The 115,061-nt window shown below is 37.7% G+C and overlaps 1 protein-coding gene and 1 non-coding gene across 9 annotated transcripts; both read left to right on the forward strand.

The window, feature by feature from the left end:
- The first annotated feature begins 313 nt into the window (after window positions 1-313).
- Mnd1 (meiotic nuclear divisions 1) lies at window positions 314-92,913 on the forward strand. 8 transcript variants are annotated; one of them, XM_074041316.1, is made up of 8 exons: window positions 318-1,018; window positions 13,097-13,162; window positions 17,399-17,456; window positions 21,185-21,333; window positions 71,119-71,193; window positions 73,938-74,052; window positions 87,841-87,885; window positions 89,381-92,657. In XM_074041316.1, exons 1-8 carry the CDS (start codon window positions 1,016-1,018, stop codon window positions 89,440-89,442), a joined length of 573 nt encoding a protein of 190 aa, XP_073897417.1. In that variant the 5' UTR covers window positions 318-1,015; the 3' UTR covers window positions 89,443-92,657. The 8 variants fall into 8 exon arrangements, 7 of the variants coding, with proteins under 7 accessions (XP_073897418.1, XP_073897417.1, XP_073897420.1 ...); XR_012435612.1 differs by lacking the exon at window positions 89,381-92,657 and adding an exon at window positions 71,651-71,706 and having other exon boundaries at window positions 321-1,018; window positions 87,841-87,860; XM_074041315.1 differs by lacking the exon at window positions 89,381-92,657 and adding an exon at window positions 92,665-92,913 and having other exon boundaries at window positions 326-1,018.
- Window positions 74,421-74,608, forward strand: LOC141411079 (U2 spliceosomal RNA). The gene has a single exon (XR_012435935.1). It is a non-coding gene; the product is annotated as a U2 spliceosomal RNA (small nuclear RNA).
- Window positions 92,914-115,061: the final 22,148 nt, after the last annotated feature.

Raw genomic sequence — 115,061 nt, forward strand, 5'->3', positions numbered from 1 at the left:
TTTTCCACTTGTTTGATTTTAAACCCATTTTCTCTACTTCTTAAGAAGCCTAAGGGAAAAACAAGCATACAAATGGATCTTCAAAGGCTGGAAAAACAGTGGAAAGTGGTTGGGAGAAAATACAGTTTACTGGACTGAATAAATCTGAACGGATGGAGTCAGTATTTCCTTCTCATTCAACCAAACAGCCTTTTCTTTCCTTTCTTTTTTTTTTTTTTTCCTCTCTCTTTACTTTTTTTTTTTTTTTTTTTTTTTTGGCATAACTGCGGTTTGGACTCTTGAAGTCTATGTTAGACAGCTTTACCACTAAGCCAGGCCCTCAACCCTTGCCCCTATTTTATTTACTTATAAAGTACTGGGGCTCGAACTCAGGTCCTACGCCTTGAGCCACTCCACCAGCGCTATTTTTGTGAAGGTTTTTTTGAGATAAGGTCCAGGAACTATTTGCGGGGGCTGCCTTCGAACCGCGATCTTTCTGATCTTTGCCTCCTGAGTAGCTAGGATTACAGGCGTGAGCCACCAGCGCCTGGCTTGCCCCTATTTGAGTCAAACTTAGGTCAGACTGCCCCGCACCAAGAAAAGCGCAGGTTCAAAGTTCCTTTACAAAAAAAGAAATCACATTGGGCACAGAACAGAGGCCGCACAAGCAGACCCACACCTCACGTGCGGCAGATGGGCAGGACTGAGCTCCAACCCCGCCTCCGAGACACAGCCCGCCGGGGCCCCGCCCCGCCCCGCTTCAGGCTCCGCCCCACCACGGCCCCCGCCCCGCCCCGCTCCACCTCAGGCTCCGCCCCGTCTTCCTTCGGACCCCGCTCAGCCTCAGGCCCTGTCCCGGCAGCCACCGGGCGGAGCCGCCAGGGGTCGCTGCGCGCTGTGAGGGCGAAGATCAACCTCTTCCCTGTTGCAGTTCGACCCCGGGCGGTCGTTGGCGCCAAAATCAAATCCGTCGCGGCCAGCCCCGCCCCTCGTCTCGCGCCCAGGCCCCGCCGCCGGAAGGCCCGCCGCCGGCACCATGGTAAGAGCTGAGGCCGCGGTCCCAGTTGCCTTCCTCCTCAGCGTCTGGGCTCCAGAGCCCCGGTGCTGCGCGGGATCCTAGGCAGGTGCTGCGCGGAGGGGACCGCCAGGGCGACGCTGGCGGCACGCACCCTGCCCTCGAGTCCGCCCCGCCGCATCGGCGTCTGTCCCCGGGTTGGGCTAGAACGCTGGGAGCGTTCGCGAACGGGACCCGAGAACCCGCCAACTCGGATTAAAGACCGCGAGGCGCGGGGGAACAGGCGGCCCCGACGCCTCCGGGTTCGGGGTCCCGAGGCGCCGCCCCTCTTTGGGACCCGGGGAGGAAAACGCAGGCGCGCGCGCGCGAGCCCCGTGGCGCGCAGGGAGCCCCAGGGTTTTTCCGAGCCGCTCCCAGCCCGGTACCGTAAGGTGTGGAGGCCGGGCTGCACCCCACAGGACCAGCAGCAACCCAACGGGTCTTCACCTTCTCCAGTTAGACGAGTTCAGCAAATATCCATTGGGTGGGGGCTGGGCGTGGGCTCGTGTGGAGCGCTTGCCTGGCGTGCACCAGGCTCTGGGCTCAAGCCCCCGCACCGCAAAAAAACAAATAAATAAAAATAAATGCATAGGTCTTAACCCAAGGGCAGGGATCGCACTCCTGATCTTCGGGTTGCTGGTCGTGTAGGACTTGTCGCTTTACTGGGGAGGCGCTGCACACTAGCCCTCCTTGTGTACGTGAAGGGTTAAATCCAGGGAGGTTCCCAGCCACCTCTCTCTCTCTGAGCTTGTATCTCTCATCAGATCGTTTTCATAAACCTTCAAAGTTTAATACCATTCTTTCTGCTGCTGTTGGCAGACGATCAACGTCTAATGAAGTGGATCTAAGATTTTAATATCTTAATTTAGTTAAGTGGCCGTTATTTTGCCCAGCTAATGGAGGACAAGGATCGAATTGTACGGTATTTATTTGAAGTTACTTGCCCAGCTGTAATTATAACTGATAACGGCTTCTTTGTGGTTAAACTAACAACTCAGCCACCTGGGCATAAAAGACTCCAAGGAGCCACAGGACCAGACTTAAAACAAATGGCTACCAGCACTCTGTGTTACCACATTTCTCTTTGTAGAGTTGCTGGCCCAATATACCTGACAGCTGAGAACTGTGCACCAATTTTGTCCTTGTACCTAATCCCTCTTTACATTTGAATCACCTTTTAATACTAAATGATTTAATGCTGTTAACTCTTTTCAAATGCTTCTGATAATGAAGAAAGATGAAACAAAATTTTCTATACATAAGTACTTGCAATTTAAAAATAAATTATCAACATGTTTAGTGTTGTGGTGGTCAATGATAAACTTTTGTCTTCTTTCCTAATTGTGAATTAGTAACTGTCTGTTTTGATTTGGTTGGCTTGTTGGGTAAACAACTAATCCACGCTTACATTTTTGGAATTGGAAGGCAGCAGATAGCATTTAATTTCTAAGTTTTCAAGATTTGATTGCAAATGATCACCAAGGCTGATAACAGCAATTCTGTAACTCCTCATTGAAGAAGGTGCTTAAGGTACTTTGCTCAATTAGGAAGTGTTGAGTCCTCAGGCCAAATTTTGAGTCACCTTTTTTACTAATTTGAAGGCATTAGGAGATTTTTCCTAGTCTTAAGTATTAAATGTGTCTTTGTTAGTTTGGGGCATGGGAGAGACGTTTCCAAATGAAAGTATTAAAATGACATCCTTTTACATTGGTTATTTTAATTTGGGCCTTTATCGTATTTATTGTGGTTAATAATTATGTCATGTCATAAAAGAGACCAATGAATAAATCAGGCTGAAACAATGTAAATAAATGGGATAGTTCATCCACAGTTCTTGAATAACCTTTATCTGTTGAGTGTTGAGATCTTTTCTATAACTGTGTGTACCAGGACACTAGCTGTTTTTTGTTCCCCACCTCTGGTGGGACAGATTGGAGGGGCTGGGGCACTAGGGTTTGAACTCAAGGCCTTGGACTTTTTAGACAAGCACTCTACCACTTGACCCATGCCCCCAAGCCCTTTTTGCTTGTAGTTATTTTTCAGATAAGAGTCTCACTAACTTTTTGCCTGGGCTCGCTTCAAACCTTGAAGGATTACAGGCCTGTACCACCATGCCCAGCCCTTAGGGGCACATTCTTTGGAGAACAGGGGCTTTCCAGTAGCTGTTTATAATTTATTATAATGAATGCTAGAAGGTTTTCCTACAACTTTGGGATCTGTTTTCTGCTTTTGCAGCCACAAACTAAAGTGCTAAAGAAAGATTCACTGCTTACACAGTGCTCTGACATCCTCTAAATTCTAGGGTAAGAAAAGCAAAGTTCTCAAACCTGGAGCACAGTTAATGCATGCAGAGAAGACTTAAAATATGCATGCCCAGTATGCATCCCTGAGATTCTGATTCAGTCACGCATTGGCACTTTAAGAACATATGGCATCAAATTACCTGGGGAGCCTTCTATAGGGTGTGACTTTAATGCTTGGCTCAGGTAATGCAGGAGGCCTGTGTGAAGGAGGACTGACAAAGCATTCCTGGACTCTTAACTCTCTACCCTGGGGTTAGTGAACTAACTAACTCCTGGAGCTTGCCTCCCCTACTTGAGATTTCTCTGCAAGCAAGGTAGAAGATAGTTACCACAGAATTTTCTATCATTAATTCACCCTGTGTCCCATGAAAATGGTAGGTGTTTGGGGCTTGGGAGCCTGAACTGCCTCAAAATTTTAGGTTGGGAGCTTTAGAGACATTGTCCTGAAATTCAGGACTGGCCTTTATGTCTGCTTGATGGCCAAGCCCTGGGAAGGCACATTGTATGTAGTTCTTGTTCTAAAGGTTTTCGGTATGCTGAGAAACAAATGAACACACATCTTCAGTGTAGTCACTGATTTGATGAAACTGTATCCTTGGACACATGCGTTGCCTGTGAGCTCAGCTCAGGAAGTTCTGGAGAGAGAATGCCTAACCTAAGCTTTGGGAGACTTTGCGCAGTGTTAAGTATGCCAGCGGAGAGGCATTTCAGGTAGAGAAGCAACATTTTTTTTAAAGGCACAGACATGGCAGCAGAATTTGAGTGCAGAATTAGAAGTAGTCTTCATATGACAATCTAAATTGCTTCACTCTGCATTGGCGTGGTAACATTTGAGGTGCCAAGCTACTTTAAGAGGCAGGCCGAAGTCAGGTGGAGCTGAGCCTTGTGTATCATACTAGGAGTGCTTAGATACTTACGATGGTTGGGATCACTGAAAAGTTTTAAGCAAGGGAGAGGTGAGCCAAAAGTGTGGTTCAAGTGGCTGAGGGATATTGAAGGAGACAGATAATGAAGGGGTAAACCGAGGTTAATGGTAGTAGGGATGGAGCAGGCAGGACAGATTGGAGAAGTAGTTAAGCACTTAAGTTGGCAGAACTTGGTAATTGGTTGGATGTAGTGTGAAGAGATGAAGGCACCTATGATGACTGACTGTTGACTTCCAGCATGGGTAACATGGTGGTATCTAGCTGAGACTCAAGATGTAGCAGATTTGGGAAGGAGGTGTAGGAGAGGAGTTCATTGTGGACCACTGAGTTTGAAGTCTATCCAGTAGACAGGTAGGTACATGAGAATGAAGCTCAGGATTACACTCAGGGCCAGATGTAAAGACCTGTGGGCTCAGCACAAGTGTTAATTAAAATGATGAAAGCGGATGGATCAAAGAAAAGTGTGAGATGAGGGATCAATGGCCACTCCCTGGGGGCTACAGTATTTGAGAGTGGACAGAGGAGGAAGAGGAAAATGTCAACTTGGAGGCTGCTTATTTACACATGTGCCATACCAGGAAACACTGGATAATTTTATTGCTGTGGAAATGAGTTAATGAGTTTCTAGGTTTCGCAAGAATGGTAGACTCAGTACTCTCATACATAGAATGTCAGTTCCAACTCCCTTTTCCCATCTAGTGTAGATCCATATTTTCTGATGGTGTTTTTAGGGTCAGTCTTTAATTGTTTTGTTGTATTTGCTTTTTAAGTAGTTTGTTTGCCTTTGATCTTATGCAATTTTTGAGAAAGATGCAGATCAAATAGGAAACAGTAGTGTGGAATCGCTTGTTTAACAACAGGTAATGTTTCTCACTCTTTTTGTTTTCCTGCCAATCTTTGGTTTGAAGAAATTTAACTTTTTTTTTTTTAGTAAAATTTGGACTTTAGCTTCATTTATATATTCTATCCACAGTGTATAGTGAAATTGTTTACTAACATATTTCAGTTATATATTATCTTAATTTCAAATTGGCTAACAGGTATTAGAGAATAATAATAACCCGAGTAGGCTTCCATTTTCTACTTGAATGTTTTTTTTTTCTTTCTGTATATCTCTTTAGAAATTGCTGAGTAGCTCTCCACTAGGTAAAAACCACTCTGTTCCCAGCCCACCTTCCATAACCTGGCTCCAGACAACCTGTTGAATGTCATATGCCACTCCCCGCCTACCAAGTCCACACATACTTTTCCATAATTGTCCTGGAGCATTGTTTGTGCTTCCCACCACACCCCTATGTGGTCAACACAGGGCAGCCTTCTCACCATTTCTCAACCTGCCAAAATCCTTTTCATCTCTTTTTTTTTTTTTTTCAGTTTTCTTTTATTATTCATATGCATACAAGGCTTGGTTCATTTCTCCCCCCTGCCCCCACCCCCTCCCTTACCACCCACTCCGCCTCCTCCCTCTGCCCCCCCTCAATACCCAGCAGAAACTATTTTGCCCTTATTTCTAATTTTGTTGTGGAAAGAGTATAAGCAATAACAGGAAGGAACAAGGGTTTTTGCTGGTTGAGATAAGGATAGCTATACAGGGCATTGACTCACATTGATTTCCTGTGCGTGGGTGTTACCTTCTAGGTTAATTCTTTTTGATCTAACCTTTTCTCTAGTACCTGTTCCCCTTTTCCTACTGGCCTCAGTTGCTTTAAGGTATCTGCTTTAGTTTCTCTGCGTTAAGGGCAACAAATGCTAGCTAGTTTTTTAGGTGTCTTACCTATCCTCACCCCTCCCTTGTGTGCTCTCGCTTTTATCATGTGCTCATAGTCCAATCCCCTTGTTGTGTTTGCCCTTGATCTAATGTCCACATATGAGGGAGAACATACGATTTTTGGTTTTTTGAGCCAGGCTAACCTCACTCAGAATGATGTTCTCCAATTCCATCCATTTACCAGCGAATGATAACATTTCGTTCTTCTTCATGGCTGCATAAAATTCCATTGTGTATAGATACCACATTTTCTTAATCCATTCGTCAGTGGTGGGGCATCTTGGCTGTTTCCATAACTTGGCTATTGTGAATAGTGCCGCAATAGACATGGATGTGCAGGTGCCTCTGGAGTAACAGTCTTTTGGGTATATCCCCAAGAGTGGTATTGCTGGATCAAATGGTAGATCGATGTCCAGCTTTTTAAGTAGCCTCCAAATGTTTTTCCAGAGTGGTTGTACTAGTCTACATTCCCACCAACAGTGTAAGAGGGTTCCTTTTTCCCCCGCATCCTCGCCAACACCTGTTGTTGGTGGTGTTGCTGATGATGGCTATTCTAACAGGGTTGAGGTGGAATCTTAGCGTGGTTTTAATTTGCATTTCCTTTATTGCTAGAGATGGTGAGCATTTTTTCATGTGTTTTCTGGCCATTTGAATTTCTTCTTTTGAGAAAGTTCTGTTTAGTTCACCTGCCCATTTCTTTATTGGTTCATTAGTTTTGGGAGAATTTAGTTTTTTAAGTTCCCTGTATATTCTGGTTATCAGTCCTTTGTCTGATGTATAGTTGGCAAATATTTTCTCCCACTCTGTGGGTGTTCTCTTCAGTTTAGAGACCATTTCTTTTGATGAACAGAAGCTTTTTAGTTTTATGAGGTCCCATTTATCTATGCTATCTCTTAGTTGCTGTGCTGCTGGGGTTTCATTGAGTAAGTTCTTACCTATACCTACCAACTCCAGAGTATTTCCTACTCTTTCTTGTATCAACTTAAGAGTTTGGGGTCTGATATTAAGATCCTTGATCCATTTTGAGTTAATCTTGGTATAGGGTGATATACATGGATCTAGTTTCAGTTTTTTGCAGACTGCTAACCAGTTTTCCCAGCAGTTTTTGTTGAAGAGGCTGCTATTTCTCCATCGTATATTTTTAGCTCCTTTGTCAAAGATAAGTTGCTTATAGTTGTGTGGCTTCATATCTGGATCCTCTATTCTGTTCCACTGGTCTTCATGTCTGTTTTTGTGCCAGTACCATGCTGTTTTTATTGTTATTGCTTTGTAATATAGTTTGAAGTCAGGTATTGTGATACCTCCTGCATTGTTCTTTTGACTGAGTATTGCCTTGGCTATTCGTGGCCTCTTGTGTTTCCATATAAATTTCACAGTAGATTTTTCCAATGTCATTGGAATTTTGATGGGAATTGCATTAAACATGTAGATTACTTTTGGGAGTATCTACATTTTTACTATGTTGATTCTACCAATCCATGAGCATGGGAGATCTCTCCACTTTCTATAGTCTTCCTCAATCTCTTTCTTCAGAAGTGTATAGTTTTCCTTATAGAGGTCTTTCACATCTTTTGTTAGGTTTACACCTAGGTATTTGATTTTGTTTGAGGCTATTGTAAATGGAATTGTTTTCATACATTCTTTTTCCATTTGCTCATTGTTAGTGTATAGAAATGCTAATGATTTTTCTATGTTGATTTTATATCCTGCTACCTTGCTATAGCTATTGATGATGTCTAGAAGCTTCTGAGTAGAGTTTTTTGGGTCTTTAAGGTATAGGATCATATCGTCTGCAAATAGGGATATTTTGACAGTTTCTTTACCTATTTGTATTCCTTTTATTCCTTCTTCTTGCCTAATTGCTCTGGCTAGGAATTCCAGTACTATGTTGAATAGGAGTGGAGATATTGGGCATCCTTGTCTGGTTCCTGATTTTAGAGGGAATGGTTTTAATTTTTCTCTGTTAAGTATAATGCTGGCTGTAGGTTTGTCATATATAGCTTTTATAATGTTGAGGTACTTTCCTTCTATTTCTAGTTTTCTTAGAGCTTTTATCATGAAATGATGTTGGATCTTATCAAAGGCTTTTTCTGCATCTATTGAGATGATCAAGTGGTTTTTGTCTTTGCTTCTGTTAATGTGGTTTATTACGTTTATTGATTTTCGTATGTTGAACCACCCCTGCATCCCTGGGATGAAGCCTACTTGGTCGTGGTGAATAATCTTTTTGATGTGTTGCTGAATTCGGTTTGCCATTATTTTGTTGAGGATTTTTGCATCAATGTTCATTAAGGAGATTGGCCTATAGTTCTCCTTTTTGGAGGTGTCTTTGCCTGGTTTTGGGATAAGTGTAATACTGGCTTCATGAAATGTGTTTGGCAGTTTTCCTTCCCTTTCTATTTCGTGGAACAGTTTAAGGAGGGTTGGTATCAGTTCTTCTTTAAAGGTCTGATAGAATTCAGCAGAGAATCCATCAGGTCCTGGACTTTTCTTTTTGGGGAGACTCTTGATTGCTGCTTCAATTTCATTTTGTGTTATAGGTCTATTCAGGTGATTAATTTCCTCTTGGTTCAGTTTTGGATGATCATATGTATCTGGAAATCTGTCCATTTCTTTTAGATTTTCAAATTTATTGGAATATAGGTTCTCAAAGTAGTCTCTGATGATTTCCTGGACTTCCATGGTGTTTGTTGTTATCTCCCCTTTTGCATTCCTAATTCTACTAATTTGGGTTTTTTCTCTCCTCATTTTAGTCAGGTTTGCCAGGGGTCTATTGATCTTGTTTATTTTTTCAAAGAACCAACTTTTTGTTTCATTAATTCTTTGTATGGTTTTTTTGGTTTCTATTTCGTTGATTTCAGCTCATATTTTTATTATTTCTCTCCTTCTATTTGTTTTGGGATTTGCTTGTTCTTGTTTTTCTAGGAGTTTGAGATGTATCATTAGGTCATTGATTTGGGATCTTTCAATCTTTTTAATATATGCACTCATGGCTATAAACTTTCCTCTCAAGACTGCCTTAGCTGTGTCCCATAGGTTCCGGTAGGTTGTGTTTTCATTTTCATTGACTTCCAGGAACTTTTTAATTTCCTCTTTTATTTCATTGATGATCCATTCTTCATTAAGTAATGAGTTATTTAGTTTCCAGCCGTTTGCATGTTTTTTGTCTTTACTTTTGTTGTTGAGTTCTACTTTTACTGCATTGTGGTCAGATAGTATGCACGGTATTATTTCTATTTTCTTATATTTACTGAGGCTTGCTTTGTGCCCTAGGATATGATCTATTTTGGAGAAGGTTCCATGGGCTGCTGAGAAGAATGTATATTGTGTAGAGGTTGGATGAAATGTTCTGTAGACATCTACTAGGTCCACTTGATCTATTGCATATTTTAGATCTTGGATTTCTTTATTGAGTTTTTGTTTGGATTACCTATCTATTGATGATAATGGGCTGTTAAAGTCTCCCACAATCACTGTGTTGGCGTTTATATATGTTTTTAGGTCTTTCAGGGTATGTTTGATGAAATTGGGTGTGGGTTGACATTGGGTGCGTACAGATTGATGATTATTATTTCCTTTTGGTCTATTTCCCCTTTTATTAGTATGGAATGTCCTTCTTTATCTCGTTTGATCAATGTAGGTTTGAAGTCTACTTTGTCAGAGATAAGTATTGCTACTCCTGCTTGTTTTCGGGGGCCATTGGCTTGGTAAATCTTCTTCCAGCCTTTCATCCTAAGCATATGCTTATTTCTGTCGGTGAGATGAGTCTCCTGTAAGCAACAAATTGTTGGATCTTCTTTTTTAATCCATTTTGTCAAACTGTGTCTTTTGATGGGTGAATTAAGTCCATTAACATTAAGCATTAGTACTGATAGGTATGTGGTGATTCCTGCCATTTAGTTATCTTAGTTATTTGAAGGTTTGATTGTGTGTACCTAACTTGATGTTACTCTCTACTGTCTTGCTTTTTCTTATCCTGTGGTTTGGTGCTGCCTGCCTTTTCATGGTTAAGTTGGGTGTCACTTTCTGTGTGCAGGATCCCTTGCAGAATCTTTTGTAATGGTGGCTTTGTGGTCACATATTGTTTTAGTTTCTGCTTATCATGGAAGACTTTTATTGCTCCATCTATTTTGAATGATAGCTTTGCTGGGTAGAGTATCCTGGGGTTGAAGTTATTTTCATTCAGTGCCCGGAAGATCTCACCCCAAGCTCTTCTTGCTTTTAATGTTTCTGTTGAGAAGTCTGCTGTGATTTTGATGGGTTTACCTTTTTATGTTACTTGTTTTTTCTCTCTTACAGCCTTCAATATTCTTTCCTTAGTTTCTGAACTTGTTGTTTTAATGATGATATGTCGTGGAGTAGTTCTATTTTGATCTGGTCTGTTTGGTGTCCTGGAGGCCTCTTGCGTTTGTATGGGAATATCTTTCTCTAGATTTGGGAAATTTTCCGTTATTATTTTGTTGAATATATTACGCATTCCCTTCGCTTGCACCTCTTCTCCTTCTTCGATGCCCATGATTCTCAAGTTTGGTCTTTTGATGGAGTCAGTGAGTTCTTGCATTTTCTTTTCACAGGTCTTGAGTTGTTTAATAGTTCTTCGGTTTTTCCTTTAATTACCATTTCATCTTCAAGTTCCGAGATTCTGTCTTCTGTTTGTTCTATTCTGCTGGATTGGCCTTCTGTTTTGTTTTGCAGTTCTGTTTCATTCTTTTTTCTGAGGTTTTCCATATCCTGGCAGTTTTCTTCTTTATTGTTGTCTATTTTTGTCCTGAGTTCATTTATCCATTTATTCATTGTGTTCTCTCTTTCACTTTGGTGTTTATACAGTGCTTCTATGGTTTCCTTTATTTCTTCTTTTGCTTTTTCAAATTCTCTATTATTGTTGTCTTGGAATTTCATGAGTGTCTCCTGTACATTTTGGTTGACCCTATCCAGTATCATCTCTATAAAATTCTCATTGAGTACTTGTAGTATGTCTTCTTTTAAATTATTCTTGTGGGCTTCATTGGGTCCTTTGGCATAGTTTATCTTCATTTTGTTGGAGTCTGGATCTGAGTTTCTGTTCTCTTCATTACCCTCTGGTTCCTGTACTAATTTTTTGCTGTGGGGAAACTGGTTTCCCTGTTTTTTCTGTCTTCCCGTCATTGTCCTTGGTGTTGTTACTGTCCCTGTACTGTGTGCAATTAAGTATTTTCTAGCTTGTAATAATAACAATGGTAATATTTAGAATGGAAGAGTGAGCTGAGATGGAAAGCAAGAAGTTAAAGAAAAGGGGAAAACAAATATACAGACAAGAGGGAGAAAGCAGAACAAGGTATCAGACAAGAGAGTTTCAAAGGTATAAACAGGGAGTGTTAGTGTACTAATCGACAGTAAGCTGAACAGACATTAGAGAGACAGAGAGAGGATTGAAAATCAAAGATAAAAAATATAAAAAATAAGTAAATGAAAGTAATATCTATATATAAAAATGAATTAAAATAAAATGGAAAATAGAAAATTAAAAAAAAAAAAAAAAAAACCAAAAACTTCCAAGTTTATATGCAATGCAGTTTCAGTCTTAATAATTTGGGTGTCCGTCTCAATCTCCAGTCCTGGAGTGGTGCCTCAGATGTTGTTCTGTGGTTGTCTCATCAAAGGGGATGCATAAAGTAGAACAAAACTACACACACACACACACACACACACACACACACACACACACACACACACAAAGCCCCACCAAGTGTCCCCAGTTCAAATGCAATACAGTTTCAGTAAGTTTTTCAGCTTGCAGGTGTAATTCGGTTGTTCTCTCATCAAAGGTAGGGAGAAAAAGAAAAAAAAGCGTCTGGAGGCAGTTCTGAGAGTGGTATCTGCAACTGTGGCCTGCCTGCCTGCTGCTCTCAGCCTGTAGCTGGCGGCGTTATTTATGCAGATCTCTGGGGTGAGCTAGCACTCACCTGGTCCCACAGGCTTTGTTTGCTCAGAGTTCTCCTGTGCGGGAGCCTCTGCCACAGGCTTTCCCCTTTCCAAGCACTGGGAAAGGTGACACTGCCCCGCGTTGTCAGGCCTGAGTGTTTATTTACAGTTCACGTGGGAAGTGGGTCTTTCCTCCTCTCCTGTGGAGTTTTCCTCCCTCCTCCACTCTCACAAGCGTCCCCGCTCCTGGGTGCTGGGCGCGCCCCGCTCCCGCCAGAAGCTCTCCCGGCCGCCCGGCTTGTTTATTTACAGTCCCGGGAAGGGTTCCCTTCCCCCAATCTTCAGCGCTCAGGGCGCCCCACCCTCTTTCCAGCGTGTCTTAACTGTTCTTATTGCTTAGTACTCAGTTTCTCTTTTTTTTTTCCGGGTGGAGGTCGGTCTGTCCAGGGGGCTATGCTGCTCTGGCCCAGGCTTGTCTGTGGGGGAACCGCGGTACCGTGAAGCTCACCTGGTCCGCGTCTTCCCAAGCCGTATGGGCGCCGGCCACTGGTGGCCCCGGGGTCCCTCCTCGTTTCTCCGTTTAACGTGAAGTGGAGATTCTCTGCACTGGCTGGAGATGTGGAGGGGTCAAAGTTATGCCTTTTCTCGGTGATTATGCCTGCAAAGTGTGTCTCCAGCGTCTCTCCAAGATTTCACTATAGGCGGGTCGCTTTCTGCTTCCTCCCTCTAGCCGCCATCTTGGAATTCTCCCCTTTTCATCTCTTGGTAACACTTCTCTCTCCCCGTGGTGGAGTTAGTTCATTCTGTCCTGTGCGTTTCTGCAGCAATTCATGCATGTAGCTGTTTATTAGTTACACGTGCTTGTCTATGTATTTTGAGAGGTCGTAAACCTTTTGAAGGTAGATACAATGGCTTATCATTGGTTCATTTTATATTGAATTTCTACAAAACACTAGGCTCTGTCTTAATCATTATTCTTATTGTTGGCAGCACTTACCACAAGGGTTGGCATAGAGTAGTTGAAATGAGTTTTTAGGCCTGGCTCTGAGAGTATCACAACCTGTTAATATCACACAAGACCATGTATAAAATTGTAGATGATGTTTAATATTAGATTGTTTTAAAATGCAGTGTTTCAAAAAAAAAATTTACTTTTGTGTTTTAGTCAAAGAAAAAAGGACTGAGTGCAGAAGAAAAAAGAGCCCGCATGATGGAAATATTTTTTGAGACAGTAAGTTGTTTACCTTAGCATTTTTTGTATTTTGTGTAATTTTCATTGTTTGTATACTGTGTATTTTAATGTTATTCAATCCATTGCTAACTGCGTCTCTTTGCTAGAGATTTATACTGACCAGTTTCTTGAAGGACAGATAAAAATTCTGCAAACATCTGTGGTTACTCTGCACTATGGAGTATGAAAGGACCATATCCAGACTACCCAACATCCTGGCACCAGAGTTATTTTTTCTGATGCATGTATTTGATTGTGTCCTCTTTCTGTCTGAAAATAATAATAGTAGCTCACATTCACCGAGTGCTGCTAGATGCCAACTACAGTGGCAGGCATATAGCATAGATTTCATCCTTACATTGACCCTTCAAGTAGGTACTGTTGTTGTCATCCTCATCTTGTAGAAGAGACACCTAAGACACAGTGTCTGTAAAGCCAGTGATAGTACTAGGATTTAAACCACGTAGGATCATCTGATTTTATAGGGAATGCAGAAATACTGCCTCTTTGCATTTATCAGTTTGTCTGTAGAATAGTACACATGTGGTAGTACACAGGCCTCCTTCATTTATTCTGGATGCTTGTGCCTGCCACTAGTAGGAAATAAGGTTAAAATTTCAACTCCTAAGTGACAGAGCTAGGAGAGGATCCTCTAGCCTACTCTCTTTACCAGGTTGCTGTAAAATAGTCTTCCTTTGCCTCCAAGTTCAAATCTAAGCAGTCCTTTTACCAAAAAAAAAAAAAAATTCAAGTGGCTTGGCAGAACTTTTAACATACTGTCCTGAAGCTACTGGCTATTTTCATCATATACAAATGTGAAGAAGTTGGGGAAAAATAAGTGGTAAAATAAAATATTGAATTGATAAGATTCCCTTTTCATTTTAGTCATACAGATTCTTAATAACACAAGCAAAATATTGTGAGGATTTGAAAAACCATGTAAGCCCTAAAGTGTAACATTTACAGTTCTAAGTTATAGAAAATTCAAGCTGGGAGTCAGTGGCTCACACCTACAATCCTAGCTACTCAGGAGGCAGAAATCAGGAGGATCATGGTTCAAAGCTAGCCTGGGCAAATAGTTCTCAAGACCCTGTCTCAAAAAAATCCATCACAAAAGAGGGCTGGCGAAGTGGCTCAAAGTGTAGGCCCTGAATTCGAACCCCAGTACCACAAAAAAAGTTACAGGAAATTCAGAACAGAATGTCATATTAATAGTGATGATATCAGTAAGACAAAGTAATGAAATTTGAATGTGAAAATTATGACAATTTTTTTTTCTTTTGGCGAGTTGAAATATTTTTTATATGGTGTTAGAGGAAGAAAGGCAAATTTTATTCCTACCAGACAGTAGAACTGAGGAGAATGGTCAGTGAAATTATTTCTTCCTTTATAGTCTTGTTAATTATCTCAAATACCAAAAATTGCTGTTTGTGTTTGAAAATGTTCATCTTTGCTCCTCAGCTATGTTAAGATACTGAGCACCAGCAGCTTAAAGTTCAGTAAGTGAGTGTTTCTGCAAATCCAGGAATTAATTCTATTCTATTAAGTGAGTTCAAATAACATACTCCTGTTCCTTTTTCTACATTATATAGCTTAATAAGTTGCTGCTCATTAATCTTACCAGTTTTTTTGATGGAATTGAAAAGTATAACAAAAAAATTGAAAACAATCTTTTATTCTCTCATGTATGGAACATGGTATATCCAGGATCCAGACTGGTGTCAAATGTTGATAAACATTAGATATAAGCCCTTTAATAATGTAGAGCAAATCAGCAATATGGTATACAGTAAAAGTCATAGATTCTGGGATTCAGATTTCAGAATCTGGATACTAATTCCATTGTTGCTGTTGGCAAGTAAAAATTCCAACAGAATCAAATCTGGTCACTCCAACATTGCTATACAGTTTGACTTCAGATGTGAACTTTTAAAAGACATGTCATGAGAAAATGCTCATGATGTAATGTTAAGTAGAAAATGCAGAATCTAAAAAAATATATTACAATATGATTACAGATACTACCAGTAGTAGGATTATACGTAGATTTTGTTTTGCAGTCTGTTTTCTCAGATACCTACAGTGAACATATATTACCTTTTGAACCAAATTAGGAAACTGGCTAACAAAGCATCTCATACTATGTTGCCTCTAATCATAAGTGATTCATCTGCAAAGTTTTGGAAATCTTTCAAATACACAGTCATTGATAATAATGACAGTTTGCAAAGGAGATTCAGGAGCTATTTTCAGGCACAAGATAAAATTCCAATGAATATTTGTTGGGTATTTCTAGAAATTACCTCAGCAGAGACTTAATAGCCCTCCATTGAAATAATCTCTGGAATAACCATGCTTATACACAGAGAATTTTATATAAATGGAGAAAAAGAGACCGATATATATGCTTGCTCCTGAAATCCTATGTTATTCTACATATATATATTCTCTCTATATATATATATTTGTTTATTTATTTATTTACTCGTTGGTGGGATTCAGGGCTTTGTGCTTGCAAAGTAGGCTCTCTACCTCTTGAGCAATATCCAGTCCATTTTGCTCTGATTATTTGGAGATGGAGTCTCAGGAACTCATTGCCTAGGCTGGCCCAATCTCAACCTCTCAAATAGCTATGATTACAAAAGTGACCCACTGGTGCCCAACTATGTTATTACCATTAAATAGTTTATTCCCAGATGTATAAAAATTGGTCCCATACTCTTAAGTCTGTGACTCAGAATTTTCCTTAATTTAATGAATCTTAAAATGAAGTTAAATCTTTGGTGAAGATGAAGTTAAATTTTAGGTGTAGTGAGATGAAATTTTTCATCATTTTTATTATGAAAATTTTCAAACATGTAGCAAAGATGAAAGCGTGAATACCCATATTTCCACCACCTATATCCTACTATTAACATTTTTATCGCTTGCTTTACTGTGTGTGTGTGTGCGCGTCCTCCCTTCCTCCCTCTCTCTTTCCCTCCTTCCCATGAATTCTCGATATGCCCTGGCTTTCGTCAAAGTATTTGTTTTGCAAATACTTTCTTCTGGGCAGTATTTATCTTTTCAATTTCTTAGTGCCCATTTGGATGAGCAGAAGGCTTTAGATTTTTTTGAAGTTTAATTTCCATCTAATTACAGTGGCCTTCTTAAGTTTATTTTGAAAGAAATGGTTCCCAGATTTCCATAACCATAATCACAATATTTCTGTTGTAATTACTAAATAATTTAGTCTTTTCAAACAGTTTCACTTTCATTATTCAAATTCTTTTCACACTTAAACAAAGGCTGCTTACAAGTAGAAATGACTATTCAACATTGATTTTTTTTCCTGACCACCAGATTAAATATTGTTTATGTATATTTTTATGGTGTTTTGCTGTGCATATAATGGACATGCAACATGTACAGGTGAATGATTGAGAGAGCATGAATTATAATTTTTCTATCATTTAGGGTTAACTGCTCCATAAAACCTCAAATGTAAACAAATCTAAAGCACTGCCTTCTTTTTTCTTTCTCCTTTCTTTCTTCCCTTCCCTTCCCTCCCCGCCTCCCCTCGCCCCTCCTCCCCTCTCCACTTCCCCTTCCTTTCCTTGCTTCCCCTTCCTTTCCTTGCTTCCCCTCCTCCCCCCATACTGGGGTTTGAACTCAGGGCCTACACCTTGAGCCACTCCACCAGCTCTTTTTTTGTGATGGGTTTTTTTGAGATAGAGTCTTTGTGAACTATTCGCCTGGGGTTCGGGCTTGCTTCAAACCACAGTCCTCCTGATCTCTGCCTCCTAAATAGCTAGGATTATAGGCGTGAGCCACTGGTGCCCAGTCTTTTTTCTTTTTTGACATAGGAACTTGCTGTGTTGCCCAGGCTGGTCTCAAATTGTTCTTATTGCCACTGCATCAGGCTATTTTGTGTTTTCTTAAAATCAAAGTGTCAGAAAAGCTAATTATCTCATGTTACCAAGTGACACCATAACTAGTTTTTCTATTTCAGTGGAAAGATACTATGTTCCGATCTGCAAGTACTTAATACAATTGGGTGTTCATGCAAAAGTCTGACTTTTTTAAGTTCTTGGAGGGTATCACATGAGATAACCATAGTTTCTTCTTGCTCTAAAATGCTTAATTCTATTGCATTATTCATTTACAAGTATAGTTTTTATGAACATAATTATGGTGAATATAAATACACAGTAGAAAATAAATGTTTTCCTCTTTTTTAAAAACTCTTTTAAACAGAAAGATGTATTTCAATTAAAAGATATGGAGAAGATTGCTCCCAAAGAGAAAGGCATTAGTAAGTATCAAAGATGTGCTGTAAGTATCTGTCATCTTTTGTGCATCTGTCTCTTTACGGAAGGTATACATTCGTAGAGATGAAGGATGTTCATAAAAGCGCCTAGATGATGTTTCATGACCATATTTGGAGCATCTACTCTAGAAGAAATAAAAGGGAGTACACATGTTTACATACCTAAGCATTTTACAGTAAACCACACATATTAAAATATATTTTATTTCAAAAGAAATAAAAACTTCATTTAATTCTAGTATTTGCAAAATGTTATTTTGTGCGTTTACATGTTACATTAGTTTTATAAGACTGCTATAACAAATTCGCACAATTTGGTGGCCGAAGCCAACAGAAAATTATTTTCTCACAGTTCTGGAGGCCAGAGGTTTGAAATTAAGGGGAAGGCAGGGCAGATTCCTTTGGAGGCTTCAAAGAAGAATCCCTTTCCTACTTTTCTCCTAGCTTTTAGTTGCTGCCAGCAGCACATGGCTGGTCTCTTATCCTTGGCTCCATCTTCAGATGGCCTTCCCCTCTGTTCCTGTTTTCTCACCTTCTCTCTCTTAAAAGGACACATGTCATTGGCCTTAGGATTCACACTAAACCCAGGATGATCCCATGTTGAGATCCTTAACTTTAATTACATTTGTGGGTTAGACTTTCTGTTGCTATAACCAAATACCTAACAAAACATCGTAAAAGGAAGAAGGATTTATTGCTCATGGTTTCCAAGGTTTTAGTCTTATCATGGTGGGTAGTTTGGACAGTGTATCTCACATCATGGTGGCCAGAAAGCAGAGAGACAATACCTGTGTTCCCTGACTTTTTCCTTCTTCCCTTTTTATTCCATCTGTTCCCCTAGCTTATGGCACGGTGCTGCCCTCATTCAGGGTGGTCATTCTCCTTTAGTTAATCTTCTCTGGAAATGCTCTCACTGACACACCCAGAGCTATGCTTTACTAATCTCCTAGGTGCTTCTTCATCCAATCAAGTCGACAATCAAAATTAACCTTCACAAGTTGCAAAAGCCTCTTTCCCAAATATTCACAGGTTCCAGGGGCCTAGGACTTTGGATATATCTCTTGGGGAGGAGGAGGTATTAAACTTACCACACATAATACATTTTTTTAAACTTCTCTAATTATATAGCTAAGCACGTTTATTTTAATAAATCTAGAACTACAAAAACCATAAGTAAGAAAACTTCTGAATTCTGCTGTTCTGAGATCAACACGGTTAACGTTTTGATATATTTTGAAGCCTTATTCCTAGGTTCTATTTGTGTGTGTGTGTGTGTGTGTGTGTGTGTGTGTGTGTGTGTGTGTGTGTATCTGTCTCTCTGAGAGGGAACAATGCTGCATATACAGTTTTATGTTCATTGATTTTTTTTTGGAGGGGGGACAGGCTAGGACTTCATGCCTCATGATATGTTGCTAGGACAACATATCATCTACATTGATGTCACTTGCTTTAAAAACTGATTTTTGAGCTGCTGGCATGGCTCAAGTGATAAAATGCTTGTCTAACAAGCCCAAGTCCTTGATTTCACATCTCGGTATTTCCACCCACCATACCATAAATTTGCTTAGCCACTTACCTATTGTTGATCATCCAAATTGTTTCTAAATATTACTGCCAGAAATAATGTTTAATTAACATGCTGTCTGCTCAGAACTGAACTGTATTTCCCCAAAATTCATGTTGAATCTCTAACCACCATTGTGACTGCATTTGGAAATGGGACTTTTAGAATACCTTCTAAAAGATTAATGCTGATCATGATAGTATACATCTGTAATCCCAGCCTTCAGAGGACTGAGGCAGAAGGACTGCAAGTTTGAGGCCAATGTGGGTTACAAAAAACAAGCAGACAAGATTAAATGAGGACTGGAGGCATGGCTCAAGCCTGCTTTGCAAACTCAAAGCCCTGAGTTCAAACTCCAGTCTCATCCAAAAAAAAAAAAAAATTCCAGAAAAGATTAAATGAGTTTTTTTTTATGTTAGCAAAATTATTTATTTGAACATGGAGTAGGTATATTATTATAGGTTTTAAATTAATTGATACCTGAATATTTTTTAAAGTTCAGTTTTCATTTTTAATACAATAAATATTGGCAAATACAACCTACATCACTAAAAGCTCTTAAATGAGTTTATAAGCATGGGGTCCTAATCCATTGTATTGGTAGCCTTATAAGAAGAGGAACAAAAAGAGATCTTTGTACATCTGCTGAGAAAAGACCACGTTAGCATGTTAGGACATAGTGACAAGACAGCTAGCTTTCTGCAAAACAGGAAAAGAGCCCTCACTAGGAACTGAATTGAGCACCATCTTGATCTAGCCTCCAGATTGAGAAATTTCTGTTTTTTAAGCCATCTAGTCCATGGTATTTTGTTATGGAAGTCCAAGCTGACTGAGACACTGGACACTGTCCATACTTTCTCTCCACATCTCATATTACTTCATTAGGAAAGTTTTAGAGATTTATGTAGTCATTAGACTTTTTGATAGGTAAATCTCAATTGCCTTTGGGAAAGACTATACCAGTTTAAAGTCACACTAATTTCTTTTTGTTTTGTTGTGTTTTGTTTATTTTGTTTGTGCTGCTTGGGTCGTACCCAGGGCCCTGTACCTGCTAGGCAAGTGCTCTATCACTGAGCCTCATGCCCTACCCTAATTTCTTGAAACAAATTTTTTATTTTTTAGAATTCTTTGACACTTCATTTCAGTTTGTACTTCTTTACTTGTGGGATTGAATGTTTTTCACATTTGGCACCAATTTTATTTATTAAATCTTTAATTTTTAATTTTTTTCTTACAGCTTAGCATCTGCTTTAAGAAAAAAATAAAATGAACACTAAAAATGGGCAGACTTTTGGGTACATAAGAAGTAAGAATTGTCAGTGAGTTTCAGACATTTATGAGATGAGATTTTTAAAGCCTTTTTTCTGATTTTTAATCTTAACCCTAACTACAGTACCCAGTTTGTGTGTTTGTTTAATTTTTCATAATAACTTTGTCTTAAATTTTCTTAGCAAAGGTAATACATATTCATTATTAGGCAGGGATGAGGGGAAGAAGAAAAAAAGAAATAAAAATTTCTTGCTACCTGTCATCCAGGGATAACCACTGTTATATTAGTGCATAATGTCTTTACTTTTCTACATCACATATTATATATACATATACATGTCATTAAATATTTTATAATATAAATGATTACATAGTATTTTTAAAAATCTGGTTATTTGGCTTCCTTTTTTTTTTGCTGCTGAAAACAATGCTTTCACAAGCATTTCACAAGCATCCTTACGCATATCTGTCATTATTCTTTGTATGAATTTACAGAAGTAAAATTTCTCCATAAAAGCGAAGCATAAATCTAAAGTTTAGATCTACACTGCACATTTCTCCACCCATGTTGAGGACTCCTTGACTCCTGTGTTACGTCTTTTAATGTTTTTAGTTTGGTAATCAAAAATGCATATCATTGTTTTATTTTATATTCAGTTAAGAGTAGGGTTGACTATTATGCATTGAACATGTATATTTTGTAGATGCATATTGATACATTTTTATTACTTTTCTTTTGTGTTATTTCTAAATGCTCCTTATTTATTAGCCTACTAACTCTTGATGTGTAACTTTTTTTGCAAATGTTTCTCCAGTTACTTGCTTTTTAATTTTGTTTATGGTGTTTCTTAACATAGTCTTTAAATTTTCTCTCTAATAGCTGCTATGTCAGTGAAAGAAGTCCTTCAAAGCTTAGTTGATGATGGTATGGTTGACTGTGAGAGGATTGGGACTTCTAATTATTACTGGGCCTTTCCAAGTAAAGCTCTTCATGCAAGGAAACGAAGGCTGGAGATTCTGGAGTCTCAGGTAAGATACCACAAGTTAAAAAGAATAGATTTGCTTTGTAACACATTTCTTTCACTTAATCCTTTTTTTCATTTAGTGGTTTCCCTTAAATTTTTCACATGCATATTTGGCTCAAAGTTTCAAGTCTCTTATTCGTAAGCGATAGGGCTGGGATAGAGTGGTAGGAGTGCTTGCCTAGCACGAGTGGAGCCCGTTCCACCCTTAGAATCCCAAAGCAAATGAACAAAAAGCAATAGAATGACCTTCGAATGTTTTACTTTTAAGTTTTTGCTATATCATTATAATATTTTCTAGTATTTTAGTGCTTTTTTTATTAATAGCTCATTTTAGGTGGAAAAATGCCCAGCTCATCCCTTTCCTGCCTTGCCACTCATACAATTGTTTGTATCTTGTATTATTATTGTGTGTATCTTATATTATCCCAACTAGTGAACCAATTTTGATACCTTAGTAGCTAGACTCCTTTAGGATTCATTGTTTGTTGTACATTCTGTGAATTTTGACAATGCATGTTGACATGTATCATGCAAAATAGTTTCACTGCCCTAAAAACTCTCTGTGCTTTACCTACCCATCCTTCCCTCCCTCCAACCCCTGGCAACTACTGATCCTAGTCCCCTTTTTTATTTTAACCCAGTGAAAGTGGGTCTCTCTGTGTAACCAAGGCTGGTCTTGATCTTGCCTTAGCTTCCCGAGTGCTGGGATCCATTGATGTTTTTACTGTCTCTATAGTTTTGCTTTTTCTAGAATGTTGAATAGTTGGAATCATACACTATATAGCCTTTTCACTGGCTTCTTTCACTTAACAATATGCATTTAAAGCTCCTCCATGCATTTTAGTGGTTTGATTGCTCATTTCTTTTTATTGCTGAATAATACTCCAAGATGTGGATATTCCACAGTCTGATTACTCATTGAGCTGTTGAAGATCATCTTGGTTGCTTCCAAGTTTTGGCAATTATGAATAGAGCTGGTATAGACATTTGTGTCCTAGGTTTTGTATAGATGTAAGTTTCTAGCTCATTTGAGTAAATACCGAGGAACATAATTGCTGGATTGTATGGTAAGTCTATGTTTAGTTTCTAAGAAACTTCCAAAGTGTCTTTCCAAATGCAAAGTGTTCCATTTTGCATTTCCAACTACAGTGAATGAGAAGAGTTCCTGTTGTTCCATATTGCCTCAGGCATTAGATGATATCATTGCTTTGTCCTTTAGCCAGTCTAATGAATATGCAAAGGTATTTCATTGTTTTGAGCATCTTTTCATGTACTTATTTGCCACCTGTATGAAAGGAGGTGTATATTTAGATCTTTTGCCCACTTTCTCATTTTTAAAATTTTCTTATTGTTGAGTTCTTTGTAGTTTTTGGATACTATGCCTTTTTCAGTTCTTCCTACCCTGTTTTTTCCTTTTCTTTCATTATGACTTCTATTGCTTTTATCTCTATTATAATTTTAAGCATTTTATTTTGTATTTTAAGATTATTCACCTATCAAACTTTGGGAAGGCATTTATTGGTTTGTGTATGTGCTGGCTACCCCTTGTGGTGTTTTGTTTATTTTTTTTATCTTATATGTGTTTTACCTTTTTTACTTATGAGCTCTTGTTTGTTCAGTTGATGATGGTTATTCTATGGAAGTCACAGGTACTTGGTTTGTGAAATAATGGTTTTGGGTTCTATGAGAGATGCTAGCTACTTCAGTAGTTATGACCCAATTTGTACGCTAATTTCCTGGACAGTATGAGTACAGTGCAAAATGCAATTCACATGTCAACATGTGGTGTGGATCTAGAGATTTGTTTTCCTATAAGCAACTTGTTCCCCCCAAGGGAAGTATAAGCTTCTTGTTATTTTCCATGGTGTTCTGTAGTACTGAGCCTTCAGTACTTTGAGCTATACGCAGGAGCTCAGTCCAACTCTCCTCCTGTGTCCCTTCATATCTCCTTCTCCCATGTGCGTGTTAGAATCCTAACCACGAGCCATCAGTGCTGGACTACCAGTTTTGTCTTATTTTTGACACTTTGAGATCTCATTTTGAACTTGGCTATAAGTCTTAGCATTTTGTTTTGGTTTTGTTATATTTAATTAAATATTTGGTTGTATCAGTTGTGATTAGGAAACTCTCCCTGACAGGTTAATCCATTATTTTCATTCTCGTTCCAACAGTGCAGTATAAACCTGTGAACTGTGATCATTTAGCATTATTGAAATCAATTCATTGAAACTTACTTTGTTATACTACATGTATGTTAGTGTGATGGTATATGTTAATGTACTGAAACCTGGGTTTAAAGTTTTCTCATTTCTTGAGATAGCAGAAATTGGAGGCCCTACCTTATAAGTACATAGAAATATGCTGATTAAAAATAAAGTAAAACTATAAAACAATTGGAAGCCCTTTATTTACATGGCTGTCTTTTCAACATATCCACTCCTACTTCTAACTGGAATCCAGTTCATTCAGAGTCCTTCCTGTCTCCTACACTGCCAATCTTACGTACATGTAAAAGATGAATATCTGACTACACCAGATGACATTTGTAATTTTTGTTCAGTCAGAAATTATTGAAGTAACCCATATCTTATGATATCTACTTTTATACCACTTTCCTTGCTCTTCTGTTTGTTTATTACCTACTTTTTAATGACAAAAAGATATAGTGCCTTAGCTGGGCATCTGAGGTCTATAATTTTCTGGACTTAAATGTTCTACCTCATTTATTCATTTATTCACTCACAGAACTTGTTGTCAACTGTAGAACAGTAGGAGATCAGGGAAAGGGCTGGAGAAGAGGTCAGCAGAGACTGTGTCAAAGGTCCATCGGTATGATTAGGAACTGAGACCTACTTGAAAGGGATATAAGGTACATAATCACAGATACTTTTCTTGAAACATTATTAGGAATGGATTGACGAATGGAACCTAGAATCCGAAAACTCAGAAGGTTATTGTAGCTTTGTGGTTAAGAAATAAGGACGTACAATGAGAAATCACGTCATACCCACTAGGATGGTTATCAGAAAAACAAAACAAAAGTCATGCATGGTAGCACAATCCTAGCACTTGGGAGGCTGAGGCAGGAGAACTGCAAATTTAAGGTCAGCCTATGCTGTAGAAACCCTGTCTCAAAAACAAAACAAACAACAGCAACAACAATAATAAAACCAGAAAATGTTAAGTGTTGGCAATAAGTGGAGAAATTGGAACCCTGGTGCATTATTAGTGGGAATGTAAAATGGCGCAGTTAATGTGGAAAACAGTATGTTAGTTCCTCAAAAAGTTAAAAATAAGGCTGGGCGCCAGTGACTCATGTCTGAAATCCTACCTACTTGGGAGGCTGAGATTGGGAAAACTGACGTTCGAGACCAACCCAGGCAAATAGTTCGAGAGACTCCATCTCCAAAATAACCAGAGCAAAATGGATTGGAGGTATGGCTTAAGTAGTAGAGTGCTTAAAGCCATGAGTTCACAATCCCAGTTCCACCAAAAAAAAAAATTAAAAATAAGATTATTATATGACTCAACAATTCCAGAACACTTGAAAGACCTTATATGTATCCAAAGACTTGAAAGCATGGTATTGAAGAGCTTCTTGTACATCCATGTTCATAGCAGCATTAATTGCAGTGACCCAAATGTCCATTAGTGGATAAATGGATAAACAAAATGTGGAAATGGAGTATTATTTAGCCTTAAAGAAGAATGAAATCCTGACACATGGTACAACATCTATTAACCTTGAGGATATGATGTTAAGTGAAATAAACCAGGTTCAAAATGACAAATGCTGTATGACTCCACGTATGAGATAGCTGGAGAAGTCAAACTTATGAATAAAAATAGAATGGTTGCCAGGGACTAGAGGGCTCCCATTGCCAGTCTGAGAAGATGATTCCACTGGTACCCCTGACCCTGCTGAAAAGCCAGATGCTGGTATCAAAAAAAAAATCCTATCCAGACATCACAATTCTGTTTGGAGCATGTGAGTGGCCAATCCAGGACCACAAGCCTATGCTCTCATTGTCAGAAGAGCTGGTGAAGCAAATAACTGGGAGTTGTATTTTCTGTGGCACAAGATAGAACAGTATAGATAGCAGTTCTATGGAACTGCTTCTGTTGGCACAAGCAGTTCTCCCCAGAAGAAACTGGGTTCAGTTACTGAGCCCACTTCATTTTAAATAACCACAAAATAAATCAAGGGGAACAACTCTGAACAGGAGCAAAGCATGTGGGGGTCAGAATAATCCACTTACTGTGCCAGGCCCTTGGGATCAGCCAGTGAACCACGGATGGAAGATTGCAAGACCCGGTAGGTGAATTTAGTGGAATAATCCAGCTGTGAGATAATGGTGGCTTGAACCAAAGTGATAGCAACAGATTGGTGAAAACCCGTTGGATTCTAGATATGGTCAGTAGGATTTCCCTGTGGGATGGATGTGGAGTGTGAGGGAAAGAAAGAAGAAAGGCTGGAGGCATGGCTCAATGGTAGAGCACCCGCCTAGCAAGTGTGAGACCCTGAGTTCAAACCCAAGTACTGCCCGAAAGAAAGAAAGGAATTGTATTGGTTTCCTATGGCTATTATGGCAAACTAGTGCAAACGTGGTGTCAAACAACAAAAATGTATTCTCTCATAGTTCTGGAGTCAGTGTCACTAGGCCAAAATCAAAGTATTGGCAGGTTGCACTGCCTCTGGAGGCTTTAGGTAAGAATCTGTTCTTCAAATCTTCTGATTTCCTTGATGTGTGGCCAAATCACTTTCAGTCACTTTGCCTTCTCTTCTCTGTATGTTAAGTTTCCTTTTATTTAAGGTACATGTGGTTACATTTAGGACCCATCTTTTTAATCCAGGATAATTTTCCCATCTTAGAACCATTATCACATCTGTATATCTGTAAAGTCTTTGCCACATATAGTGACAGTCATAGGTTCTAGAAATTAGGGCCCAGTATCTGTGGGAGACATTTTGTGCCTTACCACAAGAGCCATAGATGAATTCAAAGATATTTTAACTTAGTGTGTGGCGAGGGGAGGGATAGAAGGTTAAGAAACCATAATAAAGGGCCGGGTATGGTGACTCACTTCTGTAACCCCAGCTTCTCAGGAGGTAGAGATTGGGAGGGATCATAGTTTGAGGCCATCCTGGGCAAAAAGTTAGTGAGACCCCCATCTCAACCAATAAAGCTAGGTCATGCACACCTGTCATCCCAGCTGTGCAGGAGGTCTAAAAAGGAAGATTGCGGTCCAGGCCAGCCTGGGCAAAAACAGGAGAGCCTATTCCAAAAATAACTAAAGCAAAAAAGAGCTGGGGTTATGGCTTGGGTGGTAAAGCACTTGCCTAGCAAGTACAAGGCCGAGTTTAAAAAACAAACACCTTGGCACTGCCAAAAAAAAAAAAAATAGGGTGAATTTGATCAAGATACATTACATGCATGTATGTAAATATCACAGTGAAGCCCTGCTGTCCCATTAATTTGTGCTAATAGAATTTTTTTTACAAAGGTATTTTAACTGAGTGGCTGGTAAAGTGACCATTAGACAAAGAAGTGGAAATATCACATGAACAGTCAAAATATGAATCCAGTTCAGAACAAAGTCTTCATAAATAACTAACTTCTTCATTAATCTCACTGTAGTTGAGGGAATCCTCACTGTATCCCCACTATCAGCTTCTTCCGTGTTTTCTTTGAAATGTGTATTTAGTGTTACTGGTTGTATGTACTAGACTTACTTATACAACTGATTTATTTTAGGAAGTAGAAATGAGAATGATAACACATGCAAAAACACATATTTTTTGGAAGTACTGAGGATTGGACTTAGGGCCTAGGCAAGTGCTTTAACACTTGAGCCATGGCCTCAGTCCTTTTGCTTTTTCAGTCTGATTTTCAGATAGGATCTTGTGCTTTTGCTTGGGCCAGTCTTGGACAATGATCCTCCTATCTCTGCCTACCAAATAGCTGGGATTATAGGTAAATAGTACCATGCCTAGCAAGAATGATCACTGAGGCTGGGCAAGGTAGTTTAAGCCTGTAATCCTAGCTGCTCAGGAGTTGGAGATTGGGAGGATCAAGGTTCAAGCCATCCCTGGCAAAAAAAGTCCATGAGACCCCCATTTCAACCAATGACTGGGTGAAAGAGTGTGCACCTATCATTTCAGCTACGGAGGGAAGCACAAATAGAAGGGACGATCAAATAGAAAGTTCAGGCCATCCCAGCCATAAAGTGAGACCCTGTCTCAAAAATAGCCAATGTAAAAAAGAGCTGGCAGAGTGACTCAAGTGGTAGAGTGCCTCCTAGCAAGCCTGAGGGCCTGAGTTCAACCCAAGTGCAGCCAAAAGAAGAAGAAGGAGAAAGAAAAACTGATTTTCGAGCACTTGAGTGTGGCAGTGAACCACATCCTAAATTTAATCCCCCAATATAATGAGGTTACTATTATCATTTATTTATTTTGTAGATGAAGAAACCCAGTCACAGAGAGATGAATTTTTCAAGGTCACACAGTTAGCATGCAATAGGGATTTGCTCTCTATTTTAACTGTAGAGCCCTCATTCTTAGTCACTGCTAGAAACAGACAGCCTATCTTTCCCATTTCCCCTTCATTCTGTCCCCGACTCCCCCTCATCTGCTTTGAGGGATAGAAGGGAGCATGGAAGTCTCAGAAAGGGCCATGCCTGGGCAGCCATTCTAAAAATGTTTTTTAATAGCTTTCCTGAGATGTAGTTCATGTAACATATAATTCACCTTTAGTGTACATTATAATTCATTTTAAATTTGTTCTTAGATACATGTGCAATCATCACTACAATTTTCTTGACCTCAAAAAGTGAACCCTGTAACTGTCGCTCCCCAACCTTCTTAGGCCCGCCTACTATTCATTCCTAGGCAACCATACTTTCTGTTTCTGTAGATTTCCCTTTTCTGGACATTTCATATGAATGGAATCATAACATGTAGTCTTTTATGACTGACTTCTGTTTTCAAGGTTCATCCATGTTGTAGTATGTATCAGTACTTCATTAATTTTTATGGTCAAGTAATATGCCACTGCATGTATCTACCACATTTTGTTTATCTATTCATTTGTTGATGTTGATAGTCATTTGGGTTGTTTATACTTTTTTGGCCATTGTGGATGATGCTGCTTTAAACTTTCATGTATAAATTTTTGTGTGGGCATATTTTTTTTCTTTAGGTATATATCTGGGAGTATAATTGCTGGATCATATGGTAACTGTGTTTATTATTTGAAGACCCTCAGACTATTTTTCAAAGCATACCATATATAGTCCCACTACCAGTGTATGAGGGCTGCAGTTTCTCTACATCCTCCTAAAACTTACTACCAGACTTATTGTGGCATTTCTAGTCAGTATGAAGTGGTGTCTTACTGTGGTTTCCCTAGTGATTAATGATGTTGAGTACTTTCTCATGTGCCCCTTGGCCATTTGTATATTTTCCTTGAAGAAATGTTTATTTAGATCCTTGGTCCAGAACTTATCTCTTAAGCATGATGCTGCATTTTTATTTCCCACTAGGTAATTTAGTCAGTAGTTTTAAAAACGTACTCATGCAATTACAAATTTGACAAAGGTGTGTTAATCAGCTTTCCATCACTGTAATGAAATACTTGAAAAAATTAACATAGAAAAGAAAAGGTTTATTTTGATTCAGAGTTTTGGAGATCCCAGTCCAAGATTGCTTGGCTTTGTTCCTTTAGGTCTGTGGTGAAGTAATCCATCATGGCAAAAATACATAGCAGAGCAAAAGCACTTTACATCATGGGTCAAGGACCAAAGAGAAAAGGATTGGGGTCCCACAATGCCCTTTGCGAGCACATCCTCAGTTATCTAACTTCCTTTTCAGAGGCCCCACCTCTTAAAGGTTCCACCACCTCCCAATAGCACCACCCTGGAGACCAAGTTTAACACATGGTCCTTGGAGGACATTCAATGTCCAAACCTGTAGCCCATTGCATATTCCTCTCTGCATGTTTGTTACTGCTTTTATCTTTTTTTGAAAATTCCCTTGCCCTTCTCTACTAAGCCATATTCTAAACATCTCTCCTCCAGAAATCTTCTCAAACTCCAATAGTTTTCTGGATCTTGCCCTTCTCTAAATTCCTGCACTATTTTTGGTTTTACCACAAATAAAATATATTTTGGCATACAGTGCTGGTTGCCTATTTAATAAATATTGTGCCTTTCTTCTTTACTTTGAGGAGGGAATAGCATGAATAAAACATGCTCATCTTCCCAGATTTCCTTGTAGGTAAGAGTGGTGATAAGAAAGTTCTGATATACTGGGTGCTGGTGGCTCACATCTGTAATCCTAGCTACTCAGGAGGCAGAGATCAGAAGGCAGCCTGGGCAAATAGTTCCCGAGACCCTATCTTGAAAAAACCCTTTACAAAAAAGGGCTGGGGGAGTGGCTCAAGATGTAGGCCCTGAGTTCAAGTCCCAGTACTGCAAAAAGAAAAAAAAAAAGTTCTGATACATGAGGTAATTCCTGGGAATTTCCTGGGCAAGTTTTTGTTTATGGTCATATTGCAATCCTAATATCCTGATGCTGAAGACCTGTTCCCAAAGAATGGCAGAACCTAGATGAAAAGATCATGGATCTGTGGTGGCATTTTAGACTGCCTTACTTTTGGACTTCATATTACTTAAGAAAATTAAGCCTTTATTTAATTCAATTTTAGTTAAGTATTCTATTATTTGTGATTGAACATGTTCTAAATGAATACAGTTGCTGTACAGATTTCCTTTTGTATAAATGCGATTGAGATCTTGTATTAATTATCTATTGCTATGTAACAAACTGCATACCTCCAACAGTTGTGACTTCAGGAAACATTGATACCACACCATTTCTATATATCTGGAAACTAAATGTGGCTTAATTGGGTACCTCTGACTCAAGGTCTGGCCTAAAGCTGTAGTCAAACCAGCGACAAGGGCTGCATTCTCATCTGAATACCCTCCAGGAGAGGACAGGCTCTCAAGCTGGATCCAGGCTGGATATTGCAGTTACTGACTTTAGACAGGGTTTTTGGGATGAGGGTCGGCTCAGAGCCTCCCTCAGTTCCTTACCACACGGATTTTTTTCCATAGGACAGCTTACAACGTGGCAGCTGGCCTCTGTCAGGGAAATCCCATATGAGAGTCCAAGATAGAAGCAAATTTTTTTGTTTTTTGTTTTTGAATCTCAATCTTAGTAGTATTTCTACCATATTCTATTCCTTAGAAGTAAGTCATTAAATTCAGTCCTCAAGGAAAGGATCTTACACATAAGCAACCAGGAGGCAAGGGTCTTTTGAGCCATTACAGTAGATCACAAAGTTTAAAATTTTTATTAGCTTTTCACATGTATGTGTCTTATATTCTTAATTCATTTTTTAAAAATCCTTATTGAGGAATAATTGGTATACAAAAACTTCATATTTAATGTTTATAATTTGATAAGCTTTGACACATGTACATCCGTGAAACCATCACCACAATCAAGATAATTAAGCATATCCATCACCCCTAAAATGTTTTCATTCCCTTTATAATCTTTCCCTGCTGCCCTTCCCTGTGCTGAATTCCCTGACCCCTTTCCTAGGCAACTGCTGATTGGTTTTCAGCTACTGTTCATTAGCTTGTATTTCTTCAAATTTTATGTAAATACAATCATACATATGTACATTATGTACCTTTTTATGATTTCTTAATTATTTTGAGATTTATCCATGTTTCTGCGTGTGTTCATTTTTATTGATGAGTAGAATTTTGTTGAATGGATATATAGCAGTTTATCTACTCATGACCATTTGGGTATTAAACTGTTTGATTAGGCACATAAACATTTAGACTTACATCCCACAATGACTTGTCCATTTATTATGAAATGACCTTTTATCCTAGGTAGTAGTCTTTGTTCTGAAACCTGCTGTATGATATTATGCAGTCATCCCTTGGTGTCAGAGGGAATTGTTTCCAGTGCCCCCAAAGAAACAGAACTCTTTGGATACTCAAGTTCCTTTTATAAAATGGTATAATATTTGCATATACTATATACATATTCCTGTTATATATTTGAAGTCACATCTAGATTGCTTATAATACCTAATGTGGTATAAATGCTCATTACTGCATTGTTCAGGATATAATTATAGGAATATCAGAGTCCATACTTATTCAGTACAGATACAGATTTGATATTTTCAGTCCATGTTTGATTGAATCAGTGTATGCAGAGCCCACAGGTACAGAGGGCCAACCATATAGGAACTTTATTTTGATTAACATGGTATATCTTTTCCCATCTGTTTAGTTTTAATCTTTGTGTGTGTGTTTTAAACATAAAGTGTGCTTCTTGTAGGGAACATGTAGTTGGGCTTCACATTTTTATATAATCTGACAGTTTTTTCTGCTGTTAGGGTGTTGAGATGATTTATATTGTCTGCCATTTTACCTCAGTTAGTCTTTAAGTTACATAAGGAAAAGGATTATATTTTCTTCATTCGGCAAATAGCTATTGAGCTTTTGAGTACTTACTTTCTTCTAGGCAATTATTTGTGTCTAAAATTGGGCACAGTGGGTATTTGTTCCACATTTCTTGGTTGACTTTAGTATAATAGAGAAATATGCCCATACATTCTGCTAAATTAGTACTTACCCTGGAGTATGTGCTGTAAACTTATTTGTTGAATCAGAACAAATATTTGAGACCTTTGAAGAAAGGTGAGATGTACACTTTTTATTTTTTTACTTATTTAGAAAGTGGGTGTAATTGGCAAAAAAAAAAAAAGAAAATACTTAATAGAAGTAGAGATTCTCACTATATATAGTAAGAATATAACAATAGTGAATCTATTTAAAAGTTGAGCATATTTCCTCTGAATGATTGAAGAATAGGGTGTTCTCATTTCTACTACTATGGATTTCTTGGAACACACTTGTTTAAGTAGGAGGTTGACAACCTAAGCTAAATTTGCCAAAGGCATCATGTGTATTAATTACTGTCAATATACTCTTCTCCCTACTAGTCTGTGAGTAGGCATCTAGTATATTTTGTGACACATCCCTCTCTCTACTCCCACGCAGAAGCCTGAGGTCTGACACATCTATTTGTAAGTCAAAAGTCAAATGAGAGGCTAACACATAGGCAATAGGTCTTGTACCTCTTATCTAAGTACTCTGAAGTAATCACAGTTTCACTTCTCATCTAGCTGCAGAGTCTTGGAAGTTTTTCCTAAGCTTTTTAAAGCCTGTTTCCCAGTTTGTAAAAGAGAGGTTATCTTTCCAAGTGTTGTAGTGAAGATAAAGTGTAAGATGCCTGGTACTTTCAGCATCCTGCAGATGGTGCCCACACATTCTGCTAAATCAGTACTTACCTGGAATATGCACTGTAAACTTTTTTGTTCAATGAGAACAAATATTTGAAGGTCTACTATAATGAAGGTGGTTCAGAAAAGTAGAAATCACAATCATGCTTTATAAGAAAGAACTTCTGACCTGCTGAAGATAAGATATTTATACATGAAAGTGAAATGAGTGAAAAGTAGTACATGGCTAACTACCTAAATGAGTATTAGAGATTTAAAATGTTGTAAGCGGTAGTGGAATTTATGTAAAACAACAAAGCACTCTGTTAATGTTGAATTGAACCAGATTCCACACTCAAGGTTGCAGTGAAGGATCAGCTTGTTCTACATACTGCCAAAGTATACTGTTAACTTCCTTTGAGTTTCTTGTTAATTATTCCCATACTGGGGCAGCTGTAGGAGGGACTTTTAATTTTCTTTCTTTCTCCCTTCCCTCTCTGTTCTTCCTTTCCTCCCTGCCCCCCTTGCCTTCTTTCTTTCCTTCCTTTCTCTTCCCCCACCCCAATCACTCTTGTTCTGTTTTGGTCCTGCCAGTGATTCCAATTACATGCAGAAATGTACTTGTCTCTTGAGAGTGGACATTTTTATAGAAGCTCTGAAAATTAAATCAGGAAAAACATATTTTTCTCCCTTGCCTTTAAGTTGTATGTGTAGATCATTATTAAAGATAGTTTAAAGGATGCATGGTTATAATTTATGTTTAATATTTTCTAAGATAGCAAAAAACTGTCAGCTCTATATGGGTTGTGTGAACTTTTGCAGACATTTACTTATGTGCCTGCTCTGTACATGCACTGTTGTAAAGTCCTTGGGTAATATAAATATAATAGAATGTGGGGTTCATGTCCAGAGAATTTACAATTTAATTGATAAGGTAAATTCCTTGCATAGCTAATTAGCTTTTTGTAAAAAGTTCATTATGTAGTGTTTAATATATGATTAGTGCCAAATACTAATTTTTATTGTGGGTCCTAATTGTTACACCAAGTCAGGTTTTTATAAATTTATGTGGTTAAGACTCTTGTTAGAAACTATTACTTAGAGCTGAAAGTTGGTTAGGTTTAGATTAATAGAGACTTGCAAAGAGGAACCGAGGGGATATTTATTAAGCACTCAGCCAGATGCAATTTTAAGGGCTTTGCTAGTTTTATATTCTTTGATTCTTATACCTGCATGAGGTGTAATTGGTTATAAACTCCATTTTACATATGAGAAAATTGAGGCACCAAGAAGTTGAATAACTTGCCTGTGGTAACAGTCTTAGTAAATGGCAAAGGAAGATTCAAATCCAGGCCTTCTGACTCCATGGTCCACACTTGTAATCACAGAGAAACAAAACGATAAAGCAGTTAACAGTCAGTGGCTAATTGGTGACCAGTTTGGAAAGAAATATGCAATTTTTATTAGAATAGTAGTAGGAAAATAAAGCTGGAAATTAGATTGAGGCCATATCATTATGGGATGTTTTAGTGGTTGGTTAGATTTTATTAACCAAGCAAGGGAAGCTGAAAACTTTTCATGCCAGGATATTTTTACAGTTTGGTTTTTTTTTTTCTGACTTTCTTAAAGTGCTTAGATTCAAGTTTACAAAATAGTGGTTTTATGTTCTACTATTAAGCAAAAAATTTTCCCCCCACTGTATATGTGATTGAGATGTCACTATTTTTATTGAAAATAATTTGAGGTGTAATAATTTATTTATGCATAGCTGAAATAAATATTTGGATTGGGTTGAAGAAATGGGTAAAGTTGCCTTAGTAGCTATGACATATGTGTTTCTGAACCTTTTCACATAAGTTAATGACATTAATGCACAAGAAAAGCTTTATGGGGAGATGATGGAACAGGTAGTGCATGTTTTAATCAGCTAGTTCTTCTGAAATATATGCAGTTACGTTTGGTACTTGAATAAGAGTAGAAAATGGCTATTTTGGCTCATCAGAAAGTAGAAATGACTAGATACCTGTCTCCTAAATCATTGGTGTCATTTATTGTGAATTTATATATGTAGCTCAAAGAAACCAAGTGAAATGACATTTCTCTATATCCTTTAAGATATATATCCTTTAAGATATACAGAAATTATTAAAAGTCAAGAAATGACTTTGAAGTTAATTTTAAAAACAGAAAAGTCACTTTTAGGCTGGATGTGGTGGTTTACAACTTTAATCCCAGTGAGACAGAGATCAGGAGGATTGAGGTTCAAAGCCAGCCAGGGCAAAAACTTCGTGAGTCCACATTTCAATAAAACAAGCCACGTGTGGTGGCACACTACTGTCATCCCAGCTAAACTGTGGCCGAAAAGTAAGACCCTATCTATCTGAAAAATAATCTATAAAAAAAAGGGCTGAAGGTGTGGTTTAAGTGACAGAGTGCTTGCCTAACTAACACAAAACCCTGAGCTTAAACCAACAACAATAAAAAAACAAAAAGGAAGGGAGGGAAAAGAAAGTCAATCCTAAAATTCATGTGGAAGCATAAAAGACTCCAAATAGCCAAAGGAATCCTGGGGAAAAACAGCAGTGCTGGAGGTGTCACAATTACACTACAGAGCCATAGTAACATAAACAGCATGGTACTGGCACAAAAACAGACACACAGCCCAGTGAAATAGAACAGAAGAACTTAGAGCCACTTTCTCTTTGACAAAGGTGCCAAAACAATACAGTAGAGAAAAGCCAGCCTCTTCAGTAAATGATGTTGGAAAAAGTGGATAGCCATGTGTAGAAGACTGAAACTAGACCCCATCTCTCACCTGGGGTGAGAGATGCACCAAAGACTTAATGTAAGGTCTGAAACTTAGAAACTACTACGGGAAAACACTTGAAGGATATAGGCAGAGGCAACAACTTTCTAACTAGCACTCTGGTAGCTCAGGAAATAAGTACACGAATTAACAAATGGGATTGCATTAAATCAAAAGCCTCTGTGCATCAAAGAAAACCGTTACCAGGCTATAGGAGAGACAGCCTACAGAATAGGAAAAAACTTTGTCAGCTTTCCATTGGACAAAGAATTAATATCCAGAATATATAAACACCTCAAAAAATATACAAAAAGAATAACTCAGTTAATAAATGTGCAAGTGAATTGGACAGTTCTCAAAAGAATTACAAATGGCCTGATAAATACATAAAGAAATGTTCATCCTTAGCCATAAAGGAAATGCAAATAAAAATGACATTGAGATTCCATCTTACCCCAGTCAATCTGACTGTCATCAAGAAAACAAACAATGACAAATACTGGCAAGAATGAGGGTGGGGGAAGAGGAACCCTTATACACTGTTGGTGGGAGTGTAAATTAGTACAACCACTATGGAAATCAGTATGTAGGTTCCTCAAAAACTAAAACTAAGACTACCTTGTGATCCTGCCGTACCATTCCTGGGCATTTATTCAAAGGAATTTAAGTCAGTGTACAGTAGAGACACCTGCACACCTGTGTTTATAGCAGCAGTATTAACAAGAGCCAAGCTGTGGAATGAGCCTAGATGTCCATCAGCCAATGCGTGGATAAAGAATGTGGTATACATACATAATGGAATATTATTCAACTATAAAGAGGAGTGGAATTATGTCATTTGCAGGAAAATGGATAAGGCTGGAGATCGTCATGTTAATTGAAATAACTCAGATTCAGAAAAGCAAATAATGCATGGTTTCTCATATGTGGAATCTAGATAGAGAAAAACAAAAATAAGGACATGAGGGCTGGTGGAATGTTTCAAGTGGTAGAGCACGTGGCTAGCAAGCATGAAGCCCTGGGTTCAAACCCTACTACTGCCAAAAAAAAAATAAGAACATGAATGTAAAAGGGAGACTGTAAGGGGGGAGAGTGAAAGGAAAGGGAGATGGGAGGAGAATATGATCAAAGTACATTATATACATGTATGAAAATAAAATAAGAAAACTCCATTGTACAATTAAATGACCATTAATTTAGAGAATTTCATTACTATAGCAGCTACTACTTAATAGTTGTTAATGGATTTTTAATTAAAGCTAAAGAGTCAAAATTAGGAAAATAAAACTTTTTTGGAGGGTGAGTATTGGGGTTGGAACCCAGGGCTTCGCCATGCTAGGCAAGTGCTCTAGCACATAAGCCACACCCTAAACCCCTAACCCTTTCACCTGTGGGTTGGTTTTGTTTTTGAGATAAGGTCTCAAGGGCTGGACTTGAACTCTCAGTCCTTTGGCCTTTGCCTCCCTAGTGTCTGGGATTACAGGCGTCTGTCACCATGACTGTCTTTTTTTTTTTTTTTCCTCCTTGCTCTACTGAGATCTTATATAGTTCATTACAGTTCTGGTTTGAAATCCATTTATTACTAGTATAAGGTAGTTTAGGGTATAGATTTTATAGGATTTGGTGTGTAATCATTACATTTTTCAAAATTACCAAGCTTTAGTGTATTCGTTTTGGGAGACATCAGGAAATACTCATGGGATAATTTAAGGATTTGGGATTTTTTTTTTCCTAACCAGTTTTTAAAAATGAGTATATGGAAATCTTTATAGCTGTAGCTGAATGTGTAAAGAATAGGTCTACATTTATGCTATTTAGGTAACTTGAAACATTTTTGAATAAAAATAGTCATTACCTGTTCTGAGGTTCATTCTGATGAGTAAGTGTTCAGTGAGTGTTTGCTGTGGCAGGAGTTGTGATTGATGAGTGTCACATAAAAATGAACTGTCCTACATCCTCACAGTCTAGTGAAGAAAGACAACAACAAATCACTACAGCATTGCCGTGTGCACCGTTCTTCATACCATTCTGCATCTACATTTGTGAAGAGTGATGGTTTACTAGTCATTTTCCCATTTCTGTGACAAAATAACTGAGATAAACAATGTAAGGGAGCAAGGAATTATTTTGGCTATGGTTTCAGTCCATGGTCCTCTGACTCCAATGCTGTGTGCCTGAGGAAAGGCTGACACATCACAGTTAAAGGCATAGCAGGAGAAAGCTGCTCACTTTGTGGCAGCCAGGAAGCAGAGAGAGATAGGAAGGGGCCAGGGACAAGGTATAGCCTTCAGAGGCACATGCCCCAAGTTCATGCTTCCTCCAACTAGGCCTTACTTTCTGATAGCCCATTTAGTATGACCTCATCACTGATGAGGTTAACATCCTTGTGATCCAGTCACCTCAGTAGTGCCACCAGCTAGGGACTGAACCTTCAACACATGATTCTTTTTTAAGTGTATTTCATATTCATATTATTTCTACCATGATTGGAAAAGGTGGTGAAAGTGGTGCTTAAGGAAATACTTTATAATTAAGGAGACATTTCAAGTTGTTTCTGGAAAGACCTATGGAAGTTCATGAGGGAACTGAAGTGTGAAGGGCATTCTGAGTAGAGACCATATAGCAAAGTGCTTGAAGAGAGTGGACTTTAGATCCAGACTCTAAATATAGATTCAAATTCAAGTTCTTCCATTTGCTAGAAACCTGTTGTGCTTCTGTTTTCTTATCTGTGCTTTACAGGGTAGTGGTAAGGATTAAATGTGTTACATATTAACTGCTTATAACAATGACCAATACAGAGTAACTGGTTTATCTCTTGTTACCCTGTGCAAAGACCAAAGTATAGAATTACCTAATGTGTGAGAGAATCTTGAGTTCTCTTATATTGCTCAGTTAGGTATGAGAAATGAGTGAACTACAGGTAGATGGATGACCAGATACTGACAACAAAGGGCTCTGCATATCCAAGTTGAAGAATTTTGAGGAGGGAAGACAGACAAAGACTTATTTTAGAAAGATAGTTCTATTGGCAGTATGGATGATTCTTAGAAGGGTACACTGAGAAATTATACAGCTGTGAGATGATGAAAGCCTGAACTGAGATACTTGCCCTAGGATTGGGAAAAGTAGACAGAGAGAAGTTTAGGAAGTAGAATCTGTAGTCATGAGTGGTGTACATATCAAGTGATAAAGTTTAGATTTGAAAATAAGTATAATATTTTTTGGTTTATTAATTCATATGAGCATACATCGTTTGGGCCATCTCTCCCGTTGCCCCGTGCCCCTCCATGTCCACTCTACCCCTCTAGCTTCCAGGCAAAATCTGTTCTGCCCCCTTCTCCAGTTTTGTTAAGAGAAGACATAAGCAGTAATAAGAAAGACATAGCATTTTTGCTAGTTTGAGATAAGGATAGCTATACAGAGAGATTCCTAGCATTGCTTCCATGCACATGTGTATTACAACCAAAATGGTTCATCTCTACCAGACGCCTTCACTACTTCCCAGTCACCTTCCCATAGTGACCTCTGTCAAATTAAGGTTACTGTATTAGCTCCTCTACAGTGGGCACGTCAAACACTTTCAAGTTTTAGGTTTCCTACCTTTCTCTGTTCCTCCTGTTTGTGCTCTCCCCTTAGGTGTGACCCATTCCAATAAGATTACTGCATTGTTTTAGGTCTAAAGTCCACATATGAGAGAGAACGTATGATTTTTGCCCTTCTGAGTCTGGCTAACTTTGCTTAAGATGATGCTCTCCAGTTTCATCCATTTACTTAGGAATGACAAGATTTCATTCTTCTTCATGGCTGAGTAAAATTCACATCTTCTTAATCCATTCATCAGTGTGGGGCATCTTGGCTGTTTCCATAGCTTGGCTATTGTGAATAGTGCCGCAGTAAACATGGGTGTGCCATTTACAATAGCCTCAAAAAAAATCAAATACCTAGGTGTAAACCTAACAAAAGATGTGAAAGACCTCTACAAGGAAAACTATACACTTCTGAAGAAAGAGATTGAGGAAGACTATAGAAAGTGGAGAGATCTCCCATGCTCATGGATTGGTAGAATCAACATAATAAAAATGTGTATACTCCCAAAAGTAATGTACATGTTTAATGCAATTCCCATCAAAATTCCAATGATATTCATTAAAGAGATTGAAAAATCTACCGTTAAATTTATATGGAAACACAAGAGGCCATGCATAGCCAAGGCAATACTCAGTCAAAAGAACAATGCTGGAGGGATCACGATACCTGACTTCAAACTATATTACAAAGCAATAACAATAAAAACAGCACGGTACTGCCACAAAAACAGACATGAAGACCACTGGAACAGAATAGAGGACCCAGATAGGAAGCCACACAACTATAACCAACTTGCCTTTGACAAAGGTGCTAAATATATATGATGGAGAAAAGACGGCCTCTTCAACAAAAACTGCTGGGAAAACTGGTTAGCAGTCTGCAAAAAACTGAAACTAGATCCATGTATATCACCCTATACCAATATTAACTCAGAATGGATCAAGGATCTTAATATCAGACCACAAACTCTAAAGTTGGTACAGGAAAGAGTAGGAAATACTCTGGAATTAATAGGTATAGGCAAGAACTTTCTCAATGGAACCCCAGCAGCACAGCAACTAAGAGATAGCATAGATAAATGGGACTTCATAAAACTAAAAAGCTTCTGCTCATCAAAAGAAATGGTCTCTAAACTGAAGAGAACACCCACAGAGTGGGAGAAAATATTTGCCAGCTACACATCAGACAAAGAACTGATAACCAGAATATATAGGGAACTTAAAAAACTGAATTCTCCCAAAATTAATGAACCAATAAAGAAATGGGCAAGTGAACTAAACAGAACTTTCTCAAAAGAAGAAATTCAAATGGCCAAAAAACACATGAAAAAATGCTCACCATCTCTAGCAATAAAGGAAATGCAAATTAAAACTACACTAAGATTCCACCTCACCCCTATTAGAATAGCCATCATTAGCAACACCACTAACAACAGGTGTTGGCGAGGATGCGGAGGGAGAAAGGAACCCTCTTACACTGCTGGTGGGAATGTAATCTAGTACAATCACTCTGGAAAAAAATTTGGAGACTACTTAAAAAGCTAAACATTGATCTACCATATGATCTAGCAATACCACTCTTGGGGATATACCCAAAAAATCTGTGGCACAGGTTACTCCAGAGGCACCTGCACACCCATATTTATTACAGCACTGTTCACAATAGCCAAGTTATGGAAACAGCCAAGATGCCCCACTACTGATTAATGGATCAAGAAAATGTGGTATTTATACACAATGGAATTTTATGCAGCCATGAAGAAGAACAAAATGTTGTCATTTGCTGGTAAATGGATGGAATTGGAGAACATCATTCTAAGTGAGCTTAGCCTGGCCCAAAAGACCAAAAATTGTATGTTTTCCCTCATATGTGGACATTAGATCAAGGGCAAACACAACAAGGGGATTGAACTTTGATCACAAGATAAAAGCGAGAGCACACAAGGGAGATACGAGGATAGGTAAGACACCTAAAAATTAGCTTGCATTTGTTGCCCTCAACGCAGAGAAGCTAAAGCAGATACCTTAAAAGCAACTGAGGCCAGTAGGAGAAGGGGACCAGGAACTAGAGAAAAGGTTAGATTAAAAAGAATTAACCTAGAAGGTAACACACATGCACAGGAAATTAATGTGAGTCAACTCCCTGTATAGCTATCCTTATCTCAACTAGCAAAAACCCTTGTTCCTTCCTATTATTGCATATACTTTCTCTTCAAGAAAATTAGAGATAAGGGCAAAATAGTTTCTGCCGGGTATCGAGGGGGGGTGGGGGGAAGAGGGAGGGGGTGGGGGCAGGGGGGAGAAATGACCCAAGCATTGTATGCACATATGAATAATAAAAAATAAATAAATAAATAAAAATAAACATGGGTGTGCAGGTGCCTCTGGAATAACATGGGTCACATTCCTTTGGGTATATCCTTAGGAGTGGGATTGCTAGATCATATGGCAGATCTATGTTTAGTTTTTTTAAGAAGTCTCCATATTGTTTTCCAAAGTGGTTGTACTAGCTTACATTCCCACCAGCAGTGTATGAGGGTTCTTTTTTCCCCACATCCTTGCCAACATTTGTTGGTGTTGGTGTTTTTGATGATAGCTATTCTAACAGGGGTGATGTGGAATCTTAGTGTGGTTTTGATGTACATTTCCTTTATGGCCAGAGATGGTGAGCATTTTTTCATGTTTTTTGGCCATTTGGATTTTTTCCTTTGAAAAAGTTCTGTTTAGTTCAGTTGCCCATTTATTTATTGGTTCATTGATTTTGGGGAAGTTTAGTTTTTGGAGCTCCCTGTATATTCTGATTATTAGTCCTTTGTCTGATGTATAGCTAGCAAATATTTTCTCCCACTCTGTGGGTGGTCTCTTCAGTTTAAACACCATTTCTTTTGTTGTGCAGAAGCTTTTTAATTTCATGTAGTCCTATTTGTCCATTCTTTTTCTTAGTTACTGGGCTGCTGGGGTTCTATTGAGGAAGTCCTTGCCTATACCCATTGCTTCCAGAGTATTCCCTGCTCTTTTCTGTACTAGCTTCAGAGTTTCGTGGCTAATATTAAGGTCCTTGATCCATTTTGAGTTGATACTAGTACAACTAGTGATAGACATGGATCAAGTTTCAGTTTTCTACAGGCAGATAACCACTTTTCCCAGTAACATTTGTTGAAGAGGTTGTCTATTTTCCATCATATGTTTTTGGCACCTTTGTCAAAAATAAAGTGGGCATAACTGTGTGGATTCATATCCAGGTCCTCTATTCTATTTGACTGGTCTTCTTATCTGTTTTTGTGCCAGTACCATGCTGCTTTTATTGCTATTGCTTTGTAATATAGTTTGAAGTCGGGTATTGTGACACCTCCAGCATTGCTCTTTGTACTGAATATTGCCTTGGCTATTCGCGGTCTCTTGTGTTTCCAAATGAACTTTAGGGTAGATTTTTCAATCTCTGTGATGAATGTCATTGGGATTTTGATGGGAATTGCATTGAACTTGTAGATTGCTTTTGGTAGTATAGCCGTTTTTACTATGTTGATTCTACCAATCCATGAGCACTGGAGATCTTTCCACCTCTGTAGTCTTCCTCGATCTCTTTCTTCAGGGGTTTGTAGTTCTCCTTGTAGAGGTCATTCACATCCTTTGTTAAGTTTACTCCTAGGTATTTGATTTTTTTTTTTTTGAGGCTATTGAAAATGGAATTGTTTTCATATATTCTTTCTCAAATTGTTCATTGTTGGTGTATAGAAAAGCTATTTTTGTAAGTTGATTTTGTATCCTGCCACATTGGTGAAGCTGTTTATGGTGTCTAGGAGTTTTTGGGTAGAGTTTTTTGGGTCTTTGAGGTATAGGATCATGTTATCTGCAAATAGGGATATTTGACAGTTTCTTTACCTATTTGTATTTCTTCTTCTTGCCTTATTGCTCTAGCTAGGAATTCCAGGACTATGTTGAATAGGAGTGGGGATAGTGGGCACCCATATCTCGTTCCTGATTTTAGGATAAATGGTTTCAGTTTTTCTCCATTAACTGTGATGTTGGCTATAAGTTTGTCATATATAACCGTTATAATGTTGAAGTACATTCCTGGTATTCCTAGTTTTTTTAGAGCTTTTATCATGAAGTGTTGTTGAATCTTATCAAAGGCTTTTTCTGCATCTACTGAAATGATCAAGTGGTTTTTGTCTTTGCTTCTATTAATGTGCTGTATTACATTTATAGATTTGCATATGTTGAACCACCCCTGCATCCCTGGAATGAAGCCAACTTGATTGTGGTGAATGATCTTTTTGACATCTTGTTGAATTTGGCTTGCCATTATTTTATTGAGGATTTTTGCATCGATGTTCATTAAGGAGATTGGCCTGTAGTTCTCCTTTTTTGGATGTTTCTTTATCTGGTTTTGGGATAAGTGTAATACTGGCTTTATAGAATGAGTTAGGCAGTATTCCTTCCCTTTCTATTTTGTGGAAAAGTTTAAGGAGAGTTGGTATTAGTTCTTCTTTAAAGGTCTGATAGAATTCAGCAGAGAATCCATTAGGTCCTGGACTTTTCTTTTTTGGGAGATTCTTTATTGCTGCTTTAATTTCATTTTGTGTTGTAGATCTATTTAGGTGGCTAATATCCTCTTGGTTCAGTTTTGGATGGTCATAAGTATCTAGAAATTTGTCTATTTCTTCAAGATTTTCAAATTTATTGGAATATAGGTTCTCAAAGAAGTGTCTGATGATTTCCTGTATTTCCATGGCGTTCGTTGTTTGTTCTTTTGCATTTCTGATTTTACTGATTTGGGTTTTTTCCCACCTCATTTTAGTTAGATTTGCCAAGGGTCTGTCAATCTTGTTTATTTTTTCAAAGAATCACCTTTTTGTTTTGTTGATTCTTTGTATGGTTTTTTTTTTTTTGTCTCTATTTCATTAATTTTGGCCCTTATTTTTACTATTTTCTCCTTCTCCTTGTTTTGGGTTTTACTTGTTCTTTTTTTCTAGGAGTTTGAGATGTAGAATTAGGTAATTGATTTGAGATCTTTCTGTCCTTTTAATATATGCACTCATGGCTATAAAAGTTCATCTTAGGACTGCCTTTGCTGTGTCCCATAGGTTCTGGTAGGTTCATTAACTTCCAGGAACCTTTTAATTTTCTCTTTTATTTTACTAATGACCCACTGATCATTGAGCAATGCGTTGTTCAGCTTCCAATTGTTTGCATGTTTTCTGCTGTTGTTTTTGTTGTTGAGTTCTAGTTTTAATGCATTGTGATCAGATAGAATGCATGGGATTATTTCTATTTTCTTATATTTGCTGAGGCTTGCTTTGTGCCCTAAGGTATGATCAATTTTGCAGAAAGTTCTTTGGGCTGCTGAGAAGAATACATATTGTGCAGATGTTGGATAAAATATTCTGTAGACACCACCATTTGATCTTTGGTATGATTTAGTTCTACAATTTTTTTATTGATTTTTTTTTTGGATGACCTATCTGTTGTTGATGAGTGGGTATTAAAGTCTCCCACTACCACTGTGTTGGAGTCTATATGTGCTTTTAAGGCTTTTAAAGTATGTTTGATGAAATTGGGTGCACTGAGATTGGGCGCATATAGGTTGATAATTGTTATTTCCTTTTGGTCTATTTCCACCTTTATTAGTATAAAGTGTGCTTCTTTATCTCATTTGATCAATATAAGTTTGAAGTCTACTTTGTCTGAGGTAAGTATTGCTACTCCAAGCAGAATAATTTTTATCCAGAGGTTTTCCTTTACTTTCTGTCGGGGGTGGGGAGGCATACTATCTGTATACAGTTTTTATCCAGTTAAGAGTCCACATTCATGGACTCAATCAACTGTGGCTTAGAAGTATTTGAGAAGAAAAGCTACATCTGTGTTGAGCATGTACAGATGTTTTTTTATTTGTTTGTTTTGCTTTTGTGATGTTGGGGATGGAACCCAGGGCATTGTGCATCAAAGGCAAATGCTCTATCATTGAACTATAGCCCCAGCCCTCAGTCCCCTTTCTTTTCATGTCATTATTCCCTGAATGATTCTTTGAAACAACTATTTCATTGCATTTACATTGTATGAGATATGTAAGAAATATAGAGATGATTTAAAATATAAGGGAGAATGAGTATAGGGTATATGCAAATTCTATACCATTTTATGTAAGGGACTTACCATCTGCAGATACTGGTATCTATAGGGAGTCCTGGAACCAATCCCTCACAAACACCATACTCTGAAAATTAGGTTCAATATAGCATAGCATAGATAATGGCAATGGTAATTTTTTTTTTTTTTTGAAACAAGATGTATTCAAGAACCTTACATAGCCCGTGTAAATTTTCAGGCTCCAAACTCACACGTGCAAAAATTAAGCATAATTTCAAATTTAAGCCCATTCCACCTAGTAGCTCAAAACTTAAGTGTGCCAATTTAGGGTATATTAGTCACTTCAAGAATTTTTAATAAGTTGAAGTAAACTCAGCCAGTTTTAGGTTTTTCTCTTCCCAGAAGCCTTATCTTTAGGAAAGTATCTAAAGTTCTGGCCTGCATAGGAATATTTTGGCAGAGGAATCTGGTCCCTAGTGTTTGTCCAGGCTGACATCCATTGAGGTCTGCACCATCACATCTGTCCTTGGGCATCATTATTCCTCCATGCTGGTATCAGCTGAAATAGTAGTGTTCCTGCTTGGTCCTCAGCTTTGCAGCAGTGTCTCAGGTCTCACTCTTTTTCTACTAGGTAGGTGGCGTCTCATTCTGTTTTAGCCAACTAAGGCCACTCTGGCTCTGCAGGACTGATGGAGAGCTGCCTCAGGCCCACTCCTGCAGATACCACATTTAGGAGTGCTCTTGTAATACCCTCCTACCCTCTACCTCCCCACCCACACACACACCATGATGATGTGAGCACTTCCTGTAAGCTGGCTTCTTGGAATTCCAGACAGGAAGTAATTAGTGATTAGTATTTCTGTATCCTCCAAATTTGCTAGGGTCCCTCACTGCATTCTTCCCTCTGTAATTGAAATTCATCCCACAGTACCAGAGTGAGCTGGGCAGTACCCTTATCTGAAATCCTAAACAGTGTCCAGAGCTCTTGTTTTCTTCCCAGATTTTCTCCGTCCTCTCCTTGGTTCAAATTATCATTCAAAGAGGACAAAGCAGGACTGATCCTGGGTGGTTTATATTTTTCTCACTTAGACCTAGATTTTGGCTTCTGAAACAACAAAAAGGAAAAAAATCATTGTCCCTTTTCAGTGCTGTCATTGGTTTGTCCATGTTCTATTAGAGTATGTATCACATGTATTTACACATCTCAAGTATAACTATCTCAAATAGAACTGTAATCTTATATCAGCTCTCCTTGCCGCCCCCCCAGACCCAGCACTAGACCTGATAGAGAGGAGGTACTTAAGAGTCTGGGGCGTGGCTCAAGGGGTAGTGTGCTTTTCAGTCCCCAGTACCAATGAGAGAGAGAGAGAGAGAGAAGTGCTTAACCATTTGAAAAGGGAGCATACCATATCACTGACCAGCTCTAACAGATATTCTTATGACATTTACACTTTTATACTACATTTGATAAAGACTGCTTTTGTCTGCAAGTAATAGAATTTTTTGGCTAATACTGGTATAAACAAGTTTATTTTTGTTCACATAAAGCTTGAAAATAGGTGCCTATCAGTAGTGAATCAGTGATATCAGTTGGTCTCCTTGTGATTCTCTTGGCCTTTCCATCATAGGCCTGAGATGATTGCCACAGCTCCTCTTGTATTCTGAGGCAGGAGGAGGAAGAAGGAAAATGCTAGAGTTTCTCTCTGACAACAAATTGTTGCTTAAATCTTACTGGCTGAACCAGTGACACATTGCCACCTCTACCTGTAGGGAAATTGTAAGAGGAAACTGACCAGAGAAGAAAAGGATTAGAAATGGGTTAGATGAGTCAGTCAACCTAAGGGGCTAGCTACCATGCGCATGGTGGCAAAAATAGAATGTTATTTTATGATAGTATAATTGAAGTACAATTGATCAGAGCATATAAAGTACTTGATGATCCATTCTCTAGGACTACATTATACATTAGTTTTTTGTTGCTGTGACAAAGTATCTGAGAAAAACAAAAAGGAAAGATTTATTTTGGCTTACAAATTTAGAGGTTTCAGTCCATGCTGACTACCTTTATTATTTCTAGGCCTGTGGTGAGGCAAAGCATCATGTCATGCCTACCTCATGGCAACCAGGAAGCAGAGACAGACACACAAGAAGGGACCAGGACAAGAATAGCCCACAAAGACATGCACCCAGAAGCCTACTTCCTCCAGCTAGGCCTCACCTCCTAATGTTTACAGAACCCAATATAGCACTACTAGCTAGGGACTAGGACCTCACCACATCAGCTTGTGGGGAACATTTCATATTCAAACCACAAGACATGGGTATAGAGAAAACAGTGCTTTGTCTTACTTTTTCTTTCCTCTGTTAGAAGAATAATAATGAGACTGTTAGCAAGTATCAGCTAATATCTGTGTTTTGATTTGTTTTCCTTAAAATATGGAAATATTCAACCTGTTCTCTGTTAGATAATCTCATTTATATAGTTTTGCTGTACTATATATATATATTTTTTTTATTCATATGTGCATACAATGTTTGGGTCATTTCTCCCCTGTTCCCACACCCTTACCACTACCCCACCCCCTCGCTACCCGGCAGAAACTATTTTGCCCTTATCTCTAATTTTGTGGAAGAGAGAGTATAAACGATAATAGGAAGGACCAAGAGTTTTTCTTAGTTGAGATAAGGATAGCTATACAGGGAATTGACTCACATTAATTTCCTGTGTGTGTGTGTTACCTTCTAGGTTAATTCTTTTTAATCTAACCTTTTCTCTAGTTCCTGGTCCCTTTTTCCTATTGGCCTCAGTTGCTTTAAAGTATCTGCTTTAGTTTCTCTGTGTTGAGGGCAACAAATGCTATCTAGATTTTTTAGGTATCTTACTATCCTCATACCTCCCTTGTGTGCTCTCGCTTTATCATGTGATCAAAGTCCATCCCCTTGTTGTGTTTGCCCTTGATCTAATGTCCGCATATGAGGGAAAACATACAATTTTTGGTCTTTTGGGCCAGGCTAAGTTCACTCAGAATGATGTTCTCCAATTCCATCCATTTACCAGCAAATGATAACATTTTGTTCTTCTTCATGGCTGCATAAAATTCCATTGTGTATAAATACCACATTTTCTTAATCCATTCATCCATAGTGGGGCATCTTGGCTGTTTCCATAACTTGGCTATTGTGAATAGTGCTGCAATAAATTTGGGTGTGCAGGTGCCTCTGGAGTAACCTGTGTCAAATTCTTTTGGGTATATCCCCAAGAATGGTATTGCTAGATCATATGGTAGATCAATGTTTAGCTTTTTAAGTAGTCTCCAAATTTTTTTCCAGAGTGATTGTACTAGATTACATTCCCACCAGCAGTGTAAGAGGGTTCCTTTTTCCCTACATCCTCGCCAATACCTGTTGTTAGTGGTGCTAATGATGGCTATTCTAACAGGGGTGAGGTGGAATCTTAGTGTAGTTTTAATTTGCATTTCCTTTATTGCTAGAGATGGTGAGCATTTTTTCATGTGTTTTTTGGCCATTTGAATTTCTTCTTTTGAGAAAGTTCTGTTTAGTTCACTTGCCCATTTCTTTATTGGTTCATTAATTTTGGGAGAATTCAGTTTTTTAAGTTCCCTATATATTCTGGTTATCAGTTCTTTGTCTGATGTGTAGCTGGCAAATACTTTCTCCCACTCTGTGGGTGTTCTCTTGGGTTTAGAGACCATTTCTTTTGATGAGCAGAAGCTTTTTAGTTTTATGAAGTCCCATTTATCTATGCCATCTCTTAGTTGCTGTGCTGCTGGGGTTCCATTGAGAAAGTTCTTGCCTATACCTATTAATTCCAGAGTATTTCCTACTCTTTCCTGTATCAACTTTAGAGTTTGTGGTCTGATATTAAGATCCTTGATCCATTTTGAGTTAATATTGGTATAGGGTGATATACATGGATCTAGTTTCAGTTTTTTGCAAACTGCTAACCAGTTTTCCCAGCAGTATTTGTTGAAGAGGCCATCTTTTCTCCATCGTATATATTTAGCACCTTTGTCAAAGGCAAGTTGGTTATAGTTGTGTGGCTTCCTATCTGGGTCCTCTATTCTGTTCCAGTGGTCTTCATGTCTGTTTTTGTGCCAGTACCATGCTGTTTTTATTGTTACTGCTTTGTAATATAGTTTGAAGTCAGGTATCGTGATCCCTCCAGCATTGTTCTTTTGACTGTGTATTGCCTTGGCTATTCGTGGCCTCTTGTGTTTCCATATAAATTTAACAGTAGATTTTTCAATCTCTTTAATGAATGTCATTGGAATTTTGATGGGAATTGCATTAAACATGTAGATTACTTTGGGGAGAATATGCATTTTTACTATGTTGATTCTACTAATTCATGAGCATGGGAGATCTCTACACTTTCTATAGTCTTCCTCAGTCTCTTTCTTCAGAAGTTTATAGTTTTTCTTGTAGAGGTCGTTCACATCCTTTGTTAGGTTTACACCTAGGTATTTGATTTTTTTTTTAGGCTATTGTAAATGAAATTGCTTTCATATATTCTTTCTCAGTTTGTTCATTATTAGTGTATAGAAATGCTAATGATTTTTCTATGTTGATTTTATATCCTGCTACCTTGCTGTAGCTATTGATGGTGTCTAGGAGCTTTTGAGTAGAGTTTTTTGGGTCTTTAAGATATAGGATCATATCGTCTGCAAATAGGGATATTTTGACAGTTTCTTTACCTATTTCTATTTGTTTTATTCCTTCTTGCCTAATTGCTCTGGCTAGGAATTCCAGTACTATGTTGAATAGGAGTGGAGATAGTGGACATCCTTGTCTAGTTCCTGATTTTAGATGGAATGGTTTCAGTTTTTCTCTGTTAAGTATAATGCTGGCTGTAGGTTTGTCACATATAGCTTTTATAATGTTGAGGTACTTTCCTTCTATTTCTAGTTTTCTTAGAGCTTTTATCATGAAATGATGTTGGATCTTATCAAAGGCTTTTTCTGCATCTATTGAGATGATCAAGTGGTTTTGTCTTTGCTTCTGTTATGTGGTTTATTACATTTATTGATTTTCATATGTTGAACCACCCCTGCATTCCTGGGATAAAGCCTACTTGGTCGTGGTGAATGATCTTTTTGATGTATTGTTGAATTCAGTTTGCCATTATCTTGTTGAGGATTTTTGCATCAGTGTTCATTAAGGAGATTGGCCTATAGTTCTCCTTTTTGGAGGTGTCTTTGCCTGGTTTTGGGATACGTGTAATACTGGCTTCATGAAATGTGTTTGGCAGTTTTCCTTCCCTTTCCATTTTGTGGAACAGTTTAAGGAGGGTTGGTGTCAGTTCTTCTTTAAAGGTCTGGTAGAATTCAGCAGAGAATCCATCAGGTCCTGGACTTTTCTTTTTTGGGGAGACTCTTGATTGCTGCTTCAATTTCATTTTGTGTTATAGATCTATTCATCTTATTAATATCCTCTTGGTTCAGTTTTGGATGATCATATGTATCTAGAAATTTATCCATTTCTTTGAGACTTTCGAATTTATTTGAATATAGGTTCTTGAAGTAGTCTCTGATGATTTCCTGGACTTCCATGGTGTTTGTTGTTATCTCCCCTTTTGCATTCCTCATTCTACTAATTTGGGTTTTTTCTCTCCTCATTTTAGTCAGGTTTGCCAGGGGTCTGTCGATCTTGTTTATTTTTTCCAAGAACCAACTTTTTGTTTCATTAATTCTTTGTATGGTTTTTTTGGTTTCTATTTCATTGATTTCAGCTCTTATTTTTATTATTTCTCTCCTTCTATTTGTTTTGGGATTTGGTTGTTCTTGTTTTTCTAGGAGTTTGAGATGTATCATTAGGTCATTGATGTGGAATCTTTTTAATATATGCACTCATGGCTATAAACTTTCCTCTCAGGATTGCCTTTGCTATGTCCCATAGGTTAAGGAAGGTTGTGTTTTCATTTTTATTGACTTCCAGGAACTTTTTAATTTCCTCTTATTTTATCAATGACCCATTTTTCCTTAAGCAGTGAGTTATTCAGTTTCCCACTGTTTGCATATTTTTTTGTCTTTACTTTTGTTGTTGAGTTCTAGTTTTATTGCATTGTGATCAGATAGAATGCCTGGTATAATTTCTATTTTCTTATATTTGCTGAGGCTTGCTTTGTGCCCTAGGATATGATCTATTTTGGAGAAGGTTCCATGGGCTGCTGAGAAGAATGTATATTGTGTAGAAGTTGGATGAAATGTTCTGTAGACATCAAGTAGGTCCATTTGATCTATTGTATATTTTAGATCTAGGATTTCTTTATTGATTTTTTTGTTTGGATGACCTATCTATTGATGATAATGGGGTGTTAAAGTCTCCCACAACCACTGTGTTGGAGTTAATATATGCTTTTATGTCCTTCAGGGTATGTTTGATGAAATTGGGTACGTTGACATTGGTTGCATATAGGTTGATAATTGTTATTTCCTTTTGGCCTATTTCCCCTTTTATTAGTATGGAATGTCCTTCTTTCTCTCATTTGATCAATGTAAGTTTGAAGTCTACTTTCTCAGAGATAAGTATTGATACTCCTGCCTGTTTTCAGGGGCCATTGGCTTGGTAAATCTTCTTCCAGCCTTTCATCCTAAGCCTATGCTTATTTCTGTAGGTGAGATGGGTCTCCTGTAAGCAACAAATTGTTGGGTCTTCCTTTTTAATCCATTTTGATGGGTGAATTAAGTCCATTAACATTAAGTGTTAGTACTGATAGGAATGTGGTGATTCCTGTCATTTAGTTGTCTTAGTTGTTTGAAGGTTTGATTGTGTGTACCTAAGTTGAGGTTCTGCTCTACTTTCTTGCTTTTTCTTTTCCTGTACTTTGGTGCTGCCTGTCTTTTCATGGTTAAGTTGGGTTTCACTTTCTGTGTGCAGAATCCCTTGAAGAATCTTTTGTAGTGGTGGCTTTGTGGTCACATATTGTTTTAGTTTCTTCTGATTATGGAAGACTTTTATTGCTCCATCTATTTTGAATGATAGTTTTGCTGGGTAGAGTATCCTGGGGTTGAGTTTATTTTCATTCAATGCCCGGAAGATCTCACCCCAAGCTCTTCTTGCTTTTAATGTTTCTGTTGAGAAGTCTGCTGTGATTTTGATGGGTTTACCTTTGTATGTTGCTTGTTTTTCTCTCTTACAGCCTTCAATTTTCTTTCCCTAGTTTCTGAACTTGTTGTTTTAATGATGATATGCCATGGGGTAGTTCTATTTTGGTCTGGTCTGTTTGGTGTTCTGGAGGCCTCTTGCATCTGTATGGGAATAGATTTCTCTAGATGTGGGAAATTTTCCATTATTATTTTGTTGAATATAGTACACATTCCCTTCACTTGCACCTCTTCTCCTTCTTCGATGCCTATGATTCTCAAGTTTGGGGTCTTTTGATGGAGTCGGTGAGTTCTTGCATTTTCTTTTCACAGGTCTTGAGTTGTTTAATGAATAGTTCTTCAGTTTTTCCTTTAATTACCATTTTATCTTCGAGTTCTGAGATTCTGTCTTCTGTTTGTTCTATTCTGCTGGATTGACCTTCTGTTTTGTTTTACAGTTCTGTTTCGTTCTTTTTTCTGAGGTTTTCCATATCCTGAGTCATTTCCTCTTCAATGTTGTCTATTTTTGTCCTGAGTTCATTTATCTCTTTATTAATCATGTTCTTTGTTTCACTTTGGTGTTTATACAGTGCTTCTATGGTTTCCTTTATTTCTTCTTTTGCTTTTTCAAATTCTGTATTTTTGTTGTCTTGGAATTTCTTGTGTGTCTCCTGTACATTTTTGTTGACCATATCCAGTATCATCTCTATAAAATTCTCATTGATTACCTGTAGTATTTCTTCTTTTAGATTATTCTTGTGGGCTTCATTGGGTTCTTTGGCATAGTTTGTCTTTATTTTGTTGGAGTCTGGATCTGAGTATCTGTTTTCTTCATTTCCCTTTGGTTCCTGTACTAATTTTTTGCTGTGGGGAAACTGGTTTCCCTGTTTTTTCTCTCTTTCTGTCATTGCCCTTGGTGGTGTTATTGTCCCTGTACTGTGTGCAATTACGTATTTTCTAGCTTGTAATAATAACAATGGTGATATTTAGAATGGAAGGGTGAGAGTAGATGGACAGCAAAGAAGTTAAAGAAAAAGGGAAAAACAAACAAGTAGATAAAAACAAAGAAGCAAACAAAAAAGTTTCAAAGATATAAACAGGGAGAGATAGTGTACTAATCAATAGTAAGCTGAACAGGCATTAGAGAGACAGAGAGAGGACTGAAAAATGAATAAATAAATAAATGAAAAAAAATCTTCAAGTTCAAATGCAATAAAATTTCAGTCTTAATAATTTTGGTGTTAGTCCATCAGTCTCCAATCCTGGAGATGGTGACTCAGAAGTAATTCTGTTGTTGTCTCATCAAAGGGGAAAAAACAAAACAAAACAAAATAACACCAAACAAAAAAAAACACCGGAAAGTGTCCCAAGTTCAAATTCAGTACAGTTTCAGTAAGTTTTTCAGCATGCAGGTGTAGTTCAATTGTTGTCTCATCAAAGGAAGAAAGAAAAAAAGAGTCTGGAGACAGGTCTATGAATGGCTATCTGTGGCTGTGGCTCATCTGCCCGCTGCTGTCAGCCTGCTGTTGCTGGAGGCTTTATTTATGCAGATCGCAGGAGTGAACTTAACACTCACCTGGCCCCTCAGGCTTCGTTTGCTCAGAGTTCTCCTGTGCATGAGACACTGCTACAAGCTTTCTCCTTTCCAAGCACACTGGGGGAGGTGACAGTGCACCAGCTTTCTCAGGCCTGCGTGTTTATTTACAGTTCCCATGGGAAGTGGGTCTTCCCCCTCTCCTGTGGAGTTTTCCTCCCACCACCACTTTTATAAGCTTTCCTGCTCCTGGTTGCTGGGCGTGTGCTGCCACTCCTGCCTTCTCCAGCCCGGCTTGTTTATTTGCAGATCCATGTGGGATTCCCCTCACCCCCTTCGGCACTCAGGGCACCCCGCCCTCTTTGTTACATGTCTTTTTTGTTGTTATTGCTTATTATTCAGTGTCTCTTTTTCCCCTGGATGGTGGTTGGTCTGTACAGGGGGCTATGCTGATCTGGCCCAGGGTTGTCTGTGGGAGTACCACATGCTCCTTAGCTCACCTTGTGGTCCTTGTCTTCCCAAGCAATCTGGGCGTGGGCGTCTGGCTGTGGCATGGGAGCCCTCCTGGTTTCTCCATTTAACATGAAGTAGAGATGCTCTGTGCAGGCTGAAGGTGTGGAGGAGCCAAAGTTTTGCCTCTTCTCGATGGTTTTTACTGTAAGGTGTGTCTCCAGCGTCTCTCCAAGATTTCACTTTTGGAGGCACACTTTCTGCTTCCTCCCTCTAGCTGCCAGCATGGAATCTGTACAATATATTTTTAATTGATAAATATTTATACTTCCTCAAGTAGTGTCTACCTAAGATTGTTCTAGCTTTTTAAATTCCAGTGGGTCTTACTTATTTCAGAAATTTGGTTTTGCCACTGAAAAGCTCTTGATCAAAGGTTTTGTGCTATACTACTTGAGCCATGCCCCTAGCCCTTTCTGCTTTAGTTATTTTTCAAGTATCATCTTGAGTTTATGACCAGGGGCAGCCTGGACTGGAGTCCTCTTGTTTATGCTTTCCATGTAGCTGGGATGCCGCCCAGGTTTTCTATTGGTTGAGATTGGGGCTCTCAAACTTTTTGCCAGGACTACCTTGAACAGTGATCTTCCCAATCTCCTCCCCAGTATCTAGGATTACAGTTGTGAACCACAGTGCTTGCTCAAAGGTATCGTTTTATTGTGATATGCTGTGTCAGAGCAATAGTCTTACCTAAACTTATACTGTATGTGTAGCTTAAAATACAGTTGATTTTTTCCTTGATGAGTCTTCACTTGAAATTGTTCTGAACATATGTTTATCCCATTTAACATAATTTACAAACGTAATGCATTAGTATGATGCATAGAGAAGCAGGGTTTTCCTTGGAAAATAGGTTTCAGCATCCAGGTGACCTGGATTCAAGTCGCAATATTGCCATTTAGTTAATAAACAAAAATGACTTAGTTTCTTTGGATCTCTGTTTATCTGTAAAATGGCAATAATAAAACCTCTAGTATGCACTCTATCCTGTGGTTACTTGTTTTCTGGGGCCCTCAGTCAGTGGTAGCTATTCTTGTAGCAACTTAGTGACTATTTTGCAGGGAGAACATTTGGAGTTTCTCTTGTGATTTCTCTAAATTCATAACAGAAGAAAAACAGAAAACATATCGAGAAGAATGACTCTATAAAAACTTTTTTTATATTTTTTTTTGTAGTACTTGGGCTTGAACTCAGGGCTTTGCACTTGCTAGACAGGTACTCTACTGCTTGAGCCATTCCACCAGCTACAGAAACTTTTTTTTGAAGTGACATTACTTGTTATGATTATCAAGTTACTTTCAGTTTCAGTTTGTTGAACTGTTACTTTATTAAAAATACTGCTACTTTCTTAGTAAAGCTTGTATTTAACTCTCCCTTGTCAAAGCCCTCTATCCTGTTTTTGTGTGTGTGGTATTGGGCTTGTACTCAGGGCCTACACCTTGAACCACTCCACCAGCCCTTTTTTATGATGAGTATTTTCCAGATAGGGTCTTGTGAAACTATTTGCCTGGGCTGGCTTCGAACTGCGATCCTCCAAATCTCTGCCTCCTGAGTAACTAGGATTACGGATGTGATCCACTGGTGCCTACCCCTCCATCCCTATCTTAGTGAAAAGAGTAATTTCATTATTTTCTGTAGTCAGAGTCATCACCTACTTACATGATTACCGTATTGCAAACATCAATAATGATGCCTATCTAATGTTCCAAAGTGGATTTTTCTTAGGAAATATTCTGAGAAGTGATATATCAAAACGAAGTCAGTTTCCCTTTAAGCTCTGTCTTTATCTTTAAGTCATCAGAAAGATAAATAATTGGTGTTTTTGTTTTTGGTGGGAATGAGTTTTGTTATGTAACAGCGTCGCCCAAACTCCTGAGCTCAAGTGATTCTCCTGCCTCAGCTTCCCAAGTAGCCGGAGTTATAGGTATTCTGTGTCAGGCTTCATTTCTTCTCTTTTGTATGCGAAATTAAAAAGCTACTTTAGACTTGTATTTCTTAGCTGAAATCCCCACTTCTTTTAGGGGGGTTGATATTCCATTCTACTTAAAGGAAAAATTAAGATCATCAGGTCTTTCCCATATGGATATGTCCGTTATTCTTCACTACCTGTGCCCTTTCCTGCAGAAAGGCTACCTTTGTCTGAGTGTTCAGTTATACCAATGACATACCAATGACAATGGCTTGTTTATTATCATCTTTATCTTCCTCCTCTGGATTTTTCTAGTATTTGAATTTGAAATATCCTCAGATCCTCCAAGTGCTGAAAAAGTATCACCACTCTAGGCAGACTCTCACCGTCTGGCTCTACTGTGATTCATCTGCTCACTCATCCAGCAAGCCTTTACTGAGTTTCTGCTTGGGGCATGGCACTCTTCTGGATGCTTGGGTAAAACAGATACCAGTGAGTTCCCTGCCCAGGGGGAACTTACATTCTAGCAGAAGGAACTTACATTCTAGTGGAAGGACACATCATTGCTCAGCAAACTATTTTTATGGAAAGTGTTTTTTGCTTATGGAGAGGATTTATGGAAAAGCATATAGAAGGAATATGGGAAAAAAGTAGTACTAGATTGGTGATTTTTTTTTTGGCAGTACTGGGGTTTGAACTTGGGGCCTCGCACCTGCTAGGAACCACTCTGCCAGCCTAGTAAATACTAGATTCGGGTGAGGAATGAGATGCACTTTTTAAAGATGTAATCAGCATAGACCTTATTAAGAGACTGAGATTTGAAGAAAGAGAGGGAGTTTGTAAGTGTCATGGGGAGGAACATCCAGAGAGAGACAACATGTGGACCAAGAAAATAGCACAAAGACTTGAATGTCATGGAGAACCATTTAGTCCATTAGCAGATCTTACACTATTGCTATATATTCTGACATCAAGCTAGGTGCTGGAAATAGAAAGAAACATAGCCACGTTGTTTTACAATTAAGATATGTCTAGTAAAAGAGAATTCAGCAGGTACTATTTGAGAATGGAGAAAAGCAGCAAACCCTTAATTGTTTATCATGCCCCTCACCTCCTAGAGTGAGTAACTGCCCCTAGAGTGCTTTATTCTTGATTAATCTTTCTCTGACTATTCCATATTCATTTATTACTGCTTTTTATTCTGAAGAATGTTTCCTGTATTTACTCCCTTGGAGAGTAATCCTATGTATCTCCACTATTCCAGTGTCTGAATAAAATCGTAGTTCTAAAAGCAACTCTGTCTTCTTTTTAAACTTCTATTTCCAGCTGAATGAGTATACAAAAAGTGGAAAGCATCCTGAGGTCTGTTGTCTCACCTTGGGTGATCAAGTTCATTTCTTTTCACCTTACCTGTAATCCACCACCAGTGACTGCCAATTACCCTTAACTGTGGTTCTTTTTGCCCCATTTTCTTTCCTGCAATAACCTTGTTCCGGTGTTTTTCAAACTATTTTTAAAGCCCTGTTTTGATATGACAATGTCCTGATTTCATTTCCATTGCATTTGAAATGATTTTTTTTTTCTTAACCAGAGACTTAAATGACATGAATTCAGGCTTTTAATGTTCACATAATGATTTAATATAAATCTAACCTTTAAAAAACAATGCTCAGGCCTCCCTAGTCATAAAGAAGGGTTAGTTTATCTTTTTCTAGAGTCTGGTTTTTCTTCTGTCATTCATGAAATCTTAGCTATTATCCTGTGTCATCTAAGATTTAAATAAGTGCACATTGTTAATTTTTTTTAAATCAGGAAAAACAACTCAGATCCATGCAACCACCTTGGTTATCCCCAGCCTGACCCCTTTTTGCTGTGCACTTTCCTTCTGCTTAGTCCCATTTCATATGGCTCCCATTGCCAGCTGCACACTCAGTTTTCAGTTTTCATCTCCTGAGCTCCACACCATGTATTCAGCTATCAATCAGACATCTCTCCCTGAACTACTCAGTATGTTCAAAACTCAGTTCTTTACCCAAACCTGTTCCTCTGTGTCTTCTAGATTCTGAAACTATGGTCCACTTAATCACCCAAACCTGAAACCTGATAGTTACCTTAGATTTTTATCTCTTTCCCCACATTCATTTACTTCCAAGAGTTGTTGAGTCTACATCCTGATGTCTTTCAAATCTCTCTTCCTTCTTCTCCATCCTTACTTCTGTATCTTGGCTTAGATTCTCCTTATCTCTGGCTCTGAATTTTTGATTAGCATATGATAGTTGTACAGGGGAAAACATCGTGACATTTACTTATGTGCTTAAAATACATCTTAATTAGATTCACCCTTCATAGTTCTCCCCCTTCCCCCTCTTCCTAGAACAATTTCAGCAGGTTTCATTGTTCTATTTTCATACATGAATACAAAATACATCCGCCATATTTGCCCTGCTTCCTCCTTTCCTTATGCCCTCTCTTCTCCCATTGGTTTCCACCCCTGGAAAGGACCTGTTTTACCTTCCCATTCTTCATTTTTTAAAAAGTGCATATTGATAGTTCAAAAGGGTTTCTCCTTGGTATTTAAGACATGTATATATTGCATTTTAATCAGCTTAATTCCCCACTACTTACTCTCTCTGTTGTCCTGCATGCACCCCTATTATTTAACAGCTTACAATGCATCGTGTTATATTGTCTTCATACATAGATGCAGTGTTTCAATATTTTCACTTTCTAACATTCTCTTTCCCTCTCCCTTCTTGCATAGTTCCCTCAGACAGACCCACTAATACAATCATATTCTCTCTTTCTCTCTCCATATATATATCTATCTATATGTATGTATATATAAGATCATCTGTGTATTTATGTGTACATTTGACTTATAGGTTTAGCTTCCACATATGAGGGAGAACATGCAGCCTTTGACCTTTTAAGCCTGGCTTACTTCGCTTGACATGATGTACTCCAGTTCCTTCCATTTACCTGCAGACAACATAATTTCATTCTTTATGGCTGAATAATACTGCTTTATATATATATATATATATATATATATATATATACACACACACACACACATATATATATATATATACACACACACCTATATATACATATAATCCATTCATCAGTTGTGGGGCATCTGTTTCCAAAACTTGGCTGTTGTGAATAGTGCTGCAATAAATATGAGTGTGCAATTGGCTCTGTCATATCCTGGCATATATCCCTTTGGGTATATGCCCAGGAGTGGTATCACTGGATGGTATGGTAAGGGTTTTTTTGTTTGTTTATTTCTACTCAAACATCAGTTTAATAAACTCATTGGTTTACCCCATGATTTCTTTTTTTAATTATCATATAGTATGGTAGTTCTGTTTTTAGTTTTTTTGAAGAACTTCCATACTGCTTTCCAGAGTGGTTGCACTAATTTACATTCCCACCAATAGTGTATAAAGGTTCCTTTTTCCTGCATCTTCACCAGCACTTGCTGTTTGTGTTACTGATGTTAGCCGTTCTGACTGGGGTGAGATGAAATCTAGTGTGGTTTGATTTGCATTCCTTTATGGCCAAGGATGCTGAGCATTTCTTCATGTGTTTTTTGGCCATTTGTACTTCCTCTTTTGAGAACTGTCTGTTCGGTTCATTTGCCCATTTATTCAGTGTGTTGTTGATTCTTTGTGGGGTTAGCTTTTTGAGCTTCCTGTATATTCTGGTTAGTAAGCTCTTATCAGATGTATAGCTGGCAAACATTTTCTCTCATTCTGTAGGTTGTCTTTTTAGTCTAGTGATTTGTTTCTTTTGTTGTGCAGAAGCTTTTTAGTTACATGCAGTCCCATTTGTCAATCCTTTCTCTTAATTGCTGAGCTATTGGAGTTCTATTTGTAAAGTTATTGCCTATTCCTGTGAGATCCATTGTATTTCCTATTTTTCTCTTGAGTAATTTCACCATTTCAGATCTCAAATTAAGATCTTTGATCCACTTGGAATTGATACTAGTGCAAGATGAGAGACTGAGATCTAGTTCCAGTCTTCTGCAGGTGGATATCCACTTTTCCCAGTACCATTTGTTAAAGAAGCTATTTTTTTAAATCAGTTTTTTCACTGGTCTCCTTCTCTGCAACCTTCACTTTCTTCCATCTGCTATAATAGTTATTTTTAATGCCCTTGGATGGTTTCCCAATCCTAAATAATAAAATCTAGGCTTCTCAGACTGGCTTTAAGGCTTTCTGTAAACTAGCTCCTGCCACCGATCAGCCGTTGCCCCTTCCCTAACCCTCCTCACCACTCATACTGAATTGTCCTCTGCTTCCTGAATGCCGTTCACTTTATCCTTGTGTCTTCACATGCTATGCCTGGTTTTTTCTTTTTATTTGTCTAATTACCAAACTCCAACCTATCCATTAACCAGAAACATACATCCATTAACACCCACCTCAAAAATCTTCCAGGATATTTTTCATCCCATTCTCCTTAACAGAGTTTAGTACTTCTTTATGCTGTGACTATATTCTTATACGTACTTCTTTTATAAAGTCTTTATGTGCCTTATATCCATGGCAGACATTATTTGAGGTCAAGGACCTCTTAATCTATTATCCCCAACATAGAATGCAGTTACTGAGACACATAGAGACATGATAAATTTTGGTCAAATGCATTAATCAACATATCATGACCTAGTTTCTGTCCCAACTACTGTGTACTTAATCCAGGAGCATTACTACCTAACCCATAACTTTTTTTTCTTCCCAGTCTACAACATACAGCAGTGAAAATGATTTCCTGTAAGTAGACATAGTTACCATAGTCATCACTTTTTTTAGAACCCAGCCTCAAAAATACGTATTATGTAGGAATAATTAAGTGTGAAGTTTATACTCCATTATTTCTTTGTTTCAACTTCTTTACCTGAATTGTACTTTGCTGGACCCTAGCATAGCATTATTCAAGGTAATCCTGTGGAATGAATTTAAAGGAATTTAGGATGCCCTTGGTTAACAGAAATAAACTAATTTGCGTTCTCTGAGCCTTTCATATGCTAGTATGCATTGTGAATCAAGTGATTTATTCTTGTGAGGAATTAATGTTCCGTGGAACACACTTTAGGAAATGCTGCCCAAGTTTATGGGTTCACTTCAGCAAATATACTATGTATTTACTATCTTATACTACTGTCCTCTCTCCAGAGCTAGAGTATATTCTTTGTTGATACCTGAAATAGTCTTACCAGTTAGCAGATCACATCTCAACATGTGCAAAGTTCTTTGAGTTCTTTCTTAATCAAATATACCTGTGTCAAGCCTTTCAAGAAGCCAACCCATAGTCCTTATCCTTTACAGCTCCCTATTTAAGTCAACTTTTTGTTAGTGTATGTATAGTATCTGCATCACAGATTACACATCTGTTTTCTCTGCCCATTTAGCTTACTTCAGACCTGTATCTCTAACATGACATTTGCAAGTGAGAACTTTTTAAGCCACAATAGCTTGAAAAAATTTGTTCTGATATTTTAAAATATTGACATTTGCATTTCTTACAAGTTATTCACCATAGTTCATAAGAAAAAAAGAACAAAAGTAAATTGCATGTAAACTTACCACTTAATGTGAAATACTATTCACATTCTTATATATGTTCTTTCTTTTTTATATTATGAATCAGGATGTTTTTACCCACAAATAAGAGGAAAATAGATCCAAATTGGCTTCAGTAATAGAAATTCACTGTCTGATATACAAAGAAATTTGGAGGGAGGCTTGTTCAAGATTGGTTAATCCCTCCATGCATTGATATCAGAGATCCAGACTGGCTTTTCTGATAATTCTTAGTTCTTGCTGTTTATATACAAGTAGTTACTGCAGCTACTGTATCCTCCCATTACAATATCCAAAGCAGGAAGAAAGATGGACTTTCTTCTTATACGTCTCTCTCTCTCTTTTTTTTTTTAATCTAGGAGGAAAATCCTACCATACCCCCTCTCCCCATAGGCTTCCCTTTATGTCTTTTTGGGCAGTTGTGAGTTACATGCTCTCACTGGAAGGAACCAAGATAACACAGCTCATGTTCTGGAAAGGGGTCCATTCTTTCTGAGCACATTGCCACTCTAATTTGAACAAAAATTAGAGTTCTGCTGAGAAAGAAAGAAAGGCTTTGGAGGGGCAACTAACTGGGTCTGCCAAATATATCTGTACATTTAAAACTCATGCCTTTTAGCTGGACATAGTGGTTTAGGACTGTCGTCCCAGCTACTGAGGAACTGAGGCAGGAAGACTACTTGGACCCAGGACTTCAGGCCCAGCTTGGGCAATACAGCAAAACTGTGTCCTGCTTTCCCCTACTCCCACCAACAAAAAGAAGTTCATACCTTTAAATAGAATGCTCTTATTACTTCTCTCCATTGACCTAATCAAGAATTAAATATACACTTGTTGAGATTGAGTGAGTCAAAGATTGGAGGTAGGAGACAGAAGTATATAAAGTATTTTTATTTGTAAGCAATTTAAAATAATAAAAAACAGTTAATATTACAACTGTAAAACTTTGCATGAGTTTTCTTAAAAGAAAACTTTCAAGATATCTGAGATTTTTTTTGTCTGTTTATTTATTATGCTCTTGTGATTGGTAGCTTTGGACTAGGCTTCTGAACTTCCACTAGAAAGTACTCTCCTTTATTATCAGAAGTTCATGGTGGATGAGGTTGAAAATGCTGACTCTAGACTAGATATAGAATCCCTATTGCATCCCCCAAACACTTTTCTGTATTTAATAGGAGACACAAGTTTCTACAAAGATATATTCCCCTTGCAAATCAACCAATATGGAAAAGCTTTGCTCCATAAAAAACTAGATCTTCAATAATGCTATGCCACCAGGTGGTGGCATTGTCAAAATTATATGTTATCATTAACTTCCTAAGATACCCTTAATTTCAAGTTGTTTGAACTGTTTTGTCCCCCAAAAGTATATCAACATTTTATAAATTTTAATATTTAACTATTAATAACATCTCTAACTGTTCTATATACTTAAAAATATCACAAAAATAACCTTGTTAGTTGGATGCTCTTTTTGTTTAAATTGTAGTTCGTATTTGACCCAGGGGCATGGTCAATCTTACAGGCCCACATTGTATCAAGTTCAGATATGGGGCCTCTTCATAATTTATATTTATAACCATAATTTGCCTCCATTTTAACTTTTTGAATAACAGCTTAATTTTATATTAGATACAAAACAAGCTAAATCTTAAATTTTACATTTACTTAAAGCTACATGTATTTACTTTTTGAAAATCTGTAACACTTCAATTTACCACAAATCTTAAGAGTATTTGCAGTCAAATCCTATCTCTTAGTAGCACCCAAAACAAAATTAAATCCTAGGAAGAAATGAGCAAGATATGCATGGGGAAAAAAAAAAAAAACTGTAAAACACTACTGAAGGACCCAGAAAAACTCATAAATTTTTGGAGCAAATATCCATGAATGAGGAAACTCAATTATAGAAACATCAGTGAATGTCTGTTTAACTAATGTAATTGCAACCAGAATCCCACTAAATATTTATGGGAAGTTCATGAGTTCATGTGATGGGTAAGCTGTAAGAAAGAACAAAAAAAATATTAAAAAGGAGAAACAAAGAGGTGAGATTTTGCCTATCAGATAACAAAGCAAATACAATGCTATACTAATTAAAACTTTTTTTTTTACTGTTAGCATAATTTATTTAGTTTATCAACATGAAATATTAAATTTCATCATTTGCTTCTGCTCCTGTTTTCTTGACCAATTCATTTTTTCCTTCCAAATGTTGCATATCACACCCCTTAAGAGATAAAGGCAACTTCAAAAGAACTGGACCCAACCCTTTGGAGTTATTATCCAATAACATTGCTTCTGAGTGAGCAACAGATGTGATTTCTCGAGAAGTTCTAATTACTTGAGGTGACAAAGGACTTTGAAAAACATCACAGCTAATGGACTTGGTTGAGACACTCATCTGCAGTTACCTGCATTTCTTGGTACCTTCTTTGTGGTCCTTGTAGTTTTCTTCAATCATCTTCTTTAACAGATTTTTAGACAGCATTGTTTCAACATCTTCACAACACAGATTTTGTTGTACCTCCATGGGCCCGGCCACTGGGCCGCAGGCGCTGCCACACTGACCACATGGCTGGCGCCGCACAGCAAGACCTTCGGCAGCGGCACGGAAAAGCACTAATTAAAACTTGATGTTGGTATAGGAATAGGCAATTAAGTAGAAGAGTATAGAGAAACCATAAGCAGCCTATGTATATTTACTTACTTTATGATAAAGATGCCATACTTCATCAGTTCAGCAGGCAAAAGACATATTGTTCAGTAAGTTGTACCAATAATGGGATATCCATCGAAATAAATTCTTAGAGCCCTGTCTTACAACACCTCCAAAATAAAACACAGGTCTTTTAAAGAGCAAAACATCAGATAGAATACCCTACAAGCAAGAGGAGGAATCAGTGCAATATTAGACTAAAAGGCTTTTCTAAGCAAAAATGTGTAAAACCTAGAAGTTATACATGAAAAAAGTGATGCATTTGCCAAAGAAACCATGTATTGAAGTATAGCATTAAAAATTTACATATATAACAAATTATTACCATTTACTACAGACACATGGTTCTCTATATATCATGAGTTATTACCATTTATTATGTATAAGTAGTTCCTAAAAAGTATATGAGAGAAGAATAAACACTTCTATAGAATAATTATCAAAGAATATTATTAAGAGCGTTGGAGAGGGTGAATTCAAGTACATTTGATACATCATAAGAACCTTTGTAAATGCTACAGTGTGTCCCACCTAGCACAACAGTGAAAAAAAAAAAGAGTATTATGAAAGAAGTCATTAAAGAGTACACAAGGGCTGGTGGAATGGCTCAAGTGGTTACAGTGCCTGCCTAGCTAGTGTGTGTATATATATACATACACACGGGGCTGGAGGTGTAGTTTAGTGGTGGAGTGCTTGCTTGGCATGCTTGAGATCCTGGTTCAATCCCCAGCACCACAGGGAGAAAAGAAATACACATGATCCATAGATATATGAAAAGATGCCAAGTCTCAATAATCAAAGAAATAAAACTTAAGACAATAATGAAATGTCATTTTTTAGCCATCAGATTAACAAACTTTTAAATTATTACCAGTATCAACTTTTAGGAAACTTGCAAGGAGTGAGCCAATTATTCACTGCTGGTGAAGGATAAAATGAGGAGATTAAAAGTTACCTGTTTACTTCACACCCATTGGGATAGCTATTATTACAAGAAAAAAATAAGTGTTGGTGAGGGCACGGAGAAATTGGAACCCTTGTGCATTGCTTTGCTATATACTTGCAATGCAGTATTATTCAGCCTTAAAAAGAAATGGAGTTCTGATACATACTGCACTATGGATGAACTTTGAAACATGCTAAGTGAAATAAGCCAGACACAAAAGGACAAATATTGTGTGATTCTACTTATACAAGGTATTTAGAATAGGTGAAGATGTAGAGACAAGTAGTAAAATAGTGGTTACCTGGGATGCAGGGAAGGGAGAATAGGATGCTGTTGTTATTTATCTGCTGTTCTGTTTGGAATGATGAAAAGTTCTGCAAATGGATGGTGGTGATGGTTACATTAATAGTGTAAATGTATTTAATACTGCTGAATAAAACACTAAATGATAAACTTTATATGTATTTTTTACTATTAAAAACTTAAAAAAAAACTAGTTCTCTAGTGAGCTACTTCTGATCTACCTTATAGAAATACTTCTGCATGTGCACAGAAATAATTGTCAAATGACAGGGGTGTTGGAATAGTGAAAAACAGGGCAAAAACAAAATAGCTATTAAGAGAGGAATGTAGCCAGGTGCCAGTGACTCACACCTGTAATCCTAGCTACTTGGGAGGTTGAGATCAGGAGGATCACAGTTTTAGGCCAGCCCAGGCAAATAGTTTGAGACCCCATCTCCAGAAGGGAGTGGAGGTGTGATTCAAGTGGTAAAGCACCTGCTTTCAAGCATGAAGTTCTGAGGGGAAAGAATGGCCACTAACGGCATCAAGTGCTGGGAGGAAGTGGAGCAAAGGAACTGTCCACTCTTTGCTGTTGGGAATGCAAAATTGGAACAGTTGGACAGTTCTTATAAAAATTAAACATGCTCTTACTATTGTGACCCAATAGTTACTCTCCTTGGCATTTACCCAAGTAAGTGAAAAACAGTCTACTCAAAACCTACACACAAATGCTTATAGCAGCTTTATTCATAATTGCCAAAACTTGGAAGCAACCAAGATGATCTTCAACAGCTCAGTGAGTAATCAAACTGGGCTATCCATGTGTAGAATATTGTTCTATGTTACAGAGAAACTAGCTATCAAGTCATAAAAAATACAGAGGAACCTGAAATGCATGTTGCTAAGTGAAAGAACTCAGTCTGAAAAGGCTCCATAATCTGTGATTTCAATTATGACATTCTGGAAGAGGCAAAACTATGTAACAATAAAAGGGTCAGTGGTTGCCAGGGGTTGAGGGGAGAGAAAGATGAATAAATGGAGCACAGAAGATTTTCAGGGCAGTGAAATATTCTGTATGATATCATAATTCATACATTTCTCAAAATCCATCAAATGAACTCCATTGTAAACTGTGGACTTTGGATAATGTTGTCAGTATAGGCTCATAAAGTTACAACAAATGTACTTTTTGGAATGAGATTTAGATAGTGAAGGAGGCTCTGTATGTGTAGGATTGGGTTATATGGGAAATCTGTATATCTTCTGTCCAATTTTGCTGTGAGCCTAGATAGATAGATGTAGATCTATCTATGCCCACATGGAAATTTCTCTGAAAACAGTAAATTGCAAGGCATTACATTAAGGATAACCCCACGTGTGTTTTGAAATGTTACCAGTGTCTGAATGGGTTCAAAATAAAAGAATAGGACAAGAAGATGTACATTAGGTTTTTTCAGGGGTCAGTTCTGGAAGGGCTTGTGGAAATAGTGTAGGAGCAGAGAGGCAAAGGGGATTTTGTTTAAATGCTCTTGCATTCTTTTAAAATGAGAATGTAGGGCTGGAGGGTGTGGCTTAAGTGGTAGAGCCCCTGCCTAGCAAGTGGAAAGCCCTGAATTCAAACAAAAACAAAATAAAACAAAAACCACAAGAATGTTTTGAGAATACATTCATATATTACTTATAATAGGAAAATGAAAAATTAAAATAATACATATCCTTGTTATACAGAAAACTTTGTTTAAAAGTATGTTCCACAATAGAGATAATCATTGTTTAATTTTGTGCATTTTCTTATAGTGTTTTGTTTTTGAGTCATAGATAGGTTCTCATTGAATTGCAGTTTTGTTACCATCTTTTTTAAAACTCAACTTTGTTCTGCAAGATGTTTTCAGTGTAATTAAAAATTGTTCAAAGCCAGGTGCCAGTGGCTCATGTCTGTAATTCTAGCTACTAACAAGGCAGAGATCAGGAGGATTGTGGCTCAAAGTAAGCCCAGGCAAATAGTTTATGAGACCCTATCTTGAAAAAAACCCATCACAAAAAGAGGCTGATGGAGTGGCTCAAGGTGTAGGCCCTGAATTCAAATCCCAGGACCACACAAAAAAAATGTTTCAACACATTTCCTGGGGCTTCATAATTGTGACACATTGGTACTATGGAATACTGATTTAATATTTCTTTAATATTGAGACAATTACATTGTTCCCATCTTTATGTGTAACTGTGTCTTCAGAGCATTCATTGTTTCTTTGTGGTCAGTTCCTAAATGGACTATCACCTTTATGAGAAGATATACATCTTAAAGTTGTAGATACTCTTATAAGGCTTTAAATATACAAACATGTAAATTATTTTTTAAACATAAAAGATTCAAGACCTATTTTTCCACAATACAGTATATGAATTTTAATAAAGTAGCAGACCAATTGGGTTGGCTTTTTTCATTGTTTCTTGACATTCTTTCCCACCTGTGAAAACCTCTGTATTCTTCACATATTGCTTTGAAATTTCTTTATTTCTAAAAACAGAGCAAATCAGAATTCCAATGCAGCCAGCTTGAATCAATCTTTCTGTTTCTCTTATGAGTAGGCAGTTCCTTCAGGCAGTGAATTAGCCCTTCACAAAACACCAGCACTATGTTTCTCTACCCAGTGTCTTAATAGGTGGCTGGGAAGACATTCAAAGGGAAGCATTGTGTTAGGTCTCAAATCTAAAGATGAAATCCCGTTTTTACTAATTGTAAGTAGTTTTCGTTGTTGCAGCTGCTGCAGTTTGTTCTGAGTTACTAAATTTTTTAGTATTTGCTGTAGTGAAATTTGGGGACGTATTTGTTGCAGTATCTAGTTGGTTTTGGTTTTACCTTATAGAAATATACCAGGATAGTTTGTTCTGTAAAGGAATCTATGGTGGGTGAATACCTTTTTAAAATATGAGGTGTGAAACAACCTTTTTGTAATTTTTATACTTTTGAATTTCTAAGTACAGAGCTAATAAGATATTTTTTGACTTCAGGCTACAATATTTAGCAGTAATTAATTTTTACTTATGAAGTAGATAATTTTTCCATATATTAATATCATGTGTGTTTTAGTTGGGTTTGTTACTGCAAGAAAACGTTTATGTTTAGGTCAGTAGTTCTCAAAATTGTAGTATCTGCAAGCAGTAGGATTAGCATCACATGGGAGTGTGTCACAGTGCAAGCTCTTAGGGCAGCACTGCTTAGAGGGGGAATCCTTGTCTAGGAGCCCTTGCCTAGCACTAGCAAAGCTAACAGTCCTTATTCAGAAACACCAGTAGGACCTAGCAAACTGTGCTTATCAAGCCCTTTGGACTATCCTGATACATGCCAAAGTTTGGGAACGGTGGTTTACATGATACATGTACAGTGGTTAAAAATCTTAGTTCTTATGCATGAGGCCTGGATTTGGCTTAATTCCAAGGTACATATTAGGAACTATAGCTGTAGTGCTTCTAATAGCTGTATAGGTGAAAACCTGATAGCAAGGGCAGTCTAACAAGAATTTCTTTCATTGTTTCCAGTGGTGAGGTTTTAAGAACTAACAAGTGAGCCAGGAATCCTTCATGGTTGAGTCAAACCAAACTGTTTCAGAACTTAGGATAATTAGAAGCTTCACCTTTGATAACATCACTTAGATTGTGCTCCCTCTTACCACATGCTTAGCATGACAACTCATGAATGCAGTCCTTTACATTTAAAATACCTAAGATTACTTTCAAAATTAAAGAATTATTGAATGAGCTCTTTCTAATGCGTTTAGGCTGTCAATGATTACAAACATTCAGCATCGGAAAGACATTCATTAATGCAATTAAAATATATATCCCCTAACTATTGGCTTATTTTATATAATTATTAACATTTTGGATAACATCTGTCAAATTATTTTTAAACATTTTTAATGGAAAACATTGTACTAATATATGTGTATATGTTTTAATCAGAAAAATACTCATGAATTTAAATGTTACATACATTTTAAAAATTATTTTAAGTGGTCTTTCAGGGTAGATAGACTATTAACTTCTTAAACATAGCTTTGGTTTATAAATGGGAACCTTTGTTATAAAGAACTAGATTCTTTGCTAAACTTAGAGTCTTAATGCTTATTTTGGCTCTGGACTCCACTTTTTTTTTTTTTTTTTTTAAATAAGTAGGAAGATAATTACTCTCAAGAAGTACAACTGGTTTGGTGATGGTGTCTGTCTGGCATAGCCAATAGCTTTTGTTCATGCTATGTATTAGAATCAGTGCCTAGAGAACAAGTAAAGTTTACAATGCTCTCTTTATGCATGTTAAGAAGTGGGAGATTTCCCAAAGCCAGGGGAAAGCTACAAAATTTTAAAGATAGTATTTCTGAATTTTAAGCCAAAAAAGTTATCTAAATATTCACACTCTTTCCATAACTAGATTATATTGTAAAAGGTCAGTTTCTTATTAGCCAACAGAAATTAAATTCATCTAGGCATTAGTTATTTTCTAAATGTTTATAACTCAAGAGTGAGGAAAGTATGGAATATATTTTTAAAAGATTTTTACCCAATCAAATGAAGTGAAATTTGTGACCAGTTTATAGAAAAAGATGTGGTAGAAAGTTGGGTGTTTAGAATTTCCTGTGGTTATTTAATCATGGACATAGATAAGATTAATAAAATTAAGAAGGGGAAGCAGTGTTCTATATTAACTAGTTCTTTTTGGCATAGGGATAGTCACATGGTAGTGACTGTTCCAAATCTAATGTCACTGTGCATTTCCACATGTAATTTATCTACTTTCTAAGCTGAGTAAAATAAACTGACCACTTTAAGATACATAAAACATAACTAAAGTTGGCAGCAGGTTAATAGATTTTTTTCTTCTCTAAGAGTTTAATGAACCTAGTTTGTAATTCCTCAAAAAGAGCTTCATTTTGAGGGGGATAATAAGTGATACATTCATTATTAACTGTTAGTGAAATGGGTCATAGTACTATAAGTCTGTAAGAAACAGTCTAGGGTATTTTGGAAAGACTTTAGCAGAAGTGAAATGAAATTTGAAGAGAGAATTTATAGGAAGCACAAATATTTTTGAACTTTCAAATTCTATTTCTAAGTTATTTGGAGTATATTGGTTATTTGAGTAATGAAAACTATATAGAAAAGGATTGAAGGCATGTTACTTATTTTTCTGCATGGGCTAAGAAGAAAATATTTTTTTTAATGTTTTCAATCTAATGATGTGCATCCTTGGTTTTCTTCAAACTAGAGAAATGAGTTTTCAGTGTAGTCTTTCACATTTGTTTATGACGTAGACATGGGCCAACATCCAATTTCATTTTGTCTTCCTACGCTGCAGGACTAGGAGTATGTCTTAATAGGCCATTTTATTTGTTTTTGATTCTACAGTTGTCTGAAGGAAACCAAAAGCATGCAAACTTACAGAAGAGCATTGAGAAAGCTAAAATTGGCCGTCAAGAGACGGTAAGTTTATGTCTGTAGAGTCTTTAATATTATAAATACTATATTCATGTGTATATTTAATATGCTGTGTATTTAAAACATATAACATAAACCCAAGAGCCAGACTGCCTGAGTTTGAAAATCTCCTAAATTCTCTATTCTCAATTTACTCAGTTGTAAAATGGGGAATAATAAAATCTACTTTGTTGGGTTATAGTGTAGATTAAACTAGTTAATATTTGCAAAACACTTAGAAGAGGATCTGATACATGTAAGCCCTATTAAATATTTATGTACATTGTAGAGTTTTTTTTTTAATTCTGGCACATAAACCGAAAACAATCAACATATCTTTGTGGCATTATAATATTTTTAAATTATTTAAATGAATGTTGACCTAATTTATTTTTAAAAGTACAATGTGCTTTAAATTATTACTACAGACTTTTACAAATCACTTTTCTTGTTTCATCATTAGCTCAAGAATGTATTTATGCAAACAGATTTTTAAATATTGAAGATCAGCTTGAACCAGTAAGCATTCCACTTTGAGCTCTATTTGTAGCATGTGATTGTGAAAGAAAATGATTTGAAAAGTTGTTACATCATAGGCTTTCAGTGTCTTTTTCCTTGCAAAGTTAATTTACATACATTCTATCATATTAGTAGTCAGCACAGTCTCAGATAGGAATTAGAAAATGGTAATTTCTGTAGAATAAAGAGAAGGTAACTTCTTGGCATAACTTGAAACTGTTATACTGTCTTCTTCAGTCAACAGTAGCAATTATCACTTCATTTGATCTCTTTTTTTCTTTAACACTGACAGTAATTTGTAGAAGTACCTTTAACTAGTGGTGATATATTCATGCCCAGAAAATATCAGCCAGTCTACTGAATGTTATTCAATCCACTGGAACCAGTGCAGCTAGGGGAGAAACCTACCAGCAAACTAGGTGTAGCCTTTTGCCATCACAAGGGTATGGTAATTCAGAAAATCGCCTGAAAAGGATGAAATCTTACCAACCAGTGTTTTTTCCAAAAATACCTATCCTCCATCTACTAGGGATTGTTCATAGTGATGATGGTGATGCTGCTGAAGAAATAACAGATATATTGCACTTACTATAAGCAAGGCAAGTACTATTTCAAATATATTGTATATATTCATTGAATCCTGCCAACAATCCAAGAAGCTGGCTACCGTTATATCTCTATTTTATGTTTGAGGGACTAGAAGTACAAAGAGGTTAAATAATTTGACAAGATCTCAGCACTAGAAACTAAGATGTTTTTAATTCAATGTGTCTGAAGAGTTATCCCTAGATTCACACAGGTGTTTACCACTCCATTTGTCCTGTCTTCATTAGCTTTTCTCCCCCTCTTGTTTTTTCCTCTTGGAGCACATTACATTGGGTGTAAATGGCAAATAATGACCATTTTTTTTTTATATTCTAGTTATTCTTGAATCTTCTGGGTTGTGCTAATGTGGTATATATGAACTACATTCAGTTGTTTACATTAAAATCAAATACGATTGAATTTAGTTTCTCACTCATAATAGCCACATTTCATGTGGTCAGTAGTCACATGCAACTAGTGGCTCCTGCATTGGAGAGTGCCAATCCAGGACATTGCTGTCATTGCAGAGAGTTCTGTTGGACTGTTGCTGCTCTGTATATGCATTCTGCTATATGAAGACCAGCAAAAGGAATGTTCTTCACTTTGGAACCGAAAGGAACATCCAAAGGCAAAAGTAGAAAAGCACAAATATAAATGAACAAGGTAGCAAGGAACCTTAGATGTGTCCCATTTAGGACACATTAATTTTATTTGATTTTGCCTCAGATTTATCTTATAATTATGTACCATAATTTTTGACAGCATATTTAGATGACTTTAAATATTTATAAAATTTAATCACCCTTTAAGTTTGAAATATTGTATAGAACACTTTTAAGCATAATTGTATGATTAATATTGCCATAAACTATCACATACATAAACACAATCTTGTGAAATTACCCAGAAAAGCATTATAACTTTCCCTAATATATGATAACATAGTTATCTTTGGGTTCATCCAAGCATAATCGGTAATATTTCATGTATTTATGAGTGTTCCATTATACATATTTACTCATTAGTTATTCATTATATATGAAAGATGCTTGAGATTTCAGAGAAAGATAATTGAGCTTGTTTTTATACTGTGCAGAAGCAAAAAATAACTATTCAAGTATGAGGCCCTGAGTTCAAACCTTTGTACCACCAAAAAAAGAAAAGAAAGTGGTGTAGTATTTGCATAAAACTTACACATATCCTCTCACATACTTTAAATCATCTCTAGATCACTTACAATACCTGATACAATGTAGGTGCTATTAGATAGTTGTTACACTGTATTGTTTAGGAAATAATGACAAGAAAAAGTCTGTACATTTGCAATTTTTTTGAGATATTTTTGATCTGCTGTTGGTTAAATCTGCAAATGCAACATTCATGGAGACAAAAGCTAACTGTATGAATACAGTATTCAGAAGTCTAACACACGTTGTTTATAAGAAATAAAATGCTTATAAAATGTATTACCTTAGCTGGGTGCCAGTGGCTCACCGTGTAATCCTAGCTACTCAGGAGGCAGAGATCAGGAGGATTGCAGTTTGAAGCCAGCCCGGGCAACAGTACCACCAAGAAAAAAGTATTGACCTTATAACATAATATGATTTCATTTGTCTCAATTGTTCCCACAATTATTTTGGATGCAGGAAGAGCGAGTCATGCTAGCAAAAGAGCTTTCTTCACTTCAGAGCAAAAGGGAACAGCTTAAGGCAGAAGTAGAAAAATATAAAGAATGTGATCCACAAGTTGTGGAAGAAATACGTAAGTCTGCACTACAACTTAAGTGTCTTTTTTGGTGGGGGAAGAGGGTGGACAGTGTTGGGGTTTAGACTCAAGATCACTTTGCCATCCCTTTTTTGTGTTGGGCATTTTCAAGACAGGGTCTCAAGAACTATTTGCCCGGGCTGGTCTTGAGATCTTCCTGATCTCTGTTTAGGATTATAAGTGTGAGATTACAGGTATGAGCTGGCACCCAGCCTTAAGGGTCTTTAACTTTGGTAATGAAAGAGACTTTGTACTTCTAGTTGCCTGGAAACTATTGTTTATGTATATGAGAAAATAAACCCAGTTAAGAGTCTTCTGAGTGCTCAAATTTTGCATTTGTAGCACCGTAGAAAAATACTGCCTTCATTGCTTCTTGGCCTTTTGGCTAAGATCAAGTGTAGTATCTGTTCTTAGTTTAATATCTGATACGTCCTCCATCTGAGGACAATATATTAAATGGATTTTTGGAACAGGGAGATGGAATAGGAACTCACTCTGTCTACTCCACGCATTGACCTGGCATTGCAGTACCTCCAGGAATGGTGCACCAAAAAAATAAAAAATTCCCTTAATATTTCCACTAAGGAGATGTTATGTTAAAGTGTTGAGTAGTGACAAGCTTGAAGAATTTCAAAAGTAAGGAAGGCGAGTGGAGCAGAAGATAAAAACAAAATATAAACATAGGAAACTGAGAAGTCAGAGAAGTAGCTGATTTGGTCCCAGGCACCTTGATTCTTAAATCTGTCATTATCTTCTAGAAAAAAAAGAATATCAAATATAAGAGTTTGCAAGTTGCAGAAAAATCACTTGTGCATTGAGTTGCTTTTTGAATATATCAATGATTTTCTGCCTTTCTTTTAAACCAGAGTCCTCAAAGCTTACTTGGAAATTTTTTAGATGTTTATGTAAAAATAAAACTTAAATATGTGAAGAGAAAGAGTAGATTATAAAGACAAAACATTTAATTGCTTAAGAAAATATGTATAACTTACTCGCATTTTCCTATTTTAACCTTTTGTTTAGAGAACTTTACCAAGAACAACTTTAGAAAAAACTAATATTGTAGAGTGCTATTGATGGCTTTGAAAGAAATGGAGAGTATTTGGTACTTTTAAAATTAACCCAGAAATAGTATGATTACAATTGTTTGTTTTTAGGGGTTTTTGGGAGAGGGTGAGGTTTTTTTGTTTTTTGTTTCTGAGACAAGGTCTCACTATGTAGCCTAGGCAGGCCTTGAACTTGGAGTCTTCCTTTATCAGTCTCCCGAGTGCTAGAATTAAAGGTGTGTACCATCACACCCTGCAAGAGTGATTAAAACTTTTATTTAAGCTTATTAAACTACTCTGATCTACACTGATGCTGGTCCTAAGCCAACTGATCATTTTGAGGTTCAGGATATCAACAGAGCTAGAATTACATGAGACAGATTCATGAAGTGGGCAAATTTATTTTGGGCTTGTAATTTAAGATATTGCCATTCTTTGTACATCTGAATCAAGCAGCAGTTTTGGCACTGCAACACCTCTGAGAAAAGTAATAAAACTTAAAGGAAAACATTTCAGTGTTTGCAAAAGATTTCCTGAAGTGCGGAATAAACCATTGAGGAGAAAGGTGCAACTGAAATTTCACACTGGTTACCTGCATCCTGCTGTCCACCTTAATCCTTGAATTTAAAATTTTGGTAATTTATTTCCTGGCCCAAGGAGTGCTACTATGATTGAGTATTCAAGATATGAAATCTAAGTAAGAAGAAAAGTAAATTTTTCTCATTTTCAGTAGCATCAGATTCCTTCCTTCCTTTTTCCCTCCCTCCCTCCCTTCCTTCTTCTCCCCTTTTTCCCACCCTCCTTTTCTCCCTCCCTCCTTCTGTTTCTTCTCTTTTCTTTCTTTCTTATAGGGTCTTATTATGGTGCCCTGGCCAGTCTCAATCTCTGGGCTCAAGAATTGTGCCTCAGCCTCCTAAGTAGCTGGGACCCTATCAGTACACCTAACTGAGACTACCATTCTTCATCAGTATCAGACCTAGGCTATCTTGTAATAGTTATTTATATGCTTACATCAAGTTGAATCTATATTTGGATCCTGGAGAATTTGTAATGATGAATCTATTAGAGCTATATTATTTTTGACTTGCAAATGAGAAGGTAAGAGTCCTTTCTTCTTAGCTTCTTGCAATTTTTTTTTTATTCTATTAAAGAATAGTCTCTGCTGGGGGAGTGGTTCAAGTGGTAGAGTGCCTGCCTAGCAAGCACAAGGCCCCAAGTTCAAACTCCAGTACTGCAAAGAGTAACTTACATAGACTAAAGAATAGTATCTATTCTATTTTATGGAGTACTTTAATTATAGAAAACTTACAACATTTTAGACAGTAGATGTATACAGTGATTACATTATTTCATAAATATATTTCAGATGTGAGGGTGTGACATCTTTTTCTATGAAAAGCCACTAAGATGGGAAATGGGGTTATAGCTAAGTGGTAGAATGCTTGCTGAATATATGTGAGGTTCTGGGTTTGACCCCCAAAAAATAAAAGCTACTCACCTACAATAATAAGAAAAAAATCTGTCAGCTTTGCAAGTGCAAAGCCTTGAGTTCAAACCCCAGACCCACCAAAACAACAACAAAAACTGTCAAAGTCTGTATACCTGTGAAAAGAATTTTTAGAAAATAACTTTACTTTATATTTATGTAGAGAAATGTCTAATTCCTCTCCCTTAAAATTGAGAATAGTGAATGGGCACTCCAGGCTACTCAGGAGGCTCATGGTTCAAGGCCTGCCCAAGGAGAAACAGTTTTTGAGACCTCACCTCAATGAGGGAAAAAGCTGGGCGCAGTGGCATGCACCTGTCATCCCAGCCATGATGAGAAGTATAAAATAGCCCGTGGTCCAGGCTAGCTTGGGTAAAAAGTCAGACCCTTCGCCAAAATAACCAGAGCAAAAAGGGCTGGAGGCATAGCTCAGGCAGTAGAGCACATGCCTCGGAAGTGTGAAGCCCTGAGTTCAAACCCCAGTGCTATCAAAAGAAAAAGAAAAATTCGGAATAGCAAACATAAACCTACCAAATGTAGCACTTCTGCTTGCAGTCAGTGTAGAATAGTGGAAGCTGGTTTTACTGTCCCCCTGAAAAACAACAAAAACTGTGGTTTTCAAGATATTTAATCCCAGGTAAGGAAGAACGGTGATTCTTAGAGAAAGGAAATAGATTTACAATTGCCCCGGCTTTTTTTTTTTTCTTGGTACTAGAGCTTGAACTCAGGGCCTTCACCTTCAGCCACTCCAGCAGCCCAATTTTTTGTGATAGGGTTTTTCGAGATAGGGTCTTGCAAACTATTTGCCTGTGCTGGCTTTGAACTGTGATCCTTCCGATCTCTGCCTTCTGAGTAGCTAGGATTACAGACAAGAACCCGGCTCAGCTTATTTTGTTGAGAGAGTTTCCTGGCCACAGCACAACCCTGCAGGTTGATTCCTTGAGTGGAGAACCTGGAACTGAGAGTCAGAAAGACCAAGATGTGTAGAGTTCATGAGCAGTTTAGTAGAAAGAAGGATGCAAAGAACTCTGGATATGTGCAGGATTATGAGGAAACTCCCCAAGCTGGAGAACTGTCTGATAGGATTAGAAGGAACAGTGCCAACACTCACTGGGGGCCAACTGTAGTGCCCATTTCTCACTAGCCAGGTGGGGAAAATTTACAGTTAATGGAATCTGGTTGAGAACTCAAGAAAGTCTTGAGAAAGAAAGAAAGTCTTGCCTCAACAGAGGGGAGTAACAACTGTTGACTGAGCTTTGCTCTCAACTTGCCTAACAAACCATAAGACCAAGACTTGAAAGCATCAAACTGTTACCAAACACATCTCATAACAAAGCTCAAGAATATTTGTAAAATATAAAAATAACTAGCATCATGTCTGTCATATTAGTGAAGATTACTAGGAATTCAAAAATGTCAGAAAGCATGATCTATAATGACCAGAATAATCCATTAGAACTGACCCAGGACATTTAGATTCTTGTAGCTGTGTTCCTTATGTTCAAACAGTTAAGTAGAAACATGAAAGATAAAAAAAATCTAAGTCAAATTTCCTGAAACGAAAACTATGATTATGACATGAAGATTACCCTGGTTTGCATAACAGCATATTAAATATTGCAGAAGAAGAAATTAGTATATTTGAGGACATATCAATAGAAACTATCCAAAGTGAAGCAGAAAAAACTTTAAATATGAAACTGGCATCTCTGAGCTATAGGACAACTTTACCTAGTGTATGTGTAATTGGAGTCCCAAAGAGAGTTTGGGGAACAGAGGTTGCTGGGCTAGAAAAATATGTGAAGAAATAAAAGCTTATTTGTTTCATAAATTGTGAAAAGTACAATGCCATAAATCTTAAAAACTTAAAATTTTAAGCAGAGACCTTTAGACAATGTTATTAGGCTTTAACCTCTATTTGCCTGATATCCCCTTTCCTCAACGAAACTAAATTTGATAATGAGGGTTTCATAGGATTTCAGCTATCAAATTAATGCAGAACAGATTATCTGAATTAAAGGATTATGAGTTTTACAAATTGATTTTAATAGGATTTGGTTCTTAATAGCATGGCTATTGCATCAATATTACAACACTCAGGCATATCTAAGCCTGTCATAGTTTATTTTGGAACACAGTTTGCTGATAGAGCTATAGCTGTTTGTTCATATTGGCAGGCTGTGTATTATCTCTCACTTATTTTTCAGTAATGCTCGTAAGAAATATTTACATTTCATCATACCAGTTGAATTATTGATATCATTAAGCAACTATTACCAAAATTAGTTGCACTTACACATGTCCAAGAAGTGAAAAGTAAAAACAGTAATTTAGTTTTGAAAATAAATTTCAGTTTTAACTACTGTAATCATTATTTGACAGTAGACAAAATAAGTAGTAGAAAGTAAATTCCCACATGTTTAATTTGTTAGCCAGGTATGGTGGTTCATGCCTGTGAATCCCAACTACTCAGAAGGCTGAGGCAGGTGGATCGCAAGTTTGAGGCCAGTCTGAGCAACTTAGCCAGTGTCAAAATTTAAATTTTTTAGAAAGCTCTGGGATACAGCCCAGTTATACGATGCTTGCCTAGCATGCACCAGAGCCTGGCTTCAATCCCCAGAATGGCAAAAGCAAAACAAAACAGAAAAACCTTGTAAGTAAATGATGTTAGAAGTAGTTAAGAAACTTCCTTAAGCTGGGCACCAGTAGCTCACAACTGTAATCCTAGCTGCTCAGGAAGCAGAGATCAGGAGGATGCTGTTCAAAGCCAGCCTGGGAAATAGTTCTACAGACCCTATCTAGGAAAAAACCCATCACAAAAAAAGGGCTGGCAGAGTGGCTCAAAGGGTAAGAGTACCTGCCTAACAAGCGTGAAGCCTTGAGATCTTTCTTCTAGAAGAAGAAAATCTAGACAGCATGAGTGGTGTGTAAGAATGAGAGTACAAGAGTGTTCACATTCTTAGTGCAGGACCTCAGATGGCCCTAAACTCTTCCTTCCAGCTGACCTTGATGTTCTGTGCAAGTAGGAAGCAAAAGACTGAGGCAGGACTGTAAATGACCTAGCATGGTGCAGCACACACATAGAGCTGTTTGGCAAAGAGAGGCCCTTCTCAAAGAGATTTAGTCCATGTGTTTTTAAGGAAATATTTGTTCAATCAATAGTTGATCATTGAGCTAGCCAAGTGAAAGATTCCAGTGGCCACACACAACAAAGAACACAGACTTTACAGAATTAGTTCAGAAAAACAAGCAAATGATAACTACAATAAGCAACAACCCTCAGGAGGGGGGAAATCTGATTTTCAGAATTGCCACATTATATTATTGTAAAGTTCCACTTTTGCAATAAAAAAATTTTAAGATATGGAAAGAGACAAGAAAATATGCCTCACACACTGCAATAAAAGCAACAGTAACTGTTACCGAGGATGCCCAGTTGAAGAACTTAACTAGACAAAGACCTTAAGTCAGTTATTTTAAACATGTTCACAGAGCTAAAGGAAACCATGTCTGAAGAACTAAAGTAAGTGTAAGAAGGGTACCTCACAAAGTGGAGGATATCACTAGAGGAACTAAGTAGAAATTCTGGAGTTGAAAGCTACAATAAACCCCAGTACTCAGAAGGTGAAGACAGGAGGGTCATGGATTCAAGGCCAGCCTGAGCTTCGTAGTGAGACCTTGTCTCAAAAAATAAACAAAAAACTATAGTAGCCAAAAATGAAAATTTTCCCAGTGGTTAGCAAAAGCTTTGAATAGGTCAAAGAAACAATCAATAAAATTGAAGAAGATAGTTCAATTGAAATTTTCCAATCCAAGGGACAGAAAGAACAAACCATGAGGAAACATTAACAAATACTCAGGGACCTATGGGACACCATCAGGAGTGTCAAAATACACATAATGGGAGTTCCAAAAGGGGAGGAGATAGGGGAGAGAGAATATTTGAAGAAATAATGGTAGAAAAGCATCCAGATTTGATATTAAAAAATTAATGTACACACCAAAATGATCAGTGAACCAGGATGGACACATGCAAAGAGATATACAGACACATCATAATCAAATTGTCTAAAGCTAAAGCAGAATCTTGAAAGCAGCAAGTCATCACAAACAAGTACTCTTCCATAAGATTAACAGCTTGTTTCTCATTAGAAACTACAGAGGCCAAAGGCATTGGGACAACATACTCAAAGTGCAGGAAGAAGAAAATCTGTCAACCAGGAATTCTGTATCTGGAAACATTTTCTTTCAAAAAGGAAGGGCAAAATAAGATACTCTCAGGTGAACAACTAACAGTTTGTCACTTAAAAAAAATACTAAAGGTGTTCTTCAGACTGAAGTGACATGAAACTGGACCAAAATTTAATCAAATGAAGAAATAATTTGCATTGCTAATGGTTACTACACAATATAAAGGAGAGTATACATGTATTTTTGTTTGTATTTCCTTTTGTTCTCCAATCTGATTTAAAAGACGGCTGCATAGAGCAAATAGTTGTAAATCTACGATGGGGAGTAGCTCAAATAAGAGACTTCTTAAGCACAAGGCCCTGAGTTGAAACCCCAGCACTGCAAAAAACCATTTAACACAAAAGAGGGCAGAATAAAAGAGACATGGCATAGCAAAGTGGCATATGTAAATTCTACCTCACCATAATTATACTAGATGAAATGGATTGCTCTCCAGTTATAAGACAGGGAACAGCAGAATAGAAGAGTGCACATAGCTAACTCTATTCCACCTACAAAAGACTCATTAGAATGGTAACACTGTCTAAACAGTAACTAAAAGGGAGTTGTAGCAGCTAAACTAATACCAGGAAAAATAAGACTTTAAGACAAAAATAACTAGAGAGAAAAAAGTAGTTTATAATGATAATGATAAAAGTGTTAACCTTTAAAATGATATAACAATTATGTATATATATATTTATATATATATAATTGTGTGTGTGTATATATATATATATAAAACAATAGAACACTAAAATACTTGGGAAAAAAATGAAAGGGCTGAAGGGGTAAATAGATAATTCAGTGGTAACAGCTGAAAACATCGGTGTGCCTCTTTAAATAAAATTGAAAAACAGGACTTGAGGGTATTCTCGGTGATGTTACACCTGCTTAGCATCAGACTCTGGGTTAAATCCCCAGCATTCCCCCACAAAACAGCAAATGAATCAGAATATAAGGAAATATATAATATAAGGAAAACTTAACATAACTATACACAGACATATATAAAACATTCTACCCAACAACAGCAGAATATACATTCAGTAAATTTTAAGGAATTAAAGTGATAAAAGGTATGTCCTCTGATGTCAATTAAATATTAAAGGTAGATAATAACAGAGGGAAAATTACCAAATGTGTAGAATCTAGTCAGCACACTTCCTAAACGAGGATGGGCCAAAAGAAATTAGAAAAGGAGATGAATGAAAACTGAAACACACAAAAACTTAGGAGGATACAATAAAAGCAGTGCTGAGTGGTAAATTATTAACTCTTTTAACACCTGTATTTAAAACAAAAGAAAGACCTCAAAATAGGAACCTAGCTCTGTGCCATAAAATGGTAGAAAAAGAGAACATACTAAACCTCAGAAAGAAAGAAGGAAAAAAGATAGGAACAAGAATAAGTGCAATATAAAGAAAATAAAGAGAAAAATCAAATGAAAACAAAAGTTGATTGTTTAATCCTATCAGAAATGTGACAAACTGTTAGATAGACCAAGTGAAAAAGAAGACTCAAATTACTAAAATCAGGAACTAAAGAGGGAGTCTTACTGTGGACCTTAGAGAAATAGAATGAATTATAAAGGAATAATATGGAAAGTTGTATGGCAGCAGATTTGATAACTGAGATGGACAAATTCCTTGAGAGATTACTGTGCTGCTTAACTTTGATTGTCAACTTGATTGGATTGAGAAATGCCTAGGAGAGTGCCTCGAGGGCATTTGCAGGGAGGATCAGCTAAGGGAGGATGACCCACCCTGAATATGGGCAGCACTGTGTCATAGGCTGGGGGCCCAGAGAATAAAAGCGGAAGAAGGAAAAAGCCAGCTGCGCAGGCATTCTCTCTCTCTCTGCTTCCTGGATGCCATGATGTCAGCTACTTGTGCCTTTCTGCCTCGATCGACTGAAACCTCTGAAACTGTGAGCCAAAACAAATCTTTCCTCTTTTAGGTTGTTTATATCAGGTATTTTGTCACAGTGACATAAACACAAACTAATATAGATATATACTACTAAAACTGGCTAAAGCAGAAATTGACAATCTGATTAGACCTATAAAATGTAAATAGATTGAACTAATAATCAAAATATTTATCATAGATGTTCTGCCTCATCTCAGGCCCACAGTGATGGAACTAAGGGACCATGGACTAAAACCTCTGAAACCACAAGCCAAGATAAATCTTTCATCTCTTAAAAAGAAAAAAAAACCAGGTGTGGTAGCTCATCCATAATCCCAGCTACTCTGGAGGTAGAGGCAGGAAGATCTGGAATTCAAGGCCAGCCTGTGCAAAGGTAGCAGTGAGAGCCTGTCTTGAAAACAAAATAAAAACGAAAGGGCTGGGGGGCATAGCTCAAGTGGTAGAGCTTTTGCCTAACAAGTGAGAGGCCTAAATTTAATCCCAAACATTGCAATGAGAAACAAAATTACCATAATGGAAAAACCCAGTGTTCAGCAATGAAATTCTATCAAACATTTAGTTTTCAAAAAATATTAGAAAAAGGCTTCCTTACTCATTATTTGATGCCAATATTAATTTGATACCAAAACTAAATAAAGCTATCACAAGAAAATTTTAAGTTAATGTTATTTATGAATATGGATTTGAGAAATCTCAACAAAATACTATCAAACTAAATCAAACAGGATATAAAAATGATTATATACCTTAATGAAGTAAGTTTTATCCCAAGGATATAGGGTTGGTTCAGTCGATGAAACAACAAAATCAACATATAAAAATCAATAAACATATTTATAAAATAAAGTTGGAGGGATCAAGGGGGTGATCGTAGATTGTTTAAGTAGATGAAAAAATATTTTACAAAATTCAACATCCTTTCATAATTAAAAACACTCAACAAACTAAGAATAGAAGTGGACTTCCTCATCCTTATGAAAGGGTATATATACAAAAATCCACAAATAACATCCTATTGAGTGGTGAAAGACTGAATACTTTCCCCATTGGTGTTTACCCTCACCACTTATTCAACACTGGACCAAATGTTCTAGCTAGGGCAGTTAGGCAAGAAGAAGAAGTAAAAGGCATTCATTTTGAAAAGGAGGAAGTAAACCTTTCTCTATTTTCAGATGACAAGATTGTATATATAATTAGAAAGTCCTAAACAACATATGCAACACATACCAAAAACAAAGCCACAAATGTAATACAAAGTTAATATTTAAAAAATCATGCTGGGACTGGGGCTGTGGCTCAAGTGGTAGAGTTGCCTGCCTAGCAAGCGTGAGGCCCTGAGTTCAAATCCCATACCACAATAAAAAATCATGTTTATTTCTTTTTTGTTGCTTTTGGTGTTGCTGTGTGCATGTTTGTTTTTATGACAGGGTCTCCTTGTGTAACCTGGGCTGACCTCAAACTCTCAATCCTCCTGCCTAAGCCTGCCAGATGCTGAGTTTACAGGTATGTGCCACCATACCTGGCTTCATTTGTATTTTTATATGCAAGCAGTAAACAATCTAAAAATGAAATTAAGAAAGAAATCTATGTTTTTCTATAATAATACCAATATGGATAAAAATAACCTAGGAATAAAGTTGAGCAAATTGCAAGACTCTTTGCCTAGCGAGCTCAAGGCTCTGCATTCAAACCCTAGTACTGAAGGAAAAAAAAAAATGTGCAGGACTTGTACTAAAAACTACAAAACATTGGGCTCTTTGGGGGGGTGGGTGGAGATTGGCAGTATTGGAGTTTGAACTCAGGGCTCATGCTTGCTAGGTAGGCACTCTGCTGGTTGAGCCACTCCACCATTCCTTTTTTTGTGTTGGGTATTTTTGAGATAGGATGTCTTAAACTATTTGCCTAGGTTGGCTTTGAACTGCGATCCTCCTGATCTCTGCCTCCCGAGTAGCTAGGGTTATAGGTGTGAGCTGCTGGTGCCCAGCCAAAACATTGTTGAAAGAAATGAAAGATTTAATTAAATTGAAAGACAGCATATGTTCATGGGTTGACTTAATATTATTAAGATGAAATACTTCCCAAATTGACCTACACATTTAATGCAAAGACTATCCAAAGTTCCAATTAGTTATTTTGCAGGAATTGACAAAGTAATCCTAAAGTTCATAGAGAAATAGAAAAGACCCAGAATGGCCAAAAGCATCTTAAAAAGAACAAACTTGGAAGACTCAGATTTCTTAATTTTAAAATCTACTATAAGTCTATAGTAATTGAGGTAGTGTGGTACTGGTATAAGAATGGATATTTTGATTAACAAATGGAATTGAGAGTCTAGAAATAAACACAACTGAGTTTAAATAAGAGCACCAAAACCATTCAGTTGTGAAAGAAATAGTGTTTTCATCTAGGTGCTGGGCACAACTAGATATTCTCATTCAAATGAATTAATCTAGACCCCATCTCATATCATAAAAATTAAATGAATCAAAGACCTAAGTGTAAGAACTAGACAATTCTTAAAAGAAACATAGATATGGATCTCTTTGTCTTTGGATTAGGTATTGGTTTCTTTGATTAACATCAAAAGCATAAACAACTGAAGAAAAAAGTATGCAGGTTGGGTTTCTATCAAGATTGTGGAAAGAAAACTCACAAGATGGGAGAAAATATTTGTAGATCCATTATTTCCAAGTATATAACATCTAGAATATATAAAGAACTCTTAAAATTCAACAGTAAGAAAGCAGTCTCGCTTAAAAGTGGTCAGTGATTTGAACAAACATTATTCCAAGGGGGAATGCTCAGCATTAGCCGGGTGCTGGTGCTCATACCTGTAATCTAGCCACTCAGGAGGTAGAGGTCAGGAGGGTCGAGGTTCGAAGTCAGCCCTGGGCAGATAGTCCTCGAGACCCTATCTCAAGAAAAACATCACAAAGCAGGGATGGTGGAGTGGCTCAAATGGATGAGCACCTGCTGCCTAGCAAGTGTGAGACCATGAGTTCAACCCCAGTGCCACCAAAAAAGATGCTCAGCATTAGGCATTAGAGAAATGGAAATCAAAACCACAATGATATGATACACTAGGATAGCTATCACTTTAAAAAAACAAAAAAGGAAATAGCAAGTGTTGGTGAGGATGTAGAGAAATTCAAACCTTTATGTTTCTAGTAGGATTGTAAAATGGTACAGTCACTTTTGGAAACAAAAAACATGTTCATGCAAAATTTACTCTTTTTTGGTCAGACTGTGGCTTGAACTCAGGGCTTCACACTTGCAAAGCAGGCACTCTACTGCTTGAGCCACGCCTCAAGTCCATTTTGCTCTGGTTACTTGGAGATGGGGCTCTCATGAACTATTTGCCTGAGCTGGCTCTGAACCAAGATCCTCCCAATATCAGCCTCCAAAGTAGCTAGGATTACAGACCAGCACCTGGCTCATGCAAAAACTATTAAGTTCTTCAGATTAGTGGAAATAACCCAAATGTCCATTTGGGTTATTGAATAACCATTTGGGATGATGAATAGCAAATGTTAAATTTATCAAACGCAAAAATTAGGCTCTTTTTTTTTTTAACTGGAGGCATGGCCCAAGTGGTAGAGTGCCTGCCTGGTAAGCATGAGGCCCTGAGTTCAAGCCTCCAGCATGAAAAAAAAAAAAAAACGTGCTACACCATAAATGAATCTTGAAACCATTGTGGTATAAAAGAGAAGCCAGACACAAAAGACCACATATTATATATTTCCATCAAAAGAAATAGCCACAAAAGGGAAATCCACAGAGACAGAAAATAGATTAGTGGTTTTCAGGGTCTAGAGGAGCAGGGAATGTTTCACAACTGCTGATGGGTACAAGGGTTCCTTTTATGTGATGAATATGTCCTGGAATTAGATAGTAGTGATGATTGTACAATCATGTGAATAATAAAAGCCACTGGATTATATTAACATGGTGAGTTTTGTGCTCGGTAAATTATCTTTTAATAAAAATAAATGTCATTATTGTAAGTAATATTTAAGCCCAGTTGACCATGATATTGTTATGTTCTATGTAGATCAAGTTGAAAGACATAATATGTACAAGTAAATTGAATAGTGTATTTATTGATGTGTAATTTTTTTTTAGGCAGTGTTGTGGCATATAGCACAGGCTGGCCTCACACTTTAAATCCACCTGCCTCAATCTCCTGACTATTGGAATTATAGGCATGAAAAGTAAAAATAATTATTTTCTGCTATGGAGCTACTTTCTTACCACTAAAATTTTTATTTTCTTTTTTTATTTTTGCAGTTCTTGAAGTTGAACTCAGAGCTTTGCCATTTTAGGCAGGTGCTTGCTCTAACACTCCACCAGCCCTTTTTGCATTGGTTGTTTTTGAGATAGAGTCTTGCTCTATGCCCTGACCAGCATGGACCACGATCCTCTTATTTGTACTTTCCCTCGTAGCCAGGCGAGCATCACTGTGCCCAGCCACGGATTGAAATGAAGCCTCTAACATGTTGCCTGGGCTGGCCTTGAGTAACTAGGATTAGAGAGTTGAGCCACAGTGCCTGGCCACCACTAAAAATTTTTAAGGCCAGATTTATCATGGCCTAAGAATATGTATACAATGAAGTTCTTACCATTAAGTTTAAATTATTTTGTCATCTTTTGATATGGTTAGTTTTTTGAGAAATGTCTCATTTAAACTTATACGTTATTTTTTAAAGACACAAGTACAGGGCTGGAGCATAGCTCAAGTGGCAGAGCACTTGCCTAGCACATGCAAGGCCTGGGTTAAATTCCCAGTATCGCCAAAAAACCAAAGTACAATGACGAAAAGGGAAATTGTTCACACTGATTTTCTGTTCTTGACTAATAAAACTTTAAATATCTCAAGTTTCCTTGGGAATTTGAGCAGGTTTATAAGGTACAATGTTATACCACTACTTGAGTTTTGTTTTAGTAGCGTTTGCATATATATATTTTATAAAATAGGTAAATTTTATTAAAAATTTGTTCATGTGAAAAATATTAATCTACAGATAGCTTAAAGTAATTTTACATATGCAAATACAGTAATTACATATAATGTCATATACATAATTTTTTCCAGGTCAAGCAAATAAAGTAGCCAAAGAAGCTGCTAACAGATGGACTGGTACGTATTATAATGATACTGGTAAACTATATTTAAACTTCTTCCACACTTAGTATGATGTGAAATTCAGATGCCTTTGTGCTAGCTTTGTTCAAGAAAGGTCATCTCTGGAAATGCATGCATTGCTCAAGTTTTTATACATTAAATTGTTTCAGTTACTTAAGGTTATTTTAAAAAATCTTACTATGATTCATTTAGTAAAAGTGTAAAATATTTTTGTAAAACCAGTTATGGCCACCAGTTTAACTTTTATGTAACTTTTTCCAAGATAAATCACTCAGGCTAACCATTTAAGTTTCATATATATTAACAATGTATGTCTCATTATAGATTCATATGTTAGTATTTTATTAATATATTAATATATCACTATTTTATTAATGTATATGAAACATATAGTTAAAGTCTCATGTATTTTAGTGTAAAGTATACTTTTAGGACTGTATTTTTATGGAATCCTAAAGATTTGTCTTGCAGATAATAATAATAATAGTTAACATTTATTGAGAGCTATTTGCCAATTACTGTAATGGTACCTCTGGTTCATTCTCACTTATCTCCACAATAATACTGTGAGATAGATGGAATTATTCTCCCTTACTTTGAAGAAGCCTCAGGAGACCAGATGTCTCAGATGTTCTGCTAGGCTGCAGAACATCTATTAGAAACCTCCTTTTCTGATTCCAGGGTGCAGGCTCTCACCCTCCACTCTAGAATGCTGTCTTCCCCGTAAGCCTACTTTCATGCAAATACTATAGTAATCCGTTTGCTGATGATACACAGCTGATCTACACCAGAGACAGTCTTTAAAAATGGTAATTAATAAGGCATTATGTATGTGTCTTAAGGGCAGGACAAAGTTAATAGTGATTGCTTGATTTATATATAAGTACGGTTAATATTATTAAAATCTGCCAGAAAATTACACTCATGTTTCACCAATATTTAATTATAAAATAGTGGCAATTGAATTTTTCCACCCTGGTGAGAGTCTATGATATTTCACATGTATTACTCATCTCCTCATTATGCCTGTGTGGGAGAACATGGATGTGAGGGATGCAGAGCTGTGAAAAGCTTCAAGTGCCTGTGTCTAGTCAGCAAGGATTAGTCACAGGAAGAGCAGGTTTGCAACAGGTTTTCCTGACACCCTGGCCAGGCCTGGGTTTCACAGAAAATTTAAAAATCATCTTCTCCCAGTCTGTTTTAGAATTAAGTACATTGGTAAATTGGCCTTTGGCTCCTATAAAATTATAATTTTATTTATAACAAATTGTTTCCTAAGTAATATAATGCTTTAGTGATAAGAACAGAGAAGAGTAAAAAGAGCAAACATTAAAGAAAAGAGAATAGTGAAATGTGTCTTATAAAGTACAAATAATAAATAAGTGATACTGTATGGGTTTCAGAAATGCAGAATTTTGACTGACAAAAGAAGCCTTTTAGGTTAAAGATAAGACACAAGGTGTTTTCTCCCTGTGGCTCTCAACAATAGGAACAGGCAGCATGTGTGTGGCGCGTCTGGTTTGCTGTGTGACCCCTTGGACTTCTCTGTAACTGCTTCCTCATCTGTTCCAGTGGATAATGTGTACCTCACAAGTCAGAGTACTAAATAAGACGCTCTGTAAGCTCATCAGCATAATGTTAGACATAGATAATAGTTTGCTGTCTTCAAATCATCACAAATTCCAATGGTTAAATAATTATAAATTGTTTCCCAATTCACCATAAACTTCCAAAAAACAGTTGGAAGAGTTTTTTTCTCCTTATGTTATTAGCTGCAAAAGAACCTGGAAATTTGAAAGTGTGCAAGGATATTTTTAGAACAGCAGAAACAGCTGTTAAGAACTTACTGCCATCTGAGGTTACAGCGTACTCTTTCCAGCATAGACATGTGCTTTAAAAGAATAGAGATAAGAGATAAAGCAAATTACACCTCAGAAAAACCTCCCCAAAAAGAAAGTATTAGTAGTATTTTTAACTAAAAATTACCATGTAATCATCAGTTAGGGTTTGGTTTCTTTTTCCCTAACAAAGTCCTTTAAATGTAGGTAGAATTAATATTTATTGTTCAGTAATTCAATATCTCAGATTTATAAAATGAGAGATTACCTCAGGGTATAAATATAGAAATATCACATCTAAATGTTTTGTGACACTTTACATGTGACTTAGTGAAATCATTATCATATAAAATCTTTGGCTTGCTCAAGTGGTTGAGCACTTACTAGGCAAGTATAAGATTCCTGAGTTCAACCCTCAATACCACAAAACAAAACAAAATTTGGCTTAATAGTAGAGGGCTTTTTTTCTTTTTTGTTTTTGTTTTTCAGTGCTGGGACTCAAACCCAGGGCCTCCTACATTATTGACAAGCACTTTACCACTGAGTTACACCCCCCCAGCCCAACAATCTGGAATTTTTAGAAGCACATATTAGAGGCATCTAATGCATGAGGCAGATAGATATTGTGAACTCCTAACATAGTTTATGGCAAATTATTGGCCCATCCTACTCCTATATGTATCTTAGGCATGCAGCCATATAAATTGACAGGAATTCTACACATCTTAAGATTATTTCTTTAAAAGCAAGTTGTTTTTTCTTTATCCATTTATTAAAATTTCTATATAGTAAGAAAATTATTAGATGGTGAATGAACTATCAAGATTGTGGATAAACATTGTCTTGAGGGAAAATATCCAGTGGCACACAGAAATGTTTAATCAGCATCTTAGAATTCCTCCATTAGGCGTTGTAGAGAGGCTTTTATTTGTTGGTTCTCTTGTTGTTAATCTTTGTTTTATAATCTTTATATCATGAAATGTATCACGTATATCATAAAATGGTTTCTTGTCCTTGTGTGAACCTCAGGTGAACTTCCTTCACAGGCTACAGAACCTTGCTGTGGTACCTGTTTTCTTTCTTCCTGACCCAGGCTTCCTTCACTGTTGCATGTACTTTCTGTTTCCTAGAAAATACTCTGTATTTACAGAGCATGTCCTGAAAGCTGTTTACTAGTACTTGGTCTTTTCTTTCTAACACATTTATCACTTTGGAATTCTTTAGTAATAAATATATGATATTTTCTCTCTCCTCTTGTGTCAGCTTGAAGACATAGGTTCTTTACATTCTGTAGTATCTGTAATAGATTTAGTAGCTGTGGGCCCTTGGTAAATACTTGGCTGTGATTGCCAAGAATGTAATTGATTGTGCAGGCACTGGTAAAACTGGTAAACAGGTCATCCTGGAGAACCTTATGCCGTTGTTTCCGTATTCTCACTTGTTATGAAAAATTAAGATTCATTTTAGGTTGTTACAAAGAGTAAAGATTCATTTTAATACCTGTTGATGTCCCATAATAGTTTAATGGAAAGAATAACATTTTATTAGCATTCTTTATTCTGAGGCAGTAGTATTCACTTTAGAAATAAAACGCTAATGTCAGAAATTTATTTATCATTGTATGTACAGAATTAAACTTCTATTGTAACACTATATTGAGGGGTGACCAAATTCCATGTATTAACTTGTGAGGGATACCAGGACAAAATGCTATAGAGCAGCTTAAACAACAGAAACATATTTTCTCACCCTTCTGAAGACTCAAAGTTCAAAATAGGTAGATTAGCAAGTCTGGTTTCTTCTTAGGGCTCTGCCTTTCACTTGTAGACAGCTGCCTTTGTCTTGTGCCCTCTCATGATCTTTCTTCTGTCAACCACTGGTGTCTCTCTCAGTGTGTCCAAATTTCCTTTAGTTATAAAGACACCAGTCAGATTGGATTAGAGTCAGTCACCTAGTGAAAGATCCTGTCCTCAGTGCATTCACATTCTAAGGTAGTGGGGATTAGAACTTCAGCATATGAGTGGGGGTAGAAGGGGTGGTGACATGATAAGGTCCATAACACTCCAGAAGAACCTGTCTTAACACTTTAGTTCACTATCACTGCTGATAAAGTACTTTCCATTTTACAAAATAATCCAGAAACATTATGCCATTTTCGTTATAAAGGTTGTATAAGTACATAAAAGAAATGTGTGAAATTAAGAAAAAAAAAAAAAAGTCATTCATTCTCATTACCCAAATGCTGTCACCTTTATCCTGCATTCCTCATTGTCTGGGCGTCAGCTGTGTCTGGCCCAGTGAGTACACATTTACATTGCTTTTAGTCTTTTCTACTGCACTGGGAAGATCCTTGACCAAAAATCTTTGTACACAAGTTTTCCCTCTTGGGATAAATTCCTTTAAGTAGATAGAACACTTTTTTCAGTGGTATGATGTATTTTAAATTCCCCCCTAGGGGATGCTGAGGACATCCTGTCTTAGTCTTAAGCAAGAAGAACCCCTTTCCCTCCTCCTCATCCCTTCTCCCTCACACTGACCTGATTGTCTGGAAGCCATTACTTGGAGGGGAAGGAGGAAAGGCCTGGAGAGAATGTGTTTCCTGTGGGAGCAAGAGCCACTCTAATGACTGAACTAACAGAGTCTGGCCTCTGGTAGAAATACGGGAATGATACCATTAACCTGTCCTTGTCCTTGTATTATTCTTAAGTCATGTATTCTTTAGTAACTTAACTGATTTTTTTTTAATGAGAGCTCTTTACTTGTTTGGAGTATCTTCCTCTATCTGTAAATATTGCCATTCCACTTGAAAAGAGAAAACTTCTTATTTTAATATGGCCAAAAGTAATAGAAGCAAAGCTATAATGAAGATAATTGTATTTGAAATGTTTTATAATTATGTTTTCAGTTCTCAAAAATATTTCTCAATTTTTTGTAGATAATATATTTGCAATAAAATCTTGGGCCAAAAGAAAATTTGGGTTTGAAGAAAATAAAATTGACAAAACTTTTGGAATTCCAGAAGACTTTGACTACGTAGACTAAAATGTTTGATGGTTGTGAAGGATCTGTGAACTTATGAATATGTAAATGTTTAAATATTATCCAACTAATTGTACTTAATTGTCATGTACCTGTAACTGTTTATCATTTTATTAATTTTAAATAAAGTATGTGTTGGCAATAATGGCGCCGATGGGTTTCAGTTCTTACTGCACCCTTAAGCTCCTGTCTCCCAGGGTCACAGTCCTGCCTCAAGTCTAGCTTGAATCCTCCTTCTGCCCCAACCTCCAATCAGCATGAACCATAAGATCCTAACCAATCAGATCATGCCAAGTCTCACTGAGGGGTATTTAAGCCCCTGCCCCTCTCTCCCTCACTCTCTTGGCTCTCTGCTCTCTCCCTCTCCCACCTGGCAATAAAGAATCTCTTGGCCAGATCACTCCTCTCCATGTGGTCACTTTTGGGGCCCACATTTCCTTATAATATAAAATGAAGATGTTCTTCATCATTTTTGGCAGATTGAAAGCAGGCTGATAACCATATTCCCACAATGCTCATCCAACTAGGACAGTGTAGGTAAAGCCATCCACCTCAGTCAAGTCAGGTTTGCAAATGAGTTTTTAAAGATCAAAGCCGTGACATTATAGTGCTTTTTAGTTTCATTCAAATATTAAATACTAAATACTAATATAAATACTAATATTAAAGGTGCATTTGAAGGCACACACACACACACACACACACACACGCACGCACTCACTCACTCACTCACTCACTCCTGCTTAGAAATAACTTTAAGCCCTAACAGCTGCTTCACTATTTCTCAATACTGGGTGGAAAATGTGTGGGTGATTGGTACTCTCATACTGCATCATCTTTTCAAATTTCACATCAAAAAATACAGAAAATTGGTTCTCAAATTCAGAGTAAAGTTGTAATTCCTCAGACATGAAGACTACTTTCTTTTGAATTTTTGATACCCTTATATTGGAAAGAGCAGCATATGGCCCCTCGTCCTGATTCGTGCACTTTGAATAGATGATGTAGTTGTATTTGTATAGCACACACCACCAATTTTATAGAATTTGGTTTTTTTTTCAGCTATAAAGGAAAAAAAATACGCTTAATATAATATAACATACTCCCATGTGTATATTTTTTTAACCAGTCCGGCTTAGCCAGGCACTCCAAAATAAATTTAAAGAAAAGAATAAATAATATTGTAATGCCCTTTAAACACATGCTTTAATATTTTTATACTGTCCAATTTTGATACTCTTTTAAGTAACTTGAATGAAACACTCCATATGTCTGAAATGACCCAAATGGCACCTAAGCCTTTAGTTAGTGAATCTGGCCTTTGTATGGTAGGGAGTTGCTCTGAGCCTACTTAATCTTTTCCTGGCAGTGGGGAGGCACAAATTGGTCCATCTTTGTTTGTTCTTGGGGCCAGTTTTTGTTGCCTTAGGGCACCAGCACTTCTCACAGGAGAAAGCATTTGATGTAAAACAAAGAACAAAAAAAATAAAAGTAATCCACCATAAGCCTTCTCCTAAAACCCTGATTATGAGAATTCTAAAACTTCTCAGACCCATTTTGTTTATTAGCATACACACTTCCTTTTTTGGAAAATATATACAATCCCTAAAATATACTGTTTTGTAAGTATTTAGGTAACTTTAAAAAGAAAATTAGGTCTTTATAGGGTTAGCAGAGAAAGTGAGATACATCTACACATGAACTAACAGAGATTATGGTGCCTTCCTAAGTCAATAATGTGTAAATGTTTAATAACTGACTCTGACATGGGGAGGAGAGGCAGATGTACAGTATTTGCCTGTTTGTGTGGTGTCAGTACTCCCAGCACAGCCAATTTCAGATTGCCAATGTGATGACAATGCAGAAAGGGGAGAGATGCTGAGTATTACACTCTTATGAGTGTTTTTACCCTTCACACACTGTGGATATAAGTGATCACAGGTAATAAGGTGCAAAATAATTAGGGAATGATGAATTTTTAGTTTTTATTACCTTTATTTTTAATATAGTAAAGTCCATCAAAGATTATATAACCTTATCTTTCCAGATGGCTATTTTTTTTTCATTTTTCTTTTATTATTCATATGTGCATACAAGGCTTGGTTCATTTCTCCCCCCTGCCCCCACCCCCTCCCTTACCACCCACTCCGCCCCCTCCCCCCGCAATACCCAGCAGAAACTATTTTGCCCTTATTTCTAATTTTGTTGTAGAGAGAGTATAAGCAATAACAGGAAGGAACAAGGGTTTTTGCTGGTTGAGATAAGGATAGCTATACAGGGCATTGACTCACATTGATTTCCTGTGCGTGGGTGTTACCTTCTAGGTTAATTCTTTTTGATCTAACCTTTTCTCTAGTACCTGTTCCCCTTTTCCTATTGGCCTCAGTTGCTTTAAGGTATCTGCTTTAGTTTCTCTGCATTAAGGGCAACAAATGCTAGCTAGTTTTTTAGGTGTCTTACCTATCCTCACCCCTCCCTTGTGTGCTCTCGCTTTTATCCATATGGCTATTTAAAAGCTAGTTCACAGCCAGGTGTTAGTGACTCATACCTGTAATCCTAGCTACTCAGGAGGAAGATCAGGAGGATTGTGGTTCAAGGCCAGCTCAGGCAACAAGTTCATGAGACCCTATCTCAACCAACGGCTAGGTCCGGTGGCACGTACCTATTGTTCCAAACTATGCTGGGAAACACAAATAGGAGGATGGCCATCCAGACTAGCATGGGCATAAACCAAAACCCTATCTCAAACTAACCATAGCAGAAAGGACTGGTACAGTGGTGCAAGTAGCAGAACACCTGCCTAGTAAATATAAGGCCCCAAGTTCAACCCCCAGTGCCTCACAAAACAGTTGACTTGCCTGCTCCAACAAGTCACTGTTGTTAATTCCTAAGGACCGTTTTGAGTTTATTATTCAGAAGAGCAGAACCAATGGTCCAGCCTACCTCTGTGTAATCCTTAGTCTTGGGCTGGTTTTGTTACTGACCTGAACATGTATGTGGAACAACTTGAGTAGACCTAGAATCACATGCAAGCGATCTAGGACCAAATTTAATTCAGTAAATCATGCTATAATTGATAGTCATATCTTTTCAATGAATTAGGAAGTTTAAAAAGTATTTGAGAGCTCAAATCCATTTTTTCAATGTCTTTTATATAGGTATGTTTTAAAAATCTCTCAAATGTCTGTCATAATCTGGCTAAGATTTTTCAGTATCTTCGTAAATTTTACAGTCGCTCAGGGCCAGATCAAATGGCTCTACTGGGGTTGGCCAGGACCAAAGCCACTCACTCCATTCGGGATGAATTGGGTATGACTTTTCCTCTGACGTTTGCCACACCATTAATCTAATAGGATTATACGATTTTGGCCTGTCTCAGAAATAAGAGGCTATCATCCCTAACTATCAAACACGATTTTCTTTAAGGGATAAGAAAAGGAAAGCTGACAGCCCCAAAGCAAGAACCACCCTACATTCTTGAGCAGAGAAGTCTAAACTGTAAATCTAATGACACAACTTTTCTAGAACATTTTTTAGTAAAAAAATCTAGAAAAACTAGTTGAGATAATACGGTTTTGTTTGTAAGAGCTGTTATAATGAGACAGATGGTGGAACTGTTTCTTGAGTTGGGGTAAACTTTCCTTCAGGATATGCTTCTTGGATATCATTTATATGCCAGGAGGAAAATGAGCTACCTTATGAAATGACCCCCTCTGGTAGGTTTATAGGTTATACTTGTCCAGCCTGATTTAAAGAAAAAAAAAAAAAAGATTTGTGAGAGACAGAGGTCAGACAATGTGACTGTTTTCTGAAGTGTTCATACTCGAATCTCAAGGTTAATGTTTTCTACTAACCAAAATTGATAAACTGTCACCCTGATGACCAAATCCAAGACCTATCTTTTAACTCTCTCTTTTTTCCTTGGCTGTTCTGAGGTTTTGGAGATTTTTGGTGTTGGTTTGGTTTTTTACCACTCTACATAGAGAACGTATTGGCGTTTTGAATTCAGGGCTTCATGCTTGCTAGGCAAGTGCTCTACCACTTGAACTATACCCCCAGCCCTTTTTACTCTTAATTATTTTCCAGATAAGGTGTCTCACTTTTGCCCAGGCCACCCTCAGACCCAGACTCTTATCTATACGCTTCCTACTTAGTTGGGATTCCAGCAGTGTACCACCATGTCCAGATTGTACTCTGAGAGATAAGGTCTTGCTAACTTTTTGCTCAGAGGGCCACAAACTTCGATCCTCTCATCTCTGCCTCCTAAGTAAGTGGGACTACAGGTACATTTTTCAATGCTGTAAAAATAAACGAGAATATAGGACAGAGACTGTGTATCCTACAAACCCCAAAGTATTTACTATATCCCTTTACAGAAGAAAACCTCCCACTCCTGAATGGTCAAAGACTGACAGCCTGTGGGCTAGATATAAACTCGGGGATGTACTGTATTTTGCCCAAACTGCATTTTATTTTTAAATTGGTTGCTGACATATTCAGACTGAAAAATGTCACAAGAAAATTGAGATTCTCAGCTTCTTTTGGAAACCAGATGATTTAGCAACTTGAAGTCCTCCTTCCACGTGGAACAAACCAGCTGGAGGACTGGCTCGATTGCATCCTTGGGTAGCAAGTTCAGTCAGTAGAGGAACACCAGCATTCAGCTTTCTGACAAGTTGACAAACTGATTTGAGATTGAGCTTTGTTTTCAATTTCAGAAAAAAAAATCTTGTTGCCGTTCTGTATTAATTTTATAAGTTGACTTAGGGAGAGCTGATTATCTTGATGGAACACCATGTCCAAGAACAAGGGTGTTTTCCCGTTTGCTCAAGTATGTTTTTGGGTTTTTGCCAGTAATTTGTCCTTTCCTTCACATAGATTTTTTTGTATTTCTTAAGTGTATCCTGAGTTTTTCATCTTTTAAGTTGCCACTCTAGATTTCTCTTCCATTCTGTCTTCTAGGTGATATTCTTTATGAATCTTAGTTATTCGTATTAATTTTACTTATTTTTGTGGTGCTGAGAGTGGAACCCAGGACCTCACACCTGCCCTAGCTCTGAACTACACCTCCACTCCCTGCATATTAATTTTATTTCCTGCTATCCTAGTCCATTTTCTGATTACTGGATAATTTATAAAGAATAGAAGTTTATTCATCTCATAGTTAGAAGGTGAGGAGGAGGCATGGTGCCAGTGTCTCATTGTCTGGTGAGAGCTTCTTGCTACTTAACTACATGGTGAAGACAGAAGAAGCACGCTAGCTGGGGTCTCCCTCTTTTTTTTTTTTTTTTTTTCCAGTACAAGGGATTGAACCATTGTGTTTGCTTGGCAAGCGTTTTATAATTTATCATTTGAGCTATACCCAACCCTCTTACTTTGTTTTTGATATAGGGTCTTAAGCTACTTTGTCCAGGTTGGCCTTGAACTCATGATCCTTCTGTCTCTGGCTCCCCATAGCTAGGATTACAGGTATACATAGCCATTCCCAGCCTCTCTCCCTCTGCTTATAAAGCCACTGATGCCATCATGGAGTGCCTCAGACCCTCATCTAATCCTGCTTACTTCCCAAAGGTCCTTCCTCCAAATACCATTAACATGAATGTGAGTGTTACATTTCCAACACACTCGAGTACGCAGTTGCTAAATTCCCTTGTTTCCACTTATTTTATAATTAATGCTCTGAAGTTTTTCAAGAATACTAATTTATCATCTTCAGAAAGACATAGCTTAACTCTTTCCCTGGTCTTCTAATTGTTTCTCTTATCTAATTCTGTTAGCCAGTACCACTCATAAAACTGTCAGAGAGTGAGAGCATCCTTGCCTTGCTTCTGGCCTTATGTAGGAAGGCCTTCAGTAGCTATGCATTAAGTAAAACTCTGGCTTTTATAGTATGCAATTTATAATGTTAAAGAAAGTGCTTATGATCTGTACCCAAGTGTTTTATGCAGGATAAAAGGCTTTTTCTGCATCTACCGAGAGTCCTGTGATCTTTCTCCTTCAATCTATTAAAAAGGTGAACGAAATTAGTATAATGCTTAATCATCCATGCACTGTGGCGTAAACCTACTTGGTTGTGATGAATTGTTTTCTTAATATGGTATTGGATTCTATCTGAATATTTTTAGAATTTTTGGATCAACATTCATAAGTGAAAATAGTCCATAATTTTCTTTTATGAGCTATCTGCACAAATTTGGTATCTATGTTATACTTCATAAAAATATTTAAGCCAAACACCACAAGCTTACCTCTATAATCTTAGCTGTTTGGGAGGCAGAGACCAGGAGGATTGAGGTTTGGGGCCAGCCCAGGCAAATAGTTTGAGAGACTCCCATCTCCAAAATAACCAGAGGATAATGGACTCGAGCTGTGGCTCAAGTGGTAGAGTGCCTGCTTTGTAAGCATGAACCCCTGAGTTCAAATCCCAGTATTGCCTGCCTCCCAAAATGGAAGTTTTCTATCATTTTTTGTACTGTGAAATAGTTTATGTAACATTGGGACTATTTCGTTTCTAAAAATACCCAACTATAATTTTTAAACAACAAAAGTAAAAATAGTAGATCTTTCAGTATGCATTGGTTAATAATTCGTCATCTTTCACTTAAAATTATTACGGGACATTCTTTACATGTCAGTCCATGGATTTCCTCTCTTGTTTTACTTGCTATCTAATATTTCTTCTTTATAGTATATAAAGATATACTGTAGTTTATTTAGCCAAGATTGGTGGACATTTGGTTTGTTTTCCTTTTCATGTTATGTCAGACAATATGTTCAGAAAACATTCCTAACATCTGTTGGCACATTTGTGGTAGTTCTGAGGATGGATTCCTGTTTAAAAAAAAAAAGAGGCCCTATTCATGAAGAATTGATCTTCTAAAGAGAATATGAAAAATAGAAAGCTGGGGGAGGGGGGCAGGGGGGAGAAATGACCCAAACAATGTACACACATGTGAATAAATGAATAAAAGAAAATAGAAAGCAGAACTGAGTTTTATAGAAAAAAAGAGGAAGGGTTGTCACTTTTAAAATTGTTCTCCCCATGGGAAAACGCAATTCAAAGTAATTGGGTTTTTTGGGTTTTTTTTTCAAAAGATTTGTATAAAATGAGCTGGGAATTTATTATCAAGAACAGATTTTGTTAAAAAACAAAACAAAACTGCCTTTTAGCTGAAATTTATTAATGAAAAAGTAAATTTGTATTAAAGTCCACAAGTCTTTTAAAGATTAGGTTTCAAAACTTAAAGCCAAATATTTTCTGAAAAAAACCTCTGTAAAGGATACCTTACCTCGGCAGAGTCTGAATTTGATGCAGAAGGTGAGTTATTTTGCAAGCCTGAACTTGGAAGGCATGGTTTCTCAGAACATTTTGAAAAGTAATTATGGGAACTTTTACTCATTTAAATTGAGCAGATGTATCATTTTTTTCAATCTAGTTGTGGTTGTTGCAACATTTAAGAAACCTATCTCTTGCTTGCATGTGTTTCCCCTGCTTTGTGAACTCTGGAAACCCCCACCTGACTGAATTTACCTTGCTCAGTGAGTTTCCATCAGAACAGAGTGGCTCTCATTCTTAGGTCAACTGGAAAAAATATTTTCCCTTTATAAGTATCCCAATAAAATCAGTCTGTATCTAACAGGGATTGAAACGGTATGTTTGTTTTTAAGAGAGAAAAATTTGTTTTTGTTTTTGTTTTTTCAATAACAGTTTCCCTTAATGGATCCAGAAAAGTAACTTCTTTTTTGGAACAATGTCAACATTTGATGTAGTCCAGCTTCCGGGGGGGAAAAAAGTACCTGGACATCACAATTATTTTGCATAACCGGAACTGAGTATCTAAAGGGTCGTTTAACTTTTCTTCCATATGGACAGAATATTTAGAAGCAGTGGTAGCCATATTCTCTGTTATAATAAGATCATTTTAGGAGCAAGGTGCTAATGTCGGAACTAATGTATTTTGTTGTGGCAAACAACTCCTACAGGGCATAATGATTTTTCATCTCTTGGGCCTTAAAAGAATTACAAGTTCGTAACCTAGCCTCAAATGGACTCTCACCGTTGGTTATCAATGCGTTTACTTTAAATTACAATTGGCCTTAATCCAGAAGATCTAGAAGGCAGCTGTTGCTTTTCAGGCAGCCTTCCTCTCAATCACATTTGCCACTCGGGCCTCTTTATTCAACCACACTTTCCTTGATTTGCTCTTGTAGAAATTTTTTGTGTGTTTTAATTTAGTCCTTCGTGCCTAATCCCAATTTCCTAATCTTCCTACCTATAGCCTGCAATTATTTTCACACTGCATTTCCTGTACAGGCAAAACCCTCCACAATTGCAAGTTACCCAGTCCTCTCCCCATGCTGGGAGATCTGGCTTCATGTTCCTCCTTCTCCCCTCCTCCCAGTGTTTTTGCTCTCTCCTCTGTATTGCCTGATACTTCTTAACACATCTCCACAGTGTTTCCTTGAACTATGTTCCCAGGTAGAACAAAAATCCCATTCCTTTCCTTTATGTTCTCATACCCCAGGAATTAGCTAAATTGTTGCTCACATTCATTCAACAATCCTCTGTCCCATTGTTTAATTACTTAGCATTCATTTAATGTCTCTTATTTGCCAGACATTGTATTAGACATTGATGATACTGATATAAAGATAAGTGAACTCCAGCCAGGCACCGGTGGCTCACGCCTGTAATCCTAGCTACTTGGGAGGCTGAGATCGGGAGGATCGAGGTTCAAGGCCAGCTTGGACAAATAGTTTTTGAGACCCCATCTCCAAAGTAAGAGCAAAATGGATGGAGGTGTAGGTCACGAAATAGAGCAACTGCTTTGCAAGTGTAAAGCCCTGTGTTCAAACCCCAACCCCACAAAAAAGAAAAAAGAAAAGAAAGAGCTTACCTCAAAGAACTCACAATCAAGTAGATGAGGCAGACACATAATCAGGTAATTCTAAAACTATGAAGCCAGGAGGGAGAGCTTCTACCAACGTATTCCAGCAGCACTGAAGGAGAGCGTTCACCAACCAGCACTCACCAACCTAAACCTGGGATCTTTATGATATAAGATTGTCTCTTGTGAGTCCACTTCTGGAAGTTTCTGTCCCTATTCTGGACCCCAGTGTTGATGCTTGTTTAGTAAAACCACACATTTTTAAAAATTTTTATTTTATTCATATGTGCATACAATGTTTGGGTCATTTCTCCCCCACCCCTTGCTCCCTCCCTTACCCCCCCTTACCCCTCACTACCTGGCAGGAACTATTTTGCCCTTATCTCTAATTTTGTTGTAGAGAGAGTATAAGCAATAATAGGAAGGACCAAGGGGTTTTGCTGGTTGAGATAAGGATAGCTATACAGGGAGTTGACTCGCATTGATTTCCTGTGCGTGTGTGTTACCTTCTAGGTTAATTCTTTTTGATCTAACCTTTTCTCTAGTTCCTGGTCCCCTTCTCCTATTGGCCTCAGTTGCTTTAAAGTATCTGCTTCAGTTTCTCTGAGTTGAGGGCAACAAATGCTAACTAATTTTTTAGGTGTCTTACCTATCCTCATATCTCCTTTGTGTGCTCTCGCTTTTATCTTGTGATCAAAGTCCAATCCCCTTGTTGTGTTTGCCCTTAATCTAATGTCCGAATATGAGGGAGAACATACGATTTTTGAAAACCCACATTTTTAAATAAGTGCAATCATTTAAAATAGTATAATAGATAAATATAAAGTTATTACTCTCCAAAACTTCTCTATAGGTCATATGCTTTTAATAAATAAATGGGGAAAATAAAAATCTATTCATGTTTAATAATAGCTTGTCTATTCACAAGAAAAAAATTGAAAGATTGCACAAGAAAATTAATAGTGATTATGTGAGGGGAGCTTTTTTTCTTTTGACTTATTGGAATTATTTGTTCAAAAAACTACTAACGAAGAAATTCTACAGGTCTTTTGCACCTTCTAGCCCCAACTTTTCCAGCTTTCTCTCCTTTTCTGCAGCATCGAACAGCTCAAGCTAGTCTCCTGTCTTACAGAATCTTTACCATGCCAGCGTTGCTTACCTGAGCCCTTCCTTAGGCACGCCCTCTATTGAAACCCATGCCTTCAAGGTCCAGCTCAAGCCCAGCAGCCTGTGAGGCCTTCTGTGCTAATGCCAGCTCACACCAACCTCCTTAAGCTGTTGCTGTAAACTCAGGAACAATTTAAGATGTCAGTTCATCTGGTGCTGGTCCCCTTGGGTTGGCATTGTATATTCATGTTTGGATGTCTTGTATCCACTAGATTTCTAGCACCTTCCTTCTTGCATCATTCACGTAAAGTCACTTAATGCATCTTGAGTTAGTAATCCAATGCATTTGCTGAGGGGGATCATCTCTGGGGATCTTGATTAAAGCCGATAAATGGGAAACTAAAGAACACACTGTTGGAAAAGTTCCCCCAGTCACTGGAGAAATGTTCCCTTGTCCCTGGAACAAGTGAATTTGAGTTAAGCAGGCTTGGGTTTAAGTCCTGGCTCTTTGTGTGAGGTTAGGAAAGTTGCTTAACATCCCTAGCCTTCATGACCTCTTTTCTTAAGCACACATAAAACAATTGGCCTGACAAATGATGAGATTGCAGAAGTGAGTGAAATACGTGGACACAGCAATTCACATTGTGCTCTTAGCAAAGAGTAAGTGCTCTGTAGAGGATAGTAATATTCTGAACATTTAGTGAGTTCTTGCTAGAAGAAAATAAATCCTTCTCAGAGCAAATACACTGTCACAGAGTCACTGCCTGATGGGGCCACACTGCCAAATCTCCCTTCCACCTTGGGAAGGAAGCCCACCACTTCCCACCAAGCCTCAACTCTCCCTCACCGTGAATTCATCGAAAGGAGAGTTACAGTAAGCACAGCTTACAAATTGGGAAACATTTCCTTATAGAAAAGTATTGTTATCCATGCTGGCTATCTTACTAAAATTACGTATGGGTAAATGGACTCCTTTGGCCATATCTGGAAATCTAAGCCACCACATCTAAAATTGTTTCTATGGGAAACTATGTTCCAAGTTCCTGATAACTGACTTGGAAATGAACTATTGGAATGCATCTTGCTTGGGGACACTCTGTAGGTCAACATTCATGACTCACTGTCGGTGAAAAAGGAAATGACATTTATTCTGCCATTACTGAAACATACCGAACATAGATTTCTTTGAGGATACCAAGGATTTCACACTATTTAAAATAGCAGCCACATAAATCCACCAGACTGAATCGATATCTTGAAGCTATTACATTTCAGCTATTAACTCTAGCAACTAAGATGTGCTAAGATGTAACTAAGGTGTCCTCTCAACATTTTTAGACTTTAAGATTTTTAAGGACGGCAGAGCTTTTTGCTTTTGCAGTGCTCCCTGGGTGGTTATGTGACTGCCAGGTTGAAGCCTTGTCCTCCCTCCCCCTTTCCCTGCTCTGAGGTTTCTCTGCCCTTGTATGGTAACTTCCACAAGAGTGTCTGATACTGAAGTAAGCAAGTAGAACCCTTATTCGGATGGATCCCAGCTTGAAAGTTAAAACAGCTCAGAGGCTAAGACTGAGGATCTTCTGGCTGTGGACAAAGCTCAGTTGTCAAGCATTCACCTACCATATGCGAGCCCTTGGTTTCGACTCACAGCACCACAAGAAGAAAAAAGAAAAGAAACTCTCCTGTATATAGAAAGCTGTAGATGCTATGTTGATCAATAAAATTGGGTTTGGAACAAAGTTGTTTGAAGAAGGGGAAAAAAATATGCAAATATAAGTGATCTGAATGAGGTAGATGTCCTAACAAAAACTCAATCAATTGGGTTTCAAATTCTTCTTGTCATAAGTCCCAAGAAAGCATTTTTCTATCCCTATTTCCATTTTGTGTGATTACCATGAAGAGCATCAGGTATGTTTTTCCTTTCTCTTCTCTTTCTTACATCCTTGTGTATGTGGACAAAAACAACTTCCATGTTTTACTATTCATTCTAGGTTTACAAGCAGACTTTGAGTGACTTACCCTCTCTTTTAAATTAGTTTCTGCAAGAGGGAGAAGATAGAAAGCAGAAGAAAGCAAACATAAATTCTCTTTCTGTTCCCATGTCAAAGAGCTTTCAGGAAGGGTTGGATAGGACCGTTATTTAGTGCCTCAATAAAGTGTTAAGAGGAAACCTCACCCAGACTGTTTGCCTTCTCTAACTTTTTGAGGACTATGGAAATTGGACAAGTTGAAACTTTGTTTTTCTATGAAAGAAACTCTTGGAATACCACAGATGCCCTGTCACTTATGAAATACCTACTTTTATACCATTCACAATGGTGAATTTTAGAGTCAATCCTAAAGATGATCCTAGTGCACAGATGGAAATTCAAATGGTTGTTACACATCAATAAGTGCTCCGATAAAAATTTGCAGAGGATGCTGGAGAACCCAGGAGAAAGACACACCTGTCCAGGGGCATCTCACACTGCCTGGCAGAAGAGTAGATCAATGATGGGGGCTGATTCTTGAAGGCAAGATGTTCATGAAACATTGCATTATACCCCATAAGTATATACAGTTACTATCCCTCAACACTAAAATAAAAAAAAGGAGGTTGGCTTCTTGGTATAGGACTGATGCTCACAAAAGGCAGAAATTCCATGCGGTGGTGATCTGAAGACCCCTCAGTTTCTCTGACTTAGGAAGTAAGTGTGGGGTGAATGTTGATACTTTCATTCAGTGCTTACTGGACACTCAATAGGTGCTGGAGGTTTCAGTGGGGGTCAGGTCTCATGAAGATTATGGCCTGCTTGGGAAGACATTGAACAAGAATCCTAAGTAGCAACTGTGATAGGTGCCAGGAGATACAGGGTGTGAGAATAGTTTAACTGAGGACCTTTTGGGTTGGAGTGGGATTGGGAAGAGTTTTAGGGAAGAAAATGACATTTTAATTGAAACCTAACACTTCATAGAAAGAGAGGAAGCAGCATGGGTTCAGACTCCCCATGGAAAAAACCTGACTTTGAAAGACAGAAAAGTCAAAGTCCTGTGCCCAGGGAAGGGAGTAGCTTGGAAGCAGGACCAGGGAACTAGACCTTTCAGAATTTATGGAAACTGTCCGAGGTTTTACTTTGTGGATAAGAGAAAGTCACTGAGTGGTTTAAGCAAAAGAATCAGACCTGTATTTTAAAAATGACTCACTATCATACAGACAAGAGGCCACTAAAATTTTTTTTTTTTATTTAGTCTTTCATAAGTTTTTATTTTTTGCAAACTGGGGTCTGAACTCTGGGCCTACACCTTGAGCCACTTCATCAGCCCTTTCCTTTGTGATGGGTTTTTTCAAGATAAGGTCTCACCAACTATTTGCCTGGACTAGCCTTGAACCACTGTCCTCCTGATCTCTGCCTCCTGAGTAGCTAGGATTATAGGCATGAGCCACTGGCGCCCAGCTAGAGGCCACCAAACTTTCTAAATCATGTACCTTCATCAGTAAGACATTTTAAACCTACAAGCCAATATAGTTATGTTTATTATTACATAGCATGTATATTAGAAAATTCCAAAAAATAGGCAATTTAAAAGATAGGAGACCTAAGATTTTCTCCATTGCCATCAGCTCATCTTGTACACTCCATAGGTCCAACTGGGAGGTGTGTTAATCAGTTTTCATCACAATAAGAAATAATGAGATTATCAAATTATAAACAGAAAAGGTCTATTTTTACTCATAGGCTATGATTACTTGACCCTATTGCTTTTGGGCTTATGGAGAGACAGCACATCATGGTGGGAGCACATGGCAGAGCAAAATCACTAACCTCATGGGCAGGAGACAGAGAGAAAAAGAGGAAGGGTCAGGGTCTCATAGTCCTCTTCAAAGGCACACTCCCAATGCTCTAAAAGCCTCCCAATAGGCCCCACCTCCTAAAGGTTCCATCCCCTCCCAATAGCACCTCCCTGGGGACCACGCCTTTCATATGGGCCTTAGGTGGACACTTAAGATCCAAACTGTTGTAGGAGCTTCTGGTGTGGAGTGGGGGTGGGGCAGACTGGTTTTACTTACTGCAATCAGATAATACATGGTGAGAGTTTAGAGTATGGCAAGAAAGGAGAGAAGTAGAGATTTGAAACACTTCCAGGTGGAATCAAAGACATAGTGATTGAGTGCATGGGATGGTGGTGGGCTGAGGGATGAAGATAATGAGTGTTAAATGTCATTTCTGGCTTGAGTAATTTAGATGGTGATGCAACTTAGCCTTTTGTTCAGTTAAGTAGAAGTCTGTCACTTTAAATTTTGGAAGAAAAAAATCACAAAGATAGAACTCTGTTTATAGTCATTTTAACAGTGTTTTGTTATTTTTATGAAAGAGACTACTTCTAGTGCTCAAGTTTTCTGTCTTAATTTTTTTTTTTTTTTGGCACTGGCACTGGGGATTAATCCCAGTGCTTGGTGCATGGTAAGCAAGGGTTCTACCACTGAGTTCTAGCCCCAACCCCTGTTTTTATCTTTTATTTCTTTCCTGAGGACTTTAAGGATAAGAAATTCCCATAGAAAACTCCACCTTTTCTTTTCTCTCCTCTCTTTTCTCCTTCTCCTCCTCCTTCTTTCTCCCTCTCTCTTCTTCCATCTATCTCTCATACTGAGTACTTCTAGATTATAAAGATTATAAGAATGTTTTATTACTTGCAATTTGATTATGACATATGTATAAAAATCATGACTTTTCCCCTGATCCATTTTCGTGGCCCTTTTCTCAGTAGGTTTCAGAACCTCTCAAGTCTATTTCTCAGTACTAGCATTGAAAGTTATATTATTCATAGATTTACACACACATGGAGGGAGGAGTCGCAGTTATTGTAATGTGTGGATGGCAGGCATCTTTTGTGCATTTCCAGAGAACTTTCTTGGAGTCCCTCATTAACAAGCCCTTGGGTCAGTGCTTATCGGTAGACGAATGTCAGCTGCAACTGCTACTTTAAAAATCCTTCATTAAGCCAGCCTCACGCCTGTAATCCTTGCTACTCAGGAGGCAGAAATCAGTAGGATCTCGGTTTGAAGCCAACCCCGGGCAAATAGTTCAGGAGACCCTATCTCGAATAACCCCTAAACAAAAAAAGGGCTGGTGGAGTAGCTCAAGCCCCACTACCGGAAAAAAAAAAATCCTTTATTTAAAAAATGCTACCACTTACAGTGATTGTGAGGATCCAAAAAGATAATATGTGAATTAAATTCAAATACAAATGTGCATTAATATCTTTAAAACAAAATCATTTTTCAGTACTTCTGGGGTAGCAACTTATATAGGAGATAAAATCAATCCGTAAATGAAATGCAAGGAGCAGTCATAGCAGTTCTGTGCCATAATTAAAAGTCTGGCAGAATGATTTTGAGTTGGATGGAAGCAGGATTCTAGACACCTACTGAGAAAAGCAGATTTTCTATACCCTCTTAGAGGTTCATAATTCATCTTCTTGGTTATAAAGATTAGTAAGCAACTCCCAGATTTGGACCTGTTCAGTAGTCCTAATAAACTTAAAAATGCTTTGCTAATTTTCTTCAGAGAGGAGTTTTTGTAACTCTTGAGCTAATTTTAGAGATGCAACTTTTTATACAGATTTACATAAAGACTTGGGGGGAAAAAAACTGGAGACTTTTGTGAGAAATGGATTTTCCTTAACCAGATACGTAAAAATCATTTGTAACTATCACATCTGTTGTTTGTGTTCCAAAACGGCTGCTGAAAATGTGACCAAAAGTTACAGATGGGGTCTCCTTAATCTTACTTTTCAGATGTGGCCTTGTGCCCTTTCAGATGGGGCAGCCTTGGAAAGCAGAAATCCTAACTCTTGTTTTCAAAGGCCTGAAGTCTAGTAGATTCCTGGTTACAGCTAAACTGCTGGTTTAAAGGCTAGGGAGAAGGGCTCAATAGTAATAGTTGATACATCTCAGCCAGTGACAGGAAGAGAAAATTTCCTTGGTGTTAGAAAGAAATTCCTCCAGGCTGGGAGGAAGAAGAAAGAAAGGGAAAATGGGGTCCTAAGAGTTTAAGATACCCTGTCACACACTGCTTATTAGCCACCCTGCTAAGGAAAAGATGAGACACCAGAGAGACATGGCTACAAGTCATACCAGACAGACAGGACTGTGGGGTGTGTACACAGACAAGGATTCCCATGTGTCAGACATGGCCCTCAAGCAGCCACAAGTTGCTGGACCTGAGTGGTGCAGCAACTTCTTGCAGCAAGTAACTTCTATGAGCAGAGGACATGACACATGGGTCCTTGGTACCATATAAGACCCCAGATCTGAGGGCTGGCAAAGTGGCTCAAGTGGTAGAGTGCATGCCTGGCAAGGGTGAGGCCCTGAGTTCGAACCTCAAAAAAAAAAGACCCTAGAGCCGTACCACCATCTTGGGAAACATGGAGGGGAACCCTTCCCAAAGGGCTGAGGTTAAGTCTCCCATCCTGCAGGATGGGAGCTTGAAATGGAGAATAAATTGTAGGAAACAAAAGTTATATTTCTTGCAAAAATGAGTTTGTGGATTGGTATTTATTAACACAGGGCAGTCTTTTTTCATATGCAATGCAGAGATAAACTCCAGTTTAACAGGTCCAGGGAATTCTATACATTTTGGAATAGTGGATTTTTGTGAATGAGGGTTCACCATGCCAGCACTCTGACATGAAAAGATACAGCTAAGTGTTGGGTGGCTCACACCTGTAATCCTAGCTACTTAGGAGGCAGAAACCAGAAGGATCTCAGTTTGAAGCCAGCCCAGGCAAATAGTTCACAAGACCCTATCTCGAAAAACAAATCACAAAAATGGGCTGATGGAGTGACTCAAGGTGTAGACCCTGCTTTGACAAGCCACAGAGGTGGCTGTGATCAAATAAAAGCAAAGAGACGGCAGTCCTGAGTCCCCTGCCCAAAGTCTGCATGGGGAACAGCGCCAGGAATAGCCAACTAGGACTTCACTCACGAAAGACAATGGTGGTAGTGGATGGTGGTGTTTCTTATAGACACAGCCTGCCGGCGCCTTGGGGGAACTCGAACTCAAGATATGAAGACAAAGAAAACAGCAAGAGATGGAGATGACCCTGAGAGGTGTCAGAGGAGAATGGGGTGTGACAGGGAGGAAGAGGAGAAAGCATTACCACAACGTGGGGATTTCTGATGGGCGGGGAAGTGAAAACCACAGAAATAGAAAGAGGAACTAGGGGACCAGAAGGCTGCATTTGCCAGGGTGCCAACTCCTCTCCCCCCAAAGAAACGGCCATATTAGGGAAAAAATTGAAAGGAAATGTCCTATGTGGACCTTAGGCCAGATTTTGAGGCTGGATAAAACCCTGTCTCTTTGATAGGGTATTGCTTAGGTTAGAATAGGCGGAGAGGAATGAGGAGGGGACTTGAAGCTCCTATCCCACTTTGATGCTAATAACTTGAAAAAGAAGAAGGAAAAAAAGTCACAAACTGTCACCTTTTATGTGGTGTTCATGAAGGAGGGAAGGAGAGCAACATCTAAACCGAGTCTCCCAAGAAGTTATTTTACCAAGCATCTGATCAACTGCTGCCCAAGGCGAACTGCAAAAATAAACTGTGCATCTCTACCTATAGCAGGCAGCCTGCAAACTGCAGGTGCCATTTGAGAAAGTCACTGTCAAGTTTCCAGCTGCATGTCTATGAAGAACTAAACCAAATTTATGAGGCTCGCACTGTTTTAAGAACCAGGCATAGATTACCACCACATTAAAATGTCTAGAATGAGCCAGAATGGGAACTGTCACCAGCTGAGAGCCGACACATTTTTAAAAAACTGTTTTAAATGGTAACATATACATAACATACAATTTATCATTTTGGCCATTTTTAAGGGGCATCACCTGTACTGATGTTGTGTAACCATCAGTGCCATCCAGTCTTCAGAAATGTTTTCATCTTCTCAAACTGAAACTCAGCATCCCTGACAGAGGGGAATGAATGGAGACCTCAGTCCCCAGTCCCTGGCAACTACATTTCTACTGTATGTCTCTTGAATTGACTAAGTACCTTAAATAAGTGGAATTATATAGTATTTATTCTTTTCAAACTGGTTTAATTGAGCATAAGCTTCATCCATGTTGTACCACATGTCAGCATTTCCTTTTTAAGGCAAGATGAGACTCTTTTAAGAAGAATATGATGTAAGAATCTTTTTTTTTTCTTTAAAAGAATTATATATTCAGCCGGGCACCAGTGGCTCAAGCCTGTAATCCTAGCTACTCAGGAGGCAGAGATAAGCAAGATCACAATTTGAAACCAGGACTAGCAAATAGATCGCAAGACCCTCTCTCAACAATAGTAACACTAAAAAGAGCTGGTGGAGTGGCTCAAGTGGTAGAGTACCTGCCTAGTAAAAGCCTTGAATTCAAATCCCAGTACCAACAAGAAAAAATTATATATCCATATCATTTTTTAAAAACTGCCATAACAGTGAGTGGATTTTTTAGCATTCAGTAAGTTGCAGAAGGAGGTGGACTTCAGGTTAGCGTTGTTCAAAAGTCCTCTTACTTTCTGGGATGGCACCCACTGTCCTGGTCAACCAACCATACTCTTATACTTCTCCCTAACCTTGAATGAAATTCTTTTTTTTTTTTTTTTTTTATTATTCATATGTGCATATAAGGCTTGGTTCATTTCTCCCCCCTGCCCCCACCCCTTCCCTTACCACCCACTCCACCCCCTCCCGCTCCCCCCCCCTCAATACCCAGCAGAAACTATTTTGCCCTTATCTCTAATTTTGTTGTAGAGAGAGTATAAGCAATAATAGGAAGGAACAAGGGTTTTTACTGGTTGAGATAAGGATAGCTATACAGGGCATTGACTCACATTGATTTCCTGTGCGTGGGTGTTACCTTCTAGGTTAATTCTTTTTGATTTAACCTTTTCTCTAGTTCCTGGTCCCCTTTTCCTATTGGCCTCAGTTGCTTTAAGGTATCTGCTTTAGTTTCTCTGCGTTAAGGGCAACAAATGCTAGCTAGTTTTTTAGGTGTCTTACCTATCCTCACCCCTCCCTTGTGTGCTCTCGCTTTTATCATGTGCTCATAGTCCAATCCCCTTGTTGTGTTTGCCCTTGATCTAATGTCCACATATGAGGGAGAACATACGATTTTTGGTCTTTTGGGCCAGGCTAACCTCACTCAAATGATGTTCTCCAATTCCATCCATTTACCAGCGAATGATAACATTTCGTTCTTCTTCATGGCTGCATAAAATTCCATTGTGTATAGATACCACATTTTCTTAATCCATTCGTCAGTGCTGGGGCATCTTGGCTGTTTCCATAACTTGGCTGTTGTGAATAGTGCCGCAATAAACATGGATGTGCAGGTGCCTCTGGAGTAACAGTCTTTTGGGTATATCCCCAAGAGTGGTATTGCTGGATCAAATGGTAGATCGATGTCTAGCTTTTTAAGTAGCCTCCAAATTTTTTTCCAGAGTGGTTGTACTAGTCTACATTCCCACCAACAGTGTAAGAGGGTTCCTTTTTCCCCTTGAATGAAATTCTTTACAGAGGTGGTCACTCTGCATCTGACTTCAAATCAGAAGTCTATCTTTTGATATAACCCCAGCCTTGCAAGCACAAACCTTATATCAAACCCCAGTATTAAAAAAAAAAAAGTTTATCTTCTAAGACTTGGGGTGTAGGTCAGTGGCACAAGGCCCTGGGTTCCATCCCAGAACCACAAAATCTGTATTCTAACAACAGTTTCTCCTGTTAACAGTCTTTTACTCTTGCAGGAAAACTAAGGATATTATCAGAGTCTGAGAAAAGCAGGTATGTTTGTATATTTTGGCTTGTGTAGAATATGAAACTTCTTAAAAGTGGCATTATTTAGCAAATGGAAATAGGTTCGCTCTAGTTTTTTTCATGGTTTTTTTTTGTGGTTAATATATATATGTCGCTTCCTGTAATCCCACCTACTCAAGAGGCGAACGATGCAGAAGGATCACGTGTTTAAGGCCGGCCTGAGCTATATGGCGAGACGTTGTCTGAAATATACATGTGTATATGAATAACTTAAGGCTGGGAGTGTAGCTCAGTGCTAGGCGACTGCTTAGCCTGGGTCTGCCCTGCATTCAATCCCCAGAGCAAAAACATCAAAATATGTATATAATGTAGCAAAATTTACCTTTTTTGACCATTTTTAGGTATACAGTTGGGTGGCATAAAGTCCATTTCATGGATATTTATTTATTTGTTTGTTTATTTTTGTAATACTGGGGTTTGAACTCAAAGTGTCATACTTGCTAGACGGATGCTCTACCACACAAACCCAGTGGATATTTCTTAAATCTTTTACTGGTCTCCAAGGGTCCCTCCTACTTTTTGTGTAATCCTAATCCAGCAGATAGTATTTAGGAACTCCTCATCTCTCAGCTTTGCTTTGACAAAATTATAAGTAATTCTATCAAACCTTTGTAAAAATAGAGATTATAAAATGTAATGGGTCAAGAACCATGTCTTCTACTGGTTCTTTGCTCTTCTGGGGTCTCTTATCCACTACGGATCAGAATTCGGTTGATCCTAAACTTTCTGTCTTTCGGCAAAGTGATTTCAGTTTCATTATCTACAGCATGGTGGTTCTCACAGTGGTTCTTCTCTGAACCCTGCACAAAGTTATTTATACCACTTTAGTTTTGAAATCTAGGCGTAGTGTGTGTAAACTCTACTTAAAATAAAACAAAACTTACCATGGGTTTACCAGAATAGGTTCCTGGATAGAATCATCAGTGTGAAAAGGACTTAGGGTCTAGTGGGGCTGAGAACTTTACCCCTGCACTCCTGTGGTTTTCCCATTCTCAGCCCTGCAGCCTCTTAGATCTGGTTGACCTCATCATAAAACAGCAGTCCAGATGAAGGCAAGCCCTTCTTCCCCAATTCCCTGAAGTTAAAGCAGTATGGCAATATGGTACAAAAACAGGGCTGCTAAACATTTTCCAGAGCCGACCTGGTTTCAAATATCCTGAGCCTACACCTCGTGTCAGGTGGTTGATTTATGTCTTTGTTCAGAAAATGCTGTCAAAAGATGAGTGAATGAAAAGGCACCCGAGCACCTTAAGAATAAGTTTCATGCTAAGACCATCTTGGCATTTACTGAAATTTGTGCCCCCTCTTTTCATGGCCCCTTGAACCTGGGTCCCTGTAGCACTGATTCCATCCCCAACAGCTCAGAATAAAGAAGAAAAGAGTAATCAATGGAAATACAGACAAGTGGGTGACCAAATCTGTCTGGGGAAAATACAGACGTGTGAATAACCACAATAACCACGTCCACCTTGGCAAAACAGTGACTACTTTCAAGAGCTTGCAGAAGGCCTTAACAAATAAGAAAATTAGGCCTCGTTGTACTTCCATCTCTTGGAATTATAAAATCTACTCTTGATAAAACTGAATTTACCACTCTGCTGCCCTTTGAGGACAGGAATTGTCCGTTGCTTAGTTTAGGGAAGCTTAATGTAATATATGGTTGTGTTTATCTTTGTTCTAATTATTTTTAGAAGAATAAGTTGACATCTTTTGTCTTGAGACATTAGCAGAAATGCATGGGAAAGAAATGGGTAAGGGACTGCATGTAGGTAGAGAATAGCCTAGCAAAAAGGGACTGCATGTAAATAGAGAATAGCCTAGCAAAAACATTCCGTTGGTGAATTCAGTGGGTTTGTCAGGAAACATAGTAGCTCCTTCCTGGAGTTTGGGGTGACTGGCGACAAGGGATAGGAATTGAGAAATGCTATGTGGCCAAGAATCAGTGTGGAGAGCCTTTTAGACCTTGTTAAGAATTTGGACTTGATTCTGTAGGCAAAAGGGACCCATTCCGTTTAAAGCAGGGAAATAATGAGATGAAACACAGGTTTTAGAGGGATCTCTAGCAGTGACACTGGGACAGACTAAAATAAAGGGAGGTTAGAGACACTATCAGTCCTTTTGTGAGTGGAGAATGGAAGGAGAGCCATTTAAGAGAAAATTCAGTCTCTCTGTTAGGTTAAGAGAATGGAAAGAATAAAGATTATCAAGCTTCTCTTTGACCACTGTACAAGAAACTAAGCTAGGAAAGCCAAGAAGAGAAGCAGGTAGAGGGAAGTGGGGATTACTAATTCAATTTTCAGTATTTTGAGCTGGAGGAGCCCACCCATTTCTAGGGAGAGCTATTGGTCATGCAATTGGTAATAGAAATCCTGCCCAAGAAGTTGTGGTTAAAGAGTTTGGGGCAAGACCCTGGAAACCATTTAATGGACTGAGAGACCCAGAGAGGTCATACTGAAAGAGAAGAGAAA

This window comes from Castor canadensis, chromosome 9 (assembly GCF_047511655.1).
Source record: "Castor canadensis chromosome 9, mCasCan1.hap1v2, whole genome shotgun sequence".
In the NCBI taxonomy this organism is placed as follows: Eukaryota; Metazoa; Chordata; class Mammalia; order Rodentia; family Castoridae; genus Castor; species Castor canadensis.

Excerpts from the sequence above, each read along its gene's own strand:
- Mnd1 (XM_074041315.1), top strand. Across the intron at positions 21,334-71,118 it reads TGGAGATTCTGGAGTCTCAG|TTGTCTGAAGGAAACCAAAA; the intron begins GTAAGATACCAC and ends TTGATTCTACAG. Across the intron at positions 74,053-87,840 it reads ACAAGTTGTGGAAGAAATAC|GTCAAGCAAATAAAGTAGCC; the intron begins GTAAGTCTGCAC and ends AATTTTTTCCAG.